The sequence below is a fragment of the Ochotona princeps genome, chromosome 11 (assembly GCF_030435755.1).
Source record: "Ochotona princeps isolate mOchPri1 chromosome 11, mOchPri1.hap1, whole genome shotgun sequence".
Taxonomy (NCBI): domain Eukaryota; kingdom Metazoa; phylum Chordata; class Mammalia; order Lagomorpha; family Ochotonidae; genus Ochotona; species Ochotona princeps.
In genome coordinates, this window is record NC_080842.1 from 65859503 (window position 1) to 66002140 (window position 142638).

Below are 142638 nucleotides of genomic sequence, written 5' to 3' on the forward strand. Positions count from 1 at the left end.
GTGAAAACATTGCTTGCACTTCAGTAACCACAGTTCTGAGCGGCACAGTTTTGTTGAATTCTGTGAACCTAATGGTGGTCACAGAGTAGTTCCGAGGCAGACTCTCTTCCACCTGGAATTTGCACTGGGAGGACAGATGACGGTCACAAAGGCTTAGCAGCAGAGAATGCAAGCCCAAGTTCCTGGGAAAGGTGGGACGAAATGCCACCACAGGGCTCCCCGGACACTCTGCTGCTCCTTGCCTGGCATCTCCATTCTGCCCCCTCCACAGGGACATGTCTGCAGAGTCTACAAATCCTGCTTCTCCCTCCAGGCTCCAAATCCCTGGGGGAGAGAGCATTGAGCTGGCTGCTCGTAGATCTCACACCTGCTCCCTGGTTACCTGTGGCTGACAGAGGCTTTACGTGCTGGAGGGACCGTGACTCCAAACTGGATCAAAGCAATGGGGAAATCCTGTTTTCCCCCAGAAGGAGGAGCAGAGCAGTCAGAAAGGGATTAACACAAAATGTCTTGGCTGGGTCTCATCACTTCAAAAACTCATGCCTGAAATTCAAGAATAGGAGGAAGTAGCTCTCAACTAAGGCTTTCTGGAATGTTCATTAAAACCTTTCTCTTATAGGAAAACAGAGGCAAACAAGTGGAAACTACCATGTGCTGAGTTGCTCCTCAGATGCCCGCAACAGCCAAGGTCAAGGTCAGAGCTTCGGGAGCCAGAAACCCAAGCTGTGTCTCTGGTGTGGGTGCCAAACACCCAACTCCCTAAGCCACCAGCTGCTGCCTGTAGGTACTCCTAGGCAGTAAGCTAGAGTTGGGAGCTGGAGCCAGCTCATGAACCAGTTCTCCAAGATGGGATGTAGGCTTCTCAGCCGGTTTCTTAAGCCATTCATCAGAAGTGTTCTCCTTTTCACTGCGTTTAGGTGAGAATTTATCAAAATCATCATCTTGTAAGATTTTGCTTTAGGATGGAGAGTGATGAAGTGTGTTGTGCTAGCATTAGACTGAGTCTCCCAGGATGCCTGGAAGCGTCCCTTGAAGCGATCTGAGATGGACTGGACGCAGCCTTCTCAGCGGCATTCCTTGAGCCAGGCAAACAGCAGGGCCCATGCTTATCTGCTGAGTAAATGAGTAAGTTGAAGGAATGCTTCCTACTGGTAAGGCCCATGGACTCTCATGAAGGACATACTAAGATTTACAGCCCTGAGGATCAAATAAATGCTCCAGCCACCAAGAATTGCACTTACTAGACCAAACCCTACAGCAAGAACTCATTTTCCTGTAAGATGTATGTATGTATGTGTGTATGTATTTGAAAGACAGAGAAAATCACCCATCATTTGGTTCATTCTCCAAAGCCATGCTGGGCCAGGCTGAAGCGGTAGCCAGGAACCCCATCCGGGTACCCCACACTGATAGCACGTGTAGGTATCTGAGCATGCCTGCTGTTTCCCAAGCACAGAAGCAGAGACTGAGCTTGAAACAGAGAAGTCAGGACGTGACGGGGTTCTGACACGCGAGGCAGGAGTGGCTTCTCCCACTCTCTCAACAATGCTAGTCTCATGACAAAATATTTTTCTCCTGATTTATAGACACATTTACGCTGAAATTTTGCAAAAGTGACATAATTGAAAGCCATGTACCCTTCTCTAGTATAAGCCCCATCATCTCATACCTAGCAATACACTTACTTCCTGTTGGATTTCATTGTGTCACCTGTACCTTTTGCAAGTAATTCAAAAGGTTTTACACAGCCACTGTTCTAGAGTCCTGATTCAGTGTGTGGGTGGAAGCCTGTTAGAAACACCGACTTGGGGGCTGACGTGGAGTGCAGTGAGGTAAGCCTCTGTCTGCAGCACTGACATCCCATTGGGTAGCAGTTGAAGTCCTGGCTGCTTCTCTTTCAGTCTGAGAAATCAGCAGATGGCTGAAGTTCTGGGGCCCCTGCACCACGTGAGAGATTTGGAAGAAGCCTCTGGCTTTACACTGGCCCCACTCTGGCCATTGTGGCCACCTCAGGGAGTGAGGCAACAGATGGAAGATCTTTCTCTCTCTATCCTTCCCTCTCGTCTCTGCCTGCAAGTCTTTCAAGTGAAATAAATAATAAATAAGTATTTATTTTTAAAAAAGAAAAAGGACCAGAAACAGACTTGGGACTGCCACTGGCAGATAGAGCTGCCGCCCTGTGGTGCCAGCATCCCATATGGGCACCAGTTTGAGTCCCAGCTGCTCCATTTCTGATTCAGCTCCCTGCTAATGTCCTGGGAAAGCATGGAAGATGACTCAATTCTTTGGTCAGCCCAACTTCAGCCACTGTGCAGTGAGTTAACGGATGAAAAATCTCCCTCCCTCTCTCTTTCTCACTGTCTCTCTCTAACTCTGCCTTTCAGGCAATAATAAAAACATCTCTTTAAAATTTATTTCTATTTGAGAGGCAGATTTATGGAGAGAGAAATTGATCTTCTATCTGCTGGCCCACTGTCCAAATGGCCACAATGGCTGTAATTGGGTTGGTCCAAAGCCAGGAGCCAGGAGCTTCCTCCAGTCCCCCACATGGGGCAGGGATCCAAGCTCTTTGGCTGTCTTTCGCTGGATTGCAAGTGAAGTAGTTGTAACATGAACCAGTACCTGTATTGGATGCTGGTACCATAGGTGGTGGCTTAACCTACTCTGCCATGGTATTGATCCCATCCCATCTCTCTCCCTCTCTTCCCCTTTCCCACCCCCAATAAATACAGATTGAGGGTCTTGGGCCTAGACACATTCAGGATGACTATGTGCTGATTAACTCCCTGAAAATCAGCAGTTCCAACAGCGATGTACTTCTTATCTGGTATAACTGGTATTCCAAAGGTGGAAAAGAGCAGGTTGTTTAATGTTGCTTTGGGCTCTGCTGCTCCTCAGTTTATTGCTCAGGTTTCTCTTAAGGTTGCAAAATGTTATATCCAATGCCCATATCTGAGCGATCATGGTCTTGAAAACAAACTTCATGTGGGCTTCAACTCGGCTGCTTTCATGGCACTGGCTGCTCCTTTAAGGGGGCTAGCTCCCTTGGGCAAATGGAAGAGTGACTTCCTGGCCTGATCAGGGCCCTGCCAGCAAGGGAAGAGGGTGGGGTCAGTTGTAGAAAAAGAATTGGGAGGAACTTCCCCACAGAAAAATGGGAGACAGACTTGAACAGAGAATGCCAGCTGCATTGCTTTGTTATCCTGGCTGTCAACCCAAGTCCAGTTGTCAACTTTGTGTGGAAAGTCCTGGAGAGCTTCTTCATGTGTGGGCATCCTCTATGGCTCATGGATGATAGAGATGGTTAAAAGCTACATCATAGGAGTGTTTATGAGTTCGGAAAAGCCAAAGAAAACGGTAAGTGGTGAAGTGCAAAGGTCATTGAGACAGCACGTGCGTCAGAGGTCTAGATGGAGTGGTTGCTCCAGAACGTCTCCAGTGTCACAGCCGTCCTGCTTCAGTTCTGAATTCCCACTCACTTACCTTCCCACCATGTAGGTGTCTGACATGCCCAAGGAACTGGTTGCAGGACCTTTACCATTTCTTAATTGGGGAGTGTCATTGTAGCATGTAACTCGTCTTATAAAATGCACCTGGCATTTTCCCCATCAGTGTCTGCAAGCACGATAAGGGGCTATGCACTTGATGTGAGGGGTAGGTGTTGTTTGGGAAGCCTGGCTCACTCGGCAGCCAAATTCTCTTCCTGCATAACAGCCCCATCCTGGTGTGTGTGTGTGTGTGTGTGTGTGTGTGTGTGTGTGTGTGTGTGTGTGTGTGTGTGTGTGTGTGTGTGTGTGTGTGTGTGAAAGAGAGAGAGAGAGAGAGAGGCTGTCCAATGATTCACTCCCAAAATATCTGTAAGGGCCAGATCCCAAGATGGAAGCCAGGACTCTTTGAGTCCATCATACTCTTTGCTGGAGTCCTCAACAGCAGGACAGTGAGAACTTTCTGAACTCAGGTGCTCTGATGGGGGATGCAGCCATCCTAACTAGTCATACAACAACTTGGCCAGCCGTCCTCACAGACACTCAAAAAAACTAAAATCATGCATATGAAGAAGTCTCCATTTTTAACAATTATGCATGGATTTAAAGATTTTTTACTCCCACATCAACGTCTTTGATTTCCACTTTCCACTAACTGACAGAAATACCCTCGTGTGTTTGGAAGATAGGATGGTAACAAAGGAAAGGAAAGAGGATTAAATATAAACCTGACAAGCAGATGAGTCTTGGATTTGGTTGCCTGGCTGGCTAAAGTTATGTGATGCGGAATTCTTTTGACTGGGAGCCTGATTGCACCTGCCACTGTCTTACCTCAGTGGTTACGATGCTACTTGCAGCACCTGCGGCCCATGTCAGACAAGCTGACTGTGAGTCCAGTTCCGCCTGTTCCAAGCACCTTGCTCATGTGCACGCTGAGGGTCAGTAATGGCAGCTCAGGCCACCCATGTGGAGACCTGGGCTCAGTGCTGGGCTCCTTGTTTTTGCTCGGCCCAGTCTTGGCTGTTGCAGGCATTGGGAGTGAATCAGTGAATGACAGACCTCTTCCTCTCTGTCTCCACTTCTGTCCCCATCTGGTTCTGTCTCTGGCTTTCAAATAAATGTCACTTTAAAAGAAAAATGGTGCTAAATGGATTGTTCAACCAATAAATGGCCTAAATCCTCTCCCTCTCTCTCTCTCTGGCTCAGAGTTGGTGGGAGAGGGTTGAGAGTGCTTTAAAATCACTTCTGGCCCTGTCCGCAGTTAGGAGGCCCACACTGCACAGCCTGATGCCCGATTCCCCGTAGCTTCTGCCGTGCCCTGCACTTCCTCTCCCCTCTCTTCTTCTTCAGCTTCCCCATCTGTTCTTCACAGTCCCCTGATTCTACTCTTCCTATCACAAAGCGCTAACCTCATACCAGCCGGGGCACGCGGACCAACACTGGGGTGCGTCACAGCCTCTCTTGCAAGCACCATCCCTGGGCTGGCATTAGGCTGTAGCAGCCAAAGCCACCACCTGCAGTGCTGCTGTCCCCTTTTGCACACTGGTTCGCGACCCGGCTGCCCCACTCCTGAGACATCTCCCTGCTAATGGCCTGGGAGAAGCAGCAGCTGATGGCCCCCCGTGTGTGTGGCCCTGCCACCTACCTAGAAGACCTCTTGGCTTCTGACTTAAGCCCAACTCAGTCCTGGGGAATGAACCCACAGATGTAAGATTCTCTCTCCTTTCCTCTCCTCTTCTCTTCTCTCCTCTCCTTCCTCTCCCTCTCCTTCTGCCTTCTGTTTCAAATAAATAAAACAAGTTTTAAGGGGCCAGTGTTTTGACATAGCAAGCTAATCCTCTGCATGCAGGGCCAGTTAGTATCCTGGCTGCTGCACTTCCCATCCAGCTCCCTGCTTATGGCCTGAGAACATGGCTCAAGCAGTAGAGCATGGATCAAGCCCTTGGGCCCCTGCACCCATGTGGGAGACCTCAAAGAACTTCAGGCTCCTGGCTTTGTACAGGCTCAGCTGCAGCTGTTGCAGCTACCTGGGGAGTAGCTATAGAACCAGCAAATGGAAGACCATTCTCTCTGACTCCCTATTGCTCCTTCTCTCTGTAAGTCTACCTTCAAAAAAAAATGAGTCTTAGAAAAAAAAATAGAACATGATCCCAGGGCCACATGCTGGCCAGCTGGGTTTCTTGGAGTCTGGTGAAGGACCAGCAGTGACAACAGCAAGCTGCTGTACCTAGGTTTAACTCACAGGCTGCTGTCAGTCCATGCCAGGTCTCCTGTTGGAGATGGAAATTTCATTGACAAGAGGGATTCTGCTTCCACCGCCATCGGATGAGCCCGCCACCCTCCTGTGCCCAGCAGCACCCACCCCCAGGTGGGCATCCCCAGGAGGAGCAGCTGTCAGGATGCTAGCAACTGTGTAGCGAGAGCTGCCCGCTGTGAGATCCCTCCTCCCTGAGTATTCTCCAGACAGACCTGGCCTTGCAAGAAGCTGAGCTCTGGAGGGATGTATGCAACGATCCTGCAAGCTGAACTATTTATGACACTTAATTAGCATCCTGGGAAAACACAGTAGCCTATGGCATTGCTGGGAGAGCTCTGTGGACCCAGCACACTGTTTTGGTAACAGGACCTTACAGGAATCTGTGAGTTGAGAGCATCCCCTGGGAGCGAAGACCGGGCCTGAGGTGGGTCTTCCTTGCCTAGCCAGGCCCTGGGCCTTCAGTACCTGGCTTTGGAGAACCCTTCTCTCAGGGCGGAGCTGGAAATGTATCAGACAGTCATGAGCAACGAGCAGGGCACCCTGCCCTGCACCTTGGGGCAGCCTCACCCCAGGGCTCTCCTGGTTGCCCAGCAGTGCCTGAATGGCTGTGGACAGAAGCGCAGGGACCAGCAAGCCTGCCTTATGACCAGCTCTGCCCCTCGCCGGTGCCGCAGGACACTCTTAGCCTTTGATTGCCTCAGTTCCCATCTCTAGCAGATGGGCTAACAGGGATGGGCAGCAGCTCAGCAGGTTAAGTCACTACCGGGGACACCTACATTGCATGTGGGTCTGAGTTCCACCTGTGCTTCCACTCCAGCTTCCTGCTCCTGGGAAAGCAGCAGGTGGTGGCTCTGGCTCTAGCATCCCTGGCACCTATGTGGGGGAGCAGGATGGAGGCACTGAAATTTCTTTCTCTCTGAATCTCTGTCACTCTTTGTGTTTCTCTCTGTCATTCTGCTGTCAAGTAAACTAAAATCTTACTATTTAGAAAAGTAATAAGCAAGTGCTGGCATCCCTTGTAGGCACCTGTTTGTGTCCTGGCTGCTCCACTTCCTATCCAGCTCTCTGCTTGTGGCCTGGAAAAGCAGTAGAGGACGGCCCTTGGGATCCTGTACTCGTGTGGGAAACCCTGAAGAAGCTCCTGGCTCCTGGCTTTGGATCCGCTCAGCTCTGACCATTATGGCCATTTGGAGAGTGAACCAACAGATGGAAGACCTTTCTCTCCATCTTTCTTTCTCTCTGTAAATCTGCCTTCCAATAAAAATAATTTTTTAAGAGTATTTGCTTCCTGTTGTTGAGTTTCCTGACTTCCCTGATTTGTGGCTTTGTACTCTGCAGGGACAGCAGTGTCCACTTCCTTGAATGACAGGGACAAACACGGCAAGACCAGACAAGCACTGCCCTGGCAGGGGACATGCCCAGGGGCTCGCGCTGTGTCTTCCTGGGTTCACCTCCTCAGAAGACCTCTGACGTAAGCACGGTTAGCATCTGCGTGTCTCAGGTGCAGACATGGAGCTCAGAGAGGCTGAAAACCCAGCATTTGCCTGGGGAGAAGGCAAGATTTGTCTATGACATATTAGCGCAATTACAAAGAAAAGAAAGAAAAGACAAGAAAGGAAAGGAAAGGAAAGAAACAGAGCCAAATGGAAAGTGGTGAATGACCAAGGTTAGGAATGTGCTTAAATGCTACTGAAGTATCCACTTTTGAATGATTAATTTTAAGTGAACATAACCTCAATTTAATAGAAAAAGAGAGCGTAGGGCCACAGTTCATCTCTGTTCAATGAACTGATAGTCTAGAAAGACCATCCCTGCCGTTTTCATCTGCCTCCACTCCTCCGTTTCCAGGGACAGGAAGCCCTGCTCCATGAGCCCTCACCCTGGGCAGAGCCCACTCTGTGGATGGCCCCAGGACCCTCCCAGCCCCACTCGAGAGCTTTTCTTGGTGGAAAGAAAAGCTGCCCCTTCCTCCTTCCATCCAGCAGTGTGCCCACTGCTCAGCAGCTGGTGGGGGGCAGTGGGGAAAAATAAGACTTATGGGTCTTTTCGAGCTTTCTCGTTATTCTTTACCGGTGATGTGGACATTTGACCCCCTCTGTGCCCAGACCCTGCTATCTCTCACAGAGTTCAGAATCTGAAATCTGATCCCAGGCTACTGATGGAATCAAACTGGGGCTGCAGGACTTGGAGGCTTGAGCAATTGTATGGTCTTGAACTTTCTCCCTTGTGGCCTTGCCCAGGCCTCCACCACCAGGCTCCCCTGATCCTAACTTCAGCCACACTTTGCGTGGAAACCAGGCCGGTGAGACAGCTCTACAGAAGGGTGAGTTCTGCAAACAGACAGCACAAGGTTCCTCAAGCCCTTAGCTCCACCTCTGAGCAGCGGGGTGATGTGGGGCAGTGTCTGCTTCCTGGAGTGGGTTTCCTTGGCTCTGAAAGGAGGAAACCAAAGTCCAGCACCTGCCTCTGTGGGGCATATGGAGGCCTCTGGCGGGGGCTCAGGGACCACGGCTCCTTGGCACTGACAGCAGCGTGGGAAGGGGCAGCTGAGCATGTCCACGGGGGCTCACAATTCCTGGCAGCCCTCGTGCGAGCGCTGCCGAGGTCGACAGCCTAGGACTAAAGCCTGGCCAGACTAAAGCCATGGCGGCACTCAAGCTGCTGCTCTTTACCAGCACGTAGGGAACAGATGGAAGCCCTTGTAGCAAATATTTGCCAGTGGACAGCAAGATTAAGTTAGAAAGGGCTCTGTCACCACAGCAGCCCCTCCCCAGCCCTTCACTGCCTTCACAGTAGCTAATGTGTAACCACCACACTTGTTCCTTGGAGATAATGCGTTGAAGGTTACGAACATCCCCAAACTGGAGACCTCAGCATCTTGGTCCTCCTGCCAGCCCCTCTGTTTGGAGCTTCTCTTGGGCAAGCTTCTCTTACCCAAATAAACTTTTACTCTCATTGTTGTGTTTGGTTTCACAAATTGCCATTGACACCAGGACACGAACCCAGACATAGTGACCAGTGCTCCGGTCTCAAGGTGAAGCTCCTGGTTTGTCGGGGGCTGGCCCTGGCAGGAGGCCCTGGCTGCTCTACATAATCAATAAGGAAACCCACCTCTGGGCTTTCCCCTGCACTGCTCCCAGCCCCGCTGAGCCACGGGGCACCCAGGGTACTAGCTAACCACAGCTGGGCTGACAGTCACCCTCATCCAGAGCCTTCTCTGGCCCCTCGTTCATGGTAAAAGGGAAGCACAGAGCTCTCCTTGCCCTCGGTCTCCAAGAAACTCAGCACAGTAGGGAAGGCTTGGAAGCCAAACTCTCTGCCTGCCCATGGAGGTGAGGGCCCTGGAAGGAGCTGCTGGGCCTCAGCTTCCTCATCTGTAAAACAGATACAGCAGCCATGCCGTATGGATGCAGGTTCAAGTCCCAGCTGCTCTACTTCCCATCTGGCTCCCTGCTGATGGCCCAGGAAGGCAATGGAGGATGGCTCGAGCTGTTGGGCCCCTGTACCCTGTGGGAGAGCTGGAAGAAGCTCTTGCTCTTAGCTTTGGACCAGCCCAGCTCCCACCGTTGGCTCCATTTTGGAAAGTGAACCAGTGGACAGAAAATCTCTCTTTTTCTCCCTCTCCCTGTGTGTGTAACTCTACCTTTCAAATAAATTTTCTTTAAAAAATTATGTATTTTTTAAAAAATATTTATTCTTATTGGTAAGCAGATTCACAGAGAAAAAGAGACAGAGAGAAAGATCTTCCAGCCACTGGTTCACTCCCCAAGTGCCCGCAATGGTCAGAGCTAAGTCTGTCCGAAGCCAGGAACCAGGAGCTTCTTCAGGGTCTCCCATGTGAGTGCAGGGTCCCAGGGCTTTGGGTCATCCTCCACTGCTTTCCCAGGCCATAAGCAGGGAGCTGGGCAGGAAGTGGAGCAGCTGGAACATGAGTTGGTGCCCATATGAGATCCTGGTGCTCGCAAGGAGAAGACTTAGCCAACATGCAGAGCTCTCAAATAAATGTTTTAAATAAAGTGTCTTCCATGTAGATGACTTATTAGGCTACTGTCACCAGTGCCACAAGCTGGGCCACTGAAGAGATTTCCATCCCACAGCAGCAGAGGCCGAGTGGCTGGGACCATTGGCGGCAGGGCAGGTCCCCTCCCAGGGCCAGGAGGGCACGGTGTGTCCTGCCCTTTCTTTTCCCTTCCGTCATACAAAGTTCTCTCCATGCCTGCCTGCCTCTGTATTGAAATCCCCTTTCCTATGAAGGCACCGGTCACCCTGAGCTGGGACTGTGGGCATGGGGAGCTTCAAGGGGCCAGAGCAGGCGGCAGCCCAGCCCCAAGTAGCTGTGGTAAGGGCAGGCTGAGTGCATGTGCACCATGCGGGGCTGGGAACAACTCACCTCCTGGGTACTGGGAGCTGAGTGCTCCGAAGCTCTGATGTGACCATGCCAGGGCTCCCAGCTCCAGGATACTGGCAAGTTCTTAGGAATGACTGGTCATTCCCAGTGTCAATCAGGCAGGAAGAAGAGGCTGCTAGGACAGGAAGTGACATGGCAGGCGGGCCTTAGGTGGTGAGAGGCTGGTGTCTTCTCTGTAGGTTCCTTTCTGCTAGAGCGGGACCCCTGTTGTTCCAGGAGGAATTCAGGAATGTCAGGCGCTATGGGCGGTGACTGCAGCCCCTGTGGAGCCTGAGCCAGGTAGGGGGCAGCCCCGGGCAGCCTTGAGGGTTCTGAGAGCAGCCATGCTGGTGGTCAGTTGTCAGTTAGGCCTCCTGTAAGCCGAATGTTCCAGTCAGGTCTCAGCTCAGCTGGGGAGCATCGGGGGAAGGTCTATGACTGCGGTGAGCATGAGAGTGTAAGCTGAGACACCGGGCTGTGCCGACGCAGCTGCCGTAACCGAAGGACACGGCAGTCTCAGAAGCCAGTTCCCATGGTCCTCTGTGCAGGAACCCCCTAACTGCTACCACCCTCGGGGAACCACGGCATGTCAGGGCACGGTCACCCCAGCAAGTGCCTCCCACCTCAGCAGGTGATGAGCCCACCAGCTGGTCTCAAACAGTGTGGGCTGAGGGCTGCTGCAGGGCAGGGGCAACTGGCGGGAGTCAAGAGAACTAGTCCTGGATAGGACGGTTTCAAACTCTGGGAAAATGGGGTTGGAGAATGGGTTCTAGAGTTTGGGGGTTGCAAACATTGATCTGTGTGTTTCATACACCTGTGTATATCATTTCCTGTCATGGCACTGGGCCCACCAGGTCTCCTGGCTGTTCCAGGAGCACACGGAGCAGGTCCTACATTTCCCTGGAATTTTCTCTACCCAGACAATCACCTAATTTGAGTCTCTGCTCAAATGTAACCCCCTGGGGGGGTCAGTGTTGTGGTGTAGTGGGTGAAGCTGCTGCTGGTGACATCAACATCCCATGTGGGTACCGGTTCAGGTTCTGGCTGCTCCACTTCCATTCCAGCTCCCTGCTAATGTGCCTGGCAAAGCAGTGGAGGATGGCCCTGCACTGCTATGGGAGACCTAGAAGAAGCTCCTGGCTTCGAATGTCCAGTACGGCTATGGTGGCCACTTGCGGAGTAAATCAGCAATTGAAGGTCTAACTTTCTCTGTATAACTCTTTCAAATTAGTAATAATAATAATAATAATAATCCCTTAAAGAAAGAAAGCATAAATTTGCTTAAAATAACAGTATTTATTTTCTAAGAATCAAGATTTATATATTTGAAAGACAGTGACACAGAGAGTGAGAGGCAGAGATGTCTCATTTGGTCGTTCACTCCGTAGCTGGTTGCAATGGTCAAGGCTGGGCCAGTTTGAAGCCAGGAGCCAGGAACTCAATGCTAGTCTCCTTCACGGAGGGCAAGGACCCAAGCACTTAGACCCTCCTCTGCTGCCTTCCCAGGGACCTCAGTAGAAGCTGGATTGGATGCAAAGCTGCCAGGACTCAAACCAGCACTCCAGTATGGATGGTCAGCGTCAACAGGCTGCCACATAACCCACCATCCCACAATGCTGGCCTCAGTGTGTATCATTCTTTACGATTTTGCTTACTCTCCAAATGCCTGCAGATGACTGGACTTCCCTGGACTTCCCTGGAGCTAAGGGACTCAATTCTGGCATCCTGCATGACCAACAGGGATCTAACTAGTTGGGTCAGCACCACCTCCTCCCAAGGTACATGGTAGCAGGAAGCTGGAATCATCACAACCGAGACTTGAATCCAGGCACTGCAACATGCAGAGTAGGAGCCCAAACAGCATCTTAATTCCTACAGCAAATCCTGTCCCTAGCCTTAGCTTACAGATTTCTTTGACTAATGTCTGCTTCCCCAGCAGATTGCAAGCCATGAAGGAAGGAACTGTGTCTTGCCCACAGTTGACTGCCAGGGGCCTAGAACAGAGAATGCTACATAGTGGGGGCTACCCAGTGTGCTAAGCTTGTTTAGAAGGCTGAACTAGCAGTATGCATCTGCTTAGCTTCTCCTAGGATGTGCCTTTGTGGACTGTGAGGTTGGCTTTGAGGGAGGGCCATGGCATAGGCCATGTTGAGGCACCACAGTGAGTCCCTCCTGGCCCTCTCAGGCCTCACCTGCCTCTCCTGGAACTTGGACATTTGTCCTGAGGAACTGTGCCCCGCCATAGCCTCTCTGACCACACCACACCACACAACTTTGTTCTCCTGGGCCCGGGCTCTGCCAGGGAACCCTAACAAGGGATTTTTCTTAGCTTTTCCAAACTCTTGTAAACCTGTTAAGGCCAGTTGAATGGGTTTCTTCCCCAAGGGCTGTGGAGACTGTCTGAGCTGGTGGTAAAATCCTGACAGGTGTAACTGGTACTCCTTGCCCTTGCAGCCCGGAACGCTTGCTTTACGCTGCAGTGACAGGTTTCCATCCACCCTAGAAGATGGTGGAATTCTGACAGGCAGCAATGAGGTGTCGAGCTGAGGCTGCAGAAAGCAAGTTTGCTCAACTGCATACAACTGAGAATACATGAGGAGAAAGACACGGCTTTACATGTGCTAGCAATGCCATGACCCAGTTCATTTCCAAAAATCTTCATGACAGTCTGGCCAGATGTGCCATGGAGGACAGCCAGAGAGGTTGTTTGAGCTAGCTAGGCATGCACAGCCAGGAAGAGGCAGGACCAGGGTTAGGAATCAGGCAGATATTTAAGGACAGAACAGCTCATATTCATTTATTTTTATAGAATTCTTGAACATGAACAAGCATGGATTGCAATCCTTTTTTTTCTTTTTAATCTATTTTATTGTATTGTTGTTGATAATCTTTACATAGTTAATTACGGTTACAAAAAAAAAGGTTCAGGGGGATAGGGAAGTGGGTAATACTATTATGTCCATATTGTTTCCATCATGTATCTGAGGTAAAGGGGGATATTGAGGGAGAAGCCCCACCCGGTTTCCCGCCCACCCCAAGTCCCGGATGTGGGGCATGCTCTGAGATATTTGCTCAAGTGGTTTTAATAGTTCTCCAGTTATGAATCGCTGCCAGTTTCGCTCGATGAGGTCGTCCACTGATTGATATGGTCCATCATAAAGTCTCCGTTTGCCTCATGTTTCGCTGCCAACATATAGCTGAGATGAATGATTGACCTGTTCTGTCTTCTGTCTTTTCTTGGTTAGAGTTCTGAGTCCAGCAGTTCAATTGGGGAGATCTCCAAAGAAACTTTGAGGTATTCCCAGACTAGTTTCTTGTATGTTCTAGCAAGCACAGGGCCCAGCACAGTCCATCACCCCGATCAGCTGGTGGTTTCAATTGCTGGGTTGGTTCTGTTTTCAGTCCCGAGTTGCACTGGAACCAATGGGTGTTGCAGTCCAGTCTGGTTCGGCCCTTACATCAACCAGTGGGAGCTGCAGCCTAGTTGGGGCGACCACAATAACCCCCACCAGGCCCGCCTAAAGAGTGCATAAACCAGGACAGAGAGACCTGGGAGGGAAAAAGTGGGTTCCCCCTTCCTGGGTCACTAGTCCCATGGGAGGGCATGAAAACTAGGATGGGGGCTGGGGTGGCTAGACAGAGAGGCACTCAACAACATCTGTGAGGGCTGGATGGTTGAGTTGGTTAGATAGAACTAAGCTTTAATACCCATTGACAAGTACAAGAGCCAAAAGGGATGGGGGACAGACTGGTCTTCTGCTACACATACTGGCAATCTTTTTTTAAAAGAAAGATTTGTTCATTTGGAAAGCAGAATCCCAGGGAGAGGGAAGATGGAAATAGAGATCTTCCATCCACTGATTCACTCCCCAGCTGGTGAAAATAGAGCTGGGCCAGGTTGAAGCCAGGACACTGGAATTCCACACGGATCTCCCGTGTGGGTGGCGAGGGCCCAGGTGCCCGGGCGAACACGCATAGCTTTCCCATGTGCGCTGGCAGGAATCTGGATCAGAAGTGGAGCAGCTGGGGCTCCAATCAACTCTGATAAGGGACGCTGCACCACAGCAGGACCCCAGTAAGCCCGACTTGAATGCACCAGTGAGCAAACCAGGAGGATGAGTTTTCTCACGGATGAGAACAACTTCCTACAGCATTTTCATGTGAGAAGATTCTAAACTACACAGACTTCGGCCCCAGGGATCAAAAACAATTGACTACGCTGAGGTCCCATAGGTTGGTGTGACTAAATCAACTTCTGTGTTTGAGGCCAAAACAGTGTGGGTTCACCCAGGACTGAAAAAGGCCAGAGGGGTATTCAGAACAGCATAACAGCTGATCACAAGTATTTTAATGTCAATTAAACTTATTCTAGGAAAGCCTATGAATAAGGAGTTTCGTCACTGTCACATGAGCTCCTCCGCCTAAACAACTGGGTGAAAATATTTTTAAAACCTGCACAGAAGCCAGAGATAGAAAAATAGAGGGACGCCCTGAAGTGGTCCCTCGGGACACATGGAGCTCTCAAGAAGTGAAACTTAACAGCAGTTCAGGTGCACTGAAGCCATTCCCATCTCAACACTATCTGTGAAAGAGCAGTCTGGAACCTGATGGAACATACATATCATAGAGGAATAAAACCCGTCCTTTAGAGCTTTTCCACAAGCTCTTCTAACATGCCTTTTCAAGGCCCATTGGGAAAATACAACACAAGAAAAAAGCAAGGGCCAGTCACTCAGCTGAGCAGTTACGATGCTGGTCCAGAGGCCTGCATCCCACCTCCAAATACTTGGGTGCCACGCCAGGCTCCGGCTCCTGACTGCAGCTTCCTGCTAACACAGCGCTTGCAGGCGATGGTGCCGGCTGGCGTCACTGTGTTCCTGCCTCCCGTGTGGGAGACGTGGACAGAGCCCCTGCCTCCCACGTGGGCTCCTCTTGGCTCTTTCCATCCTGGCTTGCAGGCATGTGGACAGTGAATGAGGGGTGGGAGCATTCTCTCTCCTTCCTTCCTCTCAAATAAAGAACACAAACAGGGGGCAGGCATTTGGCACCGCAGGTAAGGCCCTCCTTGGGATGCCCAGGTCCCCTGTCAGTGTGCCAGCCTATGTGTAATCTGAGTTCATTGAGTGCTTTGTACTGCGCTCCACTCAAGTTGATTGGAGAATGCTTAAAAATCCCTGACATCCAGCCACGAAGTGCGGTGATTCTTGGAGCTGCTGTCACCAAGCTTGGCTGAAAAAGACTCCTCCTAACATCCTACACTTGGGTCCGGTGTGGTCTCTCTCGCACGGAGTGGAAGACCAGGATGAGTCCCTGAGCACCCGGCCTCAGCCTGGCTCAGCCCGGGCTGTTACAGGCATGTGGGACGTGAGGCAGTGGATGGAGAATCTCTCTCTCTTTCTAAGACTTTCAAATAAACAAAAACAAAACTAAATGTTTTTAATTAAACAAATAGTAAAAAGTAAAGGAGCAAAGACCAGTGCGCTGGTGCTCCCAGCAGCAATTGTGGTTCCGGTGCTAACACATTTTGCTGCTTGCTGACTTTCCACCAGCCTGTGTGCTGTAGTTTATCAGTTTCCCACTGAGCTTGGGCCAGGGCCTCTGACTCTGCTGGGGCAGGATCTGCAAGCAGAGGCCGAGCGGCCACTGACGCACCACCTTGGTGAGTTGTTCTTGCGGCTGGGCCAGAGAAGCACACATATTGGTCAGGAGGGCCTGGAAAGGGCAGCGGGTCCTTTCTCTACAAAGGTGCCCAGAGGCCACTTTACATTCAAGTTCGGGCCTGTGTCCCAACCCTTAGCAGCCCTGGAGCCTCAGGAGAACCAGTCCTGAACTAGGTGACTTTGAAAGGGCCCTTGACAGTGTGCAGCTTGGGCTCATCAGGGAAGCAAGGCAGTGTCTCTGCTGAACCATTCAAGCTCCTGGCAGAAGCAGAACATCCTTGCCGAAGGTCACCTGGGCTGCTGTGCTCCGGACAGCACCAGACAGCGTCACTGGGAGTCCGGAACCCCGCTGGAGGCAGTTGGCAGGCGCTCCCAGCCAAGATGTCCCAGTCAGCATGGTCTGTCAAGGTCACAGGACCATGGCACATCAGTCAAGGCTCAGGGAAGCACTTGCTTTTCTGTCCTAATTCATTACATGGCTGGGCCTGTGTATGACACCACTGGATGTGATGGCCACACTCAGAGCCCTGACCACCCCCAGCATCCAGAGAAACCAGGTCAATGATTCAATCTAAGAGGCACCAACTGATCAAAACCCATCGGTTCAGCAAGGGGTGGCCATCTCCTCCCACAGGACGTCACAGAGCCGCCTCCAGGCTAAGCTCAGGCACAGAGTGTGGTGCTGGCCAGTGGGCTGGGGGCTCTAGTGGGTCCTTGGGGGCCCGGGGAAAGCAGTGTCCTGGGAGGAACCGGGCTGGCGAGGAATGAGCACGCTTCCACTAGCTAAGCGCTCTCTGGACCCAGTGCTATGTACAAATCTGTTCTTCCAACATTTTTTTTAAGATTTATCTTTTTTTTTTTTTTTTTTTTTTTTTTGGAAAAGCAGATTTACAGAGAGAAAGAACTTCCACCTGCCAGTTCACTCCTTGAATGGCCAAAACAGCCAGAATTGAGCCAACCCGAAGCCTCAGCCAGGAGCTTCCTCCAGGTCTCTCATATGGGTGTGGGGTCCCAAGGCTTTGGACTCTCCTTTATTCCTTTCCCAGACCACAAGCAGGGAGCTGGATGGGACACAAAGCAGTGACCCCTTGGGATGTTGGTGCTTGTAAGCGGAGGATTGCCAGTTGAGTCATTGTGCTGGCTCCTTCCCGTCCAACTTCCTACAATGCATGAGGTAGGTATTTGTTCAGCCTCCGACTCAACAACCACTGCTGACTGGTGGGTCAGTTGCAAACGGACAGTAAGCACTCTCTTTGCTATCTTCCGGAGCAGACAAGGGAGAAGGCAGAAAACTGGTATGTGTGGGGTGGCAGCTGTAAGAACCACAGGTCCATGCTGAGCATGGTGGACTTTGTGCTGAGTATGGGATGAGACAGAAGGAAGGGTGAGACAGGAAGCAGGGGCACCTCCGGACCCTTTGCTTTCACATTAGGATTCTGAGGCTCTGAGAGCTGACAACACCGCTACCGCCCTGAGTCGGACTGGTCCCCACACCGTTAAGAAGAGCTCACCTGCATCTGTGCCTGGGACTCTCTGGGCCTGGTTCCTGGCTGTCCCATTGCTTTGGGATTTCTCTCCGGGCTCCTCCAGAGAGCGGCGTTCTCACTACTTCCCTAGCCTTTGCACATTCCCCACCCCGCCCCGCCTCCATGCTGCAATGCTCTCCTCCCAGTCACACTTTTCTCAGGGCAGCCCACCCTATGCCCTACAGACCTGCCAGCTGGGCTTGGTGCATCTGCAGATCCGCCTTCCTGGCACTGGGACTCTCCACTGGCTGCCCCACCTTAGGCCTCAGATCACCAATGGCAGGGCATACCTCTCTCCTTTGACCATTGGGTGAACTTCAGCCAAGTGCATGCTCTCAAAAAGCTGACAACACAGAGCCAGCACTGTGACACCAGCATCCTCTGTGAGGGCCAGTTCGGGGCCTGGCTGCTCCACTTCTGATCCAGTTCCCTGATAATATGCCTGGGAAAAGCAACGGAAGATGGCCCAGAGCTTTAGGCCCCTGTCACTCATGTGGGAGACTTGGATGAAGCTCTTGGCCCTTGGCTTTGGCTGGCCCAGGCTTGGCCACTGCAGCCACTTGGAGGTTCCACTCAGCGGAAAGGAAGATCTCTCTCTCTCTCTCTCTCTTGCTCTAACTCTTTCAAAAATAAAGAAATCTTAAAAAAAAAACAAATCTGACTGCACCATAAATGGCCTGCGCATGCTCCCCAGCTCTTCTGGCCACAAGCCTTTCCCAGGCCCTGGGATGTTCCTAAACAGGTTTATTTTGTCCTGACCCCCAGTTGTAATATCCCAACTTCAAAAGATGGATTTGGGACTCTAGAGTCCCAGGTGACTATGATTGTCAGGTAGGCTTTTTTTTTTTTTTTTTTTTTTTTTTTAAGACAGCAGTACAGAGAGAAAGTGAAAGAGAGAAGAAAAAAAAAAAAAAAAGGTTGCTACCATCTGTTGACCCATTCCCCAAATGGCTACAGCAGCCAGGGCTGAGCCAAGGTCAAAGCCAGAAGCCTGAAACTCCCTCTGGGTCTCCCACATGGTGTGGGTGACAGGGGTCTGAGCACTTGAGTCAACTCTGCTGCTCTCCCAGGTGCAGCAGCAGGAAGCGGACAGGAAACAGGGCAGCAGGGACTTGAACCCCGTGTGGTGCCGTGGGAGGCTGGCATGCAGCTCCACCTGCTATGTGACATCACCAGCCCCTAGTGAAATGTCAGCTGCACAGTGAACTATTCCTGCTCAGAGGACGTGTCCCAGCGAGGGAGGGCAAAGGGATAAGCACACGGTCACAGAGATCATTTGAACTCTTGAATATTGCCTTTCATTTTATAAAAAGAAACTCTGCAACTGAAGCCCCTTATTTCTGTGAATTATTTGGGGGTCCTATTGGGAGGTTCCTGAATGTCTACTGAGAGGCTAATTTCCTGGACAACTCCAAATAGCATTGCCTGATAAGTTGTAGCTGAGTCTGAATTAAGGATTCTGGCTGAGACTGGGGGACTTTTTTCATTTTATAAGATTTTTTTCATTAATCTTGGAAGAGTTACGGAGAGACATCTTCCATCTGTTGGCTCATTCTCCAGATAGCCATAATAGCGAGGTTTAGGCCAGTCTAAATCCAAGAGCGTCATCGGTGTCTTTGGGAGACTCTTTTAATAAATTTTAAAAATTTAATTTCAAAGGTCAAATTACAGAGAGGGAGAGGGAGAGACAGAGAGAGGGAGATCTTCCATCCACTGGTTCGTTCCCCTAGCCAGCTGCGACTGCTGGAGCTGGGCTGGCCAGGAGCTTCTTCTCGGCCTCCCTCACGGGTGCAGGGCTCTCAGAGCTTGACCCACCTTCCGCTGCCTTCCCAGGCCATGGGAAGTGGAGGTGCTAGGACTTGAACGAGCGAGAGGCTAGCACAGAGCTGAGAGCTGCAGACACACCTGTCTCCCTGTGTCCCTGGCTGGCCTTTGTCCTTCTGTCACGTGTCCTGGTAAGGCTGGGGGCTGCACAGAGAGCAGCAGCACCCACACTTGGAAGTGCAGTCTCCCTAGGCTCTGAGTTAGTGATGTCTCATCCCCAAGAGTGGCTTGTGAGGTGAGAGGCCAGCGCCCCCTCTCAGCACCCCGGCAAGGAAACAGGGCACTGTCCCACCGGCTCCATTCGCTGCTTTCTCAGAATAGATTTGTGGAACAGCTCCAAAAACTAACCCCCCTCATCAAAAGGAAGTGTTTGGTGACTAAGCAAATCACCGATGTGGGACCCACTGAGGCAGACTGACTCGCGCTCTGCCTTTTTCTTCCCTCTCAGAGCCTCGGCTTCCCATCTGGGCCTTCCCCACAGCTTCTGCTCTCCTGCATAGGACAGGAGGGAGGGCATGAGGACCAGGAGCCCAGAGCCCCGATCTCCGAGCATTCCCTGCTCCTCCTGCCAGCTGCCAGGACCAGGAGAAGGGTGAGGGTCCTAGGAAGAAAGGTGAGGGGAGGAGTGTGTGCCCGGAAGCTCTGCAGGACCCAGTCCTGAACAGACCCCAGTCCTTCAGCAGCCAGAAGCCCCGGAGCCTCATAGAGCAGCACTGGTACCCCAGCACAACCCTGGTGCCATCTGAATCCCCCAATCTGAGAAACACTGTGCCAAATACCTGGGGGATTCACTCTTATTTTGTAAAATTTATTCATTTTTCATTTTTATTTGAAAGGCAGAAAGAAAGAGAGGAGAGAGAGAGAGAGAAAGAGAGAGAATATTTCATCACTGGTCCACTCCTCAGTTATCCCCAATAGCCAGGGCTAGGCCAAGCTAAGGAAAGATGGGAGACCCATCTGGATCTCCCATGTGAGAAGCCAGAACCCAAGGACTTGAGCCATGATCTGCTGATGGAAAATGCCCCAAGCACACACGTCTGGAAGCCTCCTCTCCCTCCTGTGCAGATGGCGGATGGGGTGGCCAAACGCTGCAGGACAACCATTTGCAATAGTATAGGAGCAAGGAGAGAAAACTGTCCCCCAGCCCTCAACACTTGCAGGGCTCATCTCGGGGATGGAAATGAGGAAGAGGCATCGTAACCCTGAAGACTGAGTGTTGGTGTGGAACTCCTCTACAATGGAATGATGCAGCCAAGATCATGCATTGTTGTTGCAGACATAGGCTATGAACCTAGGGTCTGTGTGGCTCCAAAACCCACACTCCTCCTTCAGGGAATACTGGGGGCACACTCAGAAGGCTGCTGCTGAGCCACGCCGCTGGAGCGCAGGATTCTTGGGAGTGTCTTTGCAGCATTACCATCTGTCACAGCCAGCACGGGTTGATGTGGTTAGTACACAGAAAGCTGGAGCAGCACTGAAGCTGATGCAAGAAGCTGGAATGGCAGGAAGATCCATAAAAGCCCTCACGTGCCCCCAAGGGATGTCCAGACCCTAACCAGAGCGACACCCCAGGTTCCCTGACTGTCATTTAAGACTCAGGCTGCACTGACAAAGGAAGTGTCCACCAGCAGGTGGTTTAACAGTCATCTCCTAAATTAAAAACTCAGCTCCCTCTGAAGCACAAACTTGCTCTGGTGCAGAACTGACCCTCGGGGAAAACATGGATCACGGACCATGGACCACGGGATACCTTGCTTGGGTGAGGAAGCGGAGACCTGGCTTCCCAAATCCCTGTGACTCGGGGCAGGGGCGGGACTGAAGCTTCAGCTACTGACCCCTTGCAGCCCGCAAGGAAAGAGTCCACAAAGTTTCGCATGGCCTGGGGCAAATGCCCACCTCACCTGCCAGTGTCTTCCTAGCTGGGATCACCTGCTGGTCTCTCTGAGGATGGATTTGCTCACCCACCTCCCAGGTCCTTCAGTCAGCTCTGCTTTCTGCTCCCTCCTGCCTGATGCTGGCCTTCAGCTTCTGCTCTCTCACTGGCACCCCGGGATTGCAGGTGGCATCTTTCTTTTTGTTTGTTTTCCTTGTGAGATGCTCTTTAGGCTGGCCTTGATGTTGTCGGTCCACATGGCCAATGCAGGGAGGGCCTGCTTGAAGATCCTGAGTTTACTGGGAACTAGCAGCACATCACAACGCAGGACATTGGTGCCCAGGTGGACCTTGGTCAATTCAGGGAGGCAGCAAAGGAGAAAGGGCTACAGAGTTGTGAAAATGGTTATCCTGGGCCACAAGAGTGGCGTCCGTCAAGGCTGACTGCATAGTTGTTGGGTGAGGGTCTCTGTGCAAGGATTTTTGCCCAAAGATGTGGTGCTGATGGAGTCTTCATGAGAATGTAACCACAAAGTCGTGTGTGAGTCCCTCCATTGGCGACACTCCTGGCTCTGCTTTGCCAGGAGTCACACTGGTAACTGCGTTTTGTTTCCACTAACATTCACTGAGATAACCACCTTGCGCAGTCTTCAAGCCCAGCACAGCTGGATACAAAGCAACTCTTAGAGACTTTGCTTGCTGAAAAGAGCCCAGAGTAATGGCTCGAAAGCTAAATTCCTCACCTTGCAAGTGCTAGGATCCCATGTGGTTCTGGCTGGTGTCCTGGCTGTTCCACTTCCCATCCAGCTCCCTGCTTGTGACCTGGGAAAGCAGTAGAGCATGGCCCAAAGCCTTGGGACCCTGTACCCACGTGGGAGACCTGGAGGAAACTCCTTGCTCCTGGATTCGGATCAGCCATCTGGGGAGTGAACCAGTGGATGGAAGATCTTTCTGTCTCTCCTCTTCAGAAATCTGGTCTGCCTTTCTAATAACTTTTTAAGGTTGTCTTTTGGGAGATTGCTTGAAGTCGATGCTAAAAGGAATATTTCAGAATGAACTCTCCAGAGCCTTTTAGTATTTTTAAAAATTAGTTCAAAAGAAGCAGTTATTGGGGGAGAGGGAGAAAAAGAATCTTCCATCTGCTAGTTCACTTCCCAAATGAAAGCAGCAGCCAGGGCTGGACCAGGCTGAAGGTAGGAGCCAGAAGGCAGGAGTTTCATCAAGGTATGCCACCGGAGTGGCAGATACCCAAATACTTGGGCCACCTTCCGTTGTTTTCCTGAGTGCAATTGGAAGGATCAGGATTGGAAACTCAGCAACCTGGTCTAGAACTTGTACTCACAAGGGACACCAGCATTGCAGGCAGCAGCTTAACTGAATCTTCCAGTGTACTGGGGTGTGTGTGTGTGTGTGTGTGTGTGTGTGTGTGTGTGTGTGTGTGTGTGTGTGTGTGTGTGTGTGTTTTCTTTCCAGATAATGACTGAAAGGAAACACAATCATTTCTTAGGTATCCATGAGGGTCACTGAAGCTTCCTCAATAAAATGGTGTACTATTGGCAATGACCTGCATACATCTGTGTAAACTTTGAATCGTTTCTCTATTCTTTTACAGTACATAATACAGCTGAAATGCTATGTACAGTGTTCTTAGATTGCTTGGGGAACAGTAAGGAAGTTTGCCCCGGTTCCCGGCAGAGGTAATCATCATAGGACTAAGGACACAGAACTTGACAGCAAAGGTACTGACAGAAGATATTGTCTGTCCCTGGTTGATTACACACGTGCAGGGGGTGCCTGGGCCGCAAAAGGCCAACTGTGCTAAACGGCGTTCCCCTTCCTGGCCTCACCTGGACACATGAGGATTGCCTTGCACGGTGAGGACATTGTGGGAGGGAGGGGCAGGCTGCCCTCGCTGGCTGGCACTGTCTCCCCAGCGCGCATATGTGAGGGGATGGAACAGGAGCAGAACTGTGCTTGAACATCTTTACAGTGTCATTTCACCCAGCTTTCTCGAGCTCCATACACCTGCTGGATGTCAGAGAGCAAGGCAGGGGTCCGAGAGCACTGCTGTCCTGCTCTGAAGACAAACACAGGTGGGTGGAACGGTGAGCAGGAGGGCTTCAGTGCTTGCCAGCCCCTCTGCTGAGCAGGTGCCAGGAAGGCCTCCTAGTGCATGCTGCTCAATGACTCCCATCAGCACAAGTGGGAAACTGAGGCAGCCAGCAGCTCAAGGCAGACATGGAGTCAGATGTGCGAGTCTTCTCATTTCACTTGCAGCTTCTCCCTTCCATAGAGAGTGCAGCCCTGGAAACCTTCCTCAAAATGTGCCCGGATTATTGGAACGCATGAGGTAGTCAGAATTCCCATACGTGATCCCCACCCCAGCCAGTCCTCCCTCAAGGAGCCCTAGTTGTTCTTGCCAAGGTGATGTTATTCAAAATCTGAGGTGAGGCAGGTATCTCACAACATCCGAACATGCTCCCCAGACACTTCTTTAAATTCTAAGATCTTCCGATCTTCTAAGCAACACATCGTCCTGTGTTCTCAGCAACCAAGAGGAACTTATTGTAACCTAGCTACTTACTCCTCTTTGCACTGGTGGATTCCTTGGAACCCTGACTTGGCAGGGGCTTCCAACGGCACTGCTTTGGGGACAAGACCAGGAGACAAGTTGGTAAGGGGCTGCTGCTGCAGTGTCAGGGCAGCGTTGGCTTCTCCGGGAAGGCCTCACGGTGACTGTGCCTCTCACCTTTCCCGCAGTTACGGGGCGTTTCATTACAGGCAGGAATCGCACAATGCAGAGAGCCAGCTCTTTGCTTCCCTAGAGACGATACACTCCTCTAGAGAGCCTACGTTCTAATTTTTTTCGGAATTAAACACAACTCTCACGCAAACATACAGTGTGTGCATGTCACAATTTTATCCAAGCCATCTATTACTGAGGGAGCCAGTGAGATGCTACAACTGGGCTGGTTCAGAGGGAACTTTGAGGACGTTTATCTCAGCAGTCATGTATCGGAAGTAGACTTTTCTAATAGGTTCAAAACTTCTCAGTGTCCTAGTGGGCAATAAAATGGTCTCTGTGGAAACATCTCTTCCACTGGAGAACATTCCTTTGCACTGCTGTTGCCTTTAAAGAAAAAAATGAAACTAGGCTTCAAAATCTAGAACTATCTCAAAGGTGTACCTTGTTCAGTAGATTTCAGTAGTTCTAACTCCACCTGAAGGATGCCATACACTGCTTTCCTTCCCAAATGGCCACAGCGGCTTGGTCAGGGCCAGGCTGAAGGGAGGACCAGGAATACTGTCCTGCTAGGTGGCAGCCAGGAGCCCAGGGACTTGGGCCGTCCTCCCATGTCCTCCCAGGTGCATTGGCAGGACTCTGCATAACAAGCAGAGGCTGGACTCAAAGTGGCACTGTGGCTAAGTAGTTGTCCCTAACATCTTGACCAGCTTTGATAGATCTTTCCTGAACAGGTGCTGGATCCCTCTGTCCCTGGGTAGTGCTGAGTGAGGAAGGGTGACTGAGCCCCCAACAGGTGCTCAGCAGGTGCTTTCAGATGCTAATGCTGAGAAGTGCAAAGTAATCACTGTAAACCACAGGTTCATGGTGAAGTTTTCACGTGTTAGGATAAAAATGACAAGTGTGTGATGAGGAAGGACAGCGTGTTCCTCTCTGCTTCGTCACAGTGACTTTAGCTGGGGAGGAGGGAATGTGAGGCGGGGCGCCCTCCTGTTTTATGGCTCTCAGCCTTTTTGTAGTTCTAATTTCTTCCACACAGATGCTAAAGGCACATCACAAAGCCCTAACAGAGGGCCCAGCACAGTAGCCTAGCGGCTAAAGTCCTCAGCTTAAATCTGCCCCAGGATCCCATATGGGCGCCGGTTCTAATCCCAGCAGCTCCACTTCCCATCCAGCTCCATGCTTGTGGCCTGGGAAAGCAGTCGAGGACGGCCCAAAGCCTTGGGACCCTGCACCCGTGTGGGAGACCTGGAAGAGGCTCCAAGCTCCTGGCTTCAGATTGGCTCAGCTCCAGCCATTGGGATTAAATCATCAGATGGAAGATCTTCCTCTCTGTCTCTCCTCTTCTCTGTATATCTGACTTTCCAATAAAAATAAATAAATCTTTTTTTTAAAAAGCCCTGATAGAGTTAGTGCCTTGTAAAAGGCACGTCAGCGGGGAGGGCCGGGAGGAAAGCTGGCTCCAGGCGTACATTTACTTGCAACAGTTGTCAGAAGGCAGCTTTTGGCAGACAAAAAAATAAAAGTACCTCCCCATACTGCCCCGACAGAGTTTTCCACCTTCTCAGCTTCCACAGACAGAACCCCAGCTTTGAATCACTGGCCTCACCTGGCGTCCGCATCCCTAGCCACCTTTGCTCAAATTGGACTGAGTGCGTGTCCCGCCTTGTGAATTAGCCCACAGTGGGTCTGATGGATGAGTCCCAGGCCTGAAGGGGCCTGAAGCAGCAGCAGGATGCTTTCCTGGCCTTGGGTAACTACACACCAGTGACACTATCTCGCTATCTCGGCATGCGAGCCCAGAGGCCAGGGGCAGAAAAGCAGCAGGAGGAACAGCAAGCCCTCACACAGGAGAGCCTGGGCCTGCAGGAGTCTCCCTGCCACCTCCACCCTCCACCCCTGCCGCCTCCACCCTCCCCTCCACCCCTGCCGCCTCCACCCTCCCCTCCACCCCTGCCGCCTCCACCCTCCACCCCTGCCGTCTCCACCCTCCACCCCTGCCGCCTCCACCCTCCCCTCCACCCCTGCCGCCTCCACCCTCCACCCCTGCCGCCTCCACCCTCCCCTCCACCCCTGCCGCCTCCACCCTCCACCCCTGCCGCCTCCACCTTCCCCTCCACCCCTGCCGCCTCCACCCTCCACCCCTGCCGCCTCCACCCTCCACCCCTGCCGCCTCCACCTTCCCCTCCACCCCTGCCACCTCCACCCTCCACCCATGCCGCCTCCACCTTGCTCCTTTCTTCTCCCACTGTGTACTTGGGGGAGTTAACGAAGGCTCAGATGCCCCCACGCCTGTTGGTCATTCAGGTGTATCTATTTTTGGAGGCTATTCCTCCATGAGAGAAACTGAGAGACCAACTAGAATAGCACATTCAAGCTGGTTTAGTTTCCGTCTTAGGGACCTTGAAAAACATTTCACACCTTTTATAAGAAACATCCTGTTAAGGAGAGATTACTGAGTGATCTACATTTGTTGTGTCACGATATGAATTAATCCCTATGACTATTTCACTTATTTTCTTTTTAAAGGTTTATTCGTTGTTATCTGAAAAGCAGATTTTATACAGGGAGGACAAACACAGAGGTCTTCCATCTGCTGGTTCACTCCCCAAATGGCTATAGTGGCCTTAGCTGAGCTGACCCAAAGCAAGCAGCCAGGAGTTTCTTTTGGGTCTCCCACATGGGTGCAGGGTCTCAAGGAATTGGGCCATCCTCTGCTGCTTTCCCAGGTCATAATTATAAGTGGAGCATCTGGAACACGAACCCATGCCAATATGGGACGCCAATACTTCAGGCAGACTATTAGCTTGGTACGCCACTGTAGGGGCCCCAATACTGCATTGCTAATGCCACACAACTCTTGTAACTGCATGGAAACTTGGAGCTTCTTATTCCAGTCTTGGTATAAGTTTTCCTTTTTTCATAATGATTATTGACTGTCTCACCTAATCTAACAATCCTAGCACCACCCAATAGAGCTTTGGGTGATGACAGGAAATGTCCTACATTGGTGATACCCCTTGGGGCCACTGAGCACCATGGCAGCCATCCTGAGAAGGGTGAGGCCCGCAGGGGCTGCATGAGCGACAGGGACACAACCTGGACTAAGGCTGCGCTCTTTGCAGAATGCCAAGTGTCGTGTCTGGAACAATCGTTAGGGCAGGGGAAAAAAAAGAGTGCTAACGGAGTGCTTTTGAAAAGGGAAGCCTCATTTGTGCATCAAATAACTGTGAGCATGTATAGGAGTCATAGGACTGTGGGCTACCTAGAGCTTCAAGGTGATTGAACAGGACAAATTTTTAGGTCCAACCACTGCCTTGCTATGGCTGCCCGGGAGCTGGTCCTATGCTTAACGCTCACTTAGGTAGGTGCAAGTGGCAAGGTCAATGTTGGAGTGGGGTTTGAAACTGGACAATAGCAGCTGAAGTGCATGATCCCAGCAAGAAGGCAGAGGGCCAATGGTTTCCACACAATGTAGCCGTGGTCAGAGAAGGCTGTATCTGTCCTGGTCTCTGGTGGTCACGGCTATGGGAGCGGAGCTGGGTTCCCATGCAGGGCTTTGCTTCCTGCTCTGTGATCTCAGAGGGCATACAGACTATGCAGAATCTGCCGTAGCTTTCAGCGGGGCATCAGACCTGCTCCAGTGGCCCTGATGACGTAGACTAGCGCACTTCAAGCTCTTAGCATTGGACCTCATTCACAGTAAATGCTCACTGTGTGTAGTGCTCACCCACTGCTAGGGCTGCTCTGCTTGATAAGTTATTTCCAGAGGAAGTGTGTGAGCCCCTCAGCTCACACCTGTCTTCATTTTGCAAGCAAGGAAACCAAGACAGAAGAGCCATGTGGCCAAGGTCACAGTAATAAAAAGGGGCAGAGCTGGAATTGAATGCTGGTCGGTATAGCTTTCTCGGAGAGGGTGGAGTCACAGTGCCCGCCAGCCCAGCCCAAGAGGCAGGTGAGTCCGGTTCCCACAGCAATTCAGAGGCCCCGGATAATGGGGAAATGCCAGGTATGCCTCGCCTTGCATGGCCTAGTGCAGTTTTCAAGTTTTCTGAATTAGCATCTCTTGTCCTGGCAACACGGGCATTCGGGGGAAATTTAAGCTTTACAAACAATGCTTTATTTCCCTACCATGTGCTTTATGCCAGGGGTAAGTGGAAAAACGACCGAATCATGCTTCTATCATTCGCAGCCCCTTTCAACTCTCCATCAATTTCACAAATATTAAACACCTGCTGTGTGCTAGACTCCATGCGGAAGTCTGATTTTTTCCCTACCAGACAGAATAGTCTTCCTTTGTATATTGTATTTGTTTAGGGGATAGTGCAAGAAAAAAATGTCCACATGTGCTAGGTAGATGCTTATTGCCTCCTCGCCCAATGTTTTCTATCCTGGGGGCGGGTGGGGAGTGCTGTAGATAGGAGGAAGTTGTCAATGAGGGTGAGGTGCCAACAGGGCGTGCGGGCGCAGGGGCGGTCGTTTTGGGCAAAAGTTTCCTCCTTCTCCTAGCAGGTGTGAAGAAAGTCGGGGGGAGGGTAGTCCCTTGCTAACCGGTGGAGACCATGGGGTGAGTGCTTAAGGTGCATGGTGCTTTGCCCTAGAGCAGACACCGGTGCGTGTTTATGGGGACAGCTGTGTGTATGCAGTCTCTGAAGGCTTCAGCCACTAGCGCTGTGTTTAGTATACACCACGGAGGCAAGTGTTGTGTTTTGGTTTAATTGAAAAAAGGTGCATTGGAACAGGAAAGAGATGGTGTCTAAAGCGGCCGGGAGGAGTCAGCCGAGGCCCGATCAGAAACCTGGAGATTTAGGGAGGACAATAGCTTTCCAAAGCAGGGGAAGAAGCGTACGTGCTAGGAAAAGGGCGCGCAGGGGTCAGCTGGGCTCCAGCTGCTTAGCTCCAATCAGAGCGCGGCCAGAGCCCCGGGCTGAGCCAGCTATAAGTGTCAGAGCCCGAAACTGACCCGCACCTGGCCTTGCGCTCACCTCTCCCGCCGCCGGTGAGTACTTTTGTAAACTTAGCCCCCAGACCTGAGGCGGCTCCAGCCTCCCGTCCCGGTCGGGGGATGGGTAAGTCTGCAACAGGTTCCGGCATGCACACCCGCCTCCGGCAGCGCCTCGGGGGTCCTCGTCGCCCCGCGGCCCCGCGCCCCTCCCGGCTGGCGGGCGGTGCCGTGGGGCGGGCTCTCTACATACCGCCGGGGTGGTCCCCTAGAAGCCGGGTCATACAGAATGCACGAGCCCGGGCCGGGATAGCTGAGCTGCGAGGGGGAAGGGGCGGGGGCCGCGGTGAGGAGGGCTGGGGCTTGAGCCGGAACCGTGGCGCACCGTGAGTAGCTGCGTTCTGCTGTGGAGCTGGGGTGGCGGCTGCAGAACCGAAGGGTTCCCTTGGCGAACACTGGGGTTTGCACCCCTCTCACCCAAGCACTCGCTTCCCCTCCCTGGCCCCGCGCAAGTGGTACGAACCCCAGTTGCAGCCCGCGAGCTGGACTGGCTGCAGGTTAGGGAGCCGCGGTCTGGGAGCTCCTCCGGCTGCAGATACCGCGTCTTTCTCGGAGATCCCGGCGGGTGCGCAAACTTTTCCGGCTGCGTGATGGCCCGCGCCGCCTAGCGCCTCTTGGGCTTGCTTTCCCTCCGCTGGAAGCAGAGTCGGCGGCTGTTCTGTGCTCCCGGGGCCCCCAGCAAGCGCGGGAAGTGCCCGCGGGTCTGGGTCCCCGGGGTCCGGGGTTACTTTTTGCTGACGACGGAGGAGGAGACTCCCCAGGGTTTCGGGATCTCTGAGGTCTTAAAGGGGGCGCGGGCGCTGAGACTTTCCCGGCTGAGTGCCAAAAGCCGTTATCAGTTTTCTGCTTTGCTCAGTGGAGTACGCGGCGTCACCGACCAGAACCACGGGCGACTCTGGGATGCAGAGGTTAGTCGTCTCCCGAGTCCAGGGAAGCCAGCATGCACCCCTGGCTTGATGCTTCCCGCAAAGGCCCTCTGGAGGCACAGCCCGAGTACTGTCGGCTGCGGCCCGATCGAGATCTAGGGGTATTTGGCGCGCTCAGCCGGAACACGCCAGCCAGGACAACAAAGGGGAACTCGCACAAACCCGGAGCTCGCGGTGCCTTGAGAGCCCTGGGCTCGGCCCCAGGCTCCCGGGGGCACGTCGCTTCAGAGACAGAGGGTCGCGTCTGAACAGGGGCGTGGTTCTGGGTCCCTTAATCAGGCGGGGGCGCCCCTAATCCCTGCCCCTGCCCTACCCGGCTGCCACCACTGGGAACCAAAGCGCACGCTTCTGGAGCAGCGCTGTTGCTCCGGCTCCCCGCGCCTGCCGCCCATTCTTTTGTGTTCTGCAGTTGTAGAGCAGCGCCCGCCCCCGGCGGCAGCAACGGCTGGTGAGGACCGGCCTGGTGCCTTGGGAGGCCGCTCCCTCTGCAGCTACAGGTTGTCCTCGGAGCCCGCGCTGGCCCGTCCATTATGCTGCCCTGGTGGATGAAAGGACCGCTGGGTTCTAGTGAGGCCGGCTTGGCTTTGCTGAAATACCCAAGGACCATCCTGGGGTCGTTGCTTGTCCACCGCCAGTACCCACACACTCCGGCCGACAAGGTGGGCCCACATGAAAAAAAATTTTTTTCAATTTTAAGTGGAACCATGTGAATTTTCTTCAGGTGAGTGTGAATCAAACATTCGAATACCATCAACTTAACACGATTCAACCTGTGTGGGTTATTGAAGTTGTTTTTTCAGTCTTGGGAGTTTTTCGGTATCCACCGTGGAGTGACCACGGGTGCAGCTGTAAGCCCTGGGCCTAGCTGCCTACGGCACCCATCCCACAAACCTCCCATTTCCCAGATCAGCAACTACCACCACCACCACAGAAAAACAGGTAGAGCCCCAGCTTGGCCAGCTGTCTATTTCAACAGCCGTCTCTTTAGCTTCTTTCGTTTTATTTTAATTTTTAAATACTGCCCTGTATTTTATGAACTTCCTTATGATTTCTGTGCTAGACTGTTTCTTTGTGTTCTAGCACCCTGCAGTAATTGAGCACATCAAAGGACAGGTAGAAAACAGGCAAAGTTTAAACCAAGTAGGACGTGGTTGGTGCTTTAAAATAGAAAGGAAATGGGTTTTCCAAGCGATCAAGAGCCACCTTGGGGATTTGTTTAGGGCCAGGATGCTTTGTCACAAATGGTAGATGATAACTGTGCGTGATTGTGGCAGGAAAGAGACTTCTCAGGTGTCCAAGGACAGAGTGGCTTAGGGAAGTGGATGGAAGACTGGCTGGCCAGGCTTAGGAGCCCAGGGCACTAGGCAGGAAGTGGGGTCACCCCCTAGGATGCATCCCAGCCCCTCAGCTAGCCTCACAATGACAGGCAGGGCTGCCCCCCACAGCACTCACAAAGGTGGGCCTGGAAGGTAGGCAGCCCCCCACATTTCCCCAAGGCACCCCCACGCGAAAAGCATCTGCCAGAGTCCCTTGAAAGAAACATTTCTTTGAGAAGTTCCATCGAAACAAGAGAAGAAATGAAGTGGACTGCTTGCCATCTGTGCTTTTAAACCAGTGCCCGTGGAGATGTGGCTCTTGCGACTCCAGGCTCAGTCATGTGAGGTACTTGTCTAGACCTGACCTTTTCTCAGGCCCCTCTCCTTGGAATTGCTTGGCCGTGGAAGTCAGCACCCACAGCCCGCAGCCCAGGAGAAGGGCCAGTGGCCTGACTCCTCTCACATCTGTGGAAGAAGATGGCGCCTGTGAGGGGAGCAGGTGCCCCAAAGGGTAGAACAGTTCTTAGGCTGCAGGTGGCTTTGGTGCAGAAAGGATCTTCTGCCTGCCTTGGAGGACAAAACCAGGGACAAGCCCACTGTTAGGGTGGAATCTACCCGTGCTCTCACTTCCAGAAGCTGCGAGTCTGCTAATAAACAAATGCTTGCTATGACCTGGAAATAGATCAAAATGACTGTTTCGTGCCAGTCCTCCCCCAGCCCACTACTTGATTGGAGCATTTTTATTTTTAATTGAATGTCTATTATGTGCTAGACCCTGGAGATAACAAGAGTTAGGAGAGCGGCCCAGCAGGTGGAATCAGTCAACTCACAGCACCCTAACATGGGTGTGGGAGCTTTATTTTTTGAAAGATTTGTTTTTATTTGAAAGGCAGAGTTACAGAGAGAGATGGGAGACGGAGAAAGGTCTTTCATCTGCTGGTTCACTCCCCAAACAGTCATGACAGCTGGAGCTAACCCTGTCTGAAGCCGGGAGTCCTCATCTGCCGCTTTCCCAGGCTATTAGCAGGGAGCTGGTAGGACATGAACCAGCACCCATGCAGCATGCCAATGCCACAGGCAAAGGATTATCCTTACTGCGCCTTGGGCCCTGGGACAGACCCCGGCTGTATCTAGAATCTGACCCACCCTCAGGATGAGATCCGGAGTGTTGAAGTGTCGGTTGGGGAGCAATTCTCATTTCCCACTCCCTGCTGCCTTTGACATCAGGCAGCAGGAAAGGCTGTTCAACATGCAGAGTGCTGGACTTCATCGCAGGGAGAAGTCCCAAAGTAATGTGCATTTTCAGGAAGCATCGTTTCATGCTGACACGATGTTGATACAGCCAGCTTCCCTGGGCTTCAGGCTGGTGCTTCCCTTCACAGCTGCTCCCAGGGGTCCTGGAGACCAAGCGGGGGCCAACAGAGGGGTGCTCACACCATCTCTTCAGCACCACCAAGGAAAACCCACCAAACAGCAGCTCACAGTGCTTCATGTTTCCCAAGGTCTCTTCTGTGTTCTCTTAAATCTTCTTTCAGAAGGACCTCACCATCACCGGGGGTCGTGAGCAGTAGGGTCTCGGGCCTTTCAAGCGCTCGCTGCTCTCTGTTGAGAAAGTTTGAAAGCCTGTTTATTCTTAACTCGCCCTGAGCCCGTTCTCTCCCCTCCCCCACCCTCCCTTGCCAAGGCTTGATGGCATTACCAGGAAGCCAGCCTTTCTGAGCAGCTGAGCCGTTAATCCTTCCAGCTCCTGTGCTTGAGGTTTGTTTAAAACTTCCTGCCTGTCCTTCAAGGAAAAGCAAGATAAGCTGGAGGGGGTGGGGATGTTGTTCAAAGGGAGGTGCTTGGAGACCCACCTTATTGGTATACACTGTGGCTGTGGTGGAGCCTGAGACTAAAGCATATAATGAACCAACTTGCTCTTGGAAGCCACTCAGAGGTTTGAACAGCCTGTGATTGGATAAAGGGAGGTTTGCAGCTGAGATTGGAGCGGGGTATGACTTAGAAGATGAGGCCATCTGTATGTGTCTGCATGTACTCAGAGCCCTACCTCTTGTGTCAAGCTTTCTGGGACTTGGAATGTCGGTTGTGCACCCTCTGATCCCTTGTGTAATGTGCCTTTGCACAGCATATGTTTTGGGGGGCACCTTGCTCTTGAGAGCCAGAAAGTACAGACTGCATCTGACTTACAAGGTGACAGAAATGTGTCCCCAAACCCCAAGGTACGGAGAGAGCGTGAACGCATATCCTGGGTCCTGCCTGTAGCTTCTGCACTAACTCACATTTGTGAAATGGCACCTGGCAGCTGGCGTGGACTCTGACAGCACATACGCTGCCCTGGGTTAGGTTCTGGGGACAGAAGGACAACGAGGCCCACCTGCTTCCTGCAGACGCACTTTGCCCCTTGTCTTCCCAACACGGGAGCGGTCTTTGGGATTCCCGCTTCCTCTTCCACTTCCCAGGGACTGAACCAGGGGAAATGGGCACCGAGGCTGATGATGCTGGGGACACATGTGGCCCTGGAAGGAGCCTGTCATGGAAGGTGCTGCAGGGGCAAAGTGTTCCGAAGTCACAGTTAGAGCTTGGGTTCCCAAAGGCCAGCTGCTGGGTTGGAATTCCGGCCTCACTGTCAGTAACCTGCGATACCTGAATCCTCCCAGCATCAGTGTCTTCCTCTGTGAAATGGGCTAGTGCCTTCAACAAGGTTCTACAGTGAAGCCTGTAGAATGAACTCCACTTCTGTGCTCAGTCAATGTCACGCTCTAAGACCAGGCCTCCTCTACGCTGCTTGGTGTTGCTTGCACCCGAATCTAGCCCCTCAGAAGCATGTCTCCGGGTCCTCACTCTCTTGCCTGCCACTCCCCTGGGCAGGCACTGTGGCTCCACCTTCGGGATTAGGCTGTAGGGCTTGCTCAGAGGCTTTGCAGCATCTGCCTTTGGGGCCAGCTCCGGGGCAGGCAGATCACAGGGGTGAGTGACACACACTATTGCCCTTTTTCTTCCTGCTAGAGATGGTGCCTTCAGTGAATGACTCGTGACCCAGCTCAGCCAGGAAACGGAAGAAGCTCCAGCAGACCCTGGGCCCTTGGCCTCTTGTGCAGCAGGACACCTTCCAGGAGACAGGAGGCAAGAGGCACCCAGTTCTTCATGCGTGGAGACTCTTGCTAGCCATGGCCCACGTGCTCTGCTTCCTGCTGCTGTTGGGGCTGTGCCCGAGTCTGGTTTCCGGAGGGCAGCCTACACCCACACCCCCTCCCGGCGCTTTGAACTATACCTTGCCTACAGCCAAATACAGGGTCCAACAAGTCGACAGCCCCGGACCCATCAGCGCTCTTTTCCGCATGGTGCACCTCTTCCTGCATGTGGTCCAGCCGCATCCCTTCCCTGAAGGTGAGTACCGACTCCAAGGACGTGTGGGACTGGTCCCCACACATACATGAGTCTCACAATCAAGCAGCGAATCATGTTTTCAGTGTTTTAGAGCAAGAGGGTCAAAGTGTTTGATTTGGTCAGAGTTGGAAAATAATACAGATGGAACACTTGGACCAGGTAAAGTGGCTTGGCAGGAGAGTGGTACTAAGAAATGTTGTATGTCTTTGGTTTTCCAGTTCTTTACCTTTTTCTTATTTGTTTTGGGTTAGAGCAATGGATTTTACTAAAGCACACGCTAAAAAGACAAAACCTAGGGTAAATCTGCAAATTCTCTATCATCAAATGAAAGGTAATGACCCCTGGTGTCTGCTGGCCTTGTTGGTGCTTAGATGTTTTAGACCTCTGGCTGTTTCACAGTGTATTTTTGACATTCCCTAGTTGTGAACGGGCCTGGCCACACCTGCTCAGCCGATGAACCCTTTGCTTCAGTTCTGAAAGTTGGTGTGGGAGGAAAATTCATTCACTTGGCCTTCTTACGATTGCTCATCTCTTCTCATGTTGGTGTCTGGGGTGGGTGGTTAGTGTTGGCAGAAACAAGATAATGGGAAATGTCTGCTGCTAGATGTGACAGTGCAACTTTTTGATGACTTCATGTTAAATCCAATTAGTTTGTTCTTGAAAGCTGCTAGAGTTGAATATTCTTATGGACCATAAACTTTCTAGTAACCTGTATCATTTTCTTTTGCTATCAACTACTGTGTGTGTTTGTGTGTGTGCTTGTGTGTGTGTGTGTTACATGTGGGGTGTGAGTGTGTGTGAGAGAGAAATAAGAATGTATTTGAAGAACCTCATTTGTTTAGCTTTGAGTGAACTTGTTGCATCTCCTTGTCTTAGATTAAGCAGTTAAAGCAGTTAAAAGTGTCATTGGCATTTCATTAGTTAGGTTTCAGCTCAATGAAATCAAGCACTCTGAGCCCTTATTGAAGGGCTTCCTGGACTGAAGTCGCTCACAATTCTTGTCCCTGCTGAAAAGACAGCGTCTGAGAACTCCAAAGGTGGAAGTAGAGAGTAAACTGAGTTGGTTTAAGGTCGAGTACTGAATAGTTGTCTGTTCATTTGTAGAGCTAAAATAAGTGTTGTTGGACAAGCTAATATCTAACTACTGTTTTTATCTCTTCATATATAGGAAGTGTGTATATGTGTACAGACATATACGGCACAGATATAGTTGTTCAAAACGAATCGATGATGGCTTCTTCAAAAAAGATTGGGAAGCCCTGTGTCTCATTCTAAGACGTATCGTTTAATTAGTTAATCCCATAATGCCTTTCCATATGTTGTTCTATATTGCTCCCTCTCTTCCTAACAGTTACTTTGCAAGGGGAACGTGTATTTCAGAAGGCTTCATTAAAAGAGTCGAGGTGAAAGATATCCTCTAGTTTTACCCCAAACTTGCGATGCATGCTGAGGTTTTGGACACCAACATTATTGATTAGTCTATGAGGGGGTGTCTAGGAAATGACGTTTTAATGTCACCTGGGGGTGTTAGTCCAGTTTGTCCCTGACTTTCTTCCATACCTACTCCTGTGGAGCAAAGATTCCTCAAAACTTCAGCGACAGATCAGAGCAGACCAGCATAGCCTGATCAGAGCAGACCAGCGTAGCCTGTTGAGTATGGCGGAGGGAAGAAGGCGTTTTGCTTAAAGAAGGTGCTATTGACTTGGACAGGTGATATCTTGGAGTCTGTTTTCTCCCACCATCCCATTTTTTGTTTATAATCTTCCACTCAGTGCCTGGGTTTCCTAACAATCTCAAAGTCCCCGCTGGGCGCTTCATAGTTTCAATGACACATAGGAGACAGGGTGTTTGTTCTCTTTGGACTAGTGCATTTCACTGATGTTTTCATAACTGACGATGCAAAAATGAATCAAAATGCAAAAGAAAAAATCAAAGTGAAGACAGCACACACACACACACATAATAAAAGGAGGTGAGAAAAGGATTCCTGTTTCTTGTTAGTGTGACCAGCCTAGCCCAGTAACCAAGAAAGGCTTGAGTTCATATGTGGAGTAGTGTCTTCACAGAAGGTGTTATCCCGTACCTCCATTCTTTAACTTGAAAGGGTAGAGGAGCCAGACCTGGGCAAGGAGTGGCAAAGGAAGCCAATAGGCTGGGCAAGAACGTTTCACTTTTGTGTTCTGTGTCCGGACAATATTGTTCACCACTCTTTGCATTTAGGTTGTAAAAGAAGTTCGTGGGGAAGGACGTTTGGCCCGGTGGTTAGGACAGTGCTTGGGACACCTTTGCCCCATCAGGATGCTCCACTCTTGACTCAGGCTTCCTGCTAATGCAGGCTCGGGGAGACACAAGTGAAGGCTCAAGTGATAGGTCCCTGACAACCACTGAAACACCCAGATTGAGTTCCTGGTTCCTTCCCACCCTTGACTTTGTCCAGTCCAGGCTATTGCAGGCATTTGGGGAGTAAATTAGCAGACAGGTAATCTCTCTCTACCCCTTCCCTTTCAAATACATAAAACAAATACATAATATTAAAGTACCAAAGGAGCGCATGTTGTATATTTCCTAAATGTGAGACATAAAGACCTTGTTTAACTGCAACTTGAGACAAAGCCCTACTCCCTGGATGCAATAGATCAGTTTTCTTTAGAACAGGAGCAGAGTTAAGCATGTGGCATTTCAGAACACATTCTGAACCAAAGGGTGGTTTCCCAAGTTTGACTTGGAGCTGCAAAGGCTAAGTTGTAAGCTGGGTTAAGTGCACGGGCAAAAGAGCTATGCCTGTCATTTGGGAAGAGCCATTTTCTCACCCATTCAAAGCAAGCAAGGGTGTTAGTGCAAGGCAGTCCCCCGGAGAGTTCAGGAAAGGGCTCTCAGAGGGGAAGGACATGCCCGGGGGAAGAAGGGTTCCAATCTGGAGGTCTTTGTCCGGCTGAGCTGCTGTAATGAAATATTACAGACCAAGTGCCTTGGGCAGCAGTTTGGAGGCTGGGAGTGCAAGATTCTGGTGTGTGATGAAGGCTCCTCCTCGACCATGCGGGTCCACACGGCCTTCTCTGGTACGTGAGTCTGGGGAGAGCATGAGCAAGGCAGGGCAGAATCTCCTTTGCTTGTCATGAGGGGGAGCTTGGCATGTTGTTTAACTGTCAGACTCTTTTGTGTTAGAGGGGATCATACTCATAACCCATTTTCTCAAAGCTCTTACGTGTGTTGAGATGACATATGCAAAGCTCAGGTTTAAATCCACTCCTAAAGAACACACACAAAAAATTGTCCTTAACTGCAGTTACTATTGAAGAGCTGACCACATTGGAAGCCAGGACTGGTGCAGGGAGGGGACACAGGGGCCAGAGGGGCTTGCTCGCTTGGGGACATTACACATGGGATAGCCTCTGAGTTCAAGTAGGTTGTGTCCGCTGGCCATTATGGCTTTATATGGCGATGCTCGCTTACTGGGTCGTCTTTCCTCCTCCTTGACATGATCTACATTTAACAGACTCTGATTTTCTTGATTTCTTCGATCTTTCCTGATGGGTGTTCTTTTCTTGAGTGTTTATGAGAAAACTGAAATCACAAGATTATGTGTTCAAGGTACACCCCAAGAGTGGGGTCTATAGACAAGTTACTCCTCCTGTCCTCTGAATCTACCATGTATGCAAAGCATGGTGCCTTTTGTTTTATCATGGTGCTATTATAATGAACCGAGGCTTTGCAGGGAAATAAGTGATAGTTGTTTGTTGCAGCAGGTTATTGGATATTGGTGATGGGAAGTGTCTTCTTCAATTTGATGTGACTGTGAGGCTCTGGACTGGAACCATGCTAATGGAGCAAGCCAAAAAAAAAAAAAAAGCGTCTGCTTTGAGTTTTTGTAGGAATTCTCTAAAGTGATTCTCCTCTGTTTGGATAAAATTTTCAAATTAGATTTTAGAATGGTTGACCTATTTTTGAAAGCATTTCAGGCTAATCTGATTTGCTTTTTGGATCTGCTGTAGGGGAGAGTGGAGTTGGATAAGAGGAGTTAAGCTTGGTTTCTGTGGGACTTGGGATGCCCTAAGGATGTTGGAGTTAGTAGAAGGGCTCTATGTCTGTTTCTCTCTCTCAGGAGATATACTAGCCAAGGCAATCAAGGCAGGAGTCTGTTACCAGGACTGCAGGTTGTCTCAGGTTGCACGGTGAGAGGTGAGCCACCAGGCTCAGGCACCATGGCACCTGTATTTGGGATTCTGTCTGCCTGCCATGCTGACACCTCTTGTTCATCCGTGCTTCACACTCCTCCCCAGCCCCTCTGGCCTTCCCCACCCCTGTACTGTGCATGTGGAAAACCAGCTTGCCACTGTCAGATTTTTTTTAAAGGTTTATTTATTTGCATTACAAAGTCAGATATACAGAGAGGAGGAGAGACAGAGAGGAAGATCTTCCATCCAAAGGTTCACTCCCCAAGTGAGCCGCAACGGGCCCATGCGTGCCGATCCGATGCCGGGAACCAGGAACCTCTTCCGGGTCTCCCACATGGGTGCAGGGTCCCAAAGCATTAGGCCGTCCTCGACTGCTTTCCCAGACCACAAGCAGGGAGCTGGATGGGAAGTGGAGCTGCCGGGATTAGAACCGGCGCCTATATGGGATCCCAGGGCATTCAAGGCGAGGACTTTAGCCGCTAGGCCACGCCACCGGGCCCGCCACTGTCAGATTTTATACTCACTCTCTGCAAAATGACTGGGAATTCTTTCTTTGTCAGTCTCAAGTCCAAGTTTCCTGGGTGGGAGGGCAGGTGTGGCTTCGGTCCACTTGGCAGATCATCAGCTGTGGGTCCCTTGTGTAACATGGCTAGGATGGTATGGTGCCGGCATTGTCACTGTGGCTTCAGAGGCCCAGAGAGGGGTCCCAGAAAGGGTGGCTGAGAGGGTGGACAGCCCAATAGGCTTGTGCCAATGTCCATCTGGGATTAGGCTCTACCACTTGGATGTTCCTATCAAAGTCATACATATCATCACCTCCTGTGGGCATTTGCTGTTGTCCACTGGGGTTGAGTAGAAGAGAAGTCTTGAAACCTGCCCTTGGCTAGGCAGTGTAATCTGTCCAGGGCAGTGTCAGATCTGAGTCATAGAACAGGATGGACATTACTAGGAGAGATGGCCACAGCTGGCTAGTGTGCCTGGCCCCTGAATGGCGTGGTGAGGAGCCTGCTCCTGGCGCCACAGTCCAGGTTTGAAAACCTGTTGTGCATGGAGTGTCTCTGAAGTTGGACAAATTACTTAAGCCCTCTGTTCTTTAGCTTTCCCTTTGTAAAATGATACGTGTAGTTCCTGCTTTTACAGGTCAGCATTGTATTTCAATAAATAATGTTTATCAAGTACTTAGAATAGCCCTTGTTAGAGATTAAGGACTATCTGCCAATTTTTTCAAGTTAAGAAGGGATGGATAAAGTCCTCATCCAATGAGGAGGAGGTATCTTAGACCCATTTTGTTTGGGTTCTGCAGATTGGCTGTAACAGTCACCCCAGACTGGGTAGCCGAAAGCAGCAGCACTGGCCTTTCCCTCAGTCTGGAAGCCACAAGTGCAAAGTCAAGGTGCTGATAAGGGCCATGCTCCCACCAAAAGCTCCAGGGGAGAATCCTTTGTTTCTTTCAGCATCTGATGGCCCCATGTGTTCCCAGCCTGTAGCACCACTGAGCCCATCTCTGCCATCTTCTGGGCTCTGGGCTCAAGGTTTCCATCTTTTGTAAGGACACCTGTTACTGTGTTTTGGGACCGCAGTAAGTACATGATAATCTCATCTGAAGAGCCTTAGCTTGATTATGTCTGCAGAGATCCTGCCTTCAAATAAAATCACATTCATCACCAAACTTGCTGATTCCACCTTCCTGCTGTTCTGTCACCTGCTTCTTGTCTTGTGTGTTTCCTGTGCGAACCATTGTGTCTTGGTATCCATGGAGGATTGGTTTCAGGGTTCTCTCCCACAGCAAAATTTGCCGAGGTGTAAGTGCCCTATTAAAAATGATGTATTTTATTCTCCTGCTAGGAGAATACTTTTCAAAGTTTATGGGAAATAGCATTAAAAGCTAAATTTATTTTGGTGCAAAAATTTTGAATCCATGCATATGAAGAATCTTTAAAACACTCATGGGGAATATTGTATTATGACAAAACTATGCATGGGTTTGAACCCAAATATACTTGTTAACTTCATTTTTCTGTAAGCTTTTTGAAATATTCTCATGCAAGGTAAATGTTATGTAAGTAGTTCATGTGCATTGGTTAGGGAATGATGACGGGACACTAAGAGGCAACTACGCTGTCTGTGGTTAGTTGGACCCACACATCTGGAACTGATGGAAGTCCTGACGAAGGAGGTCAGATTAGGGTTTATTTTGGGGTAAACCCAATTATAGATGGTGTCATGCATTTGCAGCAGTAGAACAGAGTATCTGGCGGTGTTTCTATGATATCAGCAGTACTGAAGGTCGTGGTTTAGATGGACTCATTCATAAAGGGCCCAGTGTTTTCAAAGTCTTTCTCAAACACGCTGTCAAATATTGAAACTTTTAAGAAAAAAGATAGGATAATTTGCATATTTTGTAACTAAAATTTTCACTTGACCTTATATCATGGGCATTTCCCATGGCTGGTCCTATTACAGTGGTTCCTAGATTAAAGAGTTTTAAGTATGACTCTTAAACCATTCACTCACCAATCTTTTGATGTAAGGCCAAGGCCTAAAAATTTGTTTTTATCACAAACTAATTGTTTGAAGTTTCAAAATTAGAGTTTCTGATATAAATCACACTCAAAATGCATCCTGTATAGTTTTTGGTTTCTTTGTTTTGGTTTCTTTGAAGTTCAGTAGAAGCTAAAACATTTTGGGATTTTTTGTTTGTTTTTCTGCTTCCCAGACTTATGCAATTTACCCACATGTAACTTCATCCAAATGACTGGTCCTTATTTAGGCCTTCCTAGAAACATTTGACTTCATTTTTAATGTTCATTTCCTTTATATTCGTATTGCTTCAGCCTGTAACTGTTATATGTTCACAGTTATATTTGTAAAGAGACAGAAAGCAGCATAGGAGCCGCTCCAGTGTGAGGAATTGGCTTGTGTTCTTGCAAAGCTCCCACCTGCATATACCTCCAACTATAACTGGGCCTGGAAATGAGGTCATTGCAGATTCAGTTAGTGAGACAGAGGTCATACCCCAGCATGACTGATGCCCTGGTAAGTGGGACATTCTCAGACGGGCGGCCCCACCTGAGAATTACACAGCCACAAGCCAAGCACTGGTAGGGAGCTGGTGCAGTCGAACACAGGATCCCTAGAACCTGCAAGGGCGCATGCCCAGCAGCACCTTCAGCTGTGCTTTCCAGTTGGGAACCTCTTGATTCATGGGACTTGATTGTAACGACTCAACCTAAGGCGTCCATCTGATCAATGGACAGTGGACTGCTGTTTGCAGGGGCCCAGGGCACCGGCCATGGTGGTCCCCTCCCTGAGGGATAGGGTGCAGCTGTGTTTCCTGAGGGAGGCACTGACAGCCAGTTGAGCAAGTGCCAGAATGTCCACACTAGCCAGAGGCACATCATTCATGTATCTGACGCACAAAATTCCTCCTCCATGTGTGGAGAAAGAATCAGCGAACACATGAAGCGGGGTGGGAAGTGAGGCAGCCAGGACTTGAACTGGCACTCTACTACGGGATGCCAGCCCTCTAGGGCGTGGTTTATGTGCTGCCTTCTGGTTACGAGCTTTGTGCCTGCTTCAGAAATGCTTTTGGTTTCTCTCCACCATGAAATCCATGGATCTGACCGTTCATTTGAGCCATGATCTGATGTCTTCCCATGTGCCAGGCCAGAGTGTGGGCATCGTGTTCCCATGCTGTGGTTTTTAGTTCTTTCCCGTCTGTTTATTTTAGCTGCATGTGTAATGCTTCACTGATTAGATGACATACTTTTTTGTTGGCTGTGTGGGTTGTTTTCAGTTTCTGCTGCAAAGATGGCCCTAGCTGTCTTACCTTTGCCTACTTGAGCGAGTAAAACCAGGGAGGAGTGCTCAGGAAAGAAGCCAACGCGGTAAATGGCACGTGTTGTGCGCTCAACAGTTTCCATTCGCGTTGCTGAATTGCTCTCTGGTTTTTAACTCAGTTTGTGCTCCCAGAATTGGTTCCCAGAAATGCTTGTGTCCCTCACTCAGCTTTTTCCAGTCTGGGTTATTTAGTTTTTTCTTTTTTTAATCAGTGCCAGTTTGACCTGTTACAGAAAAACTAATTATGTTTTAAACTGAACCTCTTTCATCACAAGTCATATCCTTCGACTCTTTCGCAGAATTGCCTGTTCTCCCGTTACTCAGCGTCCGGTTGAATTAGTGGCACTTCCCTTTCTGATTTGTTTTGAAACATCATCCAAATTAAAAGGCACTTAATGTCTTCACTAGGTAAACTATTGACAAAACGCAACATTTAGGGCTCGGCAGCATGGCCTAGTGGCTAAGGTCCTCGCCTTGATCCCATATGGCTGCTGGTTCTAATCCCGGCAGCTCCACTTCCTCTCTATCTCTCCTCCTCTCAGTATATCTGACTTTGTAATGAAAATAAAATAAATCTAAAAAAAAAAAGAATGTTCTTGCATTAAAAAAAAAAAAAGCAACATTTAGAAGTACGAGAGGATCTGCAGTGAGAAGCTTCTGTGCCTTTCTTAATCCTTAGCTACCCAGCTACAGGCAGCCGGTCACCAGGCTTTGCATGTAAGCTGTGTGTGTCATTTCAAAACTGTCCTGTCGTAAGCACGTGCAATTTTTTTTTTTCCTCTCCAAGCGATAGCATATTGTATATATGATTTGATACCTTTCTTTTTCTAAAAGGTTTATTTACTTGAAGGACAGTGTGAGGGGGTGAGAGAGAGATCGTTTGTCCACTGGTTCAGTTCCCAAATGGTTGCAATGGTTTTGAGTAGGCCAGACTGAAGGGACAAGGGCCAGAGATTCCAGAATTCCAGGAGTGGCAGGAACTCCACCTGGAGGGCGTGAGGCATTGTCTGCTGACCCCAGGCCCCGGGAGAGAAGTGGATAAGGAGCATGGAGCAGCTGGGACCTGAACCGGCACTCCCGTGTGGTAGGAGGGCATTGCCGGCAGTACCTTGACCCATAACAGGCCCTTGCCTTTGCTCTTGTGGTTTTTTTTTGAACATACAATTGGTTATCTTATTTGTTAGTCCATGAAGGCTTCCTTATTCTTGATTTTAACTGCTGCAAAGCAGTTTATCAATTCGTTTCCACCATTTTGTTGTTACAAACTGTTATAAAAAAAACTTCACCTCAGAAGTAGACAAATATATATCCCCAAGATAAATTTCTAGAAGTGGAACTGCCAAGTCAATTTATAATTTTGTCAGTTTGTGCTTTGTGGCTCTTGCCTTGTTTGCACTCCATCAAGGCTGAGCCAGCTTATTCCTACAGCAGGTATGCTGCAAAGCCTTCGCTGAGTTTTATCCTGTGCCTGGTGAAGCAGTCATGGTCTCTGTTTTAGATACATGAAAATAGATATGAAAATATATGAGGGAGGATAACTCACTGAGGGTCACAGAGCTGGCTGTGGGCAGAGGAGGAAATGAGACTCCAACTGTCTGATTTCGGTCTTGCTTGTTCCCTGAGGCTTGCAGGTCAGCCTGTTCCGTATCTTTAGTGGGATGGAGCACTGTGCCTAACTACTTCGTAAGTTATTGCACTTCATAAAGTCCAGGAAGGAGAGAGAAGCAGAACAATCTTAAATTCTTGGTGTAAAAGTTCTAAAGGCTAGCATTGTGACAGGGCAGGTAAAGCTGTTGCTTGAGGAACATGCAAGCCTTTCCAGAGTGCCTGCTTGAGTCCATGCTTCCAGTCCAGTTTCCTGCTAATGCGCCTGGGGAGGCCACCGGTGACAGGTCACGTGCTTGCATTGCTGTCATCATGTAGGAGTCCTTGGCTTCTGGCTTTGGTCTGGCCTGGGCTTAGCTGTCGGAGGCCCCTGGGGAATAAACCAGCTGATGGAAGCTCTCCGTTGTGCGCATCTGTCACTCTAAATTTCAGGTAAATAAACAAATCTTTACCAAAAGAATTCTGCCCAGTCAGCACTCGGGATTCTTCACTATTCTCAAAGTGTGCTTTTGGATACCATGCCACTTGTTTCCCAATCAATCTTTCTAGTCTAACAGAAGACTGCAGAGTTCACAGCTAGGTGTTCTGGGCCCCTTAGGCATCTTGGGTGAGCAGTTAGTTTCTTTAATGTGTTCAATCTGGTAATACCAATTCTCTTCCATTTCTGGAAGCATATTTACTTTTCTTTTTATCTGAGCTTTTCAAGATAAACGCCTTTTGCAATTTTGCTCTTATTTCCTAATAACTGAGTTGAAGATTGAAATTTCTCGAGAATAGTTGGGGGTTTATCTTGTAGACTTCCACATCTAGTGTTCTCATTTTTTGATAGGTGATCACTTCAGCTTTTTTTTTTTTTTTTTTAGATGATGTTAACATAGTTGATCAGGGTTAGGGAAAAGAGGGTGTGATCATTGTTTCCAAGTTTTCTATTTCTCCTTCCTGATTTGGAGGAAGCTGGGGATGGGGGATAAAGGGAGAAGCCATACCCAGCTTCCCAACTGCCCCAGTACCTCGGGATGGGGAATGGCCACTGATATCAACACAGGGTCCCAATGGGGCACACATGTTGAGGGTTCTACCCAGGTGATTTTGATAGTTCTGAAATGTTGTTAATCTTGCTGATCCAAGGATGAGGGAACCCTTCAATGCCCATTGGCTGACATACATAATTGACCCCAGAGTCTCCATTTGCCCAGATATTTGCTGTCATTATTTAGTTGAGATGGTTGTCCATTTGTTCTGTACTCCTTCCTCTGGAATGGTACAGATGTCCACCTGCAGGGCTCAATGGATTGCCAGATCCTCCATGTGGCTCTGGGCCAGCAGTCCACTACTCCGTCTTTTCCACTGCGGAGGACCAGTTCTCGTAGGTGGACCTAGGGCCCAAGCCGTTCGACCTGGGCTCCAGCAGAGCTCCACCTTAAGGACCCACAGACCTGGCACCCACCACGCAGGTGGGCCAAGGACCTGGACCATGCAACCTGAGCACTGCTGGACCCCACACCCCTGGGGCTCACAGACCCGGCACCCACCAAGCAGGTAGGCCAAGAACCCAGGCCAGGTGACCTGAACCCCACCAGACCCCCAACTCTGGGACTCACAGGTTTCTTTTTAATTTATGTTATCTTAATAATATATATATCCCATCAGCTTTGGTAACTATGAATACCATTTAATAATCCCAAGAAAAAATGAATAGAATAAAAATAAGAAGTAAATATAAAATAAAAACCCCAGAGGAAGAATGGAATGAGTTTAAAGAACAAAAAGAAGGAATGGATTATTGTGACTGGAGGAGCAGGAGGGAGAGGAGGGACTCTGCCAGCAGCAGCCTGCACGAAAGGGGCTGAGTTGGCAGGAAGCAGCACCAGGGACCCGCTGCTGTACGTCGTGGAGCGAGCCCATGCCTAGGGTCATCTGGATCAGCTCTGGGAGCCATGTGGCAGTAACACGACTGCTTGCTCATGTGCGGTGTTTTCTTCTTTCTTTCTTTCTGTCTTTCTTTCTCTCTCTCTCTCTCTCTCTCTCACTCACTCACCTGGTTCTAAGGTAGTAGCCTTGAGCCCCAGAGAGGAGGTTGTGTATTTTTTCTCACCCTCTTGGAAATTGGCTGACCAAGAAGCCCAGACTAATGAGATTTGGACGTGAGGCTCCCAGGAGGCTGATTGATTGTGACACGCCTCGTTTAACTCCCAGCTCTGTGATGTCAGTTCCCAGATGGTTGCCCAGCAGCCCATTACCTTGCTTTAAAGGGCTATCTCAGGCATGACATCTGCCCAGAACCGCAACTGAAGCAGGTGGAAGATTTCGACTTTGGGCAGTTAAGGAAGGGGTCCACTGACTTCAAGGCTGAGAGCCACCCTAGTCTGAATCAGGTTGCTGTAAGAGGGGCTGGACCAGTCTGTTCACATGGAGGTCAGATCTTTCTTTCAAATCCACCCCTTTCTTTTCCAGCAGGACTGCCCTCCTGATAGGACTGTCAGTCACTTGGCGCAGGGCTGGGACTTCCTCAGGTGCAAGAGAGCCCCTGAACACACGTCGTAGCGGCACAAGCTGGCTTCTCTCTGTTTGCCAGAACACTGGGCAGGCACGGCCCTGCCTCAGGGCCTTTGCATCTCACCCTTTCGCTTGCCCAGACCACTCTTTCCCACTCTACTCCTCTGTTTACTCAGAGATCATCTCCTCAGAGACTGCTTCCTGCCGGCTGCTTTCCACCTCACTTTCCACCTTACCTTTCTTTCTTTTTAAAAATTTATCTCCATTTTTTTTTTGAAATGCAAGTGGATAAAGAGAGAGAACTCTCATCTACTATTCCACTCCCCCAAACACTCACAATAATTGTGGACTAGGCCAGGCTGGAATGAGTTCACAAGGTTGGCACAGTGTCATATCAGGCTATTCCTTTGCCCCGTCGTGCCAGCATCCCTTATGGACACTCGTGTATGTGCTGGCTATCCTACTTCCAATCCAGCCTCTCTGCCGATGGCCCGGGAAAGCAGCGGAGGGTGGCTCAAGTCTTCACGCACCAGCTCCCGGCTCCTGGTATGGGATGAACTCAACTGTGGCCGCTGGGGAAATGAACTAGTAGATGGAAGACCTCTTATTTTTGCTCCTTCTCTCTCAGCAAAATTCGCCTTTCAAATAAAAATAAATAAATCATAAAAATATAAAGTCCCCAAGTAACTCCAACACCAGGGCTGAGCCAAATCAAAACAGGAGCCAGGAGCTTCTGTCAGATTTTCCCTAGTGGCAGGTCCCCAGAATTTGGGACATCTTCCCCTGCTGTCCTAGACGCATTAGCAGGAAGTCGCATGGGAAGTGGAGCAGCCAGGACTCAAACTGTCACCCATTAGGCACTACCTAATGCTGGCCCCAGTGTTAATAGGTGTTCTGCTTGCTAGTGAGTTTTCTCTTTCGGGGGGCAGGGGTTTGTCTGTGAAAGCCTTGACTTCACATGTGTCACTGGACACTTTCATTAGGCCGTTGGGTTACAGGAAGTTTATCACTTAGTGGAGATCATTTGATCAGAAGTAATCACGGGGTTTCTTATTTCCATTTCACAGATGAGGGAACACCAAGGCCAGAGAGGGGAACCTTGCTCATTTAGCGCCCTGTGTCTTGTGAGAGCTGGGAATATAAGGCAAGGGGAGGGCATTGGGTGATGTCCCATCTCTTGTCATTTTAAATTGGATTCCTGGTGGGTGGAGCAGTGTGGGAGCTTTTCTTGCATTAGTGTGCCTGGTTGACTCAAGACCCACATTGTTTCTGTTTTGTTCATTGCATGCATGCATACATACATACCTTATTTATTTCCATTTTGCAAGTGGTGAATGTTCAGATAAGACAAAGAATGATGATTCTCCAAAGATAACTTCTTTTTTCACATCTTATCTGCTGTTTTCCAGACTTTTTCTTTTCCTCCCTAGGTAAGGGAATTTTTGTTTTGCTGATGGCTTATGTGATTGAATTCACACTGTTTCCCCAAATAGGATATAAGGACAAATGTGTGGCCCGAAGAAAAGAGGGACCTTTCTGGCCCCTCCCTGGTTCTGGCCCTTCATTGGTTCTGGCCCCTCCCTGGTTCTGGCCCCTTACCCGCTGCTTTCTTGCATATGCAGGTTATCAAGAGCAGTTTGCTGTGGAGCATGTAATGGTTATTTGTTATAATAAATGAGACTTTGTAAAGGCTCCATTTTAATCCTTAAAAATGAGTCCAATAGAGCTGTAAGGAAGTCGTTTTTTGCGTGGGGTTTACCTTTGGAATGGCTGGGATTTTAAAGTTCATGGGCAGTGGCGATCGGAAGTTAGGGTTTTCATTTGCAAGAGGCCCTTCCCTTCCACTTGATGCTGCTTCAGGACTAATGAAGAGACTGAGGTGCTAGATGGGAAGAAAGTTCTTAAAGCATCTCGACTCATACTGTGATTGCATGTTTCCCATGGAAAGTGCTCCTGCCTAAAAGAATTCTATCTTAGAGCTTGTTTGGATGTTTTTGGGCACATGACTGAGTGCTGGCCACAGGCAAATGGCCCTGGTCTAAGGGCACTGGATTTATGTGACAGATGGGATATCAGTTTATTTTGTGGAGGAGACAAATATATCACATAGAATAAATTGTTGAGGCGACACGCGAGCCCTTGGATCATAAGCCGTCACAGTGAGTGATGAGTTACAGATAGTGGATAATGAATTTTAACCCTGAGGGATAGAGAGGCCTTTAATAGGTGAGGGGTTAGTAATAGCAAGCCACAGAGGGGGTCCTGAAGGAGGCATGTTTTGGAAGACAGATTTGACTGGACTGCATTGGACTTGTTTGAAGGGAGGCGTAATAATTACAGTGACTATTAATTGCTGCATATGCATTGGGCATCTTCATAAGGGCTTTTTAGATTATGGTTCATTGATGGATATTATTACCTCCATTTTATGTATGAGAACATTATGGTCCCAGGGAAGTGAAGTAATTTGCCAGGGTCATGAAGCACTAAGCACCAGCTTTGAACTTGAGCCCAGGACTACTAGATGCATCGCAATCACATTTATCTTCTGAATCACGGCATTTTGAGAGTAAAAGGCAACACTGGTCACTGTTACATGAGAATCCGTTTGAATCAGGATCCTCTGGGTAAACCAAGACACGTGTTTGGTCAGCCTCGTTCCAGAGCCTGCAGCACTTTGATTTGAGTTGGAAGAAAGAGCCACCACAGAGCACTGTGCGGAGAAGAATTCAGAGAGAAAAGGCCCAAAGAACAGCGAGGAGGTGGCTTTATTGCATGTTTTGAAAGGACTTCTTTTGTCTTCTTTGAAATGAAGAGGGAGAAGGAAGAGACAAAGCGATCTTCCATCCACTGGATCATTTCCCGAATGGCCAGAATGGTCAAGATTGGGCCAGGAGCCAGGAATCCATCCACGCCCTCCACATGGGGTACAGGGCCTGAGCACTTACCTTCTGCTGCCTTAGCAGGCACATGTACGGGGAGCTGGATCAGAAGTGGAGCAGCCGGGACTTGAACCAGTGCTCCCGAATGGGATGCTGGTGTGGCAAGTGGCAGCTTAACCCACTGCTCCAGAACATCAGCTCTGAGATGGCTTTATTAAAGGTAGATTGTTGTGATGAAGAGCTGAGCTGGCTGGCAGTACCCACTGATTATATGAGAAACAGCAGACCTACTCAAACTGGAACGAAAAATACAATGAATCCCTCTGTCCAGTTTTCTGGATGAAAAGAATGAGCTGTTTTTGTCATATTTGCCTTATTTTCTTGTTCTATTTTTTTTCCTTCTAATTTTCTTTGCTGACTTCCTCTTCCACCCTAATCTGCATTTTTAAAGAATGAGGACATTACTTACTATTCCCAATTGCTTTACCAACCTATCAACATTAATAAGGGTTCCACTTTTTTACCATCATAAATATTAAGCTTCATACCTGCATTTTTCTCAATTATCTTTTGCTGTGTTTTTCCCTTTCCTTGGAGCTGGAATCCAAACAAGGAAGGAAGAGAACAAACACTGTCTTCTCCAAAATGGAGTCAGAAGATGTTGAGTTTGAAAAGCTGGAAACATCAGTTGGGTGACTAACTTGGCACTGAGAGTAGAATTTAAAGGAAAGTGATGGCTGGAGGTCCAAATATTTATTGCAGATAACATCAAGTCTTCACAGTAGCACGAGCAGTGCTGGGCTGTCTTACCTGGCTTCATCAGCTGTTAATCTTTTGTCACCCCACTGGTTGCTTCAGTGCGCATCCAGGAAGTGATCCTCTTAGACAACCACCTGCAGCGGTGACACGGAGGCCACCTCATGTGATGACAAAACTTTATCCTGTGGTCCATGTTCACATTTCCAAATGTCCACAATTCTGTTCTTCACAGTTTTTGTTCAGATTCATAATCAGGAGTGTCACAAAAATGACATATTCTTTTAGTGTTCCACCCTGAGGAAACGCATGATATCAATTCCTCTCATTCTGGGTGACTGAGTGGGATTATCGAGTGAAGGTGATGTCTTCTGGATTGTTCCATTGCTCGACATTTTATTTGTCTGATGTATTTAGTATCCATGGGCTATTTTTACCTTAACTAACCATCACTATAGTGATTGCCAAGTGATTCTCATTTGCTGGTAGGCTTTCTGCTGTTTCAGGTATACTCTGCCATGGTGTTACAGGACAGGGGAAACGAATACTGCAGCATTTCTTGGCCTTACTGGTGATTTGTGAGCAGCTCAGGAGAGCTCAGGGTTGGGGATTCTGTGAGAGAAAAGACGCAAGAGGCTATGGAAGCTGAGGGGTTGGGGGAGGAGAAGCTGGGTGCTCCTTGTGTTGCTTTATGTGGCCCAGGCATTCTCCATGGAGGCCCGCAGGCTTCTGGTTCAGTTATCAGAAGGTATTCTGTTGGATCTGTGCACTGCCTATAGGCTGGCCAGAGCCATAGCTAATAATCAGGCTTGGAGAGAGGTCCAACAGATGGTGATTTGCTTTGGGTCCTAAAGGGAAGAAAGTGGCCTTTGGGCATTTCACTCTCTTCCTTTTTTTCTGTTAAAAAAATATTTGGGGCCTGGTGCGGTAGCCTAGTGGCTAGAGTCCTTGCCTTGAACGTGCCAGGATCCCAAATGGGTGCCAGTTCTAATCCTGGTGGCCCTGCTTCCCACCAGCTCCCTTCTTGTGGCCTGGGAAAGCAGTCAAGGACAGCCCAAAGCCTTGGGATCCTGTACCTGCACCTTTTCCAGGGAGACCTAGAAGAGGCTCCTGGCTCCTGGCTTCAGATCAGCGCAGCTCCAGTCGTTGTGGTCTCACTCTTGGGGAGTGAATTTCCTCTCTGTCTGTCCTCCTCTCTGTGTATCTGACTTTCTGATAAAAATAAAATAAATCTTTAAAAAAGTTTACTTATTTGTTTGTAAGGGTTAGAGAGAGAGGGGGAGAGAAGAGAGAGAGAGAGCGAGCTTCCATCCACTGCTTTACTCCCCAGATAGCTGCAATAGCTCCTGCCTAGCCAGCCCAAACATGAGAGAGCCCCAGCCCTGATCTGATAGGACCTGCAGAGGCTGATGGCAGGATTTCTCTCTCTCTCTCTTTCTCTTAAAGATTCATTTTTTATTTGTTTATTTGAGAGCTGCAGAACGAGGGAGAAATAGAAAGAGAAAATTTTCTATCCACTGGTCCACTGCCCAAATGATCACAATGCCGAAGCCAGGATCCTGGGAGCAGAATCTCCACCAGGTCTCCACGTGGGCAGCAAGGACCTACGCACTCGAGTCATCTTGCATGGACTTCCCAGGCACGTTGTTAGCCAGGAGCTGGGTTAGACATGGAGCAGTTGGGACTCAACCACTGCGCATGTGGGATGCTTGTCTCCCAGCAGGCGGCTTACCCTGTTGTTCCACAACAGCTCCACGCCCCTTCCTCCCTTTTAAGACAACAGCTCCAATATCCCAAGGCCTTGGACATTCTCCTGTGTCTTTCCAAGCCATAAACATGGAGGTGGGTCAGAAGTGGAGCAACTAGGGCATGAACTGGAGCCTAGATGGGATGCTGACGCTTGTAGGTGGAGGATTAGCCTATTGAACCACCCTATTGGCCCCTGAAGACCGTGTTGAATATAAGGAGTAATTTAAAAGGAACAGGGCCTTCTTACTCAGTAAAATGATGGCCAATAGTTGCCTGGGCTTTTTTTCTACTACAAATATGGGACCATATATGGAAATACTACAAAAATTGCTCTAGATTGCATGTCCTACAAACTGATATTTATAGAAACCATAATTTTTTAGCATTGTCATGCTAAGAAATATGTCTTTTTTGGGAGAAGGGGCAGGAAATATAATAATAGAGCAATAAGATTATTTTACTTAAAAATTAGATTTAAAAAATCAAGTGAGCTCCAAGTATGTGCAGGAAAAATTGGCTTCCCTTCACTGTGGCTGGATCCCAGCATCTCTCTGGAGAAGCTGTTGCCTGTAGGCAGACCTGCCTCATGCAGAACACACCTGGGCCTGCTTGGCTGCCCCTTGCATGTGTCACGGAGACACGGGCTCTCCAGCAGGGACCGGACACGGGCATTCCTGCCACCTTCCTTTCCCAGAGCCCCCACGTGCTGGCAGTGCCAAAGCCTCTAAAACAGAACACGTGCTTTCCAGGAATGGCTCAGGATGAGGGATGCTGGAATCCACAGGTGTTTCTGCAGTGATCTTGACCCCTATATCCTCTGAGTTGCCAGATGGCCCTGTCCAGCCCAGCCTGGCACCAGCATCAGGGAGACCCCCGAGACCCAACCCTTTCTCAGTCAGCCTCTGCAGGCCAGAGCTCAACTTCTTATGTAGGAAAGGGAATGAAGGGAAGAACCCTCCCAAACACGGGCTGGACCGTACCACAGGATATGTCCACATGGCACCTGGCAAGGTGTGGGCACGTGGCTGGCAGAAGGCAAAAGGGACCAGAGTGGCCCCAGGTGGCTTGACAGGATACCTTCTCGTGCAGCGTGTCCTTGCCAAGCTGCTCAGTGAAGCACCTGTGAGCACCGTGGGGACATGTCAGTGAGTGCTCTGCTTTCTTCCAGGACAACACAGCACACACGTCAGTCCTGCGGGGCTGTGTTCTCCGTCAGGGAGGACAGCAGTGACCAGTGTCCAGGGCTGACCAATGCCGGCGGGACAAAGGCAACTGGGAGAGAATCTCCTCCGTGGGTCACGAGCCTGGAGTAGGGGATCATTTCATAAATTTGATAGGCTGACTTGGCTTCTGAGTAGCTGAAGCTCCAATGCTTATATTATCAAACTAATTGAAAATTTTAATGTGTCCACATGAGGATTTGAACATTTTAGCGAAACTGGCCCAGGAATCTGATGATTGTGGCAGGAAGGTAGTGGAACTCAGGTATTCACCTGGGACAGGCTCAGCGGCCCCAGGAGCAATGGTGCCTGACCAAGGCATTTGGTGATCTCTGGTGTCCAAGGCCATTGTATGGTTTGTGTGCCCACCTGAATCTCTTCTCTGGGCTTGGTCTCACCCACACTAACCTCAGTGAAGTGTGAGTCTGGGTGAAGCAGATTGTGTCCATTATACTTCAAACGAAAATGAACTCCCCTACCTCACCAGCACTGCAGGAAAGATGGGGTAGGTATGCTTTTTCTGAGAAGTGATGTTTAACCTCGCAAGTGACAAACTTATTTAGGTCTGTTGCTTTCCCCTGAAGTCTTCTCAAAAGGCTTGTGTTTGCTGGCATTTTAAACTCTGTACCTGGAAAACATAGATGGAGTTTTGGAAGGTGATCAGGGATCTTGTTCTGCCCTTGCCCTTGCTGTGCCTTTAGCCGGGCTGAGTCCAGCTGAAGCTCAGCTTGGCCTTTCTGATGCTTTATGCACCTGCTGTGACAATGTGCTGCTTGGAGAGGTTCTGCTCTGATACACCTGCTGTGTGTAACATTCACTCCGCATAGAGGGTTAGCTTGGGAGACGAATGGTGAGTTTTCTGTCACCCTGGCCAGGCTCTATCACATACAGTGGCTTATCCAACACAAACTGGTGTTGCTGTGAAATCATTCTGTCCACGTGTCTAACATCTGCAATTAGTTGGCTTGGGATGAAGGACCTTTTCCTTGTTAGGGTGGATGGGCCCTGTCTGATCAGTTGAAGGTAAAAAAAAACTCAGGATCCTGGAAGAAAAAAACTCTGCCTCCAGGTTGTAGCATCAACACCTGTCTAAGTTCCAGCTGCCAGACCCTCTGAATTCCAAACTCACCAGCCTCCACAGTTCCTAATAACGAGTTTGGACATGGTCTTGTTTCTCAGTCTCTGTGTCTGTTTCTTATCGGCGTGTCTCTCTGGAAAACCTGCACACATGGACTGTTAATCCCACAGTTTGGGAGTCAGCAGGGAGGGACACGCAACGGTAGGACTGCCTGGCCTGTCTCTAGTCACTGAACCGTTCAATAAGCAAGGTTCTTGTGTCTGGAGGCAGTCCCATCACCCAGGGAACCTTGGGGGGTACCCAACACTGCAGTGGGCATTATGATCCCCACCTGCCTTGAGCTTGTGGTCTGCAGATGGAATGTGTCCAAAGATAAATTGGGTTTAAAGATCTGATAGGCCTTACTGTCCATTGAGGAGTTGGTCAACAGTTAGTTCCAAGGAGTGTGATATATGGCTGAGCAGAAATGATTGTTGATGTAGAGAGAAAAGCTGAAGAAAGAAACAAAAGAACAAAAAGTGCATCAGACATTTTCAAGTTGTTTTCCATGTGAGGCAAGGTGAAGATAGATTGGCTAATATCAGATCACTCCTGGTTACTGTTGTGAGGACTGAAGGCACAGGAAATGATGATCATCTGACTGGCCATTGGCTCATTTCTCTTGGTTCCTTGGAAGTTCAGATGAGCAACTTGGTTTCAGCTTGGTGTAGTACAGTGTTAGCAAGTTGCTCTATTTTGATTTTTTGGTTTATATTTGTTTGAAAGGTAGAGAGTAAGAGACAGTGGGACAGAGAAAGATCTCACCGCTACTGGCTTATACCCCCAACTCCCGCATCAGCCGATGTTGGACAACACTGAAGCCAAGAGCCGGGGACTCAACCCAAAGTTCCCATATGTTGGCAGGGACCAGTGTTTCATCCACCACATGCTGCCTTCCAGGTTGCTTGTTAATAGCAGGAGGCTGGACTTGGAATTGGAAGCAGAGCTGGGACTCAGACCGGGCACTTTGGGAGATGCCAGCATCCCACGAGGTGTCTTCACTGTAGCACCGAGTGTCCACCTCTCTTGATTTTTAACCTGGTCTGCAGGGGGCCCATTACAGGAGTCCAGTCCAAAATAATGCAGTCCAGTTTTATTCAAGAGCTGGCTGGCACAAGTCTGCCTTTAAATCAGTCAGCAGCTTGCTTTAATTCATCTTAATTCATCTCTAACCAGAAGATTCACCCTCAGTATAGGACTTGGCTTTGCATCTAATGAATGATGAGCAAGTATATGTATTTGCTTCAATTTCAGATGTGAGGGGTGGGTATTGTGGCATAGGTGGTTAAGCCATTGTCCCATGTCACAGTGCCCTATATCACAGTGCCTGGGATCAAGTCATGCCTCTGATTCCTTGCTAACTTCCTGCTAAAGTGCACCCTGGGAGGCAGCAGAGGACGGCTTGGATGATTGCCACTCCTCCAATGTGGGAGACCCAGCTGAAGTTCCTGGCTCCTGGTATTGGCTGGGCCCTGGTCTGGCTGGTGCACATTGTTAGTAGGAAACTGAGTGAAAAGCAGCAGAATGACTTAATCCTTAGTCCTCCAGTGTGGGATGTGGGTGTCTTCAGCACTTGGCCAAACCTGCCCTGTCCGCAGCATACTCTTGAAATTTCTTCCGAAGTGCCAGTGAAAGGTCTTGTGTGCAGAAAGCAGTACTTATGGTTCGATTTTATTTAATATTTGATGTATTAAGCTTATACCTGCACAAACCTAGTGTTTGTAAGTTTCTAAATTGAGCCTGAGCGCCATCTTATTTACAAAATGAATCTTGTCAGAAACATTTGAATCATCTTTTTCACTTTGCTGAATGTTAATCTGACAAAAAATGAGCACATTACAGATTTTTTAACACAAGCCGTGAGCTGGAACCCCACCCCCCAGTCCAGGACACTCCCATCCCTATGTACTTAAGATGAACTGCAAGTGACAAGAGGCCCTAAGGTCCTCCACTCGGGTGCTTTCCACTGCTTACGCTCCTGATGAAACATGTTTCTCAGTCCAGCAGGGCTGATGACAGGGCCAGTAACATCCTTCCAAGAGCACTTCAGCCTTTCAAGGGTCCGATAGCCGCTGTGGATGATAAGGCCTATGTTTTACAGCAGTGGGATTTCATTAGGTCCAGGTTCAGGCTCAAAAGCTGTACCTGTACTTGTATTAGGAGAAGTCAGTTAGGGAACAGAGATACCTTAGTCAAAAATGAATTTTGGTTAAGATCAGGACAAGAACTCTCTTCTATGGAGGTTATAGCTTCCTACACCACGAAACTCAATGGAGAATATTACCCTTCCTGGGCAAAAACTCCAGCCAAGCTGCCTTGGGAGATGAAGGCAGACCTGAGGGTCAAAATGGGCCAGCAGCTGCTGTGTTTAACTGATCTCTTCATGTAAGATTTGAAAGCATGGCCCAGGGAAGGAGACGCTGCAGTCACCAGGAGCTGACCTCAAAGAAGTTGGTGGGTGCTATCCTTCTAGACTGACTCACAGAGTTCCTGTTCCGGGAGACTCATTCAGGACTTTATAGGACCAGATGTTGAGCTTGTACCATGAGAACTCCCTCATCCACAAGCTTAAATCATGCCCTGCCAGCACTGTATCTTCAGGGCTGCTGTTGTGGGAAATGGTGTGGATGTGGAGTAGTGGAAAAGTAAGTCAGTAAGTGACCAAGTGGCCAGACAGTGCTGGAGTGCAGGGTGGGGCGAACCTGCCTTTCCCCAGGTTTGCTCCATGTGGCCCACAGCTCTTGCTCATGGGCTCTCCCCCACTGGGGCAGGAAGGTGTGGATCAGGAAGTATAAATCCTCCCTGTTTTCTCCATGCAGGAGTATCCAGGTGGGCAGGGCAGGACTGGTTTCCCAAGGATGGCACCTGCACTGACTCTCCCCTCCTGTGTCGCATGGTGTTGGGCAGATGGCTGCATTTTGTTGGATGACCCTGAAGCCTATGTCACATTTAAGCAAAGAAAACACTTGCTGCAAATGGAAGCCACACCTCTCATGGCTTTGCTTGACCTTTATAACTTGTGCTGGGCTGTGTATTCCTTATGAGGGCTGAAAAGACGAGAATGGTCAGTGTCAAAGCTGTTCCGCTGGAAACCATCAGAGCTGACGTCAGTCCTGATTTAATCTCTTTGGCAGGAACTGGGTTAAGGTGAAGTTTTGTATTTTTCCCTCATATTGGCAGGCTGGTGCTGAGTCACCCACATGCAGTGGGTGTCTCGCTCACCAGCCCAAACCAGGAACTAATCGTGGGATTTCAGGGATCCCTCTGGGATCTGAAATGGAACCCAGCTCTTTGAGTAGTGAAATGCATGTGTACTGTAGAGTCCAACAGAAAGTTCTGGAGCTCTAGACCTTGCTGGGATGCAGGTGATCGTGTGGGAGGAAAGGACAAAAGATGGTGGTGAGCAGGTGTATGTGATATCTGTGAACTGCTGAGCGAGAGGGCCCGGGGGCAACACTGGGTTCTGCACTGGGTTTCTGAGATAAAGCACAGTGAGTTGCCAGTTGTCTCCGGTGCTGGACACATCCAGCTGAGACAGAATTTCCCGGTGTTCGTTCCTGTGCGGTCAGGAATGAGGGCTGAGCAGCGCAGGGTCAGTCCAGGGCTGTGCACACGTATGCTGAATGCTGCTGCTCTTCATTCACCCTGGTGAGCAGCGGCTCAGAGGCACTGGCTGCTCACAAGCCCAGGACCGCCCCCCCCGCCCCGCCTAGCAGGGGATGGGGAGCTAGGATCCCCAGCAGGAAGCCTGGGCCTGCAGGAAGCTACACAGCCATGTGGCTGGGGGATCCACCCATCAGTGCCGCTGCTCAGACTCACCTGGACTCCCAGTGAGAACATGTTTACACTTCAAGGAATGCTCATAAACCCTTTGCACAAGTCACAGGCTTTTATTAAAAATAAGCACATCTCAAAAAAAAAATTAAACTGTGGAAAGAAAAATCCCTAGAATTTCTGTTTTGCAAATCTCTTTAGCAGCTGGCTGTTGGAAACTTGCTGACTTGGCGGTGCTGTCTGAATTCATTCCTCTGTGTGGGTTGCCGCGCAGAATCTGGGCTCGCAGGGGCATGGGGCTGTGACAGAGACAGTATCTTAGTAGTCTCTCCGGGTATGTGTGCACAAGCTTGCTTGTAAATGTGTTTGCAGGGGTCAGTTTACTTATTTTTGAAGGCTTTTTGTATTCTGGAAGCTGGAGGCATGTAAATGATTTTTTCAGCCTTTGATCCATTGTAATTCACTCATCCATCTCCCACTCCGGCTGGAGCTTTTCCTGTGCTGGCTTTGGGACCCAGCACAGGAAGCATTGGGACATTGTGCATTGATCGTTTTGGAAAATGGTGGTGTCTTGAGTTCATCACACCTTCCAGATGTAGCCATACTTCATGTTATAACATCAAAAATTCCTTACCATCACTGGTCTCATTAGACAAGTGTCAGTAGTGGGATGGTGCTGGGGTCCAAGCAGCGGGTGTGGACGACACAAAGGTTGAAGAAAACAGCTCCCCTGTTGGCAGGGCCGCAAGGAGCTTCCAGCTGTATGACAAGGCCTGGCAGATGTCTCTCCAACCACCTCAACGCAATCTTACCCCTTTTTATGGACACTCAACCACCCGGCTAAGAATTCTGTAATGTATTGAGGCATTGTTGTTTGCTCCTGTGAGATGGTTTAATGTTACTGATAATGTCTTGGTGAGTGGACCTTTAACTACACGCAGGAGTACAATTAAGCCCATGCTGTTTCTGGACACCTTATTGTGTGCCTACCCATTGCCCCAGAATCTGGCCCAGACATGGTAGCATGCCTTCTGGGAAATGGCTTGATAAGAATCCTGCAAACTAATGCAGGTGTTGGGAGTGTAACCTGAAATTGCTATGGCAATATAGTCACTATGACCTTAAAGGTTAGCCTGTCCTTGCAACTCTTTGGAGCATAGAAAATGTATCAGTTTTAGTCATTTTTATAATTTTTTGGCTGGAGGAATCATAGGGGATTTTTATTAATATCATAGAGATAAGCTTTTGATTGTTATTTGTTTATGGGATTGTAGAGCCTGCGGTTGTAGGGAGACTGAATGCTGGAAACTTTTTGTCTTGGATCTTTATATTTTTTCCCTTTTGATTTCTCCCACTAAGTGATAGATAAATTGTAGAAACAGAAATGTAGTGGGAATGTATTACTAATCAGGAGGTAACCACATGTGCCTTGGTCTTGGAGTCCTGGCTGTCACCTAATGGCTGCTACTGAAGAACAAATAATGGCTTGCTTTAAAGAAACTGATTATAGTAACTTATAGAAGTATCTTTAAGAGCACCTGGTTGACCATGAAGTAAAAATTAATTAATTGAACATCTGTGCATGCCGGCTTAGTTCTGAAGTTAAAGATAGTAAAATCAAACATTTGTGCAGAGGCTTATGATGTGTGTGAGTAAATAAAAAGGACAGCTTCTTCTTGAGCTGCTATGAGGGCACCAGGGACAGTGTCTGTGTCTTTATCGCCGACTCCACGCACCCTTCTGGAGCTCTGGACTCACTGGAGCTGGACTCTGGCAGGGTGGTATTCCCCTCATAGCAGTGGATTTAGATTTTGCAAAATTCTAATTTTTGCTTTAAAGCTTTAATTGTATCACAGGTGAGAAACTGTTCTGTGGCTGTCTTGAAATTACAAGCTTCACTTTCTTAGTATTTTTACTTCTTTTTAAAAGGACTTATGTATTTTTGTTGGAAAGGCAGATTTACAGAGAGAAGGAGAGATGATAAGGATGTTCCATCTACTGGTTCCCTCTCCAAACAGCCACAATGGCCGGAGATGAGCTGATATTGAATGAAGCCAGGAGCCAGGAACTTCCTCTGCGTCTCCCATGCAAGTGCAGGATCCTAAGGCTTTGGACCATACTCTGCTGCTTCCCAGGCCATCAGCAGGGAGCAGGATGGGAAGTGGAGCAGCTGGGACATGAACCAGTACCCATATGAGACACTGGTATTGGAGGCGGAAGATTGAGCCAATTGAGCCATTGTGCCAGACGCAAGCATTTCAACTTTTTAAAAAGATTTATTTATTTATTTATTTGAAAGGCAGAGTGGCGCACACACACACACACACACACCCACCCCATGGGCAGGAGCAGGGAGTTGGAGAGAGGTTTTTTACCCACTGGTTAACTCCCTGAATGCCTGCAGCAGTCAGGGCTGGAACAGGCTGAAGCCAGCAGCCAGTTGACTCCACCCAGGTCTCTGTTATAGGTGTGACTGGAACCCAGGTCCTTGGACCATCATCTACTGCCTCCCAGGCTGTGCATCAGCAGGAAGCTGGATGGGAAACAGATGCGACACTTGGTACCAGGCACTCCGGTGCAGATGCACCTGTCCTGAAGGCAGATTCACCTGCTGCTGTACTGCAACAGCAGCCTCAATTTTGTTTTTTAAACAAAAAGTGAACTACACTACACCTACAAAGTATACTTCCTGTCATCTCTTGTCTAGGCCCCCTCATAGAGTCCTAGCCACAGTGTGTGTGAGTTCAGGGATATTGTTTTGTCTTTGGATGTTATTTCAACTTAGCACTAAGCCATCCTTTGCAAGTGGGGACTTACCCGCTAAATGGTGCGAATTCTTACTCTAGATCAAAATCCCAAACTGTAACATGTTGTGGACACGACTAGGCAAAATGTATCTTAATAAACAGATGCTTTTAGTCTTATAGCCACTAATAGATCCTTCTAGCGAGTATGGTTTTAAACCAATGCCTAATCTGACAACAGAGCAAAGCCAGGTGGGATGGAGCCAAAGGGGTGGCTCAGCTTCCCTGGGTCCCCTCGACAGGAGCAGTGGCTGGGGTCCCTTGTGCACCAGCCGGCTGGAAGACCGTTGGTCCTGCTGACGGTCTGTACCAGGTGCTTGCATCCTGGCTCTGCCTGCACAAAGTTGAAGTCCTTTTCCAGACAGGCCTGATGGGAAGTGTGCTTTATTTCCAAGCATCTGAATCTGAACTCTGTTTTCATAAAGCATTCACTGTGGGTGTCCCTGACCTGGGAATTGCACTCAGGGACTCATTCTTGGGGGTGGCAAGAGAGACCATGAGTGAGATGGGCCTGGTTCTTGCCTCTCACAAGTTTGTCTGGGCCATGGTGTCCTGTGTCATCCTGGAATGTGGCTCACACTAAGGTGTCTTCTGACCTTTTTTGGTACCAGGCCAACAATGGACATGGATGGAAAAATCCAGTTTGGCATGGTATTCCAGGATTTTCCTGCATTGTTCAGAGTCTGGAAGGTGGAAATTTCTTGTGTCAGAAGTACTCTTGGATTAGGTCAATGTTAAGAATCCATTGGTTTTTAAAAACCATTGCACAAAAGTGGAATTATTAAAAACTAAATTGCTTTTGTGGTTCCAGGCAATTAAGAATTTGTGAATTCAATGCAGTATGATTATCAGTGATTCTTAATGGGCTCTGTGGGATTTGCCAACAAATATTAAGATGTAGCGCAAGAAACTGTGAACACTTCAATGTGACAACCATTTAGTCTGACAATCAAAACATTTATTCTTCCACTTTTTGCCCCGTAATGCGATTATCTACTTACACTAAGGAACAGGAGGTAGGAGTGGGTGGTTACCCTAGCGGTTCACATCCCTGCATCCCATTTCTCAGTGTCTGAGTTCATGTTCCGTTCTACTTTTCATTCCAGCTTCCTGTAACGTACCCACTGGGAGGCAGGCTTGGGCCCTGTCACCCACAGGGAGGATCTGGATTGATCTGGATTGATTTTCCAGCTCCTGGCGTTGGATTGCCCCTCCCTGGGCTGTTCTGTGCATGTTTAGAGGGTGAACCAGCAGCTGGGTTCCTCTCCTGTCCTCCCCTCTCCTCTTCCTCTCCTCTCCTCTCCTGTCCTCTCCTGTCCTCTCCTCTCCTCCCCTCCCCTCCCCTCTCCTGTCCTCTACTGTCCTCTCCTCTCCTCTCCTCTCCTCTCCTCTCCTCTCCTCTCCTGTCCTCTCCTCTCCTGTCCTCTCCTCTCCTGTCCTGTCCTCTCCTCCCCTCCCCTCCCCTCTCCTCTCTTCTCCTCTTCTCTCCTCTCCTCTCTTCTCTTCTCCTCTCCTGTCCTCTGCTCTCCTCTCTCCTCTCCTCTCCTCCCCCTCCCCTCCCTTCCCCTCCCCTTCCTTCCCTCTCTCTGTCTCGTGTCTGTTTGTCTGTCTGTCTTTCTTTCTTTCTTTCTTTCTTTCTTTTTTCGTTCCTTCCTTCCTTCTTTTCCCTTTCTTTCTTTCTTTCTTTCTCTCTTTCTTTCTTTCTTTCTTTCTTTCATCTCTCTCCTTCATATCTCCAATAAAAGAAACTTCTAGCAAAATAAATAGCAATTATTAGACTACTACAGCTACAATAATTTGTAGGTCTATTTTTCTAAATATGCATTTTATATTCTCACTGAAAAAATAATTTTACTATTTTTTGGGTTCTCTTTCCAGAGATTGTAAAAAAAATCATACAGAAGAAGTTTGAGCCTTCAGTGGATTACGAAAAGGTAATTTGTTAAATCAATGTACTTGCTAAAATAAGAAAAACTTTTGACTGACGAAATCTTCTTAGAAGCTGCAAGTGCACGCCTTCCTTTCAAAGGCTGTGAGAAGACATATTACATTTGAGCAAAGGTTACTGTGCACCTGCTGTGTGTGTGTGTGTGTGTGTGTGCGCGCGCGCGCACAGGCTCAAATCAGGGCAAGAGAGATGGAGATCCCCAAATGGTCAAAGGGGTACCTGACGACTCTACGGAGCAGCAGGAGTAACATGCAGAAGAAATGAGAGAAAAATGAATTCCATCTCTTCTCTGGAGAGGAAGGACCTCGCAGGCTTGCAGAAAGGGCAGCAAGGCCAAGGCTGCCAGGCAGGTGGCTCCCTGCACACCCCACGTGTGGAAGCCGGAGCAGAGGCAGAGGAATGAAAGTAGCAAGGCCCTGGACAGAGACAGGAAGCAGCAAAGGTGAATTGGAGCTTGGGCAGGCAAGCGTGTGGTGACTGTCAACTTATCAACCTCATTAAGGCGAGGGACAGTGTCTCCAGGAAGTGTCATCTGGTGAACCTCTCTTAACAACCAGGAGTGGCTAAATCACCCCAACACAAAGGAACAGAGCTTTTGCTTGTGGGTTGTCCAGGAAACAGACGCCTGTCTGTGAGGACAATGAAGCTGGGTAAAATCCATTTGCCATATTCGCATTGCTGCAGGCTGATTAGGGCACCTTGTTTTGCTTCTCCTGTGTGGGTCTGCTACCCCCGGGCATGGGAGCAGACATGCCCTGTCATGCCGCACCAGGTGGCTCCAGGCTGGATGCCAGTGTTGCCAGAGTGGCAGGGAGGCTAACTCTTGTGCAGGCTCACCATGGTGGTCTGTTTGCAGTTCAGTGGAGCAAGGCAGATGCCTAAGCGAAAGGCACACCCTTTGGGCCATAGGGAGGACTGGGAGACTTGCCGAGTGCTGCACCAGCCAGTACCTGGTGCTCTGGCCCTCCTATGCAGGGAACAGCTTCAGCCTGTAGTACCAGTGCTTCGTTGCTGTCTCCCTGACCTGATTCCCCACTGCCACTCACAGTCACTGGTTGCCTACTTGACACTCAGCCAATGCCAGGTCACCCATGGGGCAGAGGGGGTTGAGATGTTTGGATCTCACCTACATGTCCACGAGAGGTAAGCGATGACATAGCTACTCTCCTTTCCACGTGAGGAAGGTGCATTCTAGGGCTCTCAGAGAGTGTTTAAAAAGAGCCACACGCAAGATGATGTGTGCTTGGGAGTCCTGCCATCAGGCTCAGGGATGACAGTGATGCCCAATGGCATTGAGTTGTTTCTCTAGCAGATGCCAGCATGAGCACATGTCAGATGTATCAACTCAGTATACATTAGGAAGTACCTCTAAAGTGCTGAGAGCAAGGTTCTTGTGCCTGTTGGTTTCTCAGGATGTTCTTCCTACAACTCCATCCCAAGTGGCCTCTGTTTTTTCCCCTGCTGTTGGCTTTCTGGGGCTCAAGGTAGCATTGGAAGCAATGCGTAAGCCTTGTTTCCCAGAGATTCAGAAATAGTTGGTCAGGGTTGGCTGGTAACAGGTGCTTCTGGAAAGCTCACTGAGTGACCATCCCGGGCAACTGGAGTAGTGAGTCAGACACTAAACAATGGAGCCAGGGTTCAAGCTGCTGCCTCACGTGAATGCAGACCCATCCTCTGTGGCGACCACAGGGACCTGGAGGCTTTTGTCCTGCCAAAAGGATCGGAGAGAGCTGACTCTCATCAAGGAAAAACTGAGACAATAGAAGCAGCGGATGTGGCAGGGGAGGCAGCTGGAGAGTCCCGATTCAGGAGAGGGCAGTGCCTGGTTCTTCTTCCCTGGATGAGAACTGTCAGAAGCAGCCAAGAGGAACGGAGGCATGGAGGCAGGTCTAGGGATGGGGGCCGTGTGGAGTGTGCATGAAAATTGGTAAGAATCAGTTGAGTGCTGTTAAGCCAGGGAATGTCCCCGCCATCAGGTTGTTGTTGAAAGACACCTCAGAAGAACTGACTTGGCTGCCGCCTGCTCTCCTGTTTTAGGAAAAGCCCAGGATCTGTGTGTTGAGCATCCGTCACACTCCTTCCAATTTGTCTGCACAGGCAATGCGCATGCTCACCAGCGCCTTGCGAGCAGTCCGGATGTGAATTCCAGACCCGGCCCTCCTCACAGCGCTGTCCTACACACACTTGTGTTCTCACTTGGTCTCTGCGTGGGTTTTCTCTGTGTGGGATGCGCGTGTGGCTGTGGTGCTCCCCACTCATGAGATGTTTTCTGTTTTTTTGGACGCTGCCTCTGCCAACGCCCCCTCCACTGCCTTCCCTCCCACAGCCAGAGAACATAGTCCTGGCTCTGCAGGTAAAGCGCCCATCCTCTGACGGTTTCGTGTTGCTTTGTCTAAAGCAACGCTCTTGTCAGAACGCTCTGTTCTTCTCTGTTGTCTTTCCAGTGACTATAAAGCTTCTTGTTATTTTTGTGTGTTTTGCTGTCTTCTGCCGTGTTCCCTTTTCATTTTAATCGTCCTGGGGCAGATGGCAACATATCTCTGTCCATTTCAGTCTTACCTTCAAACTTGACCTACAAAGTGCTTAAGGATCTTGGAGCATGAGAAAATATAGAAACTGCATCCCCTGCCACCTCAGCACACACAAGCCCTTGGCTGAACTCCAGCCTAGCAGTGAACTCGTACTCCTGACACCATCTGGTATTTAGTCAGTAGCCCTGGAAAGGTTGTGGAAAAAAGAGTAAAATATATATTGTTTTTTAAAGATTTATTTTTAATTTTGAAAGGCAGATTTTTTTTTTAAAGAAAGGAGTGACAGAGGGATGTCTTTTGTGTGCTATTTTATTCCCCAAATGGCTGCAACAGCCAGAGTTGCCTTCTGGCATCCTATTTAGGTGCAGAGTCCCAAGGCTTTGGGCCGTCCTCCACTGCTTTCCCAGGCCATAAGCAGGGAGCTGGATGGGAAGTGGAGCAGCTGGAACATGAACTGACATCCACAAGGGGTGCTGGTGCTTGGCAGTACAGAATTAGCCTGATACACCACCGTGCCTTCCCCCAAATGCGCATTTTGAAGTATTTCAGTATACTATCTCACTCTTGGGTTTGAATTCAGCATATCATGGAATCCAGAGCAGATTTAAAGCTTTTTCGGGAGTGAATGTTTCATTTAGGGGATATGATACATCACACACTGGACTGCCTTGGTTCAGTCCCTGGCTTTGACTTCCTGCCACTGTGGACCCAGTAACGCAGCAGCAGTAGTTCAAGTAGCTGGGTTCATGGCAGCCATGGGGAAACCTCAATGTTGTTCCCGGCTTTTGCTCTAGACCTAACCCAGCCCTTGCAGGCATTTGGCCTACCAATCAGTGGTTGGAAACTATGACTTTCTGCCTCTCATATAAATAATAATCTTTTAAAAGTGAAAATTCATTGAACAGTGATATTTTAGAATATTTGCTGAGAAAGAATAGCAAAACGTTTGACTAAAAGTTTGTGCGATAGGCATCATGGTAAAGTAGGTTAAGCTGCCACTTGCTCTACTAACATGCCATATAGTAGATCCAGCTTGGGTCTCAGCTGCTCCACTTCCAATCCTAATGCATCATGGGAGGCATCAGATAATGGCTCAAGTACTTGGGCTCCTGTCACTGATACGGGAGACCAGAATGAAGTTCCAAGCTCTTGGCTTCTGCCTGGCCCAGCGTTGGCTATTGTGGGCATTTGTGGAAAGAACCAGTGGATGGATGCTCCCTCTTTCCCTGCCTTTCAAATATATATATTTAAAGGATAATAGCTTAAGCATAAGCATAAACTTGATGAATGACCCAAAGTCATCCATATTTTGGCATATGCTAGCCTTAATATTGAGGTATTCAACTGCCATATGCACATGATTCAATACTCTTAAACAGTTGCTCATGGAGTGATCTATTATTTATTGAATATAAATAAATGATTTTTATTATTTATGGGCATGTGATTAGTTGGTTTCACATGGACCCACCTAGTTATCCCTCCCTCACAAAATGCAAACGTGACGCATTCCTGCCTTGGGCAGCTAGCAACACAGGCTGGTCTTCTGACACCAGGTCCAGGTTGTCTTCTAAAACAACCCATTTGCTCCTTGGTACAGGACGTGCATTTGGTTGTACTTTGCTCAGCTGAACTTCAGAACCCATGGCTATCTAATTCGTCTGTCAGTGGCAAATGACCAACTTATACATTTCTGCTTCAGAAATGTGACTGACTGTGGGAATTAGAACGAAGTAATTGCATTAGTCCTCCTTTATTCCAGAATAGATGCAGCAAGGATCATGAAAGTACATCTGGCTCACATGGCTGGTGGTATCTAGAAGATGTATTGGTTCTTAGAGACTTCAACCCTCTGAGCCATGGTCACTGTGCCTCTCGGGCCTAGTGGGAAAGATGCCATTCCTTTCATTTGCTCTGTGCCTGCTTTCAGTCTCTCACACAGAGCACTTCTAATTTTCACAATGACTTGGCGAAGTGCATACTTGTACTTCCTATGCATGGATGGAAAGGCTAAGCGTATGACTTACAAAGCATGTTCCAGATTCTGTGTAACTGACTCTGAAATTGCCACTGAAGGATCCAACCCAACCTGCCCTGGCTGTGCTGTTTCTGTGACTTGCCCTGCCTCTCCTGCATGAAGTACCCCTTGTGTAGACTGTGCTGTCCAGCGGTAGTAGACTGTTCAAACGCAAGCGCAGTCTGTTTGGTGTTCCCATTAGGCTATCTGCAGTTGGGTTTCTTTCTGCGACTTGAAAAGAAGACAGTAACCACTGGGTCCCATATGCTCATGGCGCAAATCTCCACCTCCATTCCAAGAAGAAGCTCCAAGCTGCAAAAAATGCATGTGTGCATTTTGATGTCACACTCATGATGATGAACAGGTTAAAAAACAAACAAGCTGAGTACACTGTGCTGTGGCGCTTACTGTTCTGATTCTTCTGCCTGAATTGCAGGTTGTCTACTATGAGTTGGGCATCATCATCTGCAGTTTCCTGGGACTGCTCTTTCTGCTTCTGATGCCCGTGGTGGGGTGCTGCTTCTGCCTGTGTCGGTGCTGCAACAAATGTGGAGGGAAGATGCACCAGCGACAGAAGGGAAATGAGCCCTTCCACCGGAAGTGCCTGGGTGCCTCCCTCTTGGTGATTTGCATAATCATAAGGCAAGTAGAGCCCTTGGTCGCCGCTGAGGGTGGGTTAGGGTGGTGAGCTCTATTTGGTGTTTGCACCTGGGAGAACACAAGGTCAACGGCAACAACAAGAAAGCATCGTAAAGCAGAAGAGGGAGCTGATTCAAAGGGACACTGTCCCTGGCACCACTGGAAGTTAGCCATGTAAGGAAACTGCCCCAGCTTCACTAATGAGCCAACCTCTTTTGTATTTTTTTTTTTTCTGTCTTGAAAGCATGGGCTTGCAGAAAGCATTTGCCTTCCCAGTCAGCTGCTCCGTGTCACTGTTTAAGACGGAAGGCAGAGTGGAGGCATTTGCTAGCTGTTTTACACCTTGATTCCAAAGGAACCTGCCGGAGTCAGCTCCAGCTGAGTTCGAGCTCGAGAAGGGTGCGTGGAGTCGGTGATAAAAAAGACAGACACTGTCACTTAGTGCCTTCTTGCTCCAGCTCAAAAAGAAGCTGTCGTTTTTATTTACTCAGACACATCACCAGCCTCTGCACAAACGTTTGATTTTTTTATCTTTAACTTCAAAACTAAGCCAGCATACACAGTTGTTAATTAATTTTTACTTCATGGTCAACCAGGTGCTCTTAAAGATAATTCTGTAAGTTAACCATAATCAGTTTCTTTAAAGCAAGCCATTATTTGTTCTTCAGTAGTAGCCATTAGGTGACAACCAGGACTCCAAGGCCAAGGCACATGTGGTTACCTCCTGATCAGTAAAACATTTCTACTACATTTTATTTTCACAACTTATTTATCACTTAGTGGGAGAAATACAACAAAAGAGAAAAAAAACCATAAAGATCCAAGACAAAAATTTCAAACATTAAATTCCCCTATAACTGCAGGCTCTACAACCTCATGAACAATCAAACAATAATCCAAACTGTATCTCTGTGATGTTAATAAAATCGTCCTATATTTCCTCTAGTTGAAGAATTATGAAAGCAGCTGAAACAGCTACATGTTCTATTCTCTAAAGAGTTGCAAGGACAGGCTAACCTTTAAGGTCACAGTAACTATATTTTTTGTCATAGCAGTTTCTGCTCATACTCCCATCACTTCCATTAGTTTGTAAAATTCTTATCAAGCCATTTCCCAGAAGGCATGCTATATGTCTGGGCCAGAATTCAAGGGAATGGGTAGGCACACGATAAGGTGTCCAGAAACGGCATGAGCTTAATTGTACTCCTGTGCACAATTAAAGGTCCACTCACCAAGACATTATCAATAACATTAACTCCCAAGCTCACGTTGGTTACAAAAGCCATCTTACAGGGGCAAACAATGCCTCAATAGATTGCATAATTCTTAGTGGGGTGCTTGAGTGTCCATGCGAAAAGGGGGTGAGACTGCATCAAGGTGGTCAGAGAGAAATTTGCCAGGCCCTGCCAAACAGCTGGAAGCTCCCTGGGCCCTGCCAAGCAGGGAAGCTGTTCTCTTCACACCTTGCTGTCATCCACACCTACTGCACGACCCCAGCAGGAACCCTGATGGACGAAGGCTATCCCTGAATTTGGAGATTTGAGAATATTGTCAAAACCATGAGCTTTCTCATAACAAACACAATTGTTCTTGAATTTGTTATCAACCTACTACTGTCTCTTCACCGTGTGGGCTATTCTGCTTCAGTTCCTGCTGCCACCAAAGGTTTCTGGTTGATTGACAGACCCGATAGGCGGCTTTGAAGATGGTGGACCTTGGCTGAGTCCACGTGGGAGTCTCGTGCAGGACTGTGTGCTGTGAGCCTGGTCTCTTGTTGTGAATCTGAGTTCTGGTCCTGCATTTCCTTATTCCTTTTCCCCATGCTACACTCAGCAGCAAAAATGAACAATGCAGGGCCCGAAGGAGCGAGCTGCAGGGGCACAGGCATCAGAAGCGTTCCCCATCACACTGGCCTCCCAGCCACAGTGTTTTTCTAGTTGTGTTGAGGAAGTGGTGTTTGGGAATTGAAGAGATAACAGAAAAGCCTGGCAGTTGACATGCTAGCTCTAAGTTCAGAAAGATAAGTCAGAGTGCCCAGAAGATACTGGGGTGGTACCCCTCGCTGGTGTGCAATGACCCGGCAGCCCCAGACAGGCTGATTGCCAACACCGTCACAGCAAGATGAAGTGAAAGCAGGCTGCAGACCAAGCTTGGGACACGGTCACTCTGACAAAGATGAAACAAGGGAGACCCGAGTGCAGGGCCAGGTTTGCCTGGGATTGGCAAGAAGCCAGCCACAGGGAGCTCCACTGCAAAGGATGTGGGGGTCGGTGGCCGGAAGGAGACACAGCTCACTCCCATCCCGCAGAAGCTTTCTGTCTCTTGTGGAGACAGCCTGACTCAGGTCTGTTGAGTCAGCTGGACTATAAACTGCGTCACACAGAAATCTTTGCAACAACAGAAGGCAAAGCACTGCCAGTTGCTCAGAATACTGGTGATGGGTTCGCTGGAGGTGGTGGAGTAACAGCCCTTCACACTCTGTATCGACAGAATCCAGCGCACATGTTGGTTACTGTTGGGAGCCATGGGTTGACCAAGGAGTTCATTGTGTTCTTTCTGGGGCCTTGGGAGTGGGCGTCTGTCTTCTTTCTGTAACCCTTCCTCTGTTTTTTTTTTTCTTTTTTTTCTCTCGCTTCATTTTTCTGCCTCTGAAAATGACTTGGTTCTGATTCTTCACATTAAATTCCAAAAGGCAGCGTGGGATCCAGCCAATGGCGATTCCAGGTGTCCTTGTCTGTCTGCCTTGCTTTCCAAGTGCTTTCAGGAATGCAGACGCCTGCCGCCTGAGGTGGCTGCCCCATTGCCCGGGCCAGAACAGCGGCCCTTGAGCCAGAGGCCATCCGACCCAACAGGGAGCTGGGTTTATCCCTTCTGTTCACCAAGAAACCAGAGATGAGGCTGTGAGGGCACACCATCAGCTGCGGATCGTCTCCCTCTGGTGTCTGGTCAGGGTGATTACCTACCTAGCTAGGTAACAGTGTTCACTTGGCGTGAATGCATGTGTGGGCGCTTCAGGAGAATTTGCTATTGTGTGTAGTTATTAATTACGTGAACAGTGTTCATACTGTTAATAATGAGCTTTGAGTGCTTTTCTTTTTTTGAATTCCTATCTTCGAGTTGTTCCTCCTTTTAAACTGGGCTTCAATTTACATTACATATAATTGGGTTTTATCTAGTTCACACTGAACTAATTGAATTCTTTACCTTCATTTTAAATGCATGAAAGCAAAATGAGTACATGATAACTATAAATGATCTGTACTTATTTTTTTTTTAAAAAATTAACCCAACCATCAACAAATTTTTAAAAAGCTTTTTTCTTGTGTGTTTTGAGAACATTAAACAAATTTAGATGAATCTTTTTCCTTCCAAATACAGTTTGAGAACATTTTTTCAAAAAATGTTGTCAGAGTAATTTCTCAGACTGTAACTGTAGTCTGTTATTCTATAGCCTCTTACACATTGAGTTAAATCTTTTCCTATCCAAGTAAAACATCAATTTGAAAAAAAAATCATAATTTTATGTTTCAAAGCAATTAAACCAAAGTCAAGAAATTGTGCATCATTAGGTGACAAGTTTAAAATTAATTTGATTTTGCTTAATACATTAAGTTTATATACAGTTAGATCTAATTGAGAATAAGGTAATGAGTTTCTTGTTTGTTGTTTTACTTTAAATTCAGGCAAAAAACGGAATCGTCTTAGCCATGTGCTTTTCAGTTTACTGTGTTGATGTCTTCCTTTTGCTATTCCTACCTGTTTGCAAGTGTGTAAGTACTGTTGAGTTGAATATTAGTTCTGTGTTGGCAAGTGATCACAAGTGGCTGGGAGAGTGAAGATGTCTGTGCAATGAGTTGATGGAATGGAGAAGACAGCGTGTTCACGGAATCATGAAGTTATATATGAATTACGAGAGACAAGAATGCCAACCTAAGCAGCAGCGAGCGAGGGCAAGAAGCAGGTGTCGGGTGGCTCTCTTGAGGAACACAAGGCCCTGCTTGCCCTGACTTCAACAGAGACTGAGCACTCTCAGGAGGTAAACTTGATATTAACACATCCCTCAGAAACCTGGAGCAATCCACAGGTCTTTATTGGGTCAGTTCCACTTAGTGGCTTTAAATAGTACAGTGAAGTGGATTGGGTTTTTAAGTTAATCTTGAATGTTGATAGTCTTGCACCCATTCCTTTCCATTCCTGTTTTGCTCTTTGAGAAGGGCATAGCTGTTGAGGAGAAGGGCTCCCTGGCCTGGGTGGGATGTCTGTGGCCCTGGTCTTTGCCGCAGCCTCATAGCTGTTGAGGAGAAGGGCTCCCTGGCCTGGGTGGGATGTCTGTGGCCCTGGTCTTTGCCGCAGCCTCATAGCTGTTGAGGAGAAGGGCTCCCTGGCCTGGGTGGGATGTCTGTGGCCCTGGTCTTTGCCACAGCCTCCAGAGGCAGCCGTGGCGTGATGTATTGTCAGACTGGACCCAACAGACATGTGTTAGTCTGTTTGATTATCTGCAGGCGACTGAATCTCCACCTCTTGCTGCAGATACGTCCTGAAAAAGCCAGATTTCTTCTCCTTTCTTCCTCTTTGCACTTGTCATGCAAACATGTTCCAGAATTTCAGAAAGCTCCTGGGAAGGAAAAGGGCAGCTCTACCTGACTTCTGGGTTTGCCTAGGTTACTGAGTTCGGTAAAGTCAGCCCTGCAGCCTTGCTAACAAGCACATGACGGATAGAATCCCAGTCCAAGCTCACTTGCTGCTAGAGATCTGAGTGCCAATTCCTGTCTTGGAGGATACCAAGTTCTAAAGAAAAAAAAAAGGAAGAAAAAGAGGGGCCAGTGCTTTGGCTCAACTGGCTAATCCTCCACCTCCAAGCACTAGGATCCCAAATGGGTGCTGGTTCATGTCCTGGCTGCTCCACTTCCTATCCAGCTCCCTGCTTGTGGCCTGAGAAAACAGCAGCGTATGGCCCAAAGCCTTGGGACCCTGCACCTGCATGGGAGACCCAGAAAAGGTTCCTGACTCCTGGCTTCAGATCAGCTCAACTCTGGCTGTTGTAACCATTTGGGGAGTGAACAAAAGTTGGGAGTCTTTCTCTCTATCCCAAGGACTAGTCCGATAAAAGTAAATCAATTAATAAAAAAAGGCAAAGAAAAGAGTGATGCAATGCATGAAAGTCCTGAAGTTTTCTTTTCTTTTCTTTTTTTTTTTTTTTAAAGATTTATTTTATTTTTATTATAAAGTCAGATATACCGAGAGGAGGAGAGAGAGAGAGGAAGTGGAGCTGCCGGGATTAGAACCAGCAGTCATATGGGATCAAGGCGAGGACCTTAGCCACTAGGCCATGCTGCCGAGCCCTGAAGTTTTCTTAAAGAGAGTGAGTTCCAATTATTATAAAATTTAAATTAAAATTTTGTCTTAGAAAATAAGAGGTCGGTGTCAGGCTGCAATCATGTTTTTGGTTTTCATTGGCTAATGTCATTAATTCACTAAAAAAGGAAAATTTGTTGCAAGTTACAAAATTTTAGCTTTAAAAAACAAAATTTTAGCTTTGCTTTTTAAAAGCTTTGAGTATGTGCACATTTATTTTATTTTTATTGGAAAGGCAGATTTTACAGAGAGAGAAGGAGAGACAGATTTTCCATTCATTGTTTTACTTCCCAAATGGCAGTAACAGCTGGAGCTGAGCTGATCCAAAGCCAGGAGCCAGGAGCTTCTTCTGGGTCTCCCACACGGGTGCAGGAGCCCATCGACCTGAACTTTCACCACTTTTCTATGCCATAAGCAGGGAGCTGGATTGGAAAGAAAACAGCTGTGTCTCAAATTAATACCCATATGGGATACTGGCACCACAGGTGGAGGATTAGCATGCTATGCCATCACACTGACCCTTAAGTATTTATCAGTGTGAATCTGAGAAAAATCAGATTTTCCTTAAGTGGAGCGATAACACTAGAATAGCATAAAATAACAATTTCTGATTTCTGCTAAAACTTTCAACAGATTTTGTGGTATGTCATAGAAACTCATGTTTTATGTCAAATACCAGAGAACTGAGTGTCATAAGAATTTTATTTCCTTTTTGTGTTAGGTAAATTTCTAGGAGCATTTTACATCCCAGTGGCTGGCTGTGACTGTTGAAAGTAAATCCAATTCCTGTACACATTTTTTCTCTTGAAATTACATTGAGTGATAGTGAATATCTAACTTGATAACAGGAACCATAAATGATCCATTCTCTATAAATAAAAGATTTATAGAGTGCAATTAGAGACTATAGATCTGGATAGTATTAATTATAGTGTTTAAAAATTGGTAAACTTCTGGCCTGGTGTAATGGCTCAGTCCAAGTTCACCTTGTCCAAGTTCCTCGCCTTCTAAGTGCTAGGATCCCACATGGGTTCTGGTTCATGTCCTGGCAGCTCCACTTCCCATCCAGCTCCCTGCCTGTGGCCTGAGAAAGCAGTTGAGGACGGCCCAAAGTCTGGGGACCCTGTACCTGCTTGGGAGACCTGGAAAGGGCTCCTGACTCTTGGTTTCAGATCAGCTCAGCTCTGGCCACTGCAGCCATTTGGGGGACAGCAGATGGAACATCTTTCTGTCTATCCTTTCTGTAAATGCAATCTGTCTTTCCAATAAAAATAATGAATAAATCTTAAAAAAAAAACCATCGGTAAACTTCACGTAAGAACACAAGGTTTGCAGGTGTGTGGCTAAGGGGAGGAGCCTAGCAACACTGGTCTACCATCATGGCGGCACCTGACTCCACCGTCCAGCAGAATGCTACCCTCACTGAGACCCGCACAGTTGCTGCCTCACTCCATCTTTGATCTCCCCGTGCCATCTCCCTGCCACCTGCTTTCCATCTTCCCCTTGGAAGCCTTCGCTTTCGCCACCCTTACTTCAAACACAAACTGTATCTTGTGAATGGCTCTGAAAATCAGCTTTGAATGTCACTGAATTCTACTCCAGAATTATGGGCAGAATGCTACAAGTATTAGGCGTGCTTTCATTTTCGCTGGACCCCTTGTTCTACAGACCAAGCGGCGTTGACGTCCAGTGTTGCCTCACTCTTCCAGGTGTTGATGATCACCTTGGAGTGCAGCCATTTGCCCAACAGAGAAACAGAGGACAGTTTCAGACTTAGATTCTCCAAGCATGCTTAATCTTCCAAGTAAACCACACCTTCACCCAGCATCCACAGTGCATGCAACTAAATTAGGTGGAGGTGGCAAAGAAGCAGTGTCCATCTCTCAAGGACATACAACACAGAAAGATAGAGCAGGAAGGGGAATGTGCCTCAGGACTTGGGGATTAGGCCTAGGGGAGGCCCAGGCAAAGAGTGTCTCCTGGGGCTGGTCTGTGAGGGCCAGGTGGGAGCAGTCACGGTTATACCTGAGCCCAGCGTGCAGTTCTTATGTGACCGGCTGGTCCTGGAGCACGAAGAATGGCATGTTGGAACATGCTAGGGTCAGAGCGACAGGAGCCCCCCCACCCCCAGGGAGGCTGTTCTGGCGCTGGTTCTGTCTGACTTGCTGTAGAGTGGTGTGGATTGGTCATGGTAAGCAGTGCTCCAGGTACATGGCTGTGGTGCAGTTCTGGTTTTGTGAGTTTACTATCTTTCCTTCACACAACTCCAGCATTTCGCCTCCTGAGTCAAGGATGCATGACTTAGTAGCTGTGACTGCCGGGGGATGATGTCTGCTGCCTAAGCAGCCGTGCCACTGTAGAATGGACGCAAGGATTATGAAGCGCTCATTTCAGATGACGCAGTCTGATAGTCCAATTCTGTTTTTACCATCAGAATGAACGCAAACTTAAAAATAACTTAGAATTTGTTAATATTCAGTGCATATTGTCTCTGAATCTCAAGACATGTATATGTGTGTATATGTTTACATACACATAATTTTTATCGAGAGGTGCAGAGAGCGAAAACAAGCGACTCTTCTGGCTTTCACAGTGAGCTGGTGACAGTCAAGCTGCCTGTTCCTCCTGCTCCCTCTCTTGCCACCTGTTACCCTGGAGGTCGACTCTTGGTCGAGATACATCCACCTCATGGACCACTTGGGGAAAGTTTAGGGAGCTAGTAATATTGCTTCAGGAAGATGCGTCCTAAGGGAGATTAGCAGCGACTCAGGGCTGCTCAGCAGGGATGGATACTGCAGGAGGGTGAAGGGTGGCCCACGCTTACCCAGGGCTAAGGAGGGAGTGGCTTGGGGCATGGGATTTTTCAGTACAGAAAATGGGGCACCTGTAAATCAGTGCATGCATTAAGATTCCAGACAAAGGCTGAGGAGGCAGCGCACTGGTTTTCTGCACTTGAATTCCACCCCTCTGCCAACTCACTTGCAAAAACTGGTTGTGAAAAATCCACATTCTCCATCAGATTGTTATGTTATTACTTGCTTCTGAAGCTAAAGATGTGTTTGTGCAATTCCATGCTGCCCTCTAGTGACCACATTCTACAGGAGCGCTTAAATGACACGTGTTCATGTTCCAAGGTTCCTCCACAAAAACAAAGCAATAGGTCAAATTAAGTCACAGGATTGCTAATAACTAGCCAACATCAAGAGTTCTTAAAGTTGTGAAATACAAGTATTTTAGAAGGCCTGAGACTTTGCTTTTTGATTCTCCCATATAGTTGCCTTTCCTGCAAGACGCCTTCTACATGGTATGTTTGATACTTGTGAGTGGTTTATAAACTTTACGTGGAGGACAAAATCCTTTTCCCAAGTGCATCTGGATAACTTTTCATGAGGTCAACATGCCTGTGAACACCTGCTCCCTCCCCCAAAGTGCAGCCATTAACTTTGGTTTAACACCATTAACTTTCATTTACCATCATTTTGCTCACTTATTTGGTACTTAATACAAAAGGCACTCTCTTATGTGTGGCTTGAATATAGCATTTTAATACTGAAACAGCTCATGTTGCTTTTAGTCTTAACTGTGTAGAAACTAAAAGATAATTCCACAGGACAAAGAAGGCCTGAGAATTTGTACATTTTGTTGTTTTCCCTGGAATCTTTTCTGGGGCCGAGCAGAGGTGTTTGTGTGTGTGTGTGTGTGTGTGTGTGTGTGTACACGTGCTGAGGAGGCTGTGCACATACCCTTGAACCTGGATGAAAACGACTAGGTTACACGTGTGCCTTATTGCCCTGATGACTTCACTTCTGCATCGTCTGTGCATATGAGGAGGGTCCCATCGGACCGGTTCCGTTGCGTCCCGTGGAGATGTTGTCTTCTCAGAGGACTGACTGGGACGCGTCTGCCATCCTCCCTGGGTAGGCTAGAAAACTGGGTGGCAGAAAGGCTGTAGGGCAAGAGGGCAGGAGCAGGGCCAAGTGGGTCCTGCTGCTCTCGGGACCTGGCACCATGCTAGTAAGTGCCCCTCCCGCCTTCGTCTTCTGCAGCCTGGGCATCGTCTGTGGCTTAGTGGCAAACCAGCAGGTGAGGACCCGGGTGAAGAGGACCCAGAGGCTGGCGGACAACACCTTCCAAGATCTGCGGGCTTTCCTGGAGCTGACCCCAAAGGTAAAGGGCTCGACCCGTATTTCCCACGGCACTGTGGATGTTGGAATTTTCAGGGCGGCAGTGCAGACCTTCTAGAAGCCCAGAGAATCAATGCAGAAGGCTGTTCCCCTTCAATGTCAAAGGCAAGACAGTAAACATCATGCCCATAGTTTTCTAAAGAATACAAAAGCCTTGTTCCTGATGTGATATTTTTACATTGTCTTATTTTGTTTGGGGACAAAAAGCTATTGCATGGATTCTAAAATGCTTAATGTTTTTAGGGCTCCCTAAGAATATCCTCTTAGATGTTTGACTCCAGGTCATTTAGTATGTTAAATTTCTTCTCGTTGTCTTTCTACTGTGACTTTCAACTTCAGGAGGGGTTATTCCATGTAATTTCCTGACTTGTTTCCCCCAGCAAATCAAGTACATAGTGGCCCAGTATAACACCACCAAGGACCGCGTATTCTCCAATCTGGACAGTGAGTGAATTCCAAGTTGCTTTAGATTTTTGCTTGCCACTCTGCTTGTTGGTGGGTTGGAAGGGGGGATGGAGGGGGAGGACAGAAGATGTGTCTGCTGGTCCGTGACAGGAAGTGTCTGTGTGCAGGGAGTAGGGCCTTTGATGTAGATGATTCCTTTATGTTTCTTGTCAAGAGTTTGCTTTCCCGGGAGCAAGAAAAGCAGCGGGCTTCGGGCAGGTGAACAGTCCTTTGTCTTGTAATGAGATGGGGAGGCACCCTTGGTAGCATTTGGTTGTTGTGGCCCCGGATGCTGTTAATATCCTGTGGGACCCTACAACTACTCTCGCCAACACAGACAGGAAAGGCCACATCACAAGGGCAGGGTCCACCCGCTGTCTGGTCTGAAAGTCCGTGGTGCCCTGGCAAGAGCTCAGTCTTAGCGGAAGGCGTCAGGACCACAGCAGTCACACATAGCATGTCCCTCGTGTAAAGAAGAATCTGCTCCTTGAGTCTGTGAGGATGAGGAGACAGTCTCAGTAGGGACTCTGAAGAGTGAGATAGATCTACATCCGGAGTCAGTGCCTGGATGGGGACTGGGTCACATCATGTAACCTGGATGTAGGAGAGTGGGGACCTGCGTGGACAGCGTGCAGAGAGCGAGTGGTGAGAGCTGCACACGCCCGGAGCCTGTTCTCACTGTGTCTTCTGCTCCTTTGACTCTAGATATTAATATGAAACTGGGAGGTGAAATCAGTGAACGACTGGAGCCGGTGGTGATTCCCGTCTTTGATGAGATCAAAGCCATGGTCACAGGTGAGCCCAGGATACCGGATACCGGATACCGGATACCGGACAGTGCCTCATTCAGGAGTCCCTAGGCATCAGGGAACCATCCTCTCCCCTTGTGTTCCTGAGGGCTGGCCTGGGTGACTTCTGGGGCTGTGACCATGCAGACAGGCAGGTTCACTGTGCACAGGTGGGGCTGGTCATTGTTTTGTTTACATTTGTGTCAGAGCTGTAGGAATTTTCAAGAAACTAATGGATGCATTTCACAGGTTTTTTTTTTCTTTGCACCAAAATAAATGTGTCTTTTAAAGACATCTCCCACAAATGTTTTGAAGTTCAGCCATGTATGTGCGTGTGTGTGTGTGTTTGGTTTTTAACAGGCACATTTGATGTGGTTTTCAGGAAATGGTAGGGGACCCAGGTTTTAAGGGCACTCCCACCTTTGATTGTAGCAGTCATTGGAGCCACCTGTTTGTGACTGCAGAACACATGCTCAGAATAGCACCCTCAAATTTAAATATCGCAGCTTTCCCACTGGAGCTTTTTTTAGGCTATTTATTTGGAAAGCAGTGACACACATGGGGGGAGAGAGTGAAAAAGGATCTGGCATCTGCTGATCACTGCTCAAGTAGCCCCAACAGCCAGAGCTAAGCCAGGCCAAAGCCGGCAGGCTAGAACTCCATCTGGGTCTCGCATGTGGGTGGTAGCGACCAAGGACTTGGGTCACATCTGTTGTCTTCCAAGGCACATTAGCAGGAAGCTGGGTATGAAAAGGAGCAGTCAGAGCTTGAACTGGCATCCTGATATGGGATGCTGGCATGACACGGGGCAGATTAACCTGCTGCCTCATAGCCTCAGCTCTCAGTTTTAGTGTATTCAGAGGAGGAACTCGGCTCAGAGGGGTTCAGAATCCACTTCTGGTCACACAGCGAATAACCAGGCTGGGAATATGAAGACCCACAGAGTGTCAACCCATGCTCTTAGGTGCTGTTCTGGTTCATTTCAGCTCTGACCATTTCTGGCTAGCAGATGGCTGGGGGCTCTGCATATCCACGTGGACTGAAATTGCTTGGGATGAGTCTGTTTAAACTGAGCCCTTCAAGGTTGGACAGTGACAGCCTCGATGGCTGCCGCTGGCCATTAAATGCCACAGTAAGATCCCCAGCTTGTTCCTGGGTCTGTGCTTGTTCGCTGCTTGTTGGAGAGAGACTGGCGAGTGGAAGCAGAGCAGGGTGGACGATCTGGCCCACGAGGCCCGCATGCCCCTGCCTTCCCCTCGCAGGCGCCTTCACAGCAGGCTCCTCTGTTGCCATCCCACATCATTTCCAAGTGCACCTCAAGGGCCGGTAGAGCCCCTCTTGTAGGTGGTAGGGTCTGTGTGCTCTGTTCTGAAATAGACTGTGTCCCATAGCCATCAGAGAGACCAAGAAGACCCTGGAAGACATGAAGGTGAGCTTGAGCAACCTGAAGAACGGAAGCAGTGCACTGAATCAGAGTCTAAGTGATGTCAAAGCCAGCATAGAGCAGTCACTCAACGACCCACAGTGCTTGATAACGCCAACAGCAGAGATCTGCAACAGCATCCGGTTGTCCCTGCGCCAACTGAACAGCAACTCCGACCTGGGCCAGGTGAGCAGGGACTGGGAGCCGTGTGCCGAGGCCCATGGGCAGAGCTTTATGTGGGTGCACCTGGCAGGGGCGCAGTGGGCTGTGTGGAACAGCACTAACTCCCAAGGCTCTGTCGGCCTCCCTGGGTCATCCAGCCACCACGTTGGGTCCCTCCAGCAGGAGCAAGGGAATTAAGGGAATCTCTGGCGTTGAAAAAGAAGGAAGGGGCCAGAGTGCATTCATGCGCACACATGTACATCACACATCCCCTGTTGTAGGGAGGCAGTAAAGGGGGCTTAGGCAGCGGGGTTCCTGGATTGAACCTCTGGATCGTGCCAAGTTCTGGCTGGGCAATGAACTAACTGGAGGGAGCTCTGATCTCTTTTCCTTCTTTCTTCCTTCCCTTCCTCTCCTCATTCCCTTTCTCTCTCGCCCTCCTTCTTTCTCCCTTTCTCCCTCTCTTTCAAATAAACAAAATACAATTACTATTTTAAGTTAAATTTATTTTTAATTGATGCATCAAGCGCAATAACCATACTTCTACAAGCCAGGATAGATGCTAATTCCTCCCAGTCTTCCCAAAAAGCATGAAAAAAAAAATGCAATTTGAGTGTCAGTATAAAAATTCTTGGAGATGGAAAATAAGATCGTCTATTTATGATGTTTTTCTGATCCTTTCCACTACTATTCCTGGAAGGCTATAGGTAATGCCTCAAGCACTTGGGTCCTTGTCACGCACATGGGACACCTGGAACGGGTCCTGGCTCCTGGTGTTGACTTGACCGAGCCCTGGCCCTTGTGGACATTTGGGGAATGAACCAGCAGATGAGAGGTCTCCCCCTCTCCCTTTCTCTCCGTCACTCTGCTTTCCAAGTATATAAATCTTTTACAAAGTAATGTTTAAATATAGGTGTTTTTTCTACTTTCATGTCTTATATCAGTTTCCTTTGAAACACTTCTGGGCAACATCTATGTTTGCACATTTTGGGAATCATTAGGGGAATTTTTTTTTTTTTTTTTAGATTTTATTATTGTTGGGAAGCCGGATATACAGAGAGGAGGAGAGACAGAGAGGAAGATCTTCCATCTGTTGTTTTTCACTCCCCAAGTGAGCTGCAACGGGCCGGTGCGTGCCGATCCGAAGCCGGGAACCTGGAACCTCTTCTGGGTCTCCCACGCGGGTGCAGGGTCCCAAAGCATTGGGCCGTCCTCAACTGCTTTCCCAGGCCACAAGCAGGGAGCTGGGTAGGAAGCGGAGCTGCCGGGATTAGAACCGGTGCCCACATGGGATCCCGGGGCTTTCAAGGCGAGGACTTTAGCCGCTAGGCCACGCCGCCGGGCCCTAGGGGAATATTTTTAAAATTCCTTTGAAGTTCTGTAGTCTTACAATTTTTTGAAAGAGCACAGTGGAACTCCCGTGAGAAGGTTCATTCCCCAAGTTCCCACAACGACTGAGGCTGGGCTTAGCTGAAATTGGGTGCTGGGGACTCCGTCTGGGTTTCCCACCCGAGTGGCATGGATGCAGTGACCCGAGTCGTCGCTGCTGCCTCCCAGCTGCTGCGTTGGCAGGAAGCTGGAGTCAAGAGCTTGGTATCCAACCCAAGCACTGCCATGGGACGTGGCCTCTTAACTGTGAGGCCAAAAGCCTTCCCTGGAGGAATAACTTATTTTTTAAAGTTTTAGTTAGTTATTTGAATGGAGAGAGATAAAGAGGGAAAAGAAATATAGGGAGATAGATAGATAGATCAATCGATCAATCTGTCTTCCAACCACCAGTTCACTCTTCAGGCCATTCAGCTTGGACTGTGCTGGGTCAAAGCCAGAAACCAGGAACTGTGATCTGGAGCTCCCGTAGAAGTAGCAGGGGCCTGAGTCCTCGGGCCATCACCTGCACATTGGCTGGACCGGAAGTGAAGGAAGATTCTGTCTTGGATGTGGGGTGTGGATGTCCCAAGCAGTGACTTAATCCACTGTGTTCCCAGTTCTCCTCAGATGATTATTTAGAGCTTAGCTGCATTTAAGTTGTTGAGGGAGAATTTTTCCCCTTAACGTACCTTTAAACATGCATAAATCTGCAGGATTCGGCCATGGAATTCCTGTTACATTCTGTAAATAAAAATGTTTGCCCGTTTGATTGGCCATATCATGTTATCTGTTTATCTGTCGATCTAGTCATTTTTTTATATCAGTACTTACAGTAATAGACATCTTGTTCTCTTCTGCAAAGGCAAGTTGCAGATAAGCCATTGACATCATGTTTCTTTGCCCCTACATATTTGAGTGCCTTTCCTCACTTTATAGACCATTAGGCAAATACCAGGATGGGGCGTAGAGCCTTGACCGAGCACTACCACAGTTCCAGTTCAGCTTTTGTTCACTTCCCTTCTGAAAGGGCTCTTTTGCAAGGATCTTCTTTTTCAGTCTCAGGGTTGAGGTCTGGCTCCCATGTTGTGGGGGGCTGTCAAGTCTCTCCTTTTCATTTGGAAGTTTCTCAATCAGCAGGCCATTACTTTGCAGAATAGTCTTGACTTCAGGTTTGTCTGAGGTCCTCCTTTGATTAGAATTAAGTTTGTCTCCCCACGTCTGCCAAGGGAATGTCACAGAAGAAGAATACATCCTTGGCACAGTGTGGCGAGAGGTCCTATGGTCTGTCCTGTTTCAGTGACAGCTGGAACGCTCAGTGCAGGTGTACACGTGATGCCATAACCAGAAAACCCACCCACTCTGGACAGCTGAGGAGTATGACTACTGGCCAGATGGCTTTTAAAAGTCGTTTTCGAAGGCTGTATACTGCTTTTTCCTTTAGTATCTGGAACTTTCAGTGATACCACATCCATGTTCATTTCTTTGCCTCGTTCTTAGCTGACTTCAGCAAGGGACCTCCAAGCACTCATACGTTGGTACTTGTCAAGGCCACTCTGAGCTCAGAGTGGTCTCCCTGAACAGTGCTCCATTGTGCCAAAGAAACTGAGGCTGTGCTGTGTAACATGGTCACCTTGTAACTTGGCTACGAAATGGATTTTTAAGGGAGAATAAATCTGTGGGTAACCTCTTTGCCTTATATTTTGTTTTACAAATTTGCAGCTCCCACCAGTTGATCAGGAACTTAACAACATCAACAATGTTGTTAGTACTGACCTGAATGCCCTGATTGAAGAGGTATGTTTCTTGTTTTGTTTACTTTTTAAAAATGCAGCAGTTTATAATATTTGTAAGGATAACCTGATATATAAGAAAATATGAAACAGTAAAACGAACAAATGAAAAACTCACCAGCTTGAAATTCTCTACAGGGGTCACCATGAAGGGTGAAGACTATCATCTTCCAAGTAATTTTGTTCACTATTCAATTACAAGACCTTTTTGTCCAGCTTCTGCTGTGGACAAAGTGCTGTGTGCTGGAGAAAGCCCCCAGCAACCTCTGCTTCCCTAGGCATGGGACTTGGCAGGTGCAGTGCCGGACTCCACAGTAATTCTTAGCCGGGCTGGTTTTCTTTTTGTTCCTGCTCACTTCCACCATGTGAGCATATGATACCTCTGCCTAGCTCTCTGTTCTTTCTCTTCTCCCTTCCCCTAGCTCTTTGGCTTCTAAAGTTTTCTACATCACCTTGTAACCAGGCCTGTCCTAGCATCTTGACCAGGCCAGAACCCTTTTAAAACAAACATTCTTGCAGCATTGCAAATATTGTATGAAGCCCCTCCTAATGGGTATTGTTTATTTAGCATCTCTGTTCTCCTCACTAGCCTGTTAATCCCAAAACGTCAGGAACGGTATGATCTGAAATACCATGATTTCCCCCAAGAGTTCACTAGTAGTTGCTAATCATGCATCCAGCAGATACCGCACACACTGAGTGTCTTGGGCGTATAGAAGATGGAGAGAGAAGTTTCGTTCTTGACTGTGAAGCATTGCATCTCTAGGAAACCTGTGTGTATAAGTCGTGCTTTGAACAAGGCCCTGGAACCCCCTGATCTTTGCTGTAGTCACCCTTTGTTAAGTGAAGAATGAGCCAGGGGATGGAGCTGCATAAGGCACATTCCAACCGGTTTGAAACTTCCACGCCTGGTGACGTCACACGTATCAGAGCGGGTAAATCCAGAGTGGCAGGCATACACAAAGTCAAGTCCAACAGGAATGCACAAGGCCGCGTGTGTGCGTTTTATTTGTAGCACTCAGTTTAGCTATGCGGATAGGAACTGACTGTCACTGTGAGCCTGAGGGGGTTTAAGCCTGCTGCGCCCCTTAGCACTCTTTGTAGCAGCAGAGTGTTGGGGCACAAATCAAACACTTCCCAGAGGAAAGAGGTGCTGTTTACCTGAATTCTTGGGTCTCATGGATTTAGCTCTGAAGCCATAGAGACTGGCTTCTTTGCTGGGTTAAGCCTCTCTCAATTTTGGTGTTTCGTAAGCTGTGTTTGGGAACATTATTTTTTGTGTGTGAAACTAGAGCTCTCATTTCACTTTGTAATTGTACTGGAAAGTACAGTTACACTTGAGAGACCCACTTGCTGCCTGTGCAGGTCAGGGCCTCTCAGCCCCAGCCCTGATGATGCTCTGGCTTTGCTAGTTCTTGGTTGTGGGGTTCTCCTGTACATTGGGGAGCCTTTGTTAGTGTTTAGCATGTTCCTACGCATTGCTGGTAGCACCCAACAATTGTGATAGCCAAAATGTCTCTAAACAAATTGGCCTCCAATTAACAACCAGCATTTCAGATACTGACATGGCTGTTCTAATTCTTAGCAGTCTGGGTAAGAGAATATGTTGATTTAAAAATTATGGAGGACAAAAAAGGAAAAAGTTATGGAGGCAACTTATATGAAAACTTTTAGCTGGATCTTTGATGGATTAAAATTTAAAAAATGTTTTTTTGATGACCATATTATAATTTCAGCTTCAAGATAAGTGTTATATTTTGAGTTTACTTCTCTACTTCATACCCAGCTGAGAAACGCGTGCTAGTCAACGGGTCTTCATTTTCCTGTGTGCACCAATTTACTTGAAATATTTTCTAGGGCAACAAATCCTTTAATGACATACCTGAGAGAGTACAAAGCCAAACCACGAACGTCATAGCAGGTGAGATGCCTGGTCTGAGGGAATTTTGTTCTTCCCTGTGTTGAGAATTGCATGGTGAGTTGGTACGAAAGATATGTTGTTAGGGATGTTGTGGTTGTTTTCCTCTTTAAAAAAGCATCTTTGTTAAGACTCGGCTTGGGATTCCCACATGCAGTATTCAAGCTCTGGCTACTGCACTTCCCATCCAGTTTCCTGCTGATACGCTGAGCAGGCAGCCAGCAACGGCCTCTGCTACCCATCGGGGAAACCTGAGCTGAATTCCTGGCTCCCAGCTTCAGCCTGGCCTAGTCCTGGCTGCTGTGGGCATTTGGAGAGTGAGCCAGAGCATGAAAGTGCTTATTCTGTGTATCTCTCTATCGTTCACATAAAATGAAATACTTTTTTTTTAAATTACAAAGTCCAGTTGGTTAAAATAAAAAAAAAAAAAAAAACTTTAAACATAAAGTGATCTCTCAGTAACATCTTGAAAACTAAATGAACTGAATTCAATTAGAAAAACTGCATGGATTTTTAAAACATAATAATAGCAATCCTTTTATTGAAAACAGTGGCATCATCTAGGCAGGGCTATGTGGTTGGGGCCCCACCAGGGCAGGGGTGGGAGACGGGTGACCCCATGGGTATGCCAACAGAGCGCATGTAGACTGATGACCTCCGCTGGGGAAATGCTGCCATTTTTGTGTTTTCTAAATGAGCTTAAAATTGGTTTGGTTTTGTTTAGAAACACCAGACCTATGAACTTTGTCTTCCAGGGGGGTTTTCATCTCCCTGCCGATGCCAGTCCAGGGTGATTTAGGCTCCTCCGGGCTGTGCTTGTGGAGACAGAAGCAAGGCCTCGAGTGGCTGTGTTGTGCTGCCTTGGGTTTCGGCATTTGGGGTGAGTGCGCACAGGAGTGCAGATGCAGCGGTTGTCGGTGCAGTTCCCATTTGTTGGGAAAAGAACTCTCGGAACCCGGATGAGATGATGTCCTATTTTTTCAAAAATTACCTGCTGCTTTTCACCTTTGGCCAGAGAAAGAACTCTTCCCCCTGTTGGTTCAGTCCCTAGGTGGCAGCAGCAGCCAAGGCTGGGCTGGGCCAAAGCCAGGAGCTGGGGGCATCTTCTAGGTCCCCCGCATGAGTGCACGGGCCCAACCACTTGGGCCATCCTCCACTGTTTTCCCAGGAGCGTTAGCAGGAAGCTGGCTTGGAAGAGGAGCAGCTGGGATCTAACTGGTGCCATGTTGGGGTGTTGTGTATGATGGCGCAACCCAGCACAACTAAGTGGTTTTAAAATATCGGTTAGAGGTATTCCATTTTTCCCCCCAAATAGTGTTCTTTCAATCAATTAAGAATGTGGGACAAAGGCTTTTTTTCTACTGCACGGTACTTCCGATGGTTTGTAAATCCCTTTCTGTTTAAGATTCTACTTTGAAATATGAAGCTGTTAACGACAAATGCACATTGTGAACTTGCCGCACTAACATCTGACACCAAACGTGTGCTTGTTGTGCAACCACCTGCTTACTAAGCTTTCGCTATTTTTGTTTTGTTTTCCCTCTCTGGACTTCTCCTGCCCATGTGCGTGGCCTTCTCTTGTAAGTCTGACGAAGCGAAGCACACTGCACGCATGAGCAAGGCCTGTGGCATGTGATGTTCCTGCCTATGCACACAGAAATGGCCCCAGCATCCTGGCTGCTGGGTGTTCATTCTCACCTCTTAGCTCCCACCTTTGGGCTGCTCGGTCCCACATGCTTTCTGAGTGTCACCTTGGTGCCACGTCCTGCCAGGCACTGGAGATGGGGATGCACAAGGCATGACCTTCATCCAGAAGTGCTCAGGGAGATGCTGAGACGGCCCAGCTACATTACCGGGGTGGCCCAACTGGGGGTGCTGCATGCGGTGTGGGGGCAGAGTGGGCCAAGCAGCAGGGGCCCTGAGGGGCCAACAGCTTAGACATCACATCGTTCAGAATCCCAGGCCTAAGAAAGGGCCATCGAGTTGTCTCAGCCCAGGGTCCTTGGTATTTTCTCATACAAACCACCAGGGACTACAACCAAATCCCTGACACTCAAACACCCCATTCAGTGTCTTTGATGCCCCAATTTCGTGTTGCTGAAGAACACATTTGGCAGAAGGTTCCACCCTGTGAGGGGCATTCTAGACCATAGTGCCATCTTTCCCTCTCCTGAAAGCTTCACCAGGGGGGCAGGACCCTATTCTTACAATGTATATTTATTTATTTTTATTGGAAATGCAGATCAGATTTATGGAGGGAAAGAGAGAGAAAGATCTTCCGTCCACTAGTTCACTCCTCAAATAGCTGCAATGGCTGGAGCTAAGCTGAACCAAAGCCAAGAGGCAGGAACTTCTTCTGGGTCTTCCATGTGGGTGCAAGGTCCCAAAGCTTTGAGCCATCTTCTATGCTTTCCTAGGCCACAGACAGGGAGCTGGACGGAAAGTGAAGCTTCTGGGACATGAACCGGCACCCGTGTGGGATGCTGGCACTTGGAAAGTGAGGAGTTAGTCCCTGAGCGATCGCACCTGGCCCAGGTGAAGACCCTTCTGAGTACTGGTGCTCTGCCTTCTGCTGTGGCACAGAGGTACCCCTATCTCCACATCCACTCCCACGCTTTAGACTGTCAATGAGCCCCTGGTATGTCCTTGCAGCAGGCTCAGCATGACAGCCTCGGAGCATTGGTCCAGGAGACACCTGCAGCCCAGGAACTTTTGAACCTAGAAGCTGTCAGTGGTGACAGACATTTTGCAAAAACTGTTGTTTCTCTCAGCTCCTGTCTGAGAAGTTAGGATGAGTATTAGCAGAAGAGGCCTGGACACTGGGAATACTGCTTTTTCTATGTAGGAGACATGCAAGTATGTCACATACGATGTTAACAAATAGGACGACGGATGGAGGACTAGCTATTATTTATTTTCCAAAACCATGTAACAAGCACTTTGGAGCTGGACAATCACAAGTTTCAGTCCTAGTATCAGTGATTTCCAAACAACAGATGTGCAGGCAGGTGACAAAAATCTCTGGCCTCAGGGTGGCTGGGAGTCCAACAGAGACTCAGAATGTCTGTATCAGCAGGAAAGAATGAGTGACAGCTGATGAAGGCACCTGCCATGTGGTTGACACAGTAGACATTCTCACCACTAGACCCATTTATTATTATTGCTATTATTCTTAAGGTAAGTAGAAGGAAAATTCTGGCCTGATTTTGTCATCCCAGTGACAGCTGCACTCCCACCTGGCTCTTTTGTTAAGTAGTCGCTTTGTGGTGGTCGTGGCTGTACTGATGCTTGCCATGGAATCGTGATGTGATGGAGCACACACATGACATGGGAAAAGACTGACGTCTGACAAATGCATGACCCAGGTGCTTTTGTTTTCAGAGCTCAAAAAGGTCCTGAATTCCATCGGTTCCAGAATCGACAGTGTCACCCAACAGCTGCCCATCCAGGAGACGCTGAACAGTTTTACCAAGTACATGAATAAGTCCGAGGATCACCTGCACAAAATTCTGCCCAAAGTGGAAGAAGTTGATTCCTATTGGTGAGTGCCCCCTTTGACTGGATAAACAAGGAGAGTGAACCTTCGTACGGGACAGGATAAATAGGGGATCTTTTGCAAGGATCATTTTATGAACGCAAATTGGAACATGCCAAGCCTGGTGGGTGCTCATTATAAGAATTGTGGTGGTCCCTCAGATAATACATCCAGGAGACTCAGAGTGATACAGAGAAGGTTATGTGGCCCCATATATAATGATATGTGAGTTCATGACATGTTCTGTATTTTTCTTAAAAATGTTCAAAGTTGGCAGTTCTTGAGCCAAATATTCAGTGGCTTGGAGCTTTGATGCCATTGGTGGTTACTAGACTCTGTTATAATTTTCAAGCCAGGCATGCAATTGGATTTTGAAACTTAAAAGTAACTAAGAAGAATATTTGAAAAAGATTCTCTTCAAATTGGTGGATTCTAACTGTACATTGCTAAGGTGAGCGGCTTTGCTGAGCCTCAGCCCTGGGGGATACAGGATGACTGACTCCCAGAGAGCCAAGAGGGAAGGACCTGGGGGCTGCAGAGTCCGAGAGGCTCCTTGGCAAGTCAGTTGCACCTGCCTCTGTGAAAACTAAGGCCACAAGGGGTGGGGAGATTCCCAGAGCCTATGAAACTGTCACATAATGCAAAATAATTAATAAAAAAAAAAAAAAACTAAGCCCACAGCCAGAACCGTCCCGTGCTGCCCCAGCCCGTGGAGAGCGGGAGACTCGTTCCCACTGGCATACTTTCTCATGAAGGGGAACAAGTAATAAAGGGATAACAATATTTGCTAGCATTTAGGAGAGAAGTACATCCACCCAAGCACCTTCTGTACAGTGTCTCTTTAACACCCACTGAAATCCCTCAGTTGTATTCTGCTGATAACCCTGCTTGATGACAAGAAAGTATGCGTTCCTGGAAATAAAATGCCCACAACTCAAGGTCTATTAGAACATGGCAGAGGTGGGATTTTGAATTGTGTCTGAGCCATCACTCTGTACTCAACAAGCCCCCCAGGACCCTCCCATGTGCCCCCCAGAGGGTGGATACCCCGCAGAACAAAACAAAGACAGACCTTTCGTCAGTGACCTTACAATGTTATTCGAATCAGCTTCACAAATGAGAGAGAATAGTACCACCATCTCTCCCTTTACCTGCCACCCGCTTTCCTGCCCTCATCTCCTTGCCCAGGACGTAAGTTTGCTTCAAAAGGAAGTTTAGCTATCTCAAAAAGATTTCCCAAGACCAGGGTCCGTGACTCATTTAATCCTGTGTTCCCAATTTCTGGAACAATCCTTCATCGCATGCTGCTGGCAGCTCTTGTGTAATTATTGAGATGGCTCTTAATTGAATGAAAAGCTTCAGTACCAGCTCCTGTCAGGAGCAACCAAGCAGCAGCAGATTGTCAGTTTTTTAGCATTTTAAGTGTTGGGCAGCATTTGTACCTTTGGATAGCCTCAGCTGCCAGGAAAGCCTGCACCTTCCGGGAATCCTAGGGAGACCTGGTGGAGGGTCTGTTATCCTCGGCTGTCCTCTGGGAGCCTTGCCCAGGGGAACTGTGCATGCTGTGGACATCTCATTGAAGATGGTCAATAAAATTCTAAGTACTCCTCACAGCCATCTTGTCGAGTGCTTCCACTTCAGTAAAGAGCGAAGGCTCTGGGAAAAGAGCATGGCATATCTTCATCTGAACATTAATCGTGATCTGTCCACATCCTGGTATCATTGCAAGAGGCACTTCCAGTGTCAGGGACATGGAAGCAGGCAGATGGGCCATTTGAAAAAACTTGGAAGCCCCATTCAAGAGTGCTGTGAAACCCCCTTGGGTTTCAAGGCTGAGGAAGAAGCCATTAAGAGAGAAAGACAGAGAACCTCAAAGCCACGATAACAGTGGATGTTTCCCAGTTGGTGGGCTTGGAGAAATTGAGGGGTAGGAATCTCTTCCCCAGTGGTGCAGTCCTCTGAGAGTGAATTGTCAAGAAGCCCTCAGCTGCTCTTGCTTTCTCCCAGCTAGCCTGCCTCCTGTGTAATGACATTATGTTTGCTCCATCAGGTGGCTGGCTTGCTTGATCATCTGCTGCCTGCTGATCCTCATCGTGATTTTTTTTGTCCTGGGCTTACTGTTCGGCGTGTGCGGCTTTAACCAGCTGGCCACCCCCACCACCCGAGGCTGCGTCTCCAACACTGGAGGCATCTTCCTCATGGTGTGAGTGTTTGCTCCTTCCCTCTGCTTTGTCACACATTGGTGGGAACACAAGGGACCAAGCGTTGCGTTAACTCATGCCCTGTGGCCCACCCACTCTGGGCTCCAGTGGAGCATCTAGTCTCCACCAGCTGGGGTCAGTGGATTCCACTAGACACAAAGATTTGCCCAGAGGTCCCGCTCACAACACTGGCTTGTGGACAGTGTGATTGTATCTTCCTTGCATTGGGTACTTTCATTAAGTATAAGAACTAAAATAAAAATCTAAGTTGATGGCAGTTTCACAGACAAACTAAAATACACTATGAACAACACGTGGTGATCTCCTTTACAAAGCAGCTGTCATAGAGGTTATTTCTAATTTGACCTTCTTAATTCCTTTATTCCTTCTTTTCATTTGTCCATTCATTCACTAGAAGATGAGCTGACTTCATGACAGACACTGCTTCAGGTGGTTGGTAGTTGCTCTAGCTTCAGACTCCAGAAACAATTTTGGCATAGAGGTAGCCAGCCCCAAAGGCTTGGGATTAAACAAGTGTTCTGATCAAGGAAAGCAGGTGTGAGGTAGTGGGGAGTGGCTGTCCTGCAGCACACTCGAGCATTCATTTCTGCTTCAAACACATCTGTGCCTAAGTCAAGTGCATATGAAGGCCTTTACTCTGTCAGGAGAGGCATGGAGCAGTTGTAGCTGGAGATGGATCTGGACATGTGAGCTAGGATATAGGTGTGAAGTCATTAAAGGTCACCCAGAGAGGAAGCTATATGTGCTCTAACTCTGTGGATCTGCTTTGTGAAAGCTCATTGAGAATCTGCAAGAGAGAGGCTGATGGGGCTCCAGGAGCATGGACAGGAGAGAATGGCGCCTCCGTCAAGCGCTGCCATGTAGCTGCTGTGTCACTGATACTGGGTGGGTGAAGCTGCGGAGCAGGTGATGTGCATTTAAACAGAGCCACTACTGTGGAGCCATAGTCAGTCACACTTCTCGTGAGCTCTAAGCCCTTTCCCTAGAGCCCAGTGTGTGCAGGCCTCCAATGATGCCAACTAAGCACGAGGCTTCAAAACAAAGTGTTAAGCTCATGCCTGGGGTTGCCAGGGCTGGGCAGCACCTTACCTATGGAGAAATCTTTTTGGGTTAAACTGAGTCCCTGTGAGGAAACTTGAAATGTTTGTAGAAGATGGTATTAAGAGATGAGCTTATTTTGGTGCAGAAAGATTTTAAATCCATGTATTATGAAGTATCTTAAAAATTCAAGCACAAATCCATGTTATAAAAAATAGTACATGAATTAAAAATGTTTTATACCAAAATAAGCTCATCTTTTCATTCCTTTTTTTTTTTTTTTTTACAATGGCTTTGAAGTACGTTTTTAAGTTCCTCTGGACAGAAAGGAAAAAGGAAGAGTAAATTACATTAGCAACCAAAGACATATTTGTGTTATCTTTTGTTTATGCAGAAAATTGGTTTGATGTTAAGAACTGAACAACCCTGATCCCTGACTGTTTCGTCAGCATTTTGGTAGTGAGTGTATACGTTCATGCCATTAACGGCTGAAAGCAAGTAAAAAGTTGCTCTGGGAAAAATTCTCTGTTTCCTCCACTATTCCTTTTTTTTCACTGTTGAAGTCCCAGTTCATGTCCCAGTTGCTCTGTTTCTGATCCAGCTCTGCGCTAATGTCTCTGGGAAGGCAGCAGAGGGTGGTCCAAGTGCTTGGGCCCTGGCCATCCACAGTGGAGAGCTTGATGCAGTTCCTGGCTCCTGACTGCAGCCTGGCCTGGTCCTGCCTGGTGCTGTTTGGGCAATGAAACAACAGAGGACAGATTCTCTTTCTGTCTGACGCAAAACCTTTCAAATAGATAAATCTTTCAAAAAAAAACCATGTAAGCCAATAAAATGTTATCTCACTTCAAAGAAAAAGGAAGTCATCAAGAAGCAGATGGAGGCCAACCATACCTGTGTAGATGCTGCGGGTTACAGGCTCATGAGAGACCAGGGCATGTGCACACCCGGGACCTGCAGGCTGTAAGCACTGATCCTGGCACGGGGAAAATACTGGCAAGTTTCAAATGTGGTCAGATTCCTTTCTGGTGGGCTGCAGCCTCAGAGTGGCTTCAAGTCCTTCACTGTGGGCCCCACCCTCGCTCCCAGCATGGCACTCTGCTCTGTGTAGCATTGCTGTCCACCTCCAGAGACAACTGGGAAGCAGCTGGGCACGTTCCTGGTGGGAGAGCAGCTGGGCACATGCCCGGCGGGAGAGCAGCTGGGCACATGCCCAGTGGGGCACGGCACAAGTGCTGTTGGTCTCATCAGACACAGCAAGTGTGCTTCCTCTTCCCGGTGCTTTTGTGTTCCTGTAGAAACCAGAAAGCAATGACTGGGACAGGGTTGGGCTAAAGCCAGGAGCTCTGCACTCAGTTGGCCTCCCAGAGAACTGATTAGCAGGTAACTGGAGCCAGCAGTGAAGCTGAGCCTCGAACCCAGGCCCTCAGGATGTGGGATGGAGGCACCCCAGACTAGTGATATCTGGACTACTGCTCCTAACTCCTGCCCCACCCCTTCTTTTACCACCATCCTCCATCCCCTTTCCCAATTTTCTGCAATGGTCTTTTCTGCTCTGGGACTCCCATCTCCCTCCATGCACCCCTCCTGGCCCCAGAGCCAAGTCAGCAGATGGCTCTGCCTCTCTCTTTCACAGAAGGAATAAGGGTGCCCGTGCAACCTCCCAGGAACAGGGCTCAAATCCTTCAGCTTTCCAGCCCCAGTGGCTCCTCTGCAGTGCCCGAGGCAGAGGAAGTCCTCCTGTCCATGGTGGTCCTGCAAGCAGCATTCTCCATCCCATCACCTACCCCATCCCAAGGTTCCGCCGACCCTCCCTTCTCTGTTGGGCCTTCGTGCTCCTTACTGGTGACTTTTCCTCCCAGCCATTCACCCTCTTCCATCCTCTCTGTACAAGCACAAGAACCTCTGCTGACCCCTCCCCTCGGCCTCTCTGTTCCTGACCCTCAGACTGCCTGAAAGCGTGCCTTGTGTTTGCTGCCCTCCCGCCCCAGTGCCCTGTGATTCGGGCTCCCTTCCTGACAGTGTGCTCTCTCACGCCAACCCCGAGGTGGCGGAGCTGGTGATGGCTGGCCACTCACTCCCACCTTCCGCCAGCCCCTCCTTTTCGCCCCTTCAGATAGCTCACACTCCATGTGACTCTCAGTCTTTTGTGGTCTCCTTTGCTGGCTTTCCTTCTGCCACCTGCGCCTTCAACGCTGGCATCCACCATGCAGATCCCAGGCCACTCCTGTCTTCATTCTAGCCCCAGGAATAAAGGATGCCTTCCCAGCTGCTGACACCCTGATGGTGTCTCCAGCCTGGACCCCTGACTCCCATACAGCGCCTCTGTGTTGTGCTGCTGGTGCTACAGTCTGTACCCTCTCCACTTCCTCTTCCCACTCACAGCATCAACATTCTCTGGCTTCACCCGGGACCCCTTCTTGTCTTTACCTTCCCATCCCATGCTGTATCTCCTGCTCCCACTGACTCCTCTCCCCTTGCCCTCTGTCCCAGCCTGTGGGAACAGCCTCTGCAGGGTAGTTCCTTCCCACAGGAACCAGTGCAACCCATCCTTCACGCTATGCCAAGGGTGTTCTTGTTCAAAGAGAGAGTGAGGAAGTGGGGTGCAGAGGGTTGTTCCTCCTGCATGTTAAGTCCCTCAGTGGCTCCCCCCAGGCCCTCTCCAGTGTTCCTCTGCCTGCCTCTGCAGTTAGCTTTGCTCTATCGCTCTCCATCCTTCTGGAAGCAGAACCATGTTGGCCTCTTTCAACCTTCTCGTAAAGGCGTATTTCCTGTCTCCACCCACTGTGGCCTGTGCAGAAAGTATTGGTTCACTCAGCAGACTCCAGAACCTGGCCTGTGATCGTCACCCCAGACAGCAGGTGGACCAGATGGTCTATAGATGTGCCCAGGGCTGAGAGCTCACTGGCTGAGCCCCTTCTCCCCTCAGTCCTGGCTAGACTGCTCTGTTCAACCTGCCAACTGCTGAAGCTTCCACATCCATTTTGTATGTACAGGTAGAACTGGTAAGTACTAGTAGACAATATTGATCAATTCTTTGTGGAGTTGCTAACTTTCTTTGTTTGTTTCCAGCGGAACTGGATTAAGCTTCCTCTTCTCCTGGATAGTGATGCTCCTTGTGGTTGTTGCTTTTGTCGTTGGTGCAAATATGGAAAAACTGGTCTGTGAGCCTTATGCAAACAGGAAGCTATTTCGGGTAAATGTTTTCCTACTCATTAGGGGAGAATCCTTATATGGAAACTTAGACTTCCATGTGACTTGTGGGTTACTTCCAGGATAGCACAGAAATGTGAGCATTTTGGTTTTAATTCCTTAAGTTGAGATTCTTTCCTGTTTGTAACATAAAAGCAGCAAAAAAGTTAGTGTTCTTACTTTTGTAAGAAGTGTCAGGTGGGGATCGTAATATTCAGGGTGGGAGGGGATGTGGGGCATTTTCCTCAACCGTGGTTTCCAGATGTGGCTGAGAACACCAGGAGATGTGTCTGCTGCCACACTCAAAGAATCTGCCAGTAGATTCCATGGATCAGGTGTCCAGGAAACACAAAGGAATTTTGTTATTAAGACTTGGGTTTCTTACCCAGTGTATCCCATTATATGTATGCAAATATTCCAAAATCTGACCTCTGAAACATGGTTGGTCCCACGCATTTTGGAGAAGGAAGAGTCTGCCTGTTGTCAAACACAGACAGGGTGGTGAGCTAGATTTCTCACCAAATACATCTGGGACAGAGCCAAGAAGGGCGGCTGGCAGCTCAGCTGTCCCGGGGCCATGGGCGGGAGCCGAGTCAGCTGCTGCAGCTTTATGTAGTTTTTCTGAAGGCATCTCTTGCACTGCCACTTCTAAAGTGTTTGTTGCTTACTAAAATAAAGCCAAAATAACAGTGATTTCTGTTTTCTGAAAATTCTGATTTCTGCAATCCAATAGTCAGTTGATTTGTTTTCAACTATACTAGTAGTTTCTTGTTCTAAGCTAGTAATCGGCGAGAAAAATCCTATAGGAAAAGTCTCAAAAACATATTGAACCTGATACTCATTTTGCTTGATGCCTAGATATTGATGCAAAGCTGTCTTACAGGAAACCACTTGCTCATACATTGCAGGTTTTGGACACACCCTATCTCCTGAATGAGGAGTGGAAGTACTATCTCTCTGGCTTGATATTTAATAAACCAGACATTGAGCTCACTTTGGAACATGTCTACAGGTACGAACAGTGACATTTCTATTTGGAATGTGCTTTTGTCCAGAATGAGAAGTTTGCTTTCAAGAGTATTTTTATTGTTACCTTACTGATAAGACATTGTAATTTCAGAGATAAGCTTTTCTTTAATCTTAGCAAACAGATGGTAAGAATTGGCCAGAAAGACAGTCCTTTTGCTGGAAGCCTCTGAGACCTTGGGAAGCTAGGCTCCCAGGCTTCCTCTCTCCAATTATCCCTGGAGAGACCCTTAAATGCCTTCAGGGAATCCTGTGAGAAGTCCTATTCAAAAACACTGCGGATGACTCCAGATCATGACAACTTGATAAAGTGACACCTGTTCTTATATTTAATTGTCTACATAAATTTTTCTTTGACACGTAAGAATATTTATAGAAGGAGCAGGCACTTAACCCAAAGTTTAAAGACGTGCTTGACTCATGTCAGAGAACATGGGTTTGACTCCTGGCTATAGATCCAGTTTCCACTAATGCAAACGGTAGGAGACAGCCATGACGGTTCAAGTGATTGGCTGCCTACCATCCACATGGGAATCCTGGGCCAAGTTCTTGGTCCCTGACTTTGGAGCCCTGAGATGCCCCTGTCTTTGTGACTGAAGCATGTGTCAAATGGGGGCTACCTTTCTTGGTTGAGCTCAGCAGGCATTCAGACAGGGGGCTGAGGCCCAGAGCAGGGAGGCCGTTTCACACAGATGGCCAAGCTGGGTCGATGGCCAAACTACACCTAGCATCTGGACGGTCTGTGGCTCTTCCCTATCTTCATCATCACCTTCAGACTATGTGACTAAGCATCTGGTTAGTTAGTAAAGGCCAGCTCTAAAAATAGGGAAGAAGGATGGTCTGGGGAGGAATTTGAAAGGATCTTTTAACAAAAGCAACAATACGCAGTGTGTGCTGCTTGGCGATACTGGGCTCAGTAGCAGACATCACAGACAGTGATCTCCTAAGATTGCATTGCCTGGTGACGTTATAGCTGCTTTAGTTGGCATAAAGACATCCTGTGATGTTTCCCACTCTGTCAAAGATGCCTCTGCATGTGCTTCTGTGAACAAATCCCCACCAGTGAGACATGACTGTCCTTCATAATCCACCCATTTCATACCAAGTGCCATCTTGTGTGTTCTTTTTTCATGAAAATTTATTCTCAGTCTATAAATATGTCGTCCACAGCAGCACAAAGGACAGAAGGACATCCTTTCTTATCTGTTCTAAAAATGTAACTATTAGCAAAATGGGGGTTAAAGTTAAGAGTAACAGGTGCCACAGGCCAAGGAGGCCTCATGTGACCATCCATTTTATGTGTGAACTGTAGAGGGCAACAGCTGACTGTTGTCTTCATCCTTAGCCCTCGACGGGAGTAGCCAATAGCCACAGCTGCTTTTCTAGATCATGACTTCTCTTTCTCCACGACAGTGACTGCCAGAATGGTAAAGGCACTTACACTGCACTTCAGCTGCACAACCACTTCAACATCACTGAGCAGCTCAACATCCAGCAGGTGAGTGCTCAGAGCAGGTCCTGGAGCCCATGCGTGGATTTGCTAAATCTGGCTTTTAAAAAATTTGAGATGAAATCCTTATTAGATAAAAGTAACTCCTTATTTCCCCTGAAATGTATTTGCTTGAAAGATGAAGGGGAGGAAACACACACACACACACACACACACACACACTCACACACCCACACACCCACACCTTCCATCTGCTGAGTCATTCTCCATGTGACCACCTTCTGACTTCCCACATTAGTGGCAAGGGGTCCAAGCACTTGGGCCATCTTCTGCTGCTTTCCCAGGTGCATTAGTAGGAAGCTCGATCATAAGTGGCACATTTGGGGCTTGAAATGGCTCTGACATGGGATGTTACCATTGCAGGGGGTAGCCTGACCCGCTGTGCCCAATACTGGTCCCTAAAATTAATCTTTTTTTTTTTTAAGATTTTACTTATTTTTATTGGAAAGGCAGATTCACAGAGAGGAGAGGCAGAAAGATCTTCTGTCTACTAGTTCACTCCCGAAGTGGCTGCATTGGCAGAAACTGAATTGATCCAAAGCCAGGAGCCAGGAGTCTCCTCTGGGTCTCCCATGCAGGTACAGGGGCCCAAGTCCCTGGACCATCCTCTACTGCTTTCCCAGGCTGCAAGCATGGAGCTGGATGGGAAGTGGAGCAGCTGGGACACCAACCAGTGCCCATATGGGATCCCAGTGGATGCAAGGCGAGGATTTAGTCACAAGCACCTTCCCATGAGCTTCAACCAAATGGCCAAACTCCACTCCTAAACGCTATCCCCTGTGCCTTCCTCCTGCGCAGCCGGGAGCCGGCTGCTCCCCTCCCGGTGACTACCCTGTGCCTTTGAGCATCTCTGTCTTTTGGAGCTGGGGGCACAGGCCCCCGTTGCCTCTGCTGTGCTTTTCAGTCGGCTTCTCTGCAGGCTTCCACCAAGTCCCTGTGCTCCTGACGCTATTCCTTTATCATGTCCAACACTTGCATTTGGGGTCTGTGAGGACGGAGATGAAATTGCTGCTTGGCATCCCATCCCCTCCAGTGGCGGAATACACAAGGAGGAGGTAGGGAGGCCAGGAGGGAGCGAGGCCAGAGAGGAGAGCTGTGGGAAGAAAGGCATTCCAGTGTGCGCGTAGGCTCTTCCTTGTGTTTGTCCCATGCAGGTGCGTCGCTCTCCTAAGGCATGATGAATGTGACATCCTTAGGGGTGAATGAGTTGACATAACTTTTTTCTTTTTCATGCAGCATACTCAAAACATGGTCAAGGAATTTGAAAACATGAACATCAGTCTTGATGGTATCGTTCTGCTGGATGAAGCCGGGAAAAGAAACCTGCAGGAGTTTTCCAACTGTGGAATAGACACACTGGATTATGCTGCCTACCTGGCCCAGGTGGGACACAACGGTGCATGCCTGATCTCCTGGGGGGAATTCAGATCATTGGATGTGTAATTTCTTTTTTCATTTTTTTTTTCTGAGAGTTAGATAATATAAATAAGCCATTTTAGTGAACAAATTGAGTGGGATTTGTTCTATGTTGGGTTCCCCAGCCCGTTTATCACTCCTAGGAGGCACTGTGCCTATTTGCACTTGTTTTCATGGCCTCCTACCCTGAGACCCTGGCAACCACCCATCTGTGTTCTATCTCTATGGCTTCACCAATTCTGAAAAGCTTATCCAACTGTAACCATGCAATGTGTAACCTTTTGTGTCTAGCTTATTTCACTTAGCAGGCTAAGTTTCTTGCTCATTGTAGTGACTCTCGGTACTTCATTCTTTTGTTGTCATTGTTAAATAATATGGTTGTATAAAAATAAGATACACAAATAAAAATGCAGTCGTTGTTAGCTGTGCTATTGTTTAACTGCCTCTGTTTATGTTCTGGGCTCATTGTCCATCTGTTGACTGTTAGTTGTTAAGGTTTTAAAAATCCTGTATATATGGCACCGCTTTGTTTTTTTAATTTTTTTTGCAGGTTGGTAAATCCCCCTCAACTGTGGACCTCTTAGCATTTTCAAATGACCTAGAAGCAAAAGCCAACCATATGGTGAGTTCAAACAGTCTCATTCATGTTGTCATGGTTGTAAACAGTCAAGGTCAATAGCATTCTTTTTTTTTTAAGATTTATTTATTTTTATTGGAGAGTCAGATATACCGAGAGGAGGAAAGAAAGATAGGAATATCTTCTGTCTGATGACTCACCTCGCAAGTGACCACAACAGCTGGAGCTGAACCAATCTGAAGCCAGGAGCTGGGAGCCTCTTCCAGGCCTCCCATGTGGGTGCAGGGTCTCAAGACTTTGGGCCGTCCTCTACTGCTTTCGCACACCACAAGCAGGGAGCTGGATGGGAAGTGGAGCCATGAGGATTACAACCGGCGTCCATATGGGACCCTGGCATATTCAAGGCGAGGACTTTAGGCAACAGGCCACCACACCGGGCCTGGTCAGTAATGTTCTTAGGTCAGATACTGAAGGCCACTCTGGGAATATGAAAAGCTCCCGCAAAGAGTAAGCAACAATAAGAAGAAATTTCCCAGGAGCATCAGCTCACACAGTCTGTGGGATGGAAAGTGCCCTATTGGGCCAACGGCAAACTGTAGAGACCAGAGGACTTGGTAACCCATCGCAGTCCAAGGAGGGAGGTCTCAGGACTGAAGCCAGGAGTGTGGCCCCAAGGCAGAGGCAAAGAGCCTGAGAACACAGGGTGAGGGGAGAGGAAGTGGGTGCTGGTGTTAAGGCCAAGAGCTTGGCGTTCTGATGTCCCAGGGTAGGAGGAGGACATCTGATTGAGTCTTCTCCAGGGAAGAGAGAGTGCGAGATCACGATTCCCTTTATTTCCACCTTTGTTTTGCACCTAGCCTCTCAGCTGTCGCATGGTTCCCACCCCTCAACCCCACACACAGACCAAGCCTTTCTAGAAATGCCTCGACAGACACAGCCCTCCAGGCCTGTCCTAGTTCTGCCACGTCAACACCCACCATCCTGCCTCACAGAAGGCAGACACACCATCTGAATGCATAAAGCTGCCCCTTGGCTAGCTGGTGTCCAGAGGCCTTTATGGGCCCCTCCAAGGAGCAGAGGTCAGAGTCCATGGCAGCCTGGGCTTGAGAGGAAGACCTGAGGCTTCCTCTGACTCGGCCTCTTCCTGACCATAGGTGCTCAGGCAACATGTCTCACCCCTCTGTGTCTTAGTTTCCTCATCTGTAAGGTGGGAAAGTGCTGGTGGCTAGAGGGGGAGCCCAGAGGGTCTCTGGTACTTGGCAATGAGTGTGGGGTGCTGCCCCAAGTCTCTAGTCCTTAAGTTTGCAGTGCTGTGCACAGCCACAGTGGCCATCAACTACAGAGGCTCGCATACTTCTTCTGTGGCTTCCTGGGCCCCTGACACTCGAGGGGTTATTTCAGAAGATTTAAAGATGGTGTTGATCTTTATACATGTTCTTCTCTTTTTAGCCCCCAGGAAATTTGAGACAGTCCATGAAGAAGGCTGCCAGTAATCTGACAACCATTCACACTGAACAAGTTATTCCCATGGAAATGACACTGGTAATGCTTGCCAGCCTCTCGCAGGCACTTCACTGGGACCCGAGAAAGCTGGCTGCACTGAGCAGGCTTTCATGTAGTGGAAGGACAACTGCTCCTCTCTGGGTGGTCCCAGCCCACTGTCTTTGGCCTTGGAAACAGCTGAACTTGAATGATGACAGCAATTCAGTTGCACAGTCATCCTCTTGTTTCCTTTCTCTTTCCCACAATGCCTTCCTCTGGAGCGAACCTAGCTCCATGGAGTTTCTTGGACAAATTACCTGCCATGCACCACCTATCAGATCTTGAGGACTCATGTCCTGATTGTCGTCTTTAGGCTTTTGACATCAGAAATGTGCACTGGGGCTTGTGGCTGTTGGTCCTTCTAAAATGTGAAGTGGGATCCGAGGGCTGTGTGGGGGAGGGGAGGCCCGAGCCCCACAGTCTTGCTGATTCATGCGATAATCCTGAAAGTGCTTTGCGTGTTTGTCTTCACCAGCTTGTGTTACCAAACCACATCAAGACACTTCAGCACTTGAGCAGCAGCCTGGGGGTAAGCCTTCGCTTTGCTTGGCTGTCACGATGTTTTATCATGAAATCCCAACAGAAACTGAGAGGCATTGATTTTTGATCTAAGAAGACAGGGCTCAGTTAGGCCCCTGTTTAAACAACTGAACTCGTTACTGAGTGTTTCCTACAAGCACTTCTGCTGTAAGGGCCACTGTTACCTTGGCACGTTGCTAGGTACCTGGGTGAAATCGATAGGATGTGAGCTTAAAATGCTTGGGGCTCACTTTAGGGGAGGTCGTGTTGCCTAACCACTCCTCCTGCCATCTCAGAGTCCGCTACCACAAGGGTTTATTGTCACTGCCAGCTTCTCCCCTACCCCTGCTTCCCTGTGTCTTCCTGCTTAGAGCCCCAGCCTGGAGCAGTGGCCCCGCTTGGGCCACCTCATGCTCACTCAGGGGAGTTCTGGAGTTCAAAGGATGAGTGGGGACACAGGAGGGTCTTGAAACTGCTGCTAAGAGCATAAGCAATGCCATCACACCGACCTTACCCTGGCCAGAGCGAGGTACCTGCCTGGCCGGACCTGCCATCCCCCTGCAGGCACAGGGCCACCTGTGCTCCCATTTGTGCTGTGAACTCCTGTTCTTCTCTGAGACTGTACAAGGCTGCCTGGTCAGGAGCTGTGCCTTCAAGATCGGGCTCTAAGTGACAGGCAGGGAAGACTGTGAAGCCAACAGTGACCGTGAATGTCTTCAGGGCTCCTTTGGGAACTACACTGCTGAAGCCACGACGCGCACTGTCTAATCAAATTCTTCTCTCACTCCATCCGCTGCCAACCACTGCTGACTGTTCAAAAGAAGGTGAACACGATCCTTTACTCTTTGGATGAAGCTCAGAACTTTGTCACAAGAAATATTTCATCTATTATTATTGAAGTGAGTTTTCATTTGTCAAATAGATACGTGGATGCATGGGCACATGAACATTTCCTGATTAAATGCAACATGTACAGCATTAAAGTATGCCACTTGAATGGTTTTATCATTCTTTAATTTCTTTCCAGGAATCTGAGAAGTTCGGGAGTACCCTAGTATCACATTTTCAATATTATCTGCAATGGGTTGAGTTTACTGTAAGTATTTAGAATTTTAAATACAGAAGGGGGCGCCATATCATCTGTGTGTTATTTTCTTAGGGCACAATCTGTAGCAAAGAACTCTGAATAAGCTGGTGGGAGGTGAGTGGACAGATGTAAGGTTGTGAGGACCAAGATGTTCAGGGTTTGTCCATTAGGTGGGAGGACATCCCACACACACCACTTCTCCCTTGTCACTTCTGGGACTCAGCTTTATCAGATGGCACCTTCCACATTCTTACTGCGGCCTTTGGGTTGATATCAAAGGGGTCAGGGCAAGAGCTAGGACTGAAACACAGTACTGGACGCATCTGGGTCATATTGTTCCAGATGACAAATAGGGAGATGGGGAACACGCTCACGGAGAGTGATGATCCAACTCTCAAGTACAATCACGAGCCACAAAATGACCTTCTGGTCGGTGACAGGCCTCATCTCTCACACTGATCCCATAAAGTTGCAATGAAGCTGCAACATCACCAGCGTCATTTTTCCACTGTCTTTTCTGTGTGGGGATACATGTAAAGCCACGGACACCTGCCCTAGGGCTGTCATTGCTTGCAGTACTCAGTACGGGAATGTGCTACGGGAGTGGCAGGCTGGACTGTGGAGGTTAGGTTTGCGGTGGGTAGGCCGGGCCATGCAGGTTTGAAAATGGCCTCATGATGCATTCCTCAGACTGTGCCCATCATCAAGCCATGTGTGACTGCGTGTGATTCTACATGATGCACAAGCCATGAGAATCAGCCACCAGCTCCACTTCGAAGATTTTGCTAGAACCAGATCCAGAGGGAAATGCGTGTCTAATTCTCACGGGACTGTGTGAGTGTGACTTGATTGGAATTTTTGTCTGTGTTTCTTGCAGGTCATGGAGGAACTGGCATCCTGCAAACCCGTGGCCACAGCCCTGGACTCCACTGTCTCGGTAGTTTTTTGTAACTACATTACTGACCCTCTGGTAAGAGCTCTCAAAAAAAAAAGACACAATAACCTCTTCATCTTTCTTCCCAGGTCCTAACACATAGTATAACATTCGCTTTTTGCCTGGGCTTGTTACAGTTACATAATCAAGATGCTAAAATATGAACTTGACATTTTCTTATGATGCTAACGAACTGAGGACGTTAAAGTCCTGGTGCGTATCTGTGTCGCTGACTGAAATGATGTTGATAAAGGCCAGGGGACACTCGGGCTTGTCCAGGGTGACTAGACAGCAGCCATCCCTAGTGGACTGAATGCGCTCACTTGTGAGGATTCTCAGTGCAACAATGCAACCCCAAAGCTACGTCATTTGTAAAACTTGAAATCCTTTGGGATGTGACGTGAGGATGTCAATTTCCAGGACTTATTCTTCCTTAGTATACACCACCCCTCTCCATCAGCTGATCTACTCTTACTGCCTCTGCTTAAAACAGCCTTGCTTTGGATAGCACAGCAAAGATCAGGGTCCCTTGTGGGGTACACTAGGCCCTGCCTGATTGGGTCCATTTTGTGCCATCTGCTCACCTTTTTCCTGCTCGTGACACATTTACTTTCTCTCACTTCTTCAAATGCCCTTTGTCTTCCTCACCCTGAGGCCTTTGTACACCTTCTGCCCTCCCTGGACTGGAGACTGGCACATGCATGCCTTTCTTTCCCTGTCTCACTCTTCTCCCCTCCACCTACCTCCCACTAAACCACCTCCTCCATACCTTATACCTTACTGGTTGAGAACATGGGCTCTGAATTCAAATTTTACCCCTGCATGTTCTGAGCACTGTGACTTTGCAAAATTTTGGAAATTTATGAGCTTCATCATTGAAATAGAGCTGTTTTGTTGGTTCCAGGAGAGCTTAGACATGCAGCTTGTACCACACATTCAGTCAATGTTTGTTACTATTGGTTGATCAGTTTTCAAGTCTCAGCCCAGAAATCCAACACTAGTCCTAAGCCCCGTCTTCCTGGCTGCTTTGTCACTCTTGCAACTTTTTATGCCTTTTGTCCTGCGCTAGGTAGCCCTGCCTGCTGACTTTGGCTGAGTCACTCCTGGGTTCACCTGCTGGATTCTGAATTAACTTCTCCCTGTGTCCAGCCTCTAGCCACCCTGTCCAATCAAATCACCCAGTTACCAGATTTCTGCCCACAAAGAATCAAGGACAGACAGGAAGAAAATGACTGGGGTTTAGAATAGGTGGCCTAGAAAATAAGGAAGAACTTGCTTGACTGCTTTATTGATGAAAGAGACCACAGGACAGCCAGCATCTTTCTATTGTATCTCGATTAGTCCGTAAAGGACTGCCAGAAAAAGGATATGGTTATCACAAAAGTGCCTCTTTAAACAAGACTGGAAACATAGCTGTCTGTGGGTGAGGGGAAGGAAGCGGGAATGTATTTGCTGACATTAGAAGCCAAAGAAGTGTCACCATGCAGCACAGATTTCAGCCCAAAGTGAATCAAATTGGTATCCAGTCGTGTGTGGTGGCCATTGGTTCATACTAACTGGGCACAGCTGTGTCTGTTCTGATGGCCTGATAAGCTCGGGTTATCTTGAATGTCACCTTGTGAAAGTGAGTGGAGTGCACCGGGCCAAGCCAAGGAGCTCTGCTGCTTGAAGGAGGACCACCACTCATCTGTCTCTGGCCATTGTCTCTGGGACCTGTCTCTGCCAGGAGATGGAACTTCCAGCTTTTAAAGAAAGGATATAAGTCCAGATTTCAAACATGCAAGCTGACTTAAAATCACTCCCAGTCATTTGAAATAAGAATACTTGAGTATTGCTTTTTAAGTAAAAAGGGGCTGAATCCAGCCTGAAGCATGTGTTGAGTTCTGAGGACACACTCAGCCTTGCTTCCAGATAACATGATCCATTGTTTGACCAGCATACAGCTCTGCAAAGGGAACTCAGCCTGGGCCTGCTCAGCCTGGGCCTGCTCTACCTGGGCCTGCTCAGCCTGGGCCTGCTCAGCCTGGGCCTGCTCTACCTGGGCCTGCTCAGCCTGGGCCTGCTCAGCCTGGGCCTGCTCTGCCTGGTCGACACTAGGGACCGTAGAGGGAGGCCGTCTAAGGGCTGCTTAGAAGCTGTTTTGGCGACTGCTCGATTCAGATCCAGCCACCACCACAGACTGACTCTCTTCTTTTGCAGAAATAAATACAAGAATAGGATCTACTCAAGGTTTTTAGAAAGATTGAATTCTAACATAGGCAGCAATTCACACACTGGCAGGTTCATGGTAGGTTCATAAACGGTTACAAAAAACAAAATGAAAACTCATTTAAAAATCACTCACAGTCCCTTTTCGCCCAAGCAACTGTTGTTTCCGTTTCTCATCTTCAGCATTTAATTTGCCTCTTTTCCCTCCTAGAATTTGTTTTGGTTTGGCATTGGAAAAGCGACTTTGCTTTTACTTCCGGCTCTAATTCTTAGCGTAAAACTAGCCAAGCATTATCGTCGGATGGAGTCAGAAGATGTGTACGAAGAGTAAGTATGTGCGTTCCCACATGGGCTGTGGGTCTTATCGGTTTATCTTTTTATTTAATTGCAATCAGCAAATCTTAATTGCATCTATTTATGGGGTGACAGTGTCATGTTTTGATCTGTGTATATATTGTAGAACTTTTAACTACAATTAGCCCCAACCCCTGATGGTCTCCTCACTTTTTCGGGAGTGAAAATATTAAAAACAGTCTTAGGGATCCTCTTCTCTCTGGTCCTGTTTTGAACACCTGCTAGAGCTCTGATAACCTTGATGGACTGTATGTTTTTAAGTAGTGGCCTATTTCTCTTTCAGTAGTCTGGCCTCTTGTGGATGCCACTCCCCTTAGTTTGTTTGAACTGTCTTTTCTCTTGCTTAGTCTTCTTGGCGTGCTTAACCTGCCCTCTTCTTTCTCATTTGCAGTTCCTCTCCCCCGGGGACCTGGCATTACACTTTGTGATAACTGTGGTCACGACTTTCCTTTTGGCTTATAGCCTGCCCTGCTTGTGTGTCCAGCGGATTTGTTCTGTTGCCCTTTACATTTTACTTATCTCAACACGTATTTCTCTGGAATCATTGTCAGAATCCAAATTTGTGGGAAAATGTGGGGAATGGACTGGTTGAGCTTTACTACTAAAATAATAGTGATAATAATTGTACTTCCCTCTTTTGTATTTTATAGTGTTGAAACTATACCCATGGCAAAGTAAGCTTTTTTTTAACTATATTCATTGATGGAATGGGGGGAAGTTTTTATTATTATCTGATGGACTTTGGGAATTAAATCAGTAACATTATTAAATCCCATAAAAACAGCTGATATACCCAGGTACAAGGCGCTCGGTAAATGCTTGTGAACTAATGGGCATTTAATGTGTCATATTTGTTACCCTATGAAATAGCTATTTCAATCTTTGCTATTAAAAAGAGCAAAATGTAAGTGTGCCCTTTTACCTTCCGTGGAGTTAGGTTGCCACCCCTTTTCATGGTCGTGATGTTGTACTCCATGATGTCAGCACTTCATCTTAGAGATAACATTGTGTTTTTGTTGTATGTAATTTTTTTACAGTATGGAAAATGGTAATAGTGGCTATCATAAAGACCATTTATATGGTGTCCACAATCCTGTTATGAAAAGGTAAACAAAGGCTGCTTGCCAGTGCACCTGCTGTAACCATGACCCTGAACCTTTCACATGCCACCGATAATCCTCACTTTTCTAATGCTCTTCATGAATGCTCTGCGGTCATGCCCTACACAGCCTTTCAATAGATTACTTAACAATGGAATTGTTTGTCAGCTAAAATTTATTGTCATCTAGCAAGGCTATGCATGACCCTAGATCACTGCGGATTGAATGCATGCATATTTTTGTTTTACCATCTTGGCACTAAATAAACACAGAACTTTTCCATTTTATTTCTCTTCTTTCTCTTCCTCCTTAATTGCCCCTCCCTTGAAATCTCCAGGTTCAAGAGTTACCTGTGGTTCCAGATATTTATCAGTTAATACTGAGTATTATCTGCCAGCGTCCACATCCCAGGCCCCACTTAAACTTCATAACCACACCCCCCAGATGGGAACGTGTCACTCAGAAGAGGTGGGACCAGTATATACAGGGGCGGTCCTCTGCAGTGGTTCATCTGTATACCCACTGCCTCAGCCCTAAGCCAGTGTTCTTTGGATCCCCAAGTGATTTCAGGTTCAAAAGCATGAGTCCACTATGGGTGCATGGGTGAGCCACACTGAATAAGAACCCTCACCATCCACAGGGCCCACATCCATCTGAAAGGGAAGGGGAGGCCCCAGGCTTCTTGGCGGTATTTGTGTCCTGGACCTCCTAGTCCGGGTACAAGTGACCGGTCCGGGGACATTCTCCTCTAAAACAGTGTCCTTGCTCCATCCTCAACAGGTTTCGTTTGCATAACCAGAAAGTTGTTAGAATTGGTCCTTTCAGAAGGATGGAAGGCTTACCTGAGTTAAACTTGCAGCACTGTATCAGCTTCAGAAGTTTTCACTTTAACTTACCATTTAGGAGGGGGGAGGTTGTCCTACTGTGTTTGGACTGCTGTGAGGAAGGCCATAAGCTGAATAGTTTACGACCAGCAGGAATTCATTCTCCACAGTTCTAGAGGCTAAGAGGTCTGAGAGCAAGGGGCCATCAAGTTCTACATCAGGTGGGGGCCGCTTTCCTTCCCACAGGGCCCCCATGTGGCAGAAGGGGCAAGCTGGCACAGTAATCACCTTCCCAAAAGCCCTACCTCCTAATGCTCATCCGAGTGGTTAGGATTTAAGTTTGGCCAGGATGAAAACATTGTCCTTGGCCAAAATGGTGAATAATGGAAAGCAGGAACAATACAGTGCTGGAATACCAGATGGACTTCCTGTTGTTTACTGCACTCTGCTAGCCCTGATTGCTAAGCCTGCTGGGGAGAATCTGAACATTGATTCTAAATTTTAGCCAGGTCTTCTCTTAATAGAGTAGGCAGTATCTTGGCTTGTGTCAAACCTTGGCCTTCTTTGTACAGAGTAACATGCTCAGGTGGTATCTTAGGATTTATACACTGAAAATTTCAAGGCCAAAGCAGTTGTTCCCAGCCACCTGTGTTGTCTTGACATCATATCTTCTCGTGCTTTCTTTTAAAAAGTTATTTGAAAGTTATAGTGAGAGAGAGATTCTACTTCAGGGATCGTGCATCCGTGGCACCGAATGGGGACGTGATGACTGATAAGAAATGCCAGAAGCAGTTTTCTCCTCTCATCGGTAGCACAGGGCTCAGTAAAGGAATGGCAGCATGGAGAATAGTCCACTGTGCTCTGTTGTCAGCACGCAACCCCGTGGCGGACAGTTAGGGACCCTCTAGCTGCCGTGTGCTGAGAAGTCCCTGGCACTCCAGAGACTGTCACATCAACTTGCACACTGGCCCTTCCCTCGCAACCATGGACAATTTGCCCATAAGCAGCCTGCTCTTCTGGCCACAAGGCTTTGCCTTTACAGGGGGCCGTGGGGCTCACTCCTCTTCCCCTTGCATATACACCCATTATGTTTGTGGGCCAACTCCAGGGTATGGTAAGGCTTCTGTGGGTTGTTACCTAGAAAGCATCTCAGAAGACAGGTGCATCACCTGGTCTCCCTTGGCTTCTGTCTGCTGGCCCTGGAGACGAGAGGTAGAGGTGCTGATGGGAGCACCCACTCTGCTGCCACCTTGATCTTGTTTCTGCAAGTCTGATACGTTCAACACATGTGCTTGGTGACCTTTCACCCCTTTGAACCTTGGGCCATTAGCTGTCCACTTGTCATGGCTTGGGCCTCTCTCTTCCTCCCTTACTCAAGGCAGAACAAACAAGAGCTAGATGCGCCTATCAAAACTTTTAACCTACAAACTCTGTTCCTGCTCAACTCGCTGAGGTGTGAGTCTCTGTTCTGCTCCCTTTATCACATAGGGCCACGGAGTGCACAGCGTTGCCAGGGAGACTTACAGTTCTGTGTCTTCTGTTTTTCTAGGCCCATGTATCACTGATGGCTAATGTTGGAATCATTTGAGGTAAGGCTGTTGCGTTCATGTAAGAATTCATGGGACTAAAGTTTTTTGTTTTTCTTTTAATGTGAAAACATAGCTAATCCTAATACACCAAGTAGAATTTCGGTCAGTGAATAGATTATACAGGATGATGCAATCAACAAGTAGTGACTTGGCTATGCTCAGTGACTCCAAGAAGGTACTATTAAAAGTTTATGAGAAATGGAATTAAGACATAAGTTTATTTTGTTGCAAACATTTTTTGCATTCTTGCATATGAGGATGTCTGCAAAATTTTTGAAAATGTATATTGTGATGAACCTATGTATGGATTTTAAAGTATTTTGCACTTAAATTTATCTTGCAATTCTGTTTTCATGGACTTTTTGATGTACTTCAGAATATGCATGTTTGTAGCTTTTTTTATGTCATGTAAAATATATGACCTAGATAACTATGTACTATGTACCTTGAGTGTTATGATCTTAAATCTTTTAAACATTTCTATATTTAAAAAAATTAGTTTGTAGTCATTTTTGTGGCAAGTTTTTCAAGTTATTTCAGAGACTGAAATAATAATGAAAAGTCACCAACAACATTAGAGCAGGAAAAATGTCTCTTGAATACATTTTGTCTTTTCCGTGGTTCTTTGGTTCCTACTAGGGACTATGTTTAGATTATGCATTTCTGCTTTACTCTGCAAAAAAAGCCCCGCTGATTTCATTTTCTGGGCTCTGTTTCTAAGCTGTTGTTTGACCTCTGTTTCAGCATCAAGGTCCCCCAAATGGAGGCGTCACAGACTTCTGTGGTCCCTGGGACTGCACGGACTTCCCCCACCCGGGAGGAGTTCCGGGCACCACACAGTGACTGGCGGATACCCGGAAGGGTCATCTTGGATCTCCGGGCTGTGCTTTGTCGGGAATGAACACAACATGTACAGGCTGTGACTTCCCCCAGTGTTCAGGGGGTCCTCTTCTTCCCGGCACACTTGCTGCTGTTTCACACCAGGTTCCTTTTGAGACACTACAACCTGTGGGGTGTGGGATTCTGTTCCTGTATTCCTGGGTCAGCAGCTGCTGAGCTGTGGGAATTGGGTCTCCAACAGAACACCACCCAGGAAGTGTGCTAAACACGCACCTGCCTGCAGAAGAAATGCATTTCGTGTGTGGGAAATTGTGTATGTACCTTTTGTTGCCATGGTCAGAGGGTTTTGAACAAGTGAGTGTTGTAGGATCTTCAGTGAGCTTGCCGTCAGGTCAGTGTTGACTTCTAGGTGCTGCTAGATTATTTCTTAATAATCCATTTTCCCTAAAAATGCGTGAAATCCATGGTGTAACCTTCCTCTCAGGGGTGTGCATCTGCTTTGCTCAGGATGTGCCAGGTTCTCTTTGAAAACTGGATGCAAGAGCAGTCCCAAAGAAAGATGCCAATTCTGTCCAGCAAATTCCAACAGGGAGGGAGGAGGAGAGATGGAGAGATTTAGGCAGGTGCCAATAACATGGAGCTTTCTGATTTATTACAATAAATGTTAATCAGAGTTAAATGTCACCTGGATGCTAAAGAGAAGTATTGGACCATCCAGTCAGGATTCTTGGGTTTAGTACCCAAGGTGTGTGAGGGCTTTGAGTTTAGTTTCTAAAAGCAAGCAAGCGAACAAACAAACAAACAAAATCCACAAAGTAAATATCCATTTCCTTGGGGAGTTTTACATGGCATTGCCATCATCAAAAGCAATGAGCAGTGAAGAACTGGACAAACATGATTCAGCTTTTCCATTGTGAGAATCAAAAGGCCAACTTTTCCCCCATTCTTTTCATGTGCAGGTTGGTTTCAATAAAAAGGGACTTGTCAAATGTGATCTGTGCGTCTGTGCCTGGCTTTCTTCAGTAGGTCCCGAGACAGATCATCACATTTTAGATGATGTAGTTTGGGCTTCAATTGTATGTTTATTCCATGGCTTTCTCATAATCAAAATGCCAGTAATACAGACACAATGCAAGGTGCGTGTCAGCATGCCGGCCTCACAGGTGGCTGTTTGGGAGATCCCTGTGTCTCCGTCTGAAGTCTCTGCTTCTTATGGAACAGTCCCAGGTCCAGTACTGACGCTTGAACACTTCCTGCCCACAAACTCCACTTTATCTATCACACTCCCAAATGTACACGTGCAGGACTGAATTTGTGTTTAGCTACAGATGAGATGCTTGCCATCGGCACACATTAGGTCACATAGGATGTTGTTCTTTTCAGAGGTCATCCCTTGAACATGTGTTTTACATCCCACATTTTATATAAATTTTTATTCTTATTTTTGATGATGTTTACATAGTTGATCAGTGTAGGAAGGATTGAGGGTTAGGGAAAAGTGGGCCTGATTGTTTCCATATTTTTTATTTCTTCTTCCTGTTTCTGGGGGGAAAGGGGAGATAAAGGGAGAAGCCATACCCAGCCTCCCAACCACCATAGTACCCAGGGATGGGGAATGGTCACCCAGTATCAGCCCAGTGTCCCAGTGTGACACACGCTGCCCAGGTGGTTCTGATAGTTCTGAAATACTGTCAGTCTCACCAATCCAAGGTAATCCCACATTTTAAAAACTGAAATTATTCAAACCAACAAAACTTTGTATTCCATGGATCTTAAATGGTCTCATTTTCCTGAAAAATTAAGCCCTCCCTCAACCCCTCAGCCTGCATTGCTTTCTCATCCCCTTTCCTGTGTCAGGAGCTTCTCTGGAAGGATTCTCTGCCTGGAACCCCCTCATCCTCACCTCCATTGCTTCTTCATTTGCCGTGTTCTGGCTTCCATCCTCACCAGTGCCTGTCAGGGCTCCCATCTGGGTCACCAAGGATGCTGCTGTGTGTACCACAGCTCTCCGAGAATCTCCATGCCCCTGGATCTTCCTGGGCCCTGACCCTTTGGTCCCCACTCTCCTCGCCACCCTCACTGTCTCGCCTGCCTGTTGGAATTGGTACCCAAGGAGTTGCCTGCTACTCTTGCTTGCTTTCTCCTCTGGCTTCCCAGTTCTGCTGACTTATCTCTTGAGCAACCCATGTGGCCATGCGTACCTGCTTGTCCTGGTATGTCTTAACCCAGTGGTTGCCAAGCTTTCTCGTAAAGAGACATGCAGGATATGCATCAGGTTTTCAAAACCACACAGATCGTGGTGAGCTCCTTGACTCCGTCTTAGTGGCCACAGACAATCTGTAAGAGAACAGGCACGGCTGTGTTGCAGAAAAGCTTCATAAAAACCCATCTCCTGGGTCATATAAATATGATGGAATCAGGGGATAGTATGTAAGACCCTTGTTTACACATTTTCTTGTTCCCATATAGGGAGAAGGGGATACAAGAGGAGAAACCACACCCAGCTTCCCAACTGCTGCATTACGCCAGTGGGGAGGGTTGGGGAACTGCCGCTCGTCATCTCAAGTTCCCCATTGTGGAGCATTTTCTGAGGGTTCTGTTCGTGTGTTTTTGATAGTTCTGAGATGCTGCTGATACACTGCTCCAAGGATAAGGAAATGTTTCTGAGCTCGATTGTCATAGTCCACCTCTTGAGTCTCCACTGGCCCAGAAATTTGCTGTTAAGTTTCACTGGGGTAGTTGATCAATTTGCTCTGCCCTCCATCCTCAGCAAACCAAGGGGTGCTGCGGCTTAGCGCAGCCCTACCCAACACACGCTTGGCCTTCATGTACCACAGGGGGAGCTGCAGCCCAGTCAGAGCAAACTCCCAAAAACCCCCACTGGACTAGCCCCCCAGCTCTGGTTTGTGTGCCAGCCAGCATGTGCAGTGAACTGGTGCGGTCTGCTCCACATCCCATTGAGACCTCGTATACATCATTTTGCATTGAAGTGTAATTCAACCCAACAGACTCCACTCTTTAACACACATTCCAGTGGGTGCCACTGCCTGTCCAGCCATGCCCACCCCCAGTCCTGGTTCTCATGCTCGCCAGTGGAAGCTGCAGCCCATCAGAGAGGTGCCCAGAACTCCTCCACTGGACCTACTCCCCACCCTAGATCTTATACTCTCCAGGTGTTTCCACAGTCTAGCTTGACGGGACTTGCCCCCAGTCCCACTACTTGCCAGCTGATGCTGCTGCAAAGCCCAACCCGCCTACCCTTGTTCTGGTTCATGCCTGTACCAGTGAATATAATGGGCTACCCCAGCCTGCTCTCCTCCTAACGCAGTTCACATGTAGGACAACAGATGTTGTAGTCTTTCCTAGCCTGGTCTGCTCCCAGTTCTAGTTCTTGCACTTGCCCGCATAAGCTGTGGCCTAGCATTGGAGTTCCCATTACTCCCCTCCCAGGCTCACCCCCTGTCCTGGTCTCATGTGTCCTGGTCGGTGCTGCGGCCCAGTCTGGCATGGCCCATCCTACCCCGGCATTTGCTGGCAGGTGTTATAGCCTGGCCTGGCCCCTATTCCAACTCGGGCTGGTTGGAGCTGCCATCCAACCTGGTGCAGTCAGTCCCCAGTATTGGCGCTAATATGAACTGACTGGTGATACAACCAGACCGAGTCCGTACTGCACACCATCCTGGTTCTCAGTTCTGCTAGTGGGCATTATGAACTGGCCCAGTCTGGCCTGCCCCCAGGTCTGAACAACACATATGTTGGCAGATATTGTAACCTGGTCTGCTCTGGGCTGTCCCTTGCTTTGGTTCTTGTGCTCACCTGCAGGGACTGCACCCCAACAAAGGAGTTCCCAAGCTCCTCTACTGGGTCTCCTCTCAGTGGCAGATCTCACACCCAGTGGGTCCTTGGCCTGGGCTGACTTAGTCTCCCTCCTGTCCTGGCAGGAACAGTAGTTTTTCCCAAGTGGCCCATACCCAATCCAGTTCTTACTGTTGAGTGTTACAGCCCAGCCACACATAGTCCACACCCTAACACAGCTCTCATGTGGCCGGTGGAAGTAGAAACCTAGCCCAACCTGTCTATAACCACTCTGGCTCTCACAAGCACCAGTGGATACTGAAGCCTAGTCCAGTCTGGCTTGCCTCAGAGCCTGTCCCCAATATCATGCCGAGGCACACTGCAACCATGCCCAGTCCAGCTCTCCCGTTCACCAGTGGGAACCACATTGTAGCCGGGGCATTCCCTAGCTCCCCAACCAGGCCTGTCCCCAGCCCTGGATCTTGTGCGTGCCACTGGTTTGCTCTGACTCAGCTCTGCATAGACCATCTCCAAATTTGACTTTGGTTATCAGATACTGAAGCCTGGCCTGACCCGGCCCATCTTCAGTCCCAGCACTCACTGGTGAGTGCCACAGCCTCACCCTGCCTAGTCTCCCATTTATGACTCATGCAAACCAGCAGATGTGATAGCCTAGCCAGACATACCCCGCATTCCAGCTTGGCTCCTGCACTTGCCAGTGAGCTAAGGTTGGCCTGGCCCTGCTTTGTCGACTCCCTTCCAAAACCACTCCACATGTGTCTTGATAGGTGAAGTCACCCTGCCTGGTCTCACAAGCAGGAGCAACAGCCCATCAAGAGAGTTGCCCTAGTTCCCCCACCAGACCCACTCCTACCTATCTATGCCTGTGTGTGCTAGGGTCTTACCAGTCATAGTTACCCCATCTATCCTGCACATGTATCAGAGGTGGATGTTGTTGATTGGCAAACTCCACATCATATTCTTGTGTGTGTCTGCAGGTGCTGCAGCCTGGACCAACCCAGCCTGTACCCAATCCCAGTGCCTATGTGTGTCGGGTGGTTCCATGGTCATGCCTAGCTCAGCCTGTCACCACTCCCAGCTCCAAGCAAACCAGAGTCTACTGTTGCATCCTCCCACAGTGGAATGTAGCTGGGTGGGAGGGCACACGTGAGAGTGAGGAATAGGGGCATCTTGCTATTGTAACAATCATGTCATTAGATAAGTCACCCATTCCTACAGGAACATTGGTCCTCTCATGAGGGCAGAATCGGCATCACCTCTTACTAGGCCCCACCTCCCAACATGGTTGCAACCGGTGATTAACTTTCCTACCTATGAACTTTGGGGAACATGTTTAAGCCATGGCAACCAGTTCACAAGAGGGGGGTCTTTTGTTACTGCAGCTCAACTTAACACAATTCACTCAGTGACTCACCTACTTTCCCACTCAAGTCCACATGCAGTCTCACATCACCACCTGTCGTTTTTTCAACACTGCAATTAGGTAAGTCCTTGCTGATCCTATCACTTCCTACCTGAAGATGGACAAGCGAAGAAAAACAAAACCATAGCTCTTAGAGGATTAAAGATTAATGCAATAGAACTACGGAAGTGCTCCTACACAAAGGCTAGGCAAAGAAGAGGCAGGAAGAAGGTTAAGCCTCCAACAGTGAAGGACGACAGGGCTCCAGACAGAACTAGAGCAAAGGCTTTGGGGCTTACAACAAACAGAAGGGAGAACACTAGGGCTTCCTTTTGATGAGTTCCCAATGCAAGATATAATCAGGCTGCCTCAAGAGTCAGAAAAAAACTGGTCATATCTTCAAGGCAGATGGAGATGGCCAGGCTGGTGGCTTTCTGCCTAAGACAGGACAAAGATCTGAGATGACCATCATCTGCTCTCTTCTGACCACAGGGGGAGCCAGGCTCCTGGGTCCTGGAGCAAATAGCTGAGCCCTGGGGCTCTGCGGAGCCTCACCTGGAGTCACCTCCAGCCTCATGCAGCCATTGCCTCCTTGCCCTTGACATTTTGGCCACCCACAAACCCCATACCCTAGGAACACGCTCCCCCCTCCTTTTTTCAAAATATTTTTCCAAAATTAATTTGAAGGGCAGAGCAGCAAAGTAGAGGGTAGTGGGGGAAAGAGAGCTGCCATTCACTGGTTCACTCTCCAGATGTCAACAACAGCAGAGGCTGGGGCAGGCTGGGGTCAGAAGTAGAAACTCCATCCATGTCTCCCACACGGGTGGCAGAAACTCAAGCACGTGAGCCATCACCTGCTGCCTCCCAGGGTCTGCAGGGTTAGAGGTGGGTGTGCAAAGCCAAATCCCAACTGTTGGACCAAACACCTGGCAGAAATTCCCTCTGCCTAGGAGTCTGACCCCTACGCTGCATGGTTTTCGAATCAGACTGGGTGGCTCCCTCTTCTGGGGGACCCATCACACCACACACCTGGACTTCTTGAACCCCATTGAGTTTCCTCTGGATTCAGATTTTTTGCCTTACTTACTCAACCTGGGTGCTGCCCCGCAGTGCACTCAACCCTTCTGAGCCCACCTTGCAGTGCCCTTGTGCGGGGTCACAGGATGACAGCTGCAATGTACAAACAGGTGATTCTTGACACAGAACCAAGCTATTTTTAATTTCCTATGCTTTTATTAGTGCAATACTAATACTTACCATGTATTTTCCCCTGTGACATATTAAAATTCAGTGGTCTTTCAGTAGAACTGAAAATGGAATCTGTGGTCTGAGGTAGATTTTAAATAACAATGTCAACATATCCTTGGCTTTCATGACTGTCATTTAGTTGGTGGTGAGCACTGTGACCCAGGATGTGTCAGTGCGTCCCCCAGTGGCAGGCTGGGTGAAACCAGCCCCATGACTGGAAGGCTATTTGTGCCCCTCATGTACACACAATTGTTTTCTTTCTCAATCTCAGACACCTTTTTACATTTGCTAGTCCATGTCAGGAAACTTGGGTTCAAAAGATTCTGGCATTCCTTGGATGGACAAAATCAGTGCTCCCCCAGCACAATGAGGGTCCCCTGAAGGGAAGGAACAGCCCCAAGACAGCCCCAGACTCCAAGCTACACATCTTTCTGAAAAACTGCACTGCCAGTGTGGGGCACTTGCCACATATTGACAAAGAAGGCTATCCCAGTACAAGAGCCAATTATCAAGCAAGCTCCCCGTGTCTGGAAATCCGCCCCGCTCCTCCCAGCCCCTGGCCTGTGTGTGGTGCTTTGTGTGTCCCGAAGGCAGTGTCACAGCAGGGCCTTAAGACCATTTGGAAGAGCTCGTGCCTTTACTTGTGTTGGGCGGCCCCCGGTGACTATTCCAGCCATGCCAAGCACTCTGGACTGAGGTCAGTGTCCTGTTTTCCTTGTGCCCAGCTGTACAGAGAGCCTTTTGTGCAGCACCCTTTAAAGGGCAACTCAGCCTTCTTGGGCTCTGTCTCCGGTGCTAGATCGCAGGCAGGTTTGTCGGAGCATCCTCACCATGAAGTCTGTCCTCTGCATGCTGCTGCTGGCCCTGTGCTGCCTGGGGACTTGGGGGCAGTCCCCAAGGCCAAAGCCAGGACACAGTCTGGAGGAATTCCCTTTCCAGACGCGCAGACACGATTCCTGCATCATGCGCATCAGCCTCTCTGGGCAAGGTGCTAGGGAAATCCGGCTCCGCGTCGACTGCCACGGCCAACATCAGGTGTACTGGTGTGAGTGGAGTGGGCAGCCAGACACATGCCCAGCCTTCGTAGCCAATCCCAAGCTTTATTGGACTCAAGTCCTGCAGCAGCTGAGGCACTTGGACCATGCCTGCCAGGAGGCCCCAGTGCTGAAGCCGTCCGTATGCCGGCAGGCAGGGCCACAGGCGCACCTGCAGCAGATGGCTTCCAGCCTCCGGAGCATCCCAGCTCCCAGCCAGCACCCCCAGACTGCCAAAGCCAAGAAGCCGTCTCAGAGGCCCACTGCCCCTGTGGAACCCGTGAATGCAGCGCAGCTTGGAAATGCCGTCTCCAGTCCCCAGTCTACAGTCAAGGCCAACCAGCCTGAATTCAGAGGGAACAAGGAAGCTGAGAAGATGGCCCGAGAGCTCTTCTGGGAGCCCCTTCGTGCCGTACTTGCCTTTCTCATCAGTCTTTTCCGAGGGTAAAAGAGTAAAAGATCCTTCACAGTAACTCACCTGCCTTTATTCCTACGTAGACCTAGGTAAGGAGCACTCCACCGTCTTTACTGCTGCTGTGGCCACATCAGTGTCTCAGCATACATTTGAGGGTGGGGCCAAGTACTTCAGTGGCAGAGTGGATGAGCTGCGAAAAGGACACCACAGGTCACAGTAGCACTTGACCCTGAGGACATACAAGAACCATCTAGGAGAGTTTAAAAAATGCTGATACCTAGGCCCACATCCCAGACCATTTTACCAGTATCTACAGCAGGGCTCAGGAATGTCAACTTTAAAACATTTCTTCCCCAGTGATTTGAATGATAGCTCCAACCGGGAAATCTTTTCCTGCCATGCTGGGTCTGTTGCGGCTCATGGGGGACGGGATGAGAGAGACCTGAGGCTGCCTGCAGATACCTGCTCTCTGCCCAAGGGCCTGGTGTATGTTGCATGCCTTGCGTTCTTTCTGGTCTTCACCATCACTGGTGTCCAGGGCAGGGGACAGAGCCCAGGGAGGTGCGGGACTCCCCATACTCTTCTCCAGGGACTGTGGAGGACAGCAGTGTTCTGGAGACATGGCTGGGAGACTCCGCTCGTGGGTGATTAGACTCAGGTGCAAGCCCTGATTTGCAGTAGAGCCGCTGGGTTGGGGTTGGAGATGTCCCTCCAGCTCTCACTTCCCTCTCTTGCCAGGCAGGTAGGCAGGTGCCGAAGAGAGAAATCAGTTATAGATGGTATTGTTCCAAACACTGCTTCCTGGAGACCACACTGCTTCTCGCGTGCACATAAAGTTGGTTACAGACCCTGGGCTTGGGGCAGCACCTTCCACTGGTTTTAGATGCCAGGTGGGGGCCAGTGCAGCTGGATGCCTGCATTGACTTCTGCATGTTTAGTTTTAGAAGAAGGCTTCTGAAATTTTCATTTTATCTATAGGAGAAAAAATAGGGTAGAAAACAAAAGCAAATTTTCTAATGAACATCACTTCAATAGCTACTACCAGGAGATTAATTTACCTTTTTCTGGAAGGGCATAGCGACACAAAGTGTTGTCTTCTGGCAGAGTTGATTGTGTGCTTGCTGCTCTGGGATGCATAGTATTCCAGCTCTGTCCCAGAGGAGAAAAGGGACTCCTTGAGCTGAAATAGGTCATCTCTACTGAGGAGAGATATTTGCTTCATTTTTGCTTTGAAAGCATATTTTAAAATTTAGCTGAATAATATATGCAAATTTATTTATTTGTGGATTTATGTATGTATGTATTTGTTTATTTAAAAAGCAAACACAACAGGGAAGAACTTTTTTCCAGAGGGAAACGATGTCCTCTGGCACGTGCAAACCAATCCGCGCAGCCTCTTCAGATGCGCTGCCCAGGCTGCGGGCCGGGGCTGGACCTGTGGCCTCTGCTGAGAGTTCTCTTCTTGGCTTGCAGGTGGCTGCCTTCTCGCTGTTGGCCCTCAGCCTTCCTGCATCTCAAGCCTCCTCTTTCTGTGAGGACTATACTGGCTCCCCTCCGACCCCAACAAGTCCATTTCACTGTCATCACCTCCCTCACAGCCCTCTTTCCAAACAGCCACATCCCAAGGTGTTGGGTGTTAGGGCTTTCACTTAGGGATTTTTTTTAAGGGGGAGCCCAATCCAGTCCCAGAACTTGACAAACACCCTCTCATGCAGCCTCCTGCTTTTTTTTTTTTTTTTTCAGAGCTGGCCTCTCCCTGACACAGAACGGCCTCCTGCGTCACAGCACTTGCTCGCCTGCACTCTCACCTGGAGGAACTCAGTCCCTAAGCACACCCGCCACACAGGGTCTTGACCTGCAGTGTCTCTGAAGATGGGAGCAGACCCGTCCTTTCTGAACGTGGGGGTTGGTGTGGTAGCAGAGAGAGCCTGTGATGGCAGAGAGAGAGAGCAACAGGTGTGCATGGCTGCCCTTTGCCTTTCCAATGTCTGCTTCCTTGGTTTGAACTCTGTGTGAATGTTTAGATGTTTAACATGTTCATTTCTTTTGGGTTGGGCCTTCGGAACAAGAGCTGGATTGGTCTTGTGTTAATGCACAGTAACATGGGCTTCCAGTTAGAGAAAGCTTAGCAGACCTCAGCTATATATGTGAGAAATAAAAGAGTGACTTCAAAAACATAACTTGAGTCTTTTTTTAAAAAAAAAAATATTCATTTTTATTTGAGAGGCAGAAAGAGGAGGGACAAAAAGAGATCTTCTGTTCATTGGTTCACTCCCCAAATGGCCACAATGACCAGTGCTGAGCTCACCCGAAGCCAGGAACCTGGAGCTTATTCTGGGTCTCCGACACGGGCGTGGGGATCCAAGGACCCAAGTCATCCTCTGTTGCTTTTCCAGGCCACAGGCAGGGAGCTGGATGGGACTTGGAGCAGCCAGGACTTGAGCCAGTATCCATATGGGATGCCTGTACTGCAGGTGAGGTCTTAGCTTGCTAAGCCACTGCACCGGCCTCCATAACTCAAAACTGAGTGGATATTATACGTGGGTGGCAGAGGCGCAAAGGCACCATCATTTCATTGGGCTGTTGTAATGAATTACAGAAACAGGGGGGTTAATTAAGACAGCAAATACATCCCTCTCGGTAATGGAGGCTGGATGTCTGAGGTCAAAGCGTCCTCCTGGAGAACCGGGGCCTTTTCTTTCCCTCTTTAAAGCTGCTTGCAGTACATGGTGATCCTTGGCCTGAGGATGCGTTACGCTGAGCCCTGGGCTGTGCTGCGGTGAACTGTTCCTTCCTGTTTCTGTCTGAATGCCCCTCCTCCCAAAGCGACACCAGTCAGTGGCTCCTCCTACTCAAGAATGATCTCACCTGCATTTCATGCCCTCTGCAAACAGCCCATTTCCCAAATGAGCTCATCTTCACGCATTCTGGGTGGGTAGGAACTTTGAGTGAACACTGTCCACCTGATCGTCTGCCTATAGCAACAGCAAAGAGCCGGGGCATCACAGGAGAGACCTGGGAGGGGAGCACCCCAGAATCTGCAGCGTGTTGGTTGGGAAGGATGAAAAATCAAATATTATTAGTCATAGTGAAAAAGTGACTCACTCTCCTCCTCATTTTATTTTTGTCTTTATACACGAACACACTAATAATTTGCTCTTGTGTACACCAGTGGTCCTCCCACCTAAGCATCAGGGTCTGGTCCCACTGACACTGTGAAGTCATCTGGGGATGGATGTGTGGGTTCCCCCAGCAGGCTCTGTGAGGAAACTGGTCAGGGATGAGCCTGGAGCGCGAGGGATTTCCAGTTTCCCCCAGCTGACTCTCATGTGACGGCAAGGCCAAGAAACGCAGCACCAGCTGACTTGACTCAGTCTCTGGCGTGTAGCTGACATAATTTCCAGGTGATTCTCATGCGGAAGCTGGGTTGAGAACTATTAATGCAGTCTCTTATGTGTGTTTCATTGCCATGTATAAGTGTCCCTCGCATGAGCTGGACGGGGAAGAATGAGCAAGGCACTAGGAGCTCAGCAGGGGTGGACACCAGAGGATCTTAGGATGGCACATGACATGCTGTGAAGGGACACGGTGGGCTGTCAGACGGTGGGCTCTGAGGAGGTTGCTAGAGGAGACCTTCTAGAACAATATGCCTGGGCTTCAAACACATCACGACCCTGGATGAGTCCCCTCCAAGCTGCTCTGGCAGGTCTGTAACGGTGTGAGTTCTACAAGTCAGGTATGGAGACACAGGGAGGACAAACTTTGTACAGGAAATGGGAAAATGTCCCTCTCCCCACTTACAGGGGCTTGCAGCATGTCAGGCTGTCCGTTCTGTTCCTGTGGAGTTGGGGTGAGGCTCACTGCTCAGGCTCTGAGCTCTATCCTCCAGTGCCCCCTGCTTTTGACAAGGTGCAGCAGGTTCAGCATGAGCCAGTCCCCATCACGTGACGCTCATGAAGACAGGGAGGATTTTTCTATTTTCTTATAAGTTTCTTTGACTTTGAAATAATGTCAAGAATGTGATAAGAACTGATATCAGGGTGAATTGTGGGGAGCGGCTGACCCCACGTGTATGTTAGGTGGTCACAAGATGGCAGCTGGCCGAGGGCCAGGAGGTGGGATTTGTTTCCCCAGCAGGTAAACAGGATAGGCTAGTTTCCCCGCTGCGATTGCTGGCCTATCAGATAGCCCCGTGGACCACGGGCAGAAGTGATTGGTGGAAAAACGATATAAAAGTAGCCAGTAAAAGCTGAACTCGGCCAGACGAAGACGGGGGACAGGGTACGACCGGAATGGATGGACAATAGAAGACTGGGGGGCAACGCAGAGACTGGGGGGCGACGAGGAGACTGGGGGGCGACGCAGAGACTACTAGGGGGCGATGAGGAGACTGGGGGGCGACGAGGAGACTGGGGAATGAAGCAGAGAGTACGGGAAGAAATGTGGGAAGAAGGATGGCGGAAAACGGGAGGAAGGGTGGCGGAAGAAGTGGGTAGGAAAGCTTAGACGGGGACAGGAGCAGTGGAGAAAAGGTTTTTAAACGCAGCCACTTTTGCCAGTTTTTCCCCAGACCTCCAAGAGTATGACTCGGCGTTTTTAGTGTCGCTAGTGGCCCATACGGGGGGGTGGGGGGGGGACTTTCAGCCTGGGCCAGCATAGAAAGGCAAACGGGGAAAACAAGCGGCCAAGACAGAAATTTTTCGGCCTGGCTGGCATAAGAAAAACAGCAGAGAGAAATTTTTCGGCCTGTGCTGGCATAGGAAAAGCGGCAGAGTACCTATGTACGGAGTATTCCCAGCCTGCACCAGCATAAGTGTATAGAGTAAAAGTTATTTTATTTAGTGCCCTAAGAGGCAGGATTTGCCCAGATAGGCGGGATTTGCCCGAAGTGGCGGAAATTTGCCCAGAGGCAGAATTTGCCCGAAGAGGCGGGATTTTTGCCCTAAGGGGCGGTGGTTATGAAACAAGAGACTCCCAAACCCCAAAAAGGCAGGTACCCTTAGAATTGGGGTTGGGAAGTCTCTAAGGAACTTAGGCAACTAGTTCAGGGTCTTGAGCTTGGAAGTCACGCACTAACCCTGGAACCTTGCTGAAAAGGACTTTAACACTGTGGCCATGAGGGTGGTCAAAATCAACCCCTGAAAATCATCTTTCTCAGCAAAAAATAAAAAGGGGGGAAAGTTTAATCAACATGTTTGGACTGGTTTGCTAATCATGAACTGATGAGTGGACTTGATTTAAGAACAGATGGACATGTTATCTGAGGTCCTCTCAGTTTCCAACTTGCATTTACATGCTGGAGAAGCTTTTCAGTTTATTTGTATAACTTACACACTGGCTGCGTGGAAAAAAATTGTAACCATCTTGCCACCCAGATTGAGTTGGCTCCTGTGGAACAACGGGTTTGTCGTGGGTACAATCTGTGGTCCGCTGGGGCAGACATTGGCTTGCATTTTGTCTCTTGGAGGATTATTGTGCCTCGTGATCTTCCTGCTTGTCTGGTTTATTTGCCTGAGACATCGGCAAGATAACGCCATTATGTGACAAGCCCTGATGGCCCTGGGAGCAGGGGCCTTCCCCTAGGTATAGTTAAGCATATTAGACCGGTAGTCAAAGACGGGTAAGACCTGCGGGGGACACCTACCAACCTAAGACAGGGCATAGAGCTGGAAGCTCTGCCACCCAATGACACGGAGGTAGTCCTGCTACCGGCAACCTAAGACAGGCACGGCCTCGCTTAAATAAAAAGGGTGAATTGTGGGGAGCGGCTGACCCCACGTGTATGTTAGGTGGTCACAAGATGGCGGCTGGCCGAGGGCCAGGAGGCGGGATTTGTCTCGCCAGCAGGTAAACAGGATAGGCTAGTTTCCCCGCTGCGATTGCTGGCCTATCAGATAGCCCCGTGGACCACGGGCAGAAGTGATTGGTGGAAAAACGATATAAAAGTAGCCAGTAAAAGCTGGACTCGGCCAGACGAAGATGGGGGACAGGGTACTGTAGAGCCCAAATTTAGCTCCAGCAGAAAAAGGGTCAATAGGATGCCTGCAGGCAGAAGACCTTGTGAGATAAAGAGCGGCAGAAGACCTTACAAGATAGAGAACTAGGAGCTGTTGGGTGCTTTCCAAGAGCTTGGAACAGTAAGTTTCAGTTTCCCAAGTTTCTATTTTACAAAAGAGATAAGTTTCCATTTCTCAGACACTGAGCCATTCTTGAAGACTGCTTTAAGCAGGGGCAGCTCCTGCACCAATCATAGCCTTGTGTGACTTAAAGGTGCCAATGGAATCCCTATAACTATGCATCTGCTTCTGTAACCCCGCTTCCTGCTTCCCATAGCCTATAAAAAGACCCAGCTTGTGCGGCTCAGGGCGACTCCTTACTCGATCAAGCAGGAGCGCCCACGAGCCCGTGTGAAATAAACCTTGCCTCATACGTGATTGCATCTCTTGGTCTCCTGTCTCGTGTCTGCCAGAGGGCTCCGTTCATCGAGGGGCGAGGTCCCCTGGCCATCGCCCACTCGGGTTTAACAGTACGACTGGAACAGATGGACAATAGAAGACTGGGGGGCGACGAGGAGACTGGGGGGCGATGAGGAGACTGGGGAATGATGCAGAGAGTACGGGAAGAAATGTGGGAAGAAGGGTGGCGGAAAACGGGAGGAAGGGTGGCGGAAGAAGCGGGTAGGAAAGCTTAGACGGGGACAGGAGCAGTGGAGAAAAGGTTTTTAAACGCAGCCACTTTTGCCAGTTTTTCCCCAGACCTCCAAGAGTATGACTCGGCGTTTTTAGTGTCGCTGCTGCTGAGCAGCGGCAACAGTGAATTAACTTAATTTTACTTTCCAGGCACCTGTTCTGACTCTTCCCTGCGTTTGGGGCTTCCTTCTCTGAAATTACCTGTCTCAGTTCCCACACTTGTGGCTAGACTGTAAGTCACGTCCATAGAAGGCTTCCATTGAGCCTGGCACAATAGTTTAATTAGCTCAATCCTCCACTTGCAAGCACCAGGATTCCTTAAGGGCATGGGTTCCTGCCCTGGCTTCCCCATTTTCCATCCAGCTCCCTGCTTATGGCCTGCGAAAGCAGTAGAGATCAAAGCCTTGGGACTCTCACCCGTGCGGGAGACCTGGATGAATCTCCTGGATCCTAGATTTGCATTGACTCAGCACTAGCTATTGTGCCCATTAGGGGAGTGAACCAAGGAATGGAAGATCTTTCTATCTACCCTCCTTCTAATTCTGCCTTTCCAATATAAACAAATAAAAAATAAATATTTTTTTAAGTGGAAAAGAAAGACCTCTACCCTAAATCCACTCCCTACCTCGCTTGTATCCCCCTTCCTGGCTTCACTTTCCTCTCCTACTCCTGGGTGTTGTGAGTTGATCCTCCTGTTCCCACTGGTTCACCATGAAGGCAGAGCGCCCATCTTCGGAGCACTGCTGCAATCCCAGCACTAGAGGGCTCCCATGATCGTAAACTGTGAGTGAGTGAGAGTGAGTGAATGCATTGTCCTGGGAAGAGCTTAACACAGACAGGCACATAGCCATGAGACAGAGGCTAGTTTCTGCGATATTGATGTGATGTCCACCTGTAACTCTGGTGCAGGCATGCTGTGCAATAGTGAAGATTCCTCATTGCGAGCCTTGTTGGACAGGTGAATAAAAAGCCTGTCCTGCCACCCGCCTGTACCTGCTGCCTGCCAGCATCAGAAACAGTAAGGACAGAACAGCTAGCACACTGGTCACTAGCTCTCCACCTGTAAAAGTATGACTCGCTCCCAGAGAAAGTTCATCTCTCCCTATCTCTTGAGTGAAGACATTTTCAGATCTTTGATACTAACTTTCCTCCAACTAATACTAACAGATACGAACAGATTTGATACTAGCACGTTGCTGCATTCCTTCCCTCCAACCCCCTGGCCTGGGCCACTTTCACATCCCTTCGCCATCATATTTGGTCTCATATGCAATCCTGTCTCCCCTTGGCCTTATTTCATTCCTGAAGCGGCTCTATCTAAAGCCTGCTCCAGTTCCACTGTCTCTGGGATGCTAAACCTAGATCTTCCAGCAATTTCTGCCTCCTCTCCCAGGTTACAGGTTCTTCTTTTTTTTTTTTTTTTTTTAATTTGTTTATTTGTTAAGGAGTGAGAAAGGACTATCCAACTGCTGGTTCCCTCCTCACACACAGAATATTTTCTAGTTGGGCTGAAGCTGGGGGCTGGAAACTCGATCCACCTCTCCCGTATTGCTTGCCTGAACCTAGTTACTGGAGTCACCGCTGTTCGCTGAGAGGGCCTGTGCTAGCAGGAGGCTGAGTGGCAAGCACAGCCTGGTACTGAACCCAGGCCCTGTGATGTCAGACATGGGCCTCTTACCAGGGCAAACGCCTGCCTCGTGCCTGTGGTTGATTGGGCCTTCACAGGGCACTGTGAGTAACTGGGGCTCTTTCCAGTCCCACCCGCCACCCTCCCCACTCCCATCCTGGAAATGAGCCACCTAAGACAGGGTCCTGCAAATGGTAGAAGGAGAGCAGTTCTGACTATAGTGAGGACAGGGGATTTGTCAAGACTGTGGCCTTGGCTGCCAAAACTCCTGGTTGGCTTCTACCTCCCTCTGACAGCTGTGAGTCCATGCCAATGACAAAATCACACAATGGCCAAGGATTCCGATTGGAAAAGGAGACCCTAATTACCACTCTAGTAAGAACCAGACACCTCAGTCTAACGCTTAACTCCAGAAAGTCAGGGATGTGAGAATAGGTCGTAACCGAGGATGACTTGGGGCAGGTGGGAAGCAGAAATCATTCTCTAGATGTTCACCCAGGGATGTAGGGGACTGATTCATGAAATCATGTTTGACAACGACACCGATTTACCAACACTGGTTGAGTATATTTGGAAACAGCACAGGAGCTTTATTATGGTGGTTAATTCAGCAGGAAGTGACTCTCACTACATCACCACCTGACTCCTTCAGTTCCCACACAGCTCTGCCCTGCTCTCACACAGCACTGTGAGCCCAGGAGCCAGGTAGTCTATGCCAATCACACCTGAGAAAGTGAACACCAGTCCCTGCAGAACAGACTGTCCCATGGAGCACTGCACTCTCCCAGTCTAGACATCCCGCCTGGCAGAACCAGGGGAGACTCTTCCTGCACAGGAACCCAAGACCCCGCCCCCCACATGTAGCACCTCTTCCCTTCTCCCACACAGGGAAGTCAGGGCAGAGGGACACTTTGCAGATGAAACTCAGGAAACAACCGTGTTCTGTGAGAGTGAGTAGTGGCGGTCTCCTGGGCCTGCGGAGTCGGCATGAAGGTTTCAGTCTTGCTCTGCTTCTGGGAGTGGTCTCTGTGGCTGTGAATGCATCAGTGTTTTTCTTGTGAGGAACGTGTGATGTTGAGTTTGAATGTCTCTGCCTATGACAGCTGCTTCACCTTGATCCACAACTTCAGTCAGAGAAAGTTCATTTCAGAGAGGGAAGTTTCCTGGCCAGAGTGGAGCTCAGCAGCTTGAGGTTGGATTCTGGGTACTTGGCACTACACACCCTGGTGTCCAGGATGGCCCGGGAGTCCTCACAGATGTGCTCCAGGTGGCGCAAGCGCCAGCCGATTTGTCTCCAGTACACCTTGTCGTTCTTCACACAGCGTAGGCATGCAGCAGGATCGCCACCAAAGACACAGGAGAACTCATGGTCAAATCGAACACAATCAACCTGCAAAAGGACACCTTTCTCCTGAGAAGTCACCGTCACATTACATTTGGCTTGATCTCTGTTGAAATGGCCGGTGACGATGACTTTGGTTGTGGGGATTGTGGCCACTATCACAGGCTTTCCTAGAGTAACCCATCCATCCCCACTTGGCTGCAAGTACTCTTCAAACTCTGCTTCCTGTTGGGGCTCCGTGGGGAGCGCCTGAGCTGCCAGCAGGAGGACAGAGAGCAGGGTGAGGCTGGGCATCTCCATGGTTCTGCTGGCGGCACCTGCTGGACAAAAGGCAGAGTCAGTGGTGCAGAGCTCCAGGCTGACCTCCCCCTCTCTGATACATGCCTGCCTGGTATAGGAGGTGACTGAGCATCCTCTCGCCCCTGGGTGCAAGACCCGTTGTCTGACTGCTCCCTCCTGCACCTGAGCAACACTGGACAGTACAGGGTGTCTGCTTGCCACTGTTCCTTCTCTACTCTGTTCCTTCTCCTCCCATGCGTCATGCACACCTGCCTTTCTCACACACTTCATCCTTCAACAATGCTCAGCAAGAAGCTCTTACAAGACCCTACTTGTAGCCATGCATTAAGCTAGGTGTTCAACACCTTGGGGTGAAAGAGGCAACTCAAGGTCTTCAACAACTTACAAGCCACTCTGGGGAATTTAAATAGCACTGACAGGGACTTAGTCTCAGTCCTGTCCTCAGGACCATCATGCAAAATTCACGCTCCCCTCGGGACCTTGGTTCTTTCACCTGGGACTTCAATGTGTGGGTGAATGAGTGACCAATCTCCACCACTGTCACACGATCAGTTTTACATGAACATTTTATGCACAGAGAGTGCAATCACATCGGAAAGGAGCAGTAGCCATGAGTGTGTCCGGAACGTTTTATTGAAGCACATTGCAGAGTTCTGGTCCACGAGGGTGAGTCAAATATCTAGGAGGAAGTAAATGCTTCAGAAAGGCGTGAGGCTGTGAGCTGCTCTGCCTCCACCGAGAAAGGCAACACGGAAGAGAGGGGCAAGTTTCTGCGAGCATTTCCCTTCCAAGTTGAAGATCGGAGCTTGTCTGATTTTTATGCAAGACCCTGTATTCTGAACATTAATAATGAGTTTATTTCTTCCTCCTCTTTTTAAAATAAAGACTTATCTGCATTTGGAAATTTTGACTTACACAGAGATGGCTATTAGAAAGAGCGACGGAGAGAAATTGTGCTCTCCCAGATGGCCACAACACTGACATGTGGTCTCTGAAAGCAGGAGCCCAGATCAGCCTCCTGGCTTTCCACATGCTCCAGGGGCCCAAGCCCATGCGGCCCTCTACCACGTTTCTCTGCAGGCCATTAGCAAGCACTTGTGCCAGAAGTAGGCAGAATTACACGAACCCGTGCCCAGAACTACTGTTGACTCTGCATGTGGTGGCTTTACCTGCTACACCGTTACTGGAAACCACTGAGGCAAGATTTCAATGGCACGCTGACAGCGTTAACAGATGCCATTTCCCCCTCCCTTATCTTTGGAAATAACAATAAACTGCTTAAGGCCTAGGACAACTCTCAAGGCCAGTCCTGTGACTTAAATACTTAACAATGACCCAGTGTCTCCCTGACCCACACAGCTACTCCTTCTCTAAAAATCCAGCCAGCTGACATGCAAAGAAATGACACAATATTCTGCACAAGAGCTTACTGCTTTCTGACACTCTGTAAACACCATCTCATGCTCAGACTCCTCTGCCACAGGGACGGTCCGGTTGCAACACTGTGGGGCCAACCCTCTTCATGACACACTGAGAGGCATCAAGTCTCAAGTGAATAGTCAGACCATTCAGGGAAGAAAAAGAGAGTTTGCATGTAGCACCTGCTAAGCGATGAGCACTGTCCAGCATTTTAGTCTCACCTTGAAATTCACACCCTGCCAGCCCTGGTCATGTATGAACCATCACCAGGCAGGGCAAGCCAAGTAAAGACTGGCTGCTGATCCCACAGTGGACAGACCAGGCCTCCAGGCAGCCAGTCTCCGGCTCTGTCCCTCTCTGCCTCCCCTTGCTGTCCACATTACTCTGAATCTTTTCAGCCCTTCAGAAAATAGACAAAACACAAGACAAGTAAGACCCATGCAGAGTTGAAGAAGCAACAAATTTGTTTGAGAAGGAGACAGGCCAAGAAATGACCCTGATGAAATACAGAAGAGAGTTGGGTCAGCCCAGTGACCGAGAAAGACAAGGCAGCACTTGAGAGAGAGCCAGACCATGAAGCTGGGACAGGATGTCTAGTATGCCAGCTGGGGTCCCAGTCCTGTCCCACAGCCTCCTGCTGTACACATGTGGGTCAGCCCAGCACCCTGGAGCACGGGGAATGGAGGCACTGGTAGGAGAGAAGGAGGCTCTTACCGGGCTCTGAGTCTGCAGGTCCCGTACAATCCCAGCCGACAGTGTGAGCTGCAGGGTCACAGCTGCCTCAGTGGCAGTGGCAGTGCAAGGCAGGGTCCACTATTTGTACAGGAACCCAGGACCTCGAGGCGTTGACACTTCACATACCTGTGTGTGAGATATCACCCTGTTCCCAGACACGCCCCTCAGGGCCATCCAGGTGCAGAGGAAGGAGGGGTGGGTGACTCGGAGACAAGATTCACAGGATGCCCTTCCTGCAAGCCCTTCCCCCTTCACAGGCAGCCTGGCAAGGAGCACAGCTCAGCCCTGCACAAACCCTCCATGTGGGGCAGGAAATACAACACAGTAGCCATTACTCTGTCACACATAGATCCACTCCACCCACAGGAGCTCCCCTCATGAGTATCATGGCTGCTGTAGGTCATATGTCTGTGACATTCTTCCCATTTGACGGATAGGTTGGCACTGGGAGGAGCTGGCGTTGCCACATTTCCAGAACTGACAAAGGGATCCCAGCATGAGCCCTGGGACTCTCAGCATCCGTGGTCTGACCCTTTCCCACCTGCTGCTCTCAAAGCTCTCTGAGTGGATGATGGAGGGTGCACAGCCAGGTTAGTCTGCACTGTTGCTACCGGGGCACTGAAATTACTGTGTAGCAAGAGTGGTGGCCCCAGGGAATGGTGAGCAGGGCATTCCTGACCTGGGGCTTCCTGCTGCATACAGTCAGCTCGGGTAGTAAGTTGAGAGTGGGTTCTGCTCACAATAGCAGAGCCTCACGTCAGAAGGGTCTGAATGAGGGACCCTACACACAGCGCTGGTTTAGCTGTATGACGCTCCCACACTTAAGATCTCTCAACCTGCCACTGTGGAGAGCAACTCCGCTCCAGGGACCGAGAGTGCTGCACAGCAGCTCGGCAGGAGCAGATTTCCTGCTGTGTTAAGTTGAGACACTTCATAACCCAGGTATTTACGTGATATCAATTGACACCAAGCTGAGTGTCCTATAACCAACGTCATCATCTGCCAGCTCACAGATGGCCAGTTGGAAATTACTATTGGAACCCATGGGTAAGCTCAGTGATTCAATGCCAAGGCCACAGAGCTGAGACTGTGGACTGTTCTGTCACTTGGTTGAAGTGAATGGAGCTGGCCACTCCCTGTACTGCCACCTTCCTGTCACTTGGCACTCCTGTTAATGTAAACTGTCCACATCGTCTTCACAGCCACATCCTGGGGGTCCTGAGTACCACACACTGGGCTCTGGCTGTGCCCTGGGAGGATTTCTAACTGTATGCTTGTCCCCAATTCCTGATGAGGACTCAGCGAGGCTGGGTCCACAGCTCAGGGGGAGCCACACAGCCTTGTGGGCAACCTGTGGGGATTGAGGAGGGAACTAAGGAGCTGCCAAGGGAGCTCTTGGGATGCATGAAAAGGCAGATGATTGGAAGGCACGGAGACCTTTCCTCGCAGGTTTAACCCCATGACTGGGGCAAGCCAAAACATGTGACCCTGCTCTCTTTCTTATCATAGCCATGGCTGACCTTGCCAGGGGAAAGTGGAGCAGGTCTGTGAGCCAGAACACAGGTACTCAGCCCAGAGTTCCTGAAACTCAGAAGAAGACACTGACACGGCACAACCCTGTGCTGCCTACCATAGAGAGGGAGAACAGGGTAAAGCACTGTTGGTTTATTGCAGAAAGAAGGGGTGTAGACTCACTCCATGCATATCCATGAGATTGTAGCAGGACCCTGAATGGGGCACAGGTGGCACTCCTGGGCAACCCTTTCCCCCAGGTTGTGCTCAGGTCCAACACCCTGGGCTACACAAGAGCCAGCAGCAGCATCGGGAGCTCAGGCCTGAGGGTCTCCATCTTCAGGCAGGATCTGACTCTGGCCAAGCAGGCCCGAAGGGGTGGGAGGGACGGCAAGTGGCAGGGGGACCCAGCACCTCTGAAACTCCTCCTTTTCCAATACACCTGACTCTTCTGAGTGACACAGACTGAGAAATACCTGCTCACAGAACTCATCTTCTCCCAGCTCAAGTGCAAAGACAGCTGGTTCCATTTTACAGCCAGGAAGCTGAGATGGACAATAGAAGACAATTTTCCCAGGCTATCTCAACAGAGAGTAAGCAGTGCTGCCAAGATCTGCAGCAGTAGTGGGGAACTCCCGCGTTCCTGGAGCAGCTGTAAACCTCCCTGTTCTCTCAAGGCAGCCCAGGGGACCTCAGCCTCCAGGCTCACAAATGTGCTCATCACACCCCTGTGTAATTTTGAGTATTGAGCGTGTCTCATTCACCTTGACAGTGGAGGTTTCAGTTCAAGGCTGATGTAACTCTCAAAGCTGTGACCACATATATCCCCACAGAGCCGCTCTGTACTCTCTGTAGAACTGCTTGGTTCAGGAGGTATAGGGCTGGGTTACAATGAGATTCATTCATTCTGCCACTCAGTCATTCCTTTATCACTCATTCCTTCTTCCATCCATCCAGGGGACACTCATGAGGCACCTGCTGCATCCTGGCGCTCTCCATTACTCACTGGCTTGGAATGCGATCAGGAATGACCATGTCAGTGCTCTCAAGGAGAGGGCAGGCAGCAAGGACAAGGATCTCAGTGGTGACAACACCACACAATTCCTCTGTTATGGGAAAGCCTGAGGTGCTGTGGGTGAGCACATCTCTCCTCGCCAGAGGCAGCAAAGATTTCCCAAGAGCCTGCAGCTGTTTCGAGACAACACCTGGAGGGAGGAGAATGGTCAGTGATGCAGTCCTTGTTCAGGAGGTACTGTGTGACAGGTGCCCAAGGGAGCATTCCAGGAAACAAAGATGGGGACAGTCCTGCTGCCTTGTGGACACTTGAGTGTGAGGCTGTATCGCATGGGAGCTGCAGTGAGGACTCCTCATCTCTAAGCTCTGAGCCCTCAGGCACCTTCTCCTTTTCCCAGAGAAAGCCCCCATTTGTGGGAGTGGCTTTGAAGGCGTTCTCTGTTGTAGCTCTATTCAACTGTCAGCTCAACACTTCCAACCCTTCTATACACAGGTCCTTTCTGCTTTCCGGGAGTCAACGTGTTCATGCAGATTTTGCCTCTGCTAAGTTGTTATCGTTTCCAATTCTCTTCCACGTATTTCTGCTTATATTATTGTCACTCTGAGTCTTTGCGTGTCTTTCCATGAGAATTCATTATACTTCTCCTGGATTCCTGTTACCTTCTAAACACTTTGTATCATGTATTAATTTGTCACCCTGTTGTGGCTCATTCATGTGCTTTAAAACATCATGATCCTGGAAAGCTCTATTTCTAGTCTAGAGCCCATGGAACACAGACACCATGCAGCAAATGTGGATTAAACACAAGAGCATTGTTGCTTGTTCTGTTTACCACCCAACATGTGGGAATTGGTTTACGCATTTTGTTCTTGAAAGGGAAGTGTTGAGCAGAATCATTTGGATACACACAGTCAAGTACTTCAGTGTCACTATGCTGCTCATTGTCTGTTTCTCTCTTTTGTTTCTCTGTGTGTTGGTGTCCTCTCAATGTAATTTTCTCCATGATTGGGAATGTGGCTGTCAGCAACCTTAAAGTCTCACATATAAAAGTCTCAGGGGGAAACTTGCTAGTTTGCGCACATGTCCTTTCTGTCATTATACTCCTCATAATAGTCAGAGTGATGTCTGCCAAGATGACCCAGAACCCTGAACCAGGATGTTCAAAACAGAGGGGAGAAGCCATTCTGTAGCTCACACACAGCTGTTTCCACCCCAGAGGGTGAGTAGGTTTTTTCTCCATAGGGTGAGGAAAAGTCATTACTAAGGGTAATAAGGAGGAGGGCAAGAGGCATTCAAAATTTCATCCAGAGAAGAGGCTCCTGATCTTCCCAAGGCTGCGGATCCTTTTCAACATTGTCATCCAGTGCTCAGATGATGTACATGTGGTACCACAATTAGGATGCTGTTTGGGGCCCCTGCAGTCTGCATCACCATTCCTGTGTTCAGGTCCCAACCATGCTTCTGACTCCAGTTTCTGGTTAGTGCAGGCCCTGGGAAATAGCAGGCATGGCTCAAGAATTTAGATCCCTGGCATCTGGGTGGAAAATGCAGAGGAATTTCAAGCTCCTGGCCTCAGTCTGGCCCAGCCCTGATTACTGCAGGCATGTTGGGGGAATGAGCTAGCAGTGGGTTGGTTGGGTTGAACAATTCCATTTATTTATGCTGTGATTTTTTTTTCATTTTTTGATTCCTGTTCATTTTTTCTTTCTTGATAAATTTTTGAGATGCATTATTAGATCATTTACTTGAGATATTTCTATTTTTGTTGGCACCTGATGCTATAAATGTTCCTCTTAATACTATTTTTGCTATATCTCATGGGATATTTTTGTTTTTGCATTCATTTACTCAAAAAAGGTTTTTTCTTATTTCCTCAGTGATACATATGTCAGTAGCATCATTTTCTTTAAGAAGGTTTTTGATTTTCTTTTTCATTTATTTAGCAACTCATCAATCATTCAGTAGCGTGCTATTTAACTTCATGTTGTAAATTTTCTATTTTTCTTCCTGTTGTTAATTTTGTTTTATGCTTTTCATATAAGGGGATGTACAATAACTGTAATGAAGACTGTCTCATACAGGTGTGAAGGTAGAATGCAGTATGCATCTCTACTTCCAAACCAAATATGAACTCCCAAGGAAACCGTTAAGCATATCTTGACAGTAGGCTGCTGACTCTCTGCCATTGTCTATACCTACAATGTCAGGATACACTTAAATGGCAGAACGATGGACTTATTGCTGTTTATGAAGGACTATGCTATTATAATAACATAGGGACAGAGGATGGCTCAAAGCTTTGGGCTCTTGCAACACTTCATTCCAAATAAGATTGCAAAGGGTCATTGTCAATTTTCCTCTCACTTAAGTCAATCCTGCACTGAAGACTTTGGTCCAGATCCCCCTGAGGGGCTTGAATGGGGAAAAAGGGGCAGAAAGGAGCAGGGGCAAAGCACAGGATTCACAGGGGAGTGAGGGTATACTGTGTGATGCTGCAGCCATAGACACAGGCCACTCTGCTTCAAACCCACAGAATGTGCACCAGCCAAGACTGCGACCAGACTTCTGGTGAGAGTGATGTGTCAGTGGGAGCTGAAGGACTGTTAAGGTTACCACCCCCAGTGTGGGATGCTGACAGGGGAGGAGGGAATATGGTGTAATGGTACCCAGATACTGTACTTTGCTCAACTGTTCTGTGGAAATCATAGTCCACTAATGATAAAACAGCCCTATAAACTGATGAACTGAGAATGAAACACATATTTTAATAACAGTGTATCAGTATTGCTTCATTAGCTGCTATAAATGCATCGTAACAACACAAGAGGGTGTCACAGGGGACCCTGGGGAGCATAAAGGGCAAGAAAGCGTAATCAATAGTTTTTATATGAACAAATTTATCTAAGAGTGAGCGATTTTTAAAGTTTAAGAAATGAGAGGGATGAAGAAACGGAGGGAGAGAGAGCTGTTGAGTGTGAGTGGTGGACACACCACCCCAGTGGAAAAGGCCAGGCATCCTCTTTATCTCTTCTCACTGCAGGTCAGTCCCCTGCGGTGGCCTGTGCGTCAGACCCCCCGGAGGGTCACTCTGCAGGGAGTGTGTGTCCTTCCCAGGGTCCACTACAGAAGGAGGTTTGACCTTTGGCTTGGGCACCAGACTCCCCCGGGACCCACGCTTTGTGGGTTTGTGTCTGACCTTGGAGGCTGAGATCCCCCGGGCTGCCTTGGGGGAGCAGGGAGCAGGCTCTCAGCTGCTCCTGGAATGCGGGAGTTCCCCGCTGCTGCAGGTGTTGTCAGCATCAATTCCAACCTGTTGAGATATCCTGGGAAAGTTGCTTTTATCATCCATCTCAGCTTCCTGGCTGCAAGATAGACCCAGCCTTCCCACGGGAGCTGGGAGGAGAATGTGAGTTCTATGAGCACATACTTCTCAACTTAGCTCATCCAAAGGAGTTTGTTAGCGGGAGTGTGAAGTTGAGGGGTGCTGACTCATCCCTGCCACTTGCCGTTGCTCCCACCCCTTCGGGCCTGCTTGGCCAGAGCCAGATCCTGCCTGATGATGGAGACCCCCAGGCCTGAGCTCCCGATGCTGCTGCTGACTCTTGTGTAATCCAGGGTGCTGTACCTGAGCACAACCTGGAGGGAAGGGCTGCCCAGGAGTACCACCTGTGTCCTTATTCAGGGTCCTGCTTCAATGTGTGGGTGTGCTGTTGGGTGTGACTCTGTACCCTTTCTTTCTAAAATGGTGCACAGCCCTAGCTCCTTCCCAAGCAGCAGTGCCAGCAGGGCTGCCTTTACCCAGTTTAGGCTGCTGTAGGCTAGCCCCAGCCCTCTCTGAGTAACATGGCCTCATCCCTATGGGAGAGGATGGCAGGTTTGGCAAAGCACAAACTGATCACAGCTGTGAAACGCCTCCGCTGCTGCTTACCACCAGGGTCTGTCCTCATTCACTGATGCCCCTAAAGTGTGAACTATGGGGACCATCATTCTTTTCTTCCCTGGGCACCTGCAAGGTCATCCCTCCTGAGAACTCTTCCTCATTCCTGTGGGTACTGTACCCAGGTGCCCACTGCTCCCTGCCACAGCTTGGGTGTCATGCCGTGGATGGACAAGAGCAGAGATGACCTCAGAGCCCTTTAGTGTGAGGCAGGTGCGATTCTGTTGGGCAACGGATGGAGCTGCCTTGAACTCAGTTTAGGGAGGAGCTGCTCTCAGGTCTGCCACCCACAGGAACAAAGCAGTTGACAGGTGACACCCTCCTTCCTGCTCAGGACATATCCAGAGAGCTGCCACTCTGTTCTCCGCAGGCTCTGCCCCTCCCCCTCCAGGGCTCAGCCAGGAGTCCCTTTGCGTGCTTGCCGATGTGGGGTGCCTGATTTCTACATGCTGCGAGTAAAGGAACTGGACTGTATACGCTGATGTCATGGGCAGTGCAGGGGAAAACCAAGTTAGGTCCACATGTCTGGCTGTTCCTTTCCATCTCTTACGTATGTGTGATAGATGTTCTTTTACACAATGTGAAAGTACACTGTGCACCTAATCTTTAGTTTAGTTTTTAGTAATAGCCCAGGTGCAAACACATTTGCTTGCAGCCACAAATATACTCCGGTATCACTTACACCCTGAAAGTAAGAGACGCAGGTGGAGAGCATAAGGGGTCGGGGCACATCACATTACACCAATGCCAAGGCCAGACTTCCACACAAAAAAAATGTGAGGCTCTGCTGTTGTGAGCAGAACCCACTCCCAACTTACTACCTGAGCTGGCTGTATCTAGCAGGAAGCCCCAGGTCAGGAATGCCTGCTCACCACTGCCTGGGGCCATCACTCTTGGCACATGGCAACTTCCGAACTCTGGTGCCAACAGTGCAGACCAACCTGGCTGCACACCCTCCATCATCCACTCAGAGAGCTTTGAGAGCAGCAGGTGGGAAAGGGTCAGACCACAGATGCTGAGAGTCCCAGCGTTCCATATCTGGGAATGTGGACAAGGCCCAGCATCTCTGAGTGCCAATCTCCCCAGGTTCCCCAAGGCAGGACATCAGTGCTGGCAGAGTGCTCCATGGGACAGATCTGTGTTCTGCAGGGGCTGGTGTTCACTTCCTCAGGTGTGATTGGCAGAGACTGCTTGGCTGCTGGGCTCACAGTGCTGTGTGTGTGTGTGTGTGTGTGTGTGAGAGAGAGAGAGAGAGTAGGGCAGAGCTGTGTGTGAACTGAAGGGGTCGAGTGGTGATGTAGTGAGAGTCACTTCCTGCTGAATAAACCACCATAATGAAGCTCCTGTGCTGTTTCCAAGTTTGCTCAACCAGTATTTGTGTCTGTCTGGCCCCAAGTGAGTTCATACATTTAGGAGGTGACAACCACGTCACCTCTTCTGTCTGACTAGTTCTACATCCTTGACTTCCTAGGGTAGTTCGTTCGTCAGTGCCCTTTGATCTTACAGATTTTAAAAGAGTTCTGTTCCCATAATGTGTGTCTTATTCCAGGAGTTCTAATAGTGAAATTGTCGGTATTAGAAAATCTTTTCCTCACTTATTTTAGAAATGCCACCTCTGCCTTATGAGGACCCTTGGCTTTGGGATTTCCTTTTTGGGATTGGGAAGAGAGCCGTGGTTATTTCCAGTGCTGGGAGGGGCTAAATGGGAAGGCGGAGTAAGCTGCATGAACGAGGCAGTCTTGGCTCTGGTGGTTTAGATGCCCATATCTGACATCAGAAGGGCCTGGCTCTGCTCCGCACTCGCCCTCCCGCCAGTACAGGACCTGTGAGGGAATGTGATGACCAAAGCCTAAGGGATGCTGCCTGCACAGGAGAGACCTGGACTGAGTTCCCAGCTTCAATTTTGGCTGTAACTAGATGTCAGCATTCCCCTTACCTGGATATTCATAGGTGGAGAGTTCCTGTCACTCCCTCAGGCCAGCCTGCTTATTTAAATAGAAAACAGCCTGCAAGCTGAAAGCACAGGCAAAAACTGTTACCAGAACTGAGTCATGTTTCCAGAGAGAGAGAGTGAGACTGGCAAGCATCTTCAGGAAAGAATTGGGATCAATTGGAAACATGATTGGTAACATTTATATATGATGGCAAAGAGATGCGGAAGTAGCAGAGCTGGGGGGGGTTGGGGGGAAGGGATAGGCCACATATGATGGCAAAAGGATGTGGAAGTAGCAGCAGTCGGGGGAGGACATCCAGCACGGCCAGGATCTTGAGTCATTCACCTGTTAGCACCAAAGATCTGAAAAAGTATTGGAGGAAGATACAGCTTTTCCAGTACCTTGTTACAATTCCAAGAGGGAGAGCTTTTGAGCAGGGTACTAGCAGGCCTGTTGATTTGTGCCTGATGCTGGCAGGCAGGAGCGGCAGGTTGTGTGAGGACAGGCTTGTCATTCATCTGCCCAACAAGACACACAGTGAGGAAGTCGGAGTACATCTCAAGTGGTGCCAGCCTCAGAGCGAACGGTGGGTATCACATCAATGTCAGTGAAATCACTGCTGACTTGGCTACCTGCCAGGTCCAGTGTGAAGTTCTTCTCAGGAACGATACATTCACTCACTCTCTCACTCACTCCCTCACAGTTTATGTCACTGTCGCTCTCCGGTGCTAGGGATTGCAGCAGTGCTCAGAAGGTGGGCACTCTGCCTCCATGGTGAACCAGTGGGAACAGGAGGATCAACTCACAACACACAGGAGTGGGAGAGGAAAGTGAAGCCGGGGAGAGGGACACACGTGATGCAGGTAGTGGACTTAGATGGATTTCTCCAGGGAGAAGGATTTCTTCAGGGAGGAGCCCTTGTGGCAAGATGGAGCTCAGTCACAAGTTAGGGGCTTAGCTACTTAACTTCCCCAGAGGGATGAGTTAGAAAAAGTGTCCTGAAAGTACAAGTAATTGAGTTATCACCTAGTATCAACTCTGATGATACCCTTGACATCATTCCAAAGTCGTGAGAACATATCCTCCCTGTTGTCATGACCTTACATGCCAGGAGCTGGGATCATGCTGGACTTGCTGAACCTTGTCAAAAATTGGGGGCTTTAGACGATAGAATTCAGGGCCTGAGCAGGAAAAATAAATTCTGGTTGAGACAGTGACACAGTGGGAAACATCTCGGCAGTTAAGCATGGAAGGAAACTGTAAAGTGAATGCAATTCCTCTGTTGCAAATAGTGCAGCAATGGACTGAGTCATGGCGAGAAGGGAGAATCAGGTGGCGCCTGAGTACATTTGTGCAGGGACGGATGTGTTGAGTTTGCATGTGCCTTGGTGAGAAAGGAAAAGGCCATGGTTGTTGATCTCAGGCTAGGAGCCTTCTTCTATTGACAGGAGAATGCTCCTCAGGGTTCAGAGCTTAGAGATGAGGAGTCCTCACTGCAGCTCCCATGCGATACAGCCTCACACTCAAGTGTCCACAAGGCAGCAGGACTGTCCCCATCTTTCTGTTTCCTGGAATGCTCCCTTGGGCACCTGTCACACAGTACCCCCTGAACAAGGACTGCATCACTGACCATTCTCCTCCCTCCAGGTGTTGTCTCGAAACAGCTGCAGGCTCTTGGGAAATCTTTGCTGCCTCTGGCGAGGAGAGATGTGCTCACCCACAGCACCTCAGGCTTTCCCATAACAGAGGAATTGTGTGGTGTTGTCACCACTGAGATCCTTGTCCTTGCTGCCTGCCCTCTCCTTGAGAGCACTGACATGGTCATTCCTGATCGCATTCCAAGCCAGTGAGTAATGGAGAGCGCCAGGATGCAGCAGGTGCCTCATGAGTGTCCCCTGGATGGATGGAAGAAGGAATGAGTGATAAAGGAATGACTTAGTGGCAGAATGAATGAATCTCATTGTAACCCAGCCTTGCTCTTCCTGAACCAAGCAGAGCCCCATCCCTCATTCACTCCCAACCTAAACAACACTCACAGTAGAAGTCTTTTGCTGCTTGTGAGTGTCCTTAGCGCTGTCCTTAGAGGTCTTTTCAGAGCTGTGTTTCTGTTTCTTCAACCATTTTGACCTCCTCAGTTGACAGAAGCAACACTGGACTGTGTCCAGGAGAATGATGCCTCACCCTCACAGACTCCACTCCGTCTACCAGTTCTCTAGGTGTCAGCGAGCCCTCGTTGTAACACAAGGTCTAGAAACTGACAACGAAAAGCGGTACTTTCCAGAACCTTCTTAAGCCCCCAAACACACCCGTGGCATTTGTGTAAGTGCATGTGGTATGTTTTAACTGTACTTTTGAACATACACTGTTGTTGTGTGCCTGTGTGCATACATGTGTGTTTGTATGTGTGTGTGTCTTTAATGCTCATCCTCTTCGTGCCTTGGAATGTTTTATCCATAAGAAGCCAATTTCTTCAGAAAGTGTTTGAGTTGTTTAAGAATGGCTTGCTTGAACCAAAAAATCTTTTCTCATAGAAAAGTATCTAACATTGTGTGAAACAGGAGATCCTGACCAAGGTAGACTAATGCCACAGGATTTCATGTGCAATTATGCAGAATACTGTCCATGATCACTGAGCTGTCCGAGACTTCTCAGGAAGCTAAGCTGTGGCACTGACATGTGAATGCCTGAGCCAGGACTGGCCATCTCATGAGGAATGGGTGCTTACATTTAGATGGTGTTCACTAAGGGCATGACAAAGGCTTCTGGCAGCCTACCTAACCTCCACTGATGTGTGTTTAGCCAACTTCTCCATTTGCTGAAAATGAGTAATATTTTAATGTATGACTCGGCCTTTTCTCAGTCTTATTAAGGAGGTTACTGTTGAAGGAGGCAGTGATTTCTGACAGCTTTGGTTTGGTGATATGCCCTTACCTTAGATTTGCCTCAGAGTCCAAACCCACCCACTGAAAACTATTAGGAACATCACCAACAGAGCCAGCTCTCTGGGCCAAGGGGATGCACTGTGGTCACAGGCCTGCGAGGACATCAACCTTCAAGCTGAAATTCTTGCTGCTATGCCGACTGAATGACACCACTCTATCACCAACTTTCAACAGTGCTCAAGACATTCTGGAGAGCTTGTCAAAGAAAACCTGCTGTTCAACTCTGAAAATTCTACCACAAAATGAAGAATAACCTCACAAAGTGTGATCATGACTAAAGCACCTGGAAAATTCTAAAGGACAGACTTTCCTCAAACTTCTTAGCAGTCCTCCTGGACACAGTCATGGCCATCAGAAATGAAGATGATTGGAGGAAGGCACAGCCAAGGAT

The 142638-nt window shown here is 48.8% G+C and overlaps 3 protein-coding genes across 3 annotated transcripts; 2 read left to right on the plus strand and 1 right to left on the minus strand.

The window, feature by feature from the left end:
• Positions 1-31155: 31155 nt before the first annotated feature.
• Positions 31156-110031, plus strand: PROM1 (prominin 1). The gene is made up of 26 exons (XM_058670288.1): positions 31156-31344; positions 34005-34385; positions 62682-62737; positions 67736-67941; positions 77340-77460; positions 77858-77921; positions 78627-78716; positions 80101-80318; positions 83382-83456; positions 85310-85373; positions 88752-88911; positions 90956-91108; positions 95235-95358; positions 96263-96366; positions 97794-97878; positions 99127-99273; positions 99857-99928; positions 101333-101425; positions 101901-101954; positions 102766-102843; positions 102972-103040; positions 103909-104001; positions 106385-106500; positions 107178-107201; positions 107565-107633; positions 110001-110031. The coding sequence occupies exons 2-26, from the start codon at positions 34166-34168 to the stop codon at positions 110014-110016; spliced, it is 2571 nt and encodes an 856-aa protein (XP_058526271.1). The 5' UTR covers positions 31156-31344; positions 34005-34165; the 3' UTR covers positions 110017-110031.
• An 8146-nt stretch (positions 110032-118177) lies between these two features.
• On the plus strand, positions 118178-118828 carry FGFBP2 (fibroblast growth factor binding protein 2). Its single transcript, XM_004579345.2, has one exon. It carries the CDS (start codon positions 118178-118180, stop codon positions 118826-118828), a length of 651 nt encoding a protein of 216 aa, XP_004579402.2.
• Positions 118829-128252: 9424 nt separating this feature from the next.
• On the minus strand, positions 128253-128753 carry LOC101532750 (fibroblast growth factor-binding protein 1). The gene has a single exon (XM_004579346.2). It carries the CDS (start codon positions 128751-128753, stop codon positions 128253-128255), a length of 501 nt encoding a protein of 166 aa, XP_004579403.2.
• Positions 128754-142638: the final 13885 nt, after the last annotated feature.

Excerpts from the sequence above, each read along its gene's own strand:
- FGFBP2 (XM_004579345.2), top strand. The coding sequence starts at position 118,178 with ATGAAGTCTGTCCTCTGCATGCTGCTGCTGGCCCTGTGCTGCCTGGGG.
- PROM1 (XM_058670288.1), top strand. The coding sequence starts at position 34,166 with ATGGCCCACGTGCTCTGCTTCCTGCTGCTGTTGGGGCTGTGCCCGAGT. Across the intron at positions 95,359-96,262 it reads CAAACAGGAAGCTATTTCGG|GTTTTGGACACACCCTATCT; the intron begins GTAAATGTTTTC and ends CATACATTGCAG. Across the intron at positions 101,426-101,900 it reads TTCCCATGGAAATGACACTG|CTTGTGTTACCAAACCACAT; the intron begins GTAATGCTTGCC and ends TGTCTTCACCAG.
- LOC101532750 (XM_004579346.2), bottom strand. The coding sequence starts at position 128,753 with ATGGAGATGCCCAGCCTCACCCTGCTCTCTGTCCTCCTGCTGGCAGCT.